The sequence below is a fragment of the Mustela nivalis genome, assembly GCF_964662115.1.
Source record: "Mustela nivalis genome assembly, chromosome: 3".
Taxonomy (NCBI): Eukaryota; Metazoa; Chordata; class Mammalia; order Carnivora; family Mustelidae; genus Mustela; species Mustela nivalis.
This window is the reverse complement of record NC_139022.1, coordinates 12,488,923-12,633,101: the sequence shown is the minus strand read 5'-3', so window position 1 is coordinate 12,633,101 and position 144,179 is coordinate 12,488,923. Positions and strand designations below refer to the sequence as shown.

General features: G+C 44.1%; 1 protein-coding gene across 1 annotated transcript; it reads right to left on the bottom strand.

Moving 5' to 3' along the window:
* Positions 1-39,050: 39,050 nt before the first annotated feature.
* On the bottom strand, positions 39,051-140,707 carry LOC309860875 (conserved oligomeric Golgi complex subunit 2-like; the record flags this gene model as incomplete). The annotated part of the gene is made up of 5 exons (XM_082723316.1): positions 140,684-140,707; positions 44,484-44,645; positions 43,255-43,317; positions 40,941-41,021; positions 39,051-39,083 (listed from the first exon to the last, which is right to left on the bottom strand). The coding sequence occupies exons 2-5, from the start codon at positions 44,538-44,540 to the stop codon at positions 39,051-39,053; spliced, it is 234 nt and encodes a 77-aa protein (XP_082579442.1). The 5' UTR covers positions 44,541-44,645; positions 140,684-140,707.
* Positions 140,708-144,179: the final 3,472 nt, after the last annotated feature.

Below are 144,179 nucleotides of genomic sequence, written 5' to 3'. Positions count from 1 at the left end.
GAACCACCAGAGCAAGGTAACAGGCAAACTTGATCGCTGGTGATGGAAGAGAAGCAGGGGGCAGGGAGTGACTGACTGGGAAGGAGCAGGAGCGAACCTCTGGCGTGCTCAGAATGTTCCTGATCCTCATCTGGGTAGTAGTTACACACAGCGTGCCGCATGCTAGGACTCATGTGCTGTGTGTGTGTATTACACCTCAGCAAGCTTTACCAAAGGCAACGGTCCTCTAAGAGCCCCGGCGGGCAGGAATCACACACTGGAACAGGTCCTCCGAGCATGACTTTCTAAGGATTTCGGTGCACAGCCGGCAGGAGCATTGTAGATATGTTTATGGAGACCTATTTCACCACAGACACCAAAAACCTTACAGTGGGTCCTTGATTCAATTCTGCTTTGGTCATTTTCTGCTAAGGATTGTGCTACAGATGTGCACACAGACTTAGGTTTCAAGAATATTTATCACAGCAGAACAAATACAAGAGGGAGGCAGCAACAACACGGACCCAGAGGAAACTGTGTGATACCGCGGACTCATTAAAATCGACATTTAAAAATGTAAATGGAAAACGACTACAATATATTAATTACAATTGAAGAGCAGGTCACCCAACAAGCTGACACCTAAGATATATGAAGAATATACTCAATATGATTAACTATGATTAGCTAAGGTCATGAGGGGTTATGGGATTTCTTAAAATGTACATATATTACTTATTAATAAGAAAAAATACACAATCACACTTCTTAAAAATAAAGGTGAGTTTTCAACTCTAAAACTGAGTACCAGGGGCACCTGGGTGGTTCAGTGGGTTAAAGCCTCTGCCTTCGGCTCAGGTCATGATCTCAGGGTCCTGGGATCGAGCCCCACATCAGGCTCTCTGCTCAGCAGGGAGTCTGCTTCCTCTTTCCTCTCTCTGCCTGCCTCTCTGCCTACTTGTGATCTCTATCTGTCAAATAAAATAAATAAAATCTTTAAATAAATAAAATAAAACTGAGTACCAGACCCCACACAACTCCCAGATTCCCCATGGATTCAGAGCCCTGCTGCCTGCAGAAGCGCTCTATGGATGCTCATCACAGTGGCTGAGACAGATTAAATAAAGAGATAACATTGCAGATTTCCTGTCTCTTATCTGACTGTGCAGATTGGTTACACAAATCCAAATGCATACATGCATTAGATCTCACTGAACTGTGTACGCCCTGAGAAAAAGACCCTGTAAAGCAATTCCCTGTAAAAATACAAAAGTATTTCTGACAGCAAAAGTTTTCAGATGCTGTAAAGAAAAAAAAAACTAAAAAGGCACGACCTTCCCTGATTAATCAAGTCTCCCTCCAGAGAAGGCTACCACTTCCCCAGGTAATCTCATCGCCTCAGACAAAACCCTGTTTCGCAGGGAGGTGATCGCAGCACTCTCGGAGTACTCGCAAAGGTTTGGCGTGATTATGAAACGGAACACTATGACCGGGGCCCGCTGGTTGTGGTCACCATCATGCCCACAGCCTGAACACCACCTCCCTCCAGGAAGCTCCCTTCTCTGAATTCTGTGTGGTAGGGGCACGTGGCTAACTATTAGGGAGCACTGAATAAGGCATACCCTGACGCTTGCCCAGACGCCCAGCTCCTCCCAAAGCCACCGAATGCCATACAGAGCTAAAGCTGGGAGCAGTGGCTCACCGTGGACACCAATGATGAGGGCTCAGGTACCTCAGCTCACAAACCCATTACCAGCATATACATTTAACTCTAGCTTTAAGATGTTTCTCCTGTTACTTCTCAGTCAAAAAATACTTTAAGCTGAGTAAACCAACAACAAACCCTAAGATAAAACATTTAACCGTGTTAATTTCCTAAGGCCTACGGTCGTCTTCAGCTTCTCAAGGTCACACCTCCCTGCTGAATGATTACCGAGGGTTGCTGACACGGTACACAGAAAAAAAAAAAAAAAAAAAAAAAAAAAAAAAAACTCTTAGGATGTCCAGCCTCTAAGAGAAAAAGCAAACAGCTCAGAATGCAGCCAGCCACGGCAAAGGGACCACCGACAAAGCCAAACACAGAGGGGCCCCTGAGCATCTGGGAATCTGCCTGTTCCTTTGCCTCCTCAGAGGAAATGAGTCACAAGACTGCTCAGAATGGGAAATGAGAAGGGCAGAAGCCCGGAAACCAGCGCGTCCTGAATTTCGTGCTGCTTCCAAGGAGTGAGCCCACCTGCTGTGCTGCTGTGTCAGTTATTTACACAGTGGACAGGTGAGGCTGACAGCTTGAAGGGGTTATTTTAGAGGGAGAGCTGTAAGTCTGATCAGGAGAAGGTTCTGGACCCTGGGGTCCCAGCACGCATCTCCAGCTTCCAAGCTGACCCTCCCTTCAGACAGGGTTTAAGAGGCAGCAGGGCAAGCATGGTCTTTGTATTTAAATCACCTCAAGGGGGCCCATATCTCCAGGCACATCCAGAAGCCAGGGAGGAGAGGGAAGGGGGAGAGGGAGAGGGTACCTCCACTCCTATCTGCTGGCTGCACTTCTGGAGCGCCTGATCCAGGAAGCTAAAATGTGTGGACAGAACAGAAGGAAGAATCTGGGAAGACTGGAAGACTAGAAGAGTTGTTCATTGACTAGTCTCAACCTGAACCACAGAAACACCTCTGCCTCCCTGCCCTCCTCCCCTCGGCTGGGCACCAGGTGCCTCCCTACTGCACTCCAGATGCAGATCCAAGCTCAGGGGTGCCCAGTGCCGATGCCTCTCTCCGGCGCAGGGACTCTAGGGCATCAGCGGGACTCCTAGACAGCACCTGTGATCTCTAATTTAAAACCAAAACCAAAATCCCCAACCAGCCCAATCCAGCACAAGCAATACATATTTATGTGTAAGACACCTATGCACACATACACATTCACTTATCTACACACACACACACACACACACACACACACACATGCTTTTGCAGCAGAAGGCAGGCATGAAACCTGTTCCCTAAGTCCTTTGCTTTCCTCATCTACTTCTAGCAGCAACAGCCATTTCTGCTACGGATTTTCCTATTCGAGGGTTGATCACAGATCCAAATGCCACCATCCTGTTTGCCACCCTTTCCTACCCCACCAGCCCGCTGACGTCTGTCAGTGAACCAGGGAACAAAGATGGAAGACAGGCCCAAGCTGCCTTCCTAAAGTGGGGTTATATTTGACACTCTAATAAACCTCAGAGCCTGAGCCTCTCTGCTCTCAGACTGGCCAGGGTGCAGCTCTCACTCTTACCAAACCCGTCCATCTCTCCTCCCCCCACCACGGGGCACAAGGGTTTTCTCGGGGCCCGGCATCTATTTCCAGGCCCCATAAATCATATCCCATTGTTCCAGGCCATCTGAACTCATGCTTAATAAACCATCCACCTCACCCTTCCGCCACCACCCCGAATTTCCCACAGGGAAAGACTGTTTCAAGAAGAAAAGGAAATTCTTCATTAGGGCTGGATTTTAAAAGCAAGCTTCCACAAAAAACCAGAAAACAAAATTGGGTATAAATACCATCCAATAACCACTAAATGTCTTTGGTTAAAGCACCTGCCTGCCTGTGATTCTCAGGTCCAGATGTGAGCTCAGTGCACATCCAAAGGAAGCAGAATTTGAACCTGATGCTAAATGACAAATGATCCTGAACTTCATGACCATTTAAGTGCCACAGTGGCTAGACTAAATTGCTCTGATGCAGAATTTCTCCCAAGTATAGGTTACTGAGAAACATAATATTGCTTGAAAATGTATTTAGGTGCGCTCATCCTTCTCAGACCAACACTCATGGGCTCTTAGTCATAACCAGGCTTAAGCTAACACGATTCCCCTATTTTCCCCAGAGAGGGAGGGAAACAAGAGGACATGTCTCTCATGTTCCAAGATCAAAAACTGGATCACAGCACTCACAGCATCAAGTCTGCCAAACTAGAGCTCTGGGTATGTACAATTCTTAAAGAGCTAATTGAATGGAAAACAGCCATCTGGGGCTGGAAACCCTTATGACATTCTGGGAAATGTATGGGCTTTAAAAGGATTATGCAGGGTGATGTGACTTTCAAAATTCCCAAACTCTGAACTGAAGCCTAAATGAGAATATGTTAAATTCACCCATTCCAAAACACAGCACAGTTGACTTGGACCCTAGAGGCCAGCTGTAGCTCAGGGTGTCCACACTGCAGCCTGTCTGTGGGAGGTCTGCAGACCACTCCCTGCTGAGAGAGTCCAGCCAACCCAATCAGCCTACCAGCAGGCTGTGGCACAAGGTCCAGATCCTAGCCCAGGCACCAGCCAGGGTTCCCTTTGGCCTGCCCTCTTATGGTTGAACAACAATCATGGAGAGCCACAGGGAGAGCGGCATTGGGTCCAGTATGGCCACTCCCTGGTCCTCCACAACACTGGCTGCACACTCTTCAACACAAGAAAATGGTGTGCAGAAACAAGGGCCTGCCACAGTAGGCTGTCAAGCAAGGAACAGAAAGCATCAGGGGACAGGTGGGACTGCTGGCTGGTCTCCACCTCTCCCAGAGGGCAGAGGCCGCAGAGCTTCTGCAGGCTAAGCAGAGACGTGTCAGAATTACCTTCCCAAAAAGTAGGCAGTAAAGGAGGATTTCAAGCAGCCACAACCACCAGCAGGCCTGCGACCTCCAGATATCAGTGGCTTGACCATGACCGTGTCAGTAAGCAGAACACACAAGTGCCTTCTGGAGCGAGAGAAGACAGCTTAACACTGATAACTGGTCCTCTCACTCTTCTCTGCTCTCAGCAAGTGATCCTGAAAGGGATGGACAAAGTTGGTCAGATTCACTGGAGAAAACACGAGCCAGTGAAGACGTCCCGGCTCGCACTAGGCCTCCCTCCAAAGGCTGGCTGCCCCACCCCTGGCACCTGGGTAACGCTGCTCCGGGGCCATCCACACAAAACGATTTACGTACCCCCCACCCGCAACAAACACACACAGACACAGACACACAGACACACAGACACACACACACACACACAAGCTGCATCGGGCTTTAGGAACCTAACTCAAACGCACCCCTAACAACAACCCCACAGGTGTGACTGGGTTGGACACTCCCAGCAAGGGAGGGAAGGCCCCCCCCCTTGGGTCCTTGCCAGCGGCAGGGTGCCACCTGGGCCTCCGCGGGGAAGTCGGAGCGGCCCCCACCAACCACCACCACGCGACCAGATTGATTCTCGAACTTCAAATCCCCGCTGCCAGGGCCCCATCTGTGTGCTGACCCAAAAGCCGCCCTCAAGCAGCCGGCCCCTGGAGCGTCTGGAGTTCTCCCAGCCCCGCGCTCACGCCTCCCCAGGCCGCCCCAGCCCCCGCGGGCCGCGCCTTACCGCCAGTGTCCACGAAGCGCGGGGGCGGGCGGTCCCGCAGCGTGGCACTCCAACCCGCGCTGGCCTCGTTCTCGTGGGACTCCTGCCCTTCGGGGGCGTCGGGAGGCAGCGGGGCGGCCGGGGCGCTCGTGTTCCGCGTCCGAGGAGGCGGCGGACGTGCTGTAGAAGGCGTTCCCCGCCGCTGTCCGGGCCGGACTCGCCGAACACTTCGTCCCAGATGTGCAGGCTCTCTTGGCCCGCGAGGGCCGCCTAGAGCAGCGCCGGCGCCCTCCTCCGCGCGCTCCCGCCGACCTGGGCCATGGCCCCGGCCGCCGCCCGCGCGCCCGCCCCCCAGAGCGCCTCCCAGCCGCACGCGCCGGGCACCGGGCCCGCGCCGCGGCCCGCCGCCCCCCACCAGCGCAGCCCGCAGCACAGCGCCTGCCGCCCCACGCCCGGCCGGCCCGCCATCTTGGCCGCCTCGGGCCCAGCGCCCGAGGAAGCGCCCTCGGAGCTCGGGCGCCGCAGGCTGCAGGCCGCGGAGGGACGCAGGGCGCGAGGGCGGGAGGCAGGGGCTGCGGCCGTGCCCAGGTGCCGCGGCTACCGCCGCCGCTGCATCTCCTCGGCGCCCGCTGCGTCCCCGCGCGCCCTCCCGCCACACCCCGCGCTCCCTGGCCGACCTTCCCAGGCGCGAGCGGCCAGAGACGGACCCGCCTCCTCGCACCTGCGGCCCGCCCGCCGGCCAATGGGGAGCAGGCCGGGGCGGGGCCCGCGCGGGGCACGCCCCACACCCCTCGGCCGAGCGGGGCTAGGAGAGCAGCTGCGGCGGCGGTGGCGGCAGGGGGGAGGGCGGCCGGTGGCTTCCTCGCCTGAGGGACGTGTGGCCCGGGTCGGCCACCCGCAGGCCCCGCGCGGCCCCGCAGGGGGAAGGGAGGAACCCAGTGGGTGTCGGGGGTTGGGGGGGACGCAGCCGGTCTTCCCGCCGCCCCAGCCGGCTCACGGAGCGTGAAGCCCGCGCTCTCGGTCCCCTAACGCAGTCGGCGCCGGCGGCGGCGGGGAGCTGTCCGCCCTGGTGGTTCTGAACCAGGCGCTGCGGAAATTCCAGGTAGGCGCTGGGCCTGAGGGTCACGATTCCCGTGGCTGCTGTGGCTGCTGCTGCTTCGGTGCTCCACAGCCGGCTGTACCTTGAGCTCTTGCAAGCACAAGGGCTATCTGGCTTCCGGGAGCCTTGCTCTAATAAGGAGCCCTCCTCGCTGGTTCATTCCTGGGGTCAGGTGGTGACTCAGTGTCGCTTCAATACCCCTGTAATTTGAGGGGGTCAACATCCGATCTTAGTCATTCCTTCCGTCTTTGACCTTTGACATCTTTAAAATCAAAATATTCATTACCTTCCAAATATTAATTACTCTAACACCACCACTGCAACATCTTCACCCATACATTTGACACACTTGTCTGTTAAAGTACGGCACAATCACCCAGGCTTCAGTGTTCTGATAAACAATAGATCAGAAAGGTTTCATCCATCCCTCTGCCTTGGCCAGGAGTGCGTGGCACTCATTCCATTGATGACGATACACGTGATCAGGCGTTTCTTGCTCCTCTCTCCCTCCCACACTAATGCAATAAGTCACAATGATGGTAATTGGGCCATAAAGTCACTTGCACTCTGAAATAAAATAAAGCCACAGAGATGTGAAGGGCTTGCAAATCCTACTGTATATTAACTAATTAAGGATTACACGAAAGGGAAAGGCATATTGCTATTTCATGCATAAAGGATGCAGATGCATAAAGGGTGAAGATGTTGGTACCACCAGCTAAGGTCGTTCTAACAGCAGGTGAGCAGCTTCTGCTCTCGCCCTCCCCTCGCAAGCCCCTGTTTCCTCCTCCCAAACCAGAGTCTCTGTACCAGCATGAATTCCTGATCATCACTGAAAGATGATATATAAAAAGGAAAGGATTCACATGACATTGCTTTGTATATGAATTGGCTGATATACGTGAAATTGTTTGCAAAGCATTTCAACTCCGTTGGAAGAATTGTGTCACAGAGAAGAACTGGTTTCCAGCACTTCTCTAGACTGTGTTAACCAGGGAAAGATTCTGAAGAGAGTTCATACAGGTAATCAGACTTAAAAAGGTCATTGACACATAGATTAAAGACGAAAAGTAAGATTGCGTAGCTCAAGTTCAAATTCTGCAATTAGGAATTCTGTAATACTCCTGTAAAATTTAATGACATATATTTTAAAAAATAATTGAAAGGGATCAAAACACTAAAATACATAGGCAAGAACTCCTTCTCTTCTACAGGCAGCCAATGAAAAGTCAGCAGCTAAAGTGTGTATTTTAAAAACAGTGGCTTGCTTTGCTACCCAGAGGAAGCAGGAAGTAGAGTAGTAACAGTTACAAGGATGGAATCAGTCTTCCATTGTGCCAAATCTGCATTTGTATGGTGCTAATCCCAAAGAAACCTTAGAGTCTTTGTGCTTATGAGCTCTCAAGTGCTTGTAGCTCACAGAGCATGCAACACTGGGAGAGGATTATATGGTCACAAAAGAAACAGACTGGGAAATCAAATTGTTATCCAAACCCTGGCCCAACAAAAATGAGATGGCTATGTCCATTTAGAATCAAGGTTTTAGCAACCAAGTGCTACTTTGTTTAAACAAATGTTTCCGACCAAGAACAGTAAAAATACTTCAGCCTTTAAAAACAGGTGGCTGGGGGCGCCTGGGTGGCTCAGTGGGTTAAGCTGCTGCCTTCGGCTCAGGTCATGATCTCAGAGTCCTGGGATCTAGTCCCGCATCGGGCTCTCTGCTCAGCAGAGAGCCCGCTTTCCTCTCTCTCTCTCTCTGCCTGCCTCTCCATCTACTTGTGATTTCTCTCTGTCAAATAAATAAATAAAATCTTAAAAAAAAAAAAAACCAGGTGGCTGATTCTCCTTGTGAAAGGAGGGGAGAAAGGGAAGAAAACAACTGGAAAACAAAAACCAAAAAACTTTACCATCTGCTTGGCAACCTCCTACTCGATGCTATGATTATGGTTCTACATCATTAAGTTTTACAAGTAATGTTTTCTGGGAGGATAATTATAGAACCAGCATTATACTGAGATCTTTTAACTTTGAGTCATTTAAACACATCTTCCAAATAATACAACTTTGTAATATAATTAATTTTAAGATTAATATTGAGCTTTTGGTTCATAGTCTGCACAAAAGGCTCCAGGGTAGTAAGAACAACCCATTTCTGTAGTAGATTCCTTAGGCTTTGTTAAGCCAGAGAGGTTCATGCTCTTGTGAAACTGGGGATAATAGCCATATTTCATTGAGTCTTGGCCTCCTTTCCTGGTATAGTTTAATAAGAAACAAAAAAATGCTACCATTCAAACTATGATACAATGTTTTCTTTTCATTAATATTTTAATTTAAATGTATTCAAAAAGCTCTTTGGTAAGTATTTAGACAGATTTTTATTACATATGGCCTTAATGCATACATAAAATAAAAGTTAAAATTTTTGGTTAACGTTTTTCCAAACCTCACATTAAGAATCTCACTACTTTTATTTACTTTCTAACTGAGAGATTTCAGTGCCCAGATTTTTCTCACAGTATGTTCCTCTGAGCCACCCAGAGCTTTTGTCATGCTGCACTTAAAAAATTATTATTAGACATATAGCTGACATTCAATGTTAAATTAGTTTCAGGTGTACAACATAGTAATTTGACAATTCTATACATTACTCAGTGATCACCACAGTAAATATATCATCACGTCACCATATAAACTTATTATAATATCATTGGCTGTATTCCCAATGCTGTACTTTTCATCTCCAGATGAGAACAGGAAATTATTTTATTTATTTTATAACAGGAAATTTGTACCTCTTAATCCCCTTCACCTATTTCACCCATCCCCCATCCACCTTCCCTCCCATAACCACCAGTTTGTTCTTTGTATTTAAGAGTCTATTTTTGTTTTGTTTTGTTTTTTTGTCTGTTCACTTGTTTCTTTTTTTATATTCCATATAGATGTGAAATTACAGGGGCCCCTGGGTGGCTTAGTGGGTTAAAGCCTCTGCCTTTGGCTCAGGTCATGATACCATGTTCCTGGAATCGAGCCCCGAGTCGGGCTCTCTGCTCGGTGGGGACCCTGCTTCACCTGCCTCTCTGCCTGTCTCTCTGCCTACTTGTGATCTCTCTCTCTTTCAAATAAATAAATAAAATCTTAAAAAGAAAAAAAAAAGGAAGTGAAATCATATGGTATTTGCCTTTCTCGGTCTGACTTATTTCTCTTAACCTAATACCTTCTAGATCCAGCCATATTGTCACAAATAGCAAGATCTCATTCTTTTTTATAGCTGGATAATATTCCATTATATATCTATATACACCATATCTTTACCCATTCATCTACTGATAAACACCTGAACTGCTTCCATATACTGGCTATTATAAATAGTGCTGCAGAAAACCTAGGAGGGCATATATCTTTTTGAATCAAGTGTTTTTATTTCCTTTGGGTAAATATCAAGTACTAGAATTACTAAAGCATATGGTAAATCTATTTTTAACTTTTTGAGGAACCTCCATACTGTTTTCCACAGTTGTTGCACCAATTTACATTCCCACTAAAAATGTACAGAGGTTCCTTTTTCTCCACATCCTGGCCAACACTTGTTCTTTCTTGTCTTTTTAATACTAGCCATTCTGACAAGTATAAGGTGATAGATCTCCCTGTGGTTTTGATTTTATTTTCCTGATGATGAGTGATATTGAGCATCTTTTCACATGTCTATTGGGTGTCTGTATGTATTTTTTGGAAAAATGTCTATTAAGTCCTCTGCCCATTTTTCAATTGGATTATATGTTGGGGTTTGGGTTTTTTTGGGGTTTGGTGTGTGTGTGTGTGTTCTTTACATATTTTGGTTATTAATTCTTTATTTTATTTATCATTCACCACTGTATTCTCCCATTCTGTAGGTTCCCTTTTGGTTTTGTTGCGGGTTTCCCTTACTGTGCAAAAGCTTTTTATTTTGTTGTAGTCTTAATAATTTATTTTTGTTCTTGTTTCCCTTGCCTAAGCAGACATACCCACAAATAATGTTGCTAAAACCAATCTCCAAGTGATTACTGCTTATTGTCTTTTAGGAGTTTTATGGTTTCAGGGCTCTCATTTATTCATTTAATTTTTTTTAAGTAAGCTTTTCACTGAATGTGGGACCTAAACTCACAGCCTCAAGAATAAGAGTCACATGCTGTAAAGGCTGAGCAAGACAGGCACACCTCACACTTCACATTTAGATCTTTGATCCATTTTGAGTTTCTTTACGTGTATGGTAAAAGAATGTGGTCTAGTTTCATTCTTTCGCAAATGGCTCTCCAGTTTTCCCAACACTGTTTTGGAGGAGACTTTCTTCTTTTACATATACTTGCCTCCTTTGTCAAAGATTAATTGACCATATAATTGTGGATTTATTTCTGGGCTCTCTATCCTGTTTCTGTTGATTTATGCGTATATTTTCTCCCAGTACCCTACTGTTTTGATTACTATAACTTTGTAGTATATCTTGAAATCCAAGAAACTGATACCTCCAGCTTTGTTCTCCTTTCTCAAGATTGTTTTGCATGCTACACTTCTTATAAAAGTATTCTGAGGTCATCCATTCTGCTTGGTTTGATGCTGGTAGGGTTTCTCTTTTTCTTTTTTCTTTTTTTTTTCCTTATCTGAGATTTTCATATAATAACCAGTTTATTTTCTTTCTTTAAATGGTCCTCAAAAGGCCTGTGGCTTGGCATGCCAAGGGATGTAGATGATCAGTTGTGCCCTAGGAGCAATAACCACATGGCACAGGGTCAAGCTGTGGTAACTTTATAGGGACTTCCACCTGCTCAGCCCCAACTATAAGACAATTCCTGACATTGGAGATGTGAAAGAAAATGGGAGGGGAGGGGCATCTTAAAATCCATAAAATATGGCATATTGTCTCCTGTTTGTACTTTTACAATTTCTGATTTTGCAAATGGCCAAGCTGCCGCAGGGAACAAAAATGAGGTCCTAAGGTGGCAGAGACTGACCTGGCCAGCCCTGTACTGCACAGGCTATGCGTTACTGGATCAGTATGAATGGAGAAAGCAGGGGTGAGTCAGGGAAGCTGCTGCTTCTCCCTACATTGCCTTCATCACCCACAGGGAGGGGGCCCAAAGCCAAGGAGGACCTCCTGGAACTGAGACAGGGGAGGGGAAAAGAAAGCTGAACGATGCCACAGCTGCTGAACCATGACCAAAATATGGGGGAGAAGGCTGGAGGCAAATGTGCATGGTACACCGTGACATTTGGAGTCCTAGGTGACATAGAAGCTTAAGGATCCAACCTTGCTCAAACTGATTTTACATGATGATTTTATCTACTAATCAACCCAGAGATGCAGAGGATGAAATAGGGCAATACTATAGAAAATGCTTGAGAGAAATCTCTCTTATGATTGAGATAACCTGATATTTCCATTGATTCATTCATTCATTCATTCATTCGTTCAACAATTATGTACTGAGTATTATGTATCAAATCCTCTTCTAAACACAGAATAAATAAGGAAAAAAACCCACAAATACCATTTTTATAGCACATGCATTCAAATAGAAGAGAGAGAACAGACAGTAAATAAATAAATATATAATATGTCAGCTGTTGATAAGAAGTCAAAAGTAGAGAGGGACAGAAACTATGTTGATTGTGATGGTGCTGGTGCTGGCTGTGTGTGCAGTTAGGGGAGATTACTCTGATAAGAAGACATTGGCAGATCCTTGAGTGGATTCAGAGAAGAAGACGGGTACATTTAAGAAGAGGAAACAAGTGCAACGCCCCAAGAAAGGCACGCACTTGCTGTACTCTGTTGAACACTAAGGAGGCTGGTGAGCGGAGGCAGAGACAGCTGAGTGAAGAGGTAGGAGATGAATTGAGAAGGAAGTTGAGTGTTAAATTTTGTAAGACTGAATTTTGTATTGAGTGAAGTGGGGAGCCATTGGAGATCTTAGAGCAGAGAAATAACAAGGTCTGACTTTTGTCTTAAACGGATTGCTTTAACTGCTGAGTGGAAAGTAAACTAGAACAGAGCAAAGATGAAATCCAGAAGACCAGATAGGAGACTATTACAATAACTCATAGAAGACGGTGTTTTGGACCACAGTGGGAGTAACTGAAATGTGGAGAACTGGTCAGATTTAGAATATATTTTGAAGATAGAATCCACAGCTTCTACCAAAGAATTAAACGTGGGCAGTGAAAGAAAGAGATGAATCAAGAATGACTCTACAGTTTCCTGTTTGAGCTATTGCAAGACCAGCAGAGCTCGAGAAGAATAAGAGCTTGGTTTTGAACATGTTGGTTTTAACTCATCTAGGTAGATCTGGAAAGCAGGCAGTGGAAGAAAGCTCAAAATCCAGGTCTGAACTGGAGGTGGAGATGTGGAGTCATCAGGAGATAGATGGTAGAAGAGGGACAGTCACCAAGGACTCAGTGTAGACAGAGGAGAAGTCTGAGGTTGGGTCCTGGAGTACATTCATACTCAGAGATCAGGGAAATGAGAAGAAACCCCAAGTGGAGGGGCTTGTCCTCACTCAGAAGGGATTGGAGTAAGGGTTCCACCCAGGTAAACTTAGTGGGATTCTGTGGGTCTTCTTTCCTTACCGATTTTTATTTTCAAGATTTATTTGAGAGAGAGAGAGAGAGCAGGAGCACACACATGCAGGGGAAAGAGACAGAAGGAGAGGGAGAGAATCTCAATCAGATTCCCCGCTGAGCATGGAGCCTGACGTGGGGCTCGACTCCATAACCCTGAGCTCATGACCTGAGCCAAGATTCACACGCTTAACCACTTAGCCACCTAGACACCCACCCAGTTTGTTTTTCATTCTTTTTTTTTAAAATATTTTATTCATTTATTTATTTGACACAGAGAGAAAGAGAGAGAGAGAGATCACAAGTAGGCAGAGAGGCAGGCAGAGGGAGAGGGAAAAGCAGGTTTCCTGCTGAGCAGAGAGCCTGATGCGAGAGCCCGAGACCCTGAGACCAAGATCTGAGCTGAAGCCACCCAGGTGCCCTCAATTTACTTTTCTCAGTGAAGTCATCAGAATGGTCGGTCATCAGCTGTATCTGATGGAAGGTGTTCAATTCTCACTCTGAACAAAATGGCTGTACATTAGAATCACTGGGAGAATTTTAAAAGCACACTTATATCCAGACCCTAATTGGATATTAATCTAATTGGTTCTACACCAATTAGATCAGGTCCTTTGGAGGTGGGCAATCCTGTGTTTTAAAGTCTTCCAGGTGATTCAAAAGTGTGGCCAGTGTTGAGAAGCCCTGGCTTAAGGTTGGAGGAAAGAAGATGTGAAATAGTCAAAATACTTCACGAGAAGAATGGAGATTCTGTCGGTCAGAGAAACATATTTGGATTTGTGGCTGAGAATTTAATGTGAAAGGGGCGCCTGGTAGGCTCAGTGGGTTAAGCCGCTGCCTTTCGGCTCAGGTCATGATCTCAGGGTCCTGGGATCGAGTCCCACAGGGGGCCTGCTTCCCTTCCTCTTTCTGTGATCTCTTCCCTTCCTCTCTCCTACTGTGATCTCTCTCTGTCAAATAAATAAATAAAATCTTAAAAAAAAAAAGAATTTAATGTGAAAGCTTCCAACATTGTTGCTTTTCTCACCAACCACCTTCAGCTGCCAGGGGCAGACATAGGGTGGACAGAAGGTTGGGTTTTTACCAGGGTGGGGTTTTATCAGGTATGTATGATGTATGATGGAGGGGAGAGTATGGGACAGGGATTATAGTTATGGGAGTGGACTCTGTGCCAGCTGCGGAGGCCTGTGAGAATTTGGGGTAAGGATCAAGAACCACAGAAAATGAAATAGGGGGACGCCTGGATGGCTCAGTTGGTTAAGCAGCTGCCTTCGGCTCAGGCCATGATCCCAGCGTCCTGGGATCAAGTCCCACATCAGGCTCATTGCTCGGCAGGGAGCCTGCTTCTCCCTCAGTCTCTGCCTGCCACTCTGTCTGCCTGTGCTCGCTCTTGCTCCCTCTCTCTCTCTGAAAAATAAATAAAATCTTTTAAAAAAAAGATTCTCTTCAAAAAAAGAAAATGAAATAGGTAAATGGATTCTTCTGAGTGACTTAGATAATTAATACTTCTTGAAATAATTTAGTGCAGCCAGACCCCTGCAAAGCAGCACAAACAACTCTGATGAGTGCTTCAATCTACCACTTCTTCCCAGGGCTTCAATCAATTGCTTTCAACAAGTGAACATTGAGATATTTAGAGCAAAGGAAAAACAATAAATATTGGAAGTTCGCATTTTTTTTAAGATTTTATTTATTTATTTGACAGAGACACAATGAGATAGGGAATACAAGCAGTGGGAGAGGGAGAAGCAGGTTTTTCCTCTGAGAAGGGAGCCCGATGCGGGGCTGGATTCTCAGGCCCCTGGGATCATGACCTGAGCCAAAGAGCAGATGCTTAACAATTGAGCTACCCAGGCTCCCCTGGAAGTTAGCTTTTTACATTCTTGGAAAATGGGATTTTGTACATTTATGTCCTTTTTCTGTCCCCTTGTGGATATTTTCCCTCTTGAAGCACACCCAACCCCTGCTCCACAGTTGTCCAGTAAAAGAAAGGGATCTGAGTGCCATCCCCAAAGTTCACTTGCGTTTAAAGGAGAAACAATCCTGGGAAGCTGTTTTACACAAAAGAGTAGATTGCTCAGTTGTAGAAACTCAGGTATTATAAGAAAACGGGAGAGATATTCGTTACTAGAAGGGGGACTTGCTCAGCGTTTCTAAATTCACATTGGTAGATTGTTGAACTGTTGTAGGCTGAGTGTTAAAATCACATCTTTCCCTCCGTTTTCTTACAGAGACAATGATGGTTCTTCCAAGATTGTCTGTGAAAGGCTAGGCACCTGCAAAACCACACATTTGACCTGAGCCATCACCCAAGTAGAATGTAATCCGCTCTCAGATCATAGGAGAAAAAAGAGAGAGAGAGAATCCCAAGAAGAAACACTCACGTCAGGATTTTCATCAAATTTAGTGCACGTCTCACCATTTATCTTCATTTGCGGTAATTTTTTAAATAAACACTAATGTCGAATTGCCCTGCGTTACAACGAGCAACTCAATTATCAGAAAATCACGAGTCTCCAACGTTTGTTCTAATTACTAAAGCAGAAGAGTGGACGGAGTTTAGAAAAATTTCAACAAGGCTTAAACAAGAGAGATTTTCCACTTTTTTCTAATCAGGTCAACATAGATACCACTTTCCCTACAACCTTGTAGGCAGTTGGTATTTTTCAGAGATATCATTTGGTTCTTTATAGAAGGCTTAAAGTTGGAGGTCCATAAAAACGATAATCAACTTTTATGTGTGCCTTCTATAGGCCAGGAACTGTGCTAAATGAACAGTATCTAATTTAATCCTCCTAACAAGCCCTGTGAAGTCAATACTACTGACTATTCTCACTCCAAGGGGGGGGGGCAAAGCAGATGCTTCGAGAGTTGAACTCAGTTTTCCAAGTTCATACAGCTCGTATATGATGGAATCAGGACTTGAGCTCAGTCTAATGCCAGGTTGGACCCTCAGTGGCAGCTACTGTAGTTTTTTTGACCGTCACCTGCTTCCCTCCCCCACCCCCGCCCCCATCTCATTCCCATTTAGGGATAATCAGCCATACCTAAATGACAGTGGCCAGGCAGGAAGGGTGGCTACTGGGTTTAATTATTTATATCCAGGGGGAAGAGCCGCCTCGCCCCATACGTTCTGCTTCAGCTCTTGCCCTGCCAGGGGAGTAGCCATCCTTCAAACCATCAGTGTTAATTGCTGGTGAGGGATGAATTAGGCGGCAGGGGTCACACACAGTTTACTAGTCATGCATATTTCTTTCAGAATACCTAAGTACCATTCCCTTGGAGATGAGAAGAAATGATGGGAGGGATGTTAAAAGGGACTCCCAGAAATATTTCTGGACCAGTCATGATCACTAGCCCTTATGATACTCTTGGAGTCATTTTACTGGTTCTTGAAATGAGTGCACTTGCCCTAGGATGGCTTGGCCCCTCCCAGTAATCAGAAGCTCCCAGGATGGGTCAAAGATTACTTTATTTGCTATAATTCTGCAAGTTGAATGTATCTCTCAGCCATTTCCTGTGAATGCTATTATGGGGCAGGCACAGGGGGATGACTATGGGACAGAAACATATCAGGTGAGAGGGATCCTATGCTTTTGTATGAAGGAGAAGCCCATTCTCCTTGGTGATGGGAGTTTTCCTTCTGCTCTGACTCCTGCCCAGCCGGGATCAGTGGGGAGCCTCCTCCTTTGGGCGACAGGTCTCTTTCTTTCTAAATCTTCTTTTTTTGGGACAAAAAGCAAGACTACCCTTCTTTTCATCTTTCAGCTTTTTCATCCTGGCCAACGACACTCAAACACCCTCGCCCCCAATTTGGGCTGCTAGACTATGCCAAGAGGCCACATACTGGATATATTACCTCAGGCCCAGTGTTTGGACTTCACTGAACCTTAATTGTAACATCTGAGAAGGGTTGGGGAGGCGGATGTTGTGAGGATTCATTAAGACAATGTTAAATTTTTATCACGGAGTCAAGAAAGATCTCTTGTTAGGAATGTGTTCAATCTTACCAGGATAGAGGGCAAAATAGCATTTTACATATATTTTTTTAATAAAGTATTTCTTTTTAAAAAATTATTTATTTGACAGAGAGACAGAGCAGGAATACAAGCAGGGGAGTGGGAGAGGGAGAAGAAGTCTTCCTGCTGAGCAGGGAGCCCAATGTGGGCCTCCATCCCAAGACGCTAAGATTATGATCTGAGTGGAAAAACGACGCTTTAAGGACTGAGCCACCCAGGTTCCCTGCAACACAGCATTTTTTTAAAAGATTTTATTTATTAATTTGACCGGCAGAGATCACAAGTAGGCAGAGAAGCAGGCAGAGAGAGAGGGAGAAGCAGGCTCCCCGCTGAGCAGAGAGCCCGATGAGGGGCTCCATCCCAGGACCCTGGGATCATGACCTGAGCTGAAGGCAGAGGCTTTAACCCACCGAGCCACCAGGCACCCCGGAAAACAGCCTTTTAAACAATATTTTTATTTTTATTTTACACATATATATGTAAACAGAGAATTGAATGTATACATATAAATATAACTTGTAAACACATTTGATATATATTTATGTTTATCCTAGGACGCAACACTGCCCTCCTGAGCAGCGCAAGAGGGTGGGTTTTTACAAAGAATCACCAAACAGCTTGACCCAACTGAACGGCCTGCCTTGCGCTGCTGCTTAAGAGAAAGCCTTGAGTTGGGAAAGGTTTGACAAATACTGAGAAAAACCAGTCAATTAATATGTTAAAAACACTACCCAACCACAGTATGAACCATTTAGACATATGGCTTTAATTTTGACTTTAGTCTCCAAAGCCTAGGGGTCCCTGGGGAAAGGGGGCAGAGGGAGAGAAAGGACCAGCTTCTCTGTGGGCCAGGTTTCTGGGGTTGCTCCCAGCCCTGTCCCCAGAGGGAATGCCCCCACCCAGGGCTTTGCTCCCAGAAGGGCCCCTCCCCCAGAAAGCCCCTTCCCAAATGGCCCTGACCTTTGGCCACACCCTCAGAGGTCCCATTATCCACCCCCAACCCCCTCACATTCCCCTACCCTGCCAAGCACCGCCCTCAGAAGGGTTCTAAGGTGAAGTCAGTGTGCTTCTCTCTCAATGTCTAGGAATTACTCAGTTTTATTTTTGACTTTGTGTTTTTTGAGCGAAGTGGGTGGTGTAAGGACCTACTTTATATTTTTATATTTTAGCCAGAGGCTTCCATTGAGGTTACACAATAACCTTGTTGTTTAACCCTTAAGCTGTCCCTGCTCCCCTTCTCCCAGGGGACTTACTTAAAAACAAGTCCCGGAAATCAACCTCAGGTAACAAAGCCAAATACAAGGGTGGGTCAGGCCAGGTAAGACATCTGATCAGTGGAGGGCTGCATACTGTCTCCCTAGCTACCAAGGAGTATGGGTCCCGCCCTTTGTGAGTCTTTTGGGCGAAAATCCTAACCAAGGTGATAGGCTAGGTCAAATATCTACTAAAAGGTAAGTTGTAATTCAATTGGTCACCTAGCATCACTGTGCAGCTTTCTCTGTGTGTTACAATTTCATTGGCCACCTGTGCATGACCAGGCCCAACTGCATGGCCTATGTCCTTAAAAGCTAGTCTGTAAAGGAGAGAGGGGTTGACTTCTCTGTAAGAAAAGCGGCCCTGGCTGGTCAGTTTGATTCTTGATGCTTGGTGCAAAATAAAGCTTTGTTTGAACTTCGCTTTGTATCAGTCTCGCTCTTTTAATCATGGACCCATTATTGGGGCATAACAGGTGGGATAGTGGAGCACGTACATAGTGGAGGGGACAGCCCACTGTGGGTATCCACCATTCCTTGCCTGTACTGCTCATTTGCATGTACTGCTCGCCCTGCCCGGTGAGCACAGCATGGAAATGGACACCTCGTGAGTGGTGGTCACCGAGACTCGCTGACCACGTGATGTCTATGACCGAGTCAACCGGAGTTCGCCTTCCCTACAGACCAGAGCTTGCTCTGAGCATCGGTAGGAAGCGGTGGCCTCTTGTGAGCAGCCCAGAACCCTGTCTTGTCCTTTCTCACTCATGTCACCTCCCTGTGTTAGCCAAGCCTTGGAAGTGGGTGACTTAGGAGGGAAGGGAAGAAAGGCAGCCCCTGGCTCCTGATCCTGTCAAGTTCCGTACTCATCAGGAAGCCGAGGGCAGCAGGGTTGGTGGGACAGGTGTGAGTCCCCAGGTGAGGTAAAGATGGCAGAGCTGGTCTTGTGCAGGATTTCTACGGTTCTGATAAGAAGAGGGCACGTGGGTGTGCCCCAGCTGTGGAATCCCTGCGTGAATTATTTAACACTGACATTGCACCCTGCGAAGATGAATGGCATAAATCATGCCCATAATCACATTATAAAATTTTTATTTGCTTGGAATGACATTAAATGCAAATAGAAAACAGCAGCCATGCCCCTTCAGAAGACAGATGATGGAGGAAATGAGCTTTCTATTTTAGTACCTTTAACAAACACTTCCTCCCTGTTTTTGCCCAAAGGGCCCTATATCTTCATTTTGCATGGGGCTTGTAAATTATGTAGCCAGCCCTGGGGACAGCTGTGCAGTGTCTCAATGACCCAGTGCAGGGAATGGCAGGAGCCTCCCTCCTTGATACAGTAGTATTACACTAGCCCCTGAAGCTGAAACAGAACTTCAGGATAAAGTCTGGGGGGGAGGTCCTCAAATTTCTGAGTCATGGGCTGTCGTAAACAAAATAACAGCCGGGTGGCTTAGGCAACATACAATTTATTTTCTCATGGTTCTGGGCGCTGGAAGTCCAAGATCAAGGTGGCAGTAGGGTTCGATTCTTCAAACGTCTCTCCTTGGCTTGCAGATAGCTGTGTTCTCCACTCTGTCTTCAAACGATTGTCCTTCAGTCTGTACTGTCTGTGTCCTAATCTCTTCTTCCTGTAAGCACACCAGTCCTGTTGGCTTGTTGCCCACCCCCAGTGAGCTCGTTTTCCCTTTATCACCTCTTTAAAAATCCTGTCTCTGAATACTGCCACATTCTGAGATGCTGGGTGTTAGGACGTCAACGTAGGAATCTGGGGGCATCCAACTAAGCCCATAACAATAGTCAAAACTGGATCCGAAACTGAAATTTAGACACATTTTAAAATGCTAAGAGTGTATATATATATAATTTTTGTGGTAGGCCTGAGATGGTTGGTAGGCTGAGATGTATTTGTAACCTTTGAGGGAAACATCCTTTGGAATGATCAAAGAGAGCTTCTATGTAATTCCATACATCCACAAGTAAACCCCAGAGCTTTTTAATTTGGAATTTGGCTGTTTTGTGCTTGGTGGTAACCAAAACCAGCCTAGGGCTTTTTTTTTGTTTTGGCAGAAAAGTAGGAGGCCGAGGACTTGAGCATTTAGACATCTTGCTGCTCTTTGGTTTAATCATACTCTACTGAGTTGCCCGAAACTAATGAAGCTCTTGGCTCTGTAGAGGAGAGATGATGTTCATTACATGTCATTGGCCACAATGTTCCTTTTTTAAATTGTTGTTAACATTTGTGTTATTTTTCAGTATAAGAGACAAGCTTTATCTTAGTTTGGGCTGATGTAACAAGAGCACCATAAACTAGGTGCTTTAAAGACATACTTATTTCTCTTAGTTCTGGAAGCTGGGAAGTCTACGATCAAGACCCTGGAAGATTCCGTGTCTGTTCAAGTGCCCACTTCCTGGGTCACAGATGACCATCTTCTCCCTATAACCTCCAAGGTGGAGGAGGCGAGGGATCTCTTTGGGGTCTCTCTTATGGAGACACTAATCTCGCCCATGAGGACTCCACCCTCATGACCTAAACATCCCCCAAGGCCCGCATCTCCTAGTTATGTCCCTTTGGACATTGAGTTTTCAACTTATGAATCCTGGAGGGATACACTGTCTACAGTGAGCTTCGTCAAACATCTTTTATGTTCAAGGCACTGTTTTTTGGCAAAATTAATCATTTCCTACACATCCTTTGAATCAAGAGTATTTCTGCACTTTGCCTTCCTTTAGAACCTTTCTCTAGAGAGGATCCTAAAAAGTTCAGAAAAGATGCAGAAGAAACCTGCTGGTTAGCTCGTTTTTCACAGTAGAGCAGAATTCATTTTGAAGTAGGTTAATCTTAGAAATCCAGGCAAAGACACTTCGCTTGAAAATCATCTCAAATGATCAGTTAGTTTTGTTAGTATGAGTAATAGTAACTATAAGATCAATAGAAGAACTTTTTGTTCTACTGTGGGCCTACTGTGTGCTGGGTACCTCGGAGCACCTGAGTTGAACCATCTCGTGATCCTTTCAACAGCCCACTGAGGGTCACACTGTCTTCTCCTCCACGTTATGGATGAGCCTTAAGTCTGGGCCAGAAATGACACAACTTTCCCAAAGCCATATTGCTACTGAGGGGCCAGCTGGGATCTACGCCCACTCTGGTGCCAGAGCCTGTGATTGCAAACGTGGGCTGCACTAGCTGTTCAGAACAAAAGACTGTTCATGGAGGTGACACAGCTAACCCGTGAGACCCACCACCCTTTTCCCTAAGGTCATCCCGGTACAGCCTGCAGTGATGGCCCGAGTTAAGCATTTGAACTTGGTGCTGCAGAGGGCGTGTTTTAGGGACAAGACTGGTGTTAAGGGGGTCTAATGAAGCCCAGAGGGAATGGAAGGAAACAGGACTTGGGGAAATATCTGGGTCCCTGGAGCAGTGATCTCCTTTTATTACTGTGCACCTCACTTTCACAAAAATAAATAAATACATAAATACATACATACATACATACATACATACATACATACAAAAAATATTTGCGGACATAGCACAAATTTAAGCAAATTTTTGATAAATTATAAACTCTACTACTCTACTAAATTATTATAAAAGGCATGCAAAAGCTAAACAGTTAAATGGATGACATGAAATATGAGTAAAACATAATATTTTCTTCCAGCCCCTTACTGGACTATTTGTCAAACTCCCTTTGGAGAAGACTTTTTAAAGATTTGTTTATTTATTTATTGAGAGAGAGAGAGAGAGACAACACGTGTGTGCATATGTGAGTAAGGGGGGTGGGGCAAAGGGAAAAGGAGAGAAGCAGACTCCCCATTGAGCACAGAGGCCTCACTAAGGGCTCAATCCCATGACCCTGAGATCATGACTTGAGCCAAAATTTTGAGTCAGACATTTAATCAACTGAGACACCCAGGTGCCCTGGAGAAGACTTTTTAAGAAAGAGATAGGACACTGGATTTATAGCAATAATTCCTAGAATTAATCTTTAAAAGTGGGAAGATAGAAATGGTTTTTTTAAATTTTTTTTAAAGATTTTCTTTATTTATTCATAAGAGATGGGAGGCAGAGGCAGAAGCAGGCTTCCCGCAGAGCAGGAAGTCCAGAGTGGGACTTGATCCCAGGACCTGGGATCGTAACCCTAGCTAGAGATAGACGCTGGAGATACTGATAAACCAAACTTTAGGGAAAAATACTGAACTTTACTGGGAAGATGAAGCATTACAACAGCATATGGCAGCAACATGAGTTTTAGATAGTTGTTGGTCACCCAGAAGGCTTAAGGTGGAGAGAAAAACAAAAGGCTGTAGTGACCCAAAATTGTCCGAGTTGTGTAATTTGACCCAGGAACTTCCAGGTGACATAAAGATTTGTTTATTTATTACACGGACAGCGCCATGTGGGGACAGAGCGAGGGGGAATGAGAATTCCATACAAACGTGTGAGTGGCTCTTCTCCCATCTCCAGGGGGGAAGGAAGAGATTGGGTTTACTCCAGTAAGCATGGTGATGAGTTGGTGAGGTAGGTTGACTAGATGTCTGGACACCTGAAAAAGCCAGCTAAGGGGGCTTCCTGGCTATCTTGTCAGTGTCTTATTGAAAGCTTGTCATGTGCAAGACTTTCTTTTAACAGGTTGCCAGGTGAATTGATGTACAAATCACACTACCGGCCGCCATGTGTCATTGCTCAGGTGGTCCATGACACAGTGCCCTGCAACTAAGGGGATGCACTTAGCATTACAGATATCGTTCTGTCTTTGTTATTTTGAAATTTAGAAAATATCTTATTAATTTGTTCACCCCAAAGAGGCAATTTATTGCTTACTATGACAGTCTTTTGGTAGAGGACACAAAACTGCTTTCTTTGTTATGAAAATCAATGTGTTACACCAATTTTCTGAAAGATAGAAATGAATTGCCTCCTTCCAGCTGGGTCAGGACATAAGTGTACCCTATGTATTGGTTTTTCAATAGATTCCATTTACAGATTGTACATGTCTCTCAATACAGAAGACATTTGCTCACATTTAGGTGTAGAACATTCCCGAACCTGGTCCAGGTTGTGGATGAAACCGTCACTCTGACTGGCAAGGCATTACGAAGAAGAGTTTTCCTGTAAACAATATGTGGTCATGGAAGGAATCAGCACTGCAATTCGTGGCTGATTCCAAAGGCTCTAAGAGGTGGTAGATGCACAGGCAAAGTGGTGACTTTTGCAGAGGAAGCACCTGGGGAGAGATAGCAAAACAGAAGTTTGAGAGGGCCCTAAAATCTCCTCCTGTGGGATTATTGGCCATTGAGCTTGAGAAAGGCTATGGTGAAAACTTGAAATAGCATCAGATCAAACCCTTGGCCACTGTAGGTTGAAACTGACATGAGCAGCACTATCTCTATTCTTGACCCAAGGCCACAGGATGACATGCTTTGCTTTTTCAATGTGGTCTCAAGTCTCTATACTGCCCTATAAAGAAAATAATACAAATAAATGCTGAGAGTGTAAAGTGTAAGCAGAGCTCCCCTTGGCCATTTCCTAAGTTTTGTCCACTCCGAAGTGAGTATCACTTTGGTGAGTGAATTGCAGGAAATGGCCTTAATGATCAATGGCAGACCTCCACTCCAGAGTGACATAAAAAGCAATCTGTACCTCCTTCCTGATTTGTCTGTAATGAAACTTGCTTTCCTCAGGTCCCAGCATTCGAGGCAGATAAATATGTTCCCTTTCGTTGGCTCTTACTCATACTTCAGCAAGATTTCCCATGTGCTTTCCTTGGCTGGCTGGGAAACTGGACCACAATTTATGGCATCTTAGGGGACAGGCGCGTAGAATTCCAGTGGGATCCTGGAACAGAACCTAATTGGAGATAAGAGACCATTGCGGTGCAAAGCTTTTCTTTGAGATCGAAAGAGGTGCATGTTATGCAAATATTAGCAAGTGTAAGTTCACACTGTCTATTGAAAATTTATAGACTCATTATGGTCAAGAAGGCTGGAAGATAAGTAGATTTTGGGAAAGATTCAGGTAAATTCAGGGAGGTGGCAAATTACCCCAGGGAAAGTAGAATGGCTAAAGAGTATGGCCCAAACTTTTTAAAAAAAATTTTATTCACTTATTTGACACACAGAGAGCTAGAAAGCACAAGTGGCGGGAATGGCAGAGGGAGAAGGGGAAGCAGGCTCCCCGCTGAGCAGGGAGGCAAATGTGTGGGACTCGGTCCCAGGACCCTGGGATCATGACCTGAGCTGAAGGCAGACACTTAACCGACTGAGCCACCCAGGCACCCCCTGGCTCCAACTTCCAAAGATGGTGTATGAGATACCTTTGGTGGGAAGGAATGAAGATCAGCAACTGTCCTTGATTCTGCTTCTCAGGAAGGCATTGTGATGTGGTGCCCAGGACTTTGGAGACAGACACATGCTTGGTGCCCTCCGGCTGTGCCGCAAAAGCAACACCTTCCAGAGGGCAGCTGCAGGCACCGGGTGGCGTCACACAGGGTCAGACCCGGGAGGCACTGAGCCACGTACCCATTCCACCATCCTGCTGGGTTTGGAAGAGCGCTATCTAAGTCCCTGCTGCCGAAGGACCATCCAGAGTGACATGTGCCATGGGGCATGCCCGCATTCCTTTACCCCTTCAGGTTATTGGCAGCAAGGCTGGAAATTTTTTTAATTGCCTGGGAAAATGATAGCAAACAGCTCCAAAAAGGAGTTTCAGAACGCAGACTTCATACTATGTTTTGAGTACATTTCATTCATTTGGCAGGTACTGACAGGGTGCTTAAGTGCCAGGTGCTGCTGCATTAGAAACGGACTTGAGAAGTTAACAGGAGGGGGCTCCAGCCCTCAACCAGCAAAAAGTTGATCAATGGATGCATGTGACAGACAGAGCACTGTGACGGGGAGTACTAGGTGCTGTCATAAGAAGGGTATGCCTGGAGTTAAAGGAATACTCGTGGGGAGCCAGCACCAACACTCGGGGAGAGCTGTGGGAAATATGATGGATGCAGATGGCTCCAGGGGAAACCAGAGAACTGCTCAGATCCCTGCTTCTTAACAGCTCCAAGTGCCCGCCGCTTCAGAGTGGGGGCTGGGGGAGCAGGGAGCTGGGGTGGGCGCAGCGATGCCTAAGTTCCAACCTCAAGCCCCTGCGCTGTTTCACCTGTCCCTTTAGGAGTACAATGACATAGGATGTCACCAACGGAGGATCTACCCCTGCATCCTGGTACTGGGAAAGTACGCGAGGGCTGAGGAGCTGAAAGCAAGAGTTGGTAGTTCCAGTAATGTGTGCAGGTTTTTAAAAAACTATATACCGGAAAATATCCGGTCTTATTTGCATGTGTTTGTATCATGCACAATTTTTAACTGCAATCCTCCTTTTACCTTCTTCCCTGTTGTTAAGACTCTCCTCTCCTCACCGCTGCCTTTGTCCCTATAATACCTGTTGACAGCCTGGTGCTCATCCATGAGCTCATTCGCCTCTATCCACGCACGCATGGGGCTCTGTCACTGTTTAACAAATATGGGCTCATTTTATCTACCTCTTGATCTAGTGCTTCCCAGTTAATAATCCCTCCTGCATTACGTCCTTCTGTTTTTATCTTCATTTTTATAAAGAATGGCTGCTCACCTTTTATCAGGTGCCTTTATTTTTTTATCAAATGCATTTATTGCTATGGTCTTAAGAGTTTTTTCACAGTTAATTTAGTGATGAGGTAAATCTTATTGATTTTCTGGTCTTGAGCTCCCTTTATTTTCCTGGAATGAATCCAAGTTGGTCTCAGGATATAGTCCTTTGATAGATGCCTGACTTCTGTTATTTGCTAACATTAGTTCAGTTTCTGTTAACTAATCTGTCCTAAGCCAGATTTGTTAATAGCTTCCCCGTTCCTCCCTCTCAGGTTTGGGTATTAAAATTGTGCTCAGCTTCATCAAGTGAATTGACTTATTATTGTTTAATTGCCTGTTGCCATTTAACAGTAGAATGACAGTTATCCAGCTGCAAACCTGTCTGATCTTGGAACTCATCTTCTTAATTTTCCATTCTTGAATCATTTGGATGATTTTGTTTTCCTAGGAAATCATTGTTTCTTCTAGGTTATCAAATTGATTAGTATAAAGTGCCTTGCAGTTTAGTGATTCTTTTATATTATGCATTTGCTTTTATATCTCTGTTCCCAATCCTTATATGTTTTGCAACTCTCTCCCTCTCTCTGTCCCCTCCTCCCTGAAACCCCCCTTTCCCCATTCCCCTTCCCTCTCCCCACCTCCTCCCACACCCCATCTTCCCCCTCTCTTATCCTTAATAGGGCATGTGAAGTTTTTTTTATTATTATTATTTCATTAGTCTTTCATAGAAACAACTTTGAGTTTATTTGCCCCTGAAATTTTTTATTAGTTTAAAAATTTATCTTTATTATAACTACTTCCTTTCTTTGGATTGAGCTTCCCTTTTCTGATGGGTTTAAATGAGTACTTTCTTTTATTTAAAAAAATGTTTGAAATTGAAGACATTTGACACTAAAGTCTCCTTAGAGTATAACTTCTGGTGTCTTCTGTAAGTTTTGGTATGAAATAGTCTCCTTTCCATTGCTTTCAAGATTTTCTTTAGTCGTCTTATGATTTCTTCTTTGACTGAAGACTGTATTTCTTAACTTGTATGTAGTTTCAATTTTTTGTTACCAGGTTATCTAATTCTGATTCTACCGGATTGTGATCAAAGAACTGTTCTTTAAATCTTTAATTTGGAAGGCTTGTAAAGGTTTCCTTTGTTGCCTAGTATGCAATTAATCTTTACAAATATGGCTTTCCTTAGGTGTAGGAAAGAAATGTTTTCCGAGGGAAATAAGGATGTCTATTTTCTTTTTTTTTTTAAAGATTTTATTTATTTATTTGACAGACAGAGATCACAAGTAGGCAGAGAGGCAGGCAGAGAGTGAGAGAGAGGAGGAAGCAGGCTCCCCGCGGAGCAGAGAGACCGATGTGGGGCTCGATCCTAGGACCCTGGGATCATGACCTGAGCCGAAGGCAGAGGCTTTAACCCACTGAGCCACCCAGGCGCCCCAGGATGTCTATTTTCTGTGTGTCCTTGTTTTTCCCTCCTTCTAGTAGATACTCCCATTTGAAAAGCTAAAATTTTACCTTGTTATTGCATTTTTAGATTCTTCAGGTATTATGTTGTTAGATGTATACCTGCTTATACCTTTTACATCTTCTTTCCAAACTCTGCCTTTAAAAATGTCCCTCTTCATCTTAGTACCTATAACTTTAGACCCAACTTGTCTGCGATAAATTTTGCCATTCCGGCTTTCTCTTTTGCATGGTATCTCCTCACCTGATACATTCTCAATCCCTTTTGCATTTTAAGTATGTTTCTTGAACAGCGTGGATCTGTAACCTCCTGATAGGCGCTTTAATAGAAAAAGTCAGTCTGTACACATTTAAATTAATGATAAACAGTCATAATTTTATTCCTCCCATCTTATTTTGTTTTTATTTTCCCCATTTTTGATGTTTTTAATCAAGTTCATTTTTTTTGTACTTGATAAATAGAGAAGTTCTTTGCATTTTTCGATGACAGCTTAATTGAGATATAATTCACAGGCCATACCACTCACCATCTAATGTGGACAATTTAATAGCTTTCACTATATTTAACTATACTATACTGAACTACCTACACATTTTCATCATCCTCAAAAGAAAACTTTAGCCATCACCACCAGTCTTAGGCAACCGCTAATCTACTTTCGGTCTCTGTAGATTTAGCTATTCTGGAAATTCCATATAAATCAAATTATGCAATACGTGGTCTTCTGTGACTGACTTCTCTCAATCAGCAGAATGTTTTCAAGGCTCCTCTGTGTCGTGGCACATATCAAAATTCTATTCCTTTTCAAGGCTGAATAATATTCCACAGGCTGGATGGATCACATTTTATTTATCTCTTCATCAGTTGATGAACATCAGGGTTGTTCTCACCTTTTCGCTATTACGAATAAACCCTAAACCTTCATGCACAAGTTTTTGTGTGGGCATAGTTTTTTTCTTGGCTCTATACACAGGAGTGATATTGGTGTGTCATATGGCAACTCTGTGTTCTGCATTTTGAGGAGCTACTAAACCATTTCTAATGTGGCTGCGCCATTTTCCAAGCCCACCAGCAATTTACAGGTTCCAGCTCTTCACATCCTTCCAACACCTGCTTTTGGGGTTTTTGATAGTAGCCATCCACGTGGGTGGGAGGTGGTATCTCACCATGGTTTTGATTTGCATTTCCCGAATGATTAGTGATGTTGAGCATATTTTCACGTGCTTATTGTCCCATATATTTTATATATACCTTATATGTATCTTTAAATATATATTATATATTTCATATTTTATTTATATTTAAATACATATTTAAGAATGTAAATATATTTACATAAATATGTTTATATAAATATATGATCATGTAAAATATATTTATATATACATTTATATATTAATGTATACATTTGAATATTAGAGAAATGTATATTCAAGTTCTTTGCTCATTTTTTAAGAGATTTTATTTATTTATTTGAGAGAGATTTATTGAGAGAGATCACAAGCAGGCAGAGAGGCAGGCAGAGTGAGAGGAAGAAGCAGGCTCCCTGCTGAGCAGAAAGCACGGGGCTCGATCCCAGGACTCTGAGTTCAAGACCTGAGCGGAAGGCAGCAGCTTAACCCCCTGAGCCACCCAGGCGCCCCTCTTTGCTCATTTCTTAACTTGGTTGTCTTTTTATTTGAGTTGTAAGAATTCTTCACACAGTCTGAATGCATGTTCCTTATATATGACCTGCAAATATTTTCTCCCATTTAGTGGCTTGTCTTTTGACTTTGTCAATGGGGTCCTTGGAAGCACAAAACTGGGATATCTTGGTTGAGTCCCATTTATTTGTTTATTATTTTTTTTAAGTTGCTTGTACTTTGGTGTTTGGCTGAGGAGCCGTTGTTAGATTCAAGACCACTAACATTTACCTTTGTGTTTTCTTCTGAAAACTTTATCATTTTACTTTATTTTTATTTTTTAAAAGATTTTATTTATTTGAGAAAGAGACAATGAGAGAGAGCATGAGCGAGGAGAAGGTCAGAGGGAGAAGCAAGCTCTGTGGAGCTTGGAGCCTGATGCAGGACTCAATCCGGGAACTCTGGGATCATGACCTGAGCATAAGGCAACCGTCCAACCAACTGAGCTACCCAGGCATCCCGAACTTTATCATTTTAATGCTTACACTTATGTCTTTGATGCATTTGGGGTTATTTTCTCTGTATGGTGTGAGGCAGGACTCCTGTTTCATTATTTGCATGTGGCTGCTTGGGAGTAAAATACTGTTCTTACCCCCATTGAATTGTTTGGCAGTCTTGTCAAACATTAGTTGACTGTAATTTATTTTCCTTTTTTTTTCCCCATTGAGGCATTTCACGTGCCATGTATATTATATTTCTAGGAAAAAGGAATCCCAGGATTTTCCCTCCTGCCTGGATTCTTCCTTCTTCATGGTGCATGATGCCAGAAGAATTTTTCCATGCAGTGAAACCAAACTGAGGGGATGGAAATCTTCTGCCACTTTTCTAGATCTTTCAGTTATACAAGTCTAGGGCTGGTCATGCCACACTTGTTTAACTTGCCCGTGAGGTTCACAGCAGTTTTCCCAGCTCTGTGGTCATCAATAATTTTAAATTTGCCAATGTACTCATGCTTCGTCATCACAGTGAGGAAACGGGACAATGACTTTGGTGCAGGGCCTCCTAAGAACCTGGCCTTCGCCACCCCTTTCAGCAGTGTTAATGTTCTTGAGGGCATCTGTGGGACATTTGTTCACACTGTTACTGCGGCACGGAAAGATGGCAGAAAAAGCTTTTTTCCCTTTTATTAATATTTGGTCTTGTTCTCCTTCCATTTCTCATAACCAAATGCGTATTTCCCCTTCGTCATTTGAAAACTGCATACTGTTCTCCAGCTGTTTTCCCCAGACGAGACCTTGTGTATCAAGAATCCTTATTTCATGGTTATTATACACAATCTTAAAGATTTATGACTGTCCACTTATTTTACACATGCATACACACGAAGCACTAAATACGGACTTTATCTGAATGGCTAAATGTTGGCCAAGACAGAAGCCAGTTGTAGTGGGAACTGATAGGATAAAGATATAGTCTGAAGTTTTTGTTCTTTAAAAAAAGCCTTCATGGGGCGCCTGGGTGGCTCAGTGGGTTAAGCTGCTGCCTTCGGCTCAGGTCATGATCTCAGGGTCCTGGGATCAAGTCCCATGTCGGGCTCTCTGCTCAGCGGGGAGCCTGCTTCCTCCTCTCTCTCTCTCTGCCTGCCTCTCTGCCTACTTGTGATCTCTCTGTCAAATAAATAGGTAAAATATTTAAAAAAAAAAAAAAAAGCCTTCATGGGGCGCCTGGGTGGCTCAGTGGGCTAAAGCCTCTTGCCTTCAGCCCAGGTCATGATCCCAGGGTCCTGGGATCAAGTCCTGCATCGAATTCTCTGTTCAGTGGGGAGCCTGCTTCCCCCTCTCTGCCTGCCTCTCTGCCTACTTGTGATCTCTGTCTTTCAAATAAATAAAATCTTAAAAAAAAAAAGGCCTTCATATTTTATTAAAAATTTTAGGTGTCCGAATTCAAAAGGTTAACAATATAGTACAATAATAATAATAATAATAATATATCATCTAATAATAAAATAATAATAATTTCTCCTGCATAGTCACTGCTGCACACTAGTAAAATGAGATGTTTCTTTTCTTTTCTTTTTTAAAGATTTTATTTATTTTATTTATTTGACAGACAGAGATTACAAGTAGGCAGAGAGGCAGGCAGAGAGAGAAGGAGGGAAGTGGGCTCCCCGCTGAGCAAAGAGCCCGACGTGGGGCTCGATCCCAGCCAAAGGCAGAAGCTTAAACCACCCAGGCGCCCCGAGATGTTTATTTTCATTTGGGATTATGGAGGGGCAAGGTGTTTTTGGCTCTCCTGCTGAAGTAGGGACTCAGTCAGTATGGTCTCCACCTTTTTCCCTAATAGTAGCTCTGGAAGATGAAGGCGTCCCTCCATCTCCCAGACATGAGGGTTTCACCAGGACATGGGATGGTATAAGCTCATTGACATAGTCTCATGAACTAAGCCCTGGTTTATTGGTCACAGTCGTTCTCCAAGTATTTTCAGGAATAAACTTCAGGTGTTGCCCTTACTCTAATTTTTCTTTCTGAGATTTCTGACTGCAATCGCTACTTCCTGCAGTCACTCAAGGAGAAACGAGGCATGTGGCAGCACAACAGTGTGTTTTTCTTTCAAGATGACAGAATCACTCTTGATTTCTGTACGCATCTCGGATTTTCATATACGAACATGGATTTTGGTGTCTACCCTGAGGAGATAATACATATGGTGTGAGCTACACATGTATTCTCATGACACGTCACCTGGGTTACCCAGAACTTTCTGGACCCGGCAGAAAGGCAGAAACCCAGGTGAATTCCTCATTGTTCCAGCAGGCTGTCAGCCCTCAAAGGCCTTCTGGATGTGTTTGTGCATCGCAGTGTCTGCTGTGTAAGATACAGAAAGAGCACAGTAGTTCAGGGGGAAAATATTTAGGAACACATTTTCCAGGAGGAACCAGGATTCAGTTTGGGTGACTCTTGACCATTTTTCATCTTCTGACGACTGAAAGTGGTAGTTAATCTACAGTCATGATTTTAACATGCATTTCGAATGTAATGTGAGTTTCTATCAACATAAAACTATAAGAACTGTCTTCCTAAAGGGCATTCATGTAAGGCCCATTATTTTCCAGCTTGATTAATGAAAACAAAATTTTTCTGTAATGCTTTCTTCCTACTCTGTATTAGTTTTCAGGACTGGACTGAAAGTGATTTATTGTGGATAGGGTTATACCTGCTCGTGGAATTTTTTTCTGTTCCTGGGTTTTTAAAGGTGGCAGAGTTGACTTTCTGATTTTAATTCATCTTCACTAGATGAAGAATTCACAAATAGGACTATTTCTTGAAATAACCATAGCCTGGGGGCGCTTGGGTGGCTCAGGTCATGATCTCAGGGTCCTGGGATTGAGTCCCACATCGGGCTCCCTGCTCAGTGGGCGCCTGCTTCACTCTTTGCCTCCCCCTCTGCTTATGCTTTCTCTAATAAGTAAATAAATAAATAACCTAAAAAAAAAAGAAGTTGTATTTGACTGGAGCTTCATGTGGAGTGACAGATCAACAGAAAGACAAAGGAATAAGAGACAGGAAGCAATGAAGGAAAACACAGAGGCGCACAGTATAGACAGATGTTCCTCGGCTTATGACGGCCTCGGCTTCTAATAAACCCATTGTTCAGCTGGAAATCTCTTTAGTTGAAAATGCATGGAAAACACCTAAGCGACTGAACATCAGAGCTTAGCCCCGCCAAACTTAAATGTCTTGAGAACACTTACAGTATTGCACAGTTGGGCAAAATCCTCTAACACAAAGCCTATTTCACAATAAAGTGTCTGGTATCTCATGTAACTTACTGAACACTGCACTGAAAGCCAGAACAGGAAGGTTCAAGTGTGTTGGTTGCTGACCCTCGTGATCACGTGGTTTGCCTGGGGGCTGTGCTCGCTGCCCCTCCCCAGCATTACAAAAGAGGACCCTACTGTAGATCGCCAGCCTGGGAAAAGATCCAAACTAAATGCATATCACTTCTGCACTATTATAAAAAGTCAAAAAAACCATAAACTGAACCAAGGTGAAGTCAGGGATCTTCTGTACCAGGTTTGTTAGGGAAGGTCAAGTGCTCCTGTCTGGCCAGGAACCATAGTGGTATGGGGGAAAGTTCCACAGTAGAAAGTTCTACAGCGGAGAAACACTAGGACTCAATCACCAATGGTCACAGGTTACACCAGGAAGACTGGATGCTCTTCTGTGGGCGATGAGAAGCCACGAGCGACTCAGGAAGGCTGAAGAGCTCTGGGCAGGTGGGACAGCTGAGGGCTGCAATGAAGAGGGACAGGTGGAGCTGGGAGACCAGGTGGGGAGAGCCCGATACCCTCGAACAAAAGGCAACAAAGGTCTGGACTGGGATGACGGAGATGGTGGAAGGTAATGGGATATTCATGAAACAGAACTGGAAAGCCATGGAAATGAAATAAGAGAGGGAGGGAAAACCGTTCATGACTTTAATTGCCAGCAGTATAAAACATGTTGAATTAAAATGAATTGGTATTTCTAGACCGATGATGACATCACAATAATGGAAGGAAACCAATTTTGATTTTGAGCCTGGTTAAGGAGACAGTATAGACAAGAGAAAAGCAGAGGCTCTGGAGTCACACAAATGTCACCATTGAGATTCGTCCCCACTCTTCATTCCCTTCCCTGTAAACCCAGGCAAGTGACACCTGCCTCACAGCACTGGTAACAAATAGGGAAGAGCACACGTTCCCACGTTCCCGGGTCAGACAGGACAGCCAGGGATCAGCGGCACATGAGGAGGTGACAGGTGGTCACTAAACTGAGCTCAGGTGCATACACAGCATTTTACGTCACCTTGAGATGGCTCCTCTTGTGACCTCTCGAAGAAGGTGGCAGTGGTGAGGAACAAACTCCAGGAGCTTATTAGCATACATGATCTTCAGGCCGTCTGGATGAGACTCAACGATCTGCTCTACAATCACCTAGCAGAAGGAAGAGCGTTTTATTTTTATTTATTTGTTTGTTTGTTTGTTTGTGTTTTTGTTTGTTTTTAAAGCACCTAAAAGAGAAGTATGAACTATACACTACAGAGAAAAGAATCGTGTAAACCTTAAAAATGCACTTCGTCCTTCCTCCTCCCCACTCAGTATGCTTTCTAAACAGGAGGTAAGTAACAATGGCATGAAAATCTAGGTCCCGGGATTTGGGAATACTGCTCCAACCCTGGGGGACAAAGAGGCTGAGGGACAGAGACTGGCCTGAAGCTAAAACATCACACACACTCATCTGCTTCCCTTCTGAGCTTAAAAGCAAAATACTGTATCTGCAGACAACAGCTCTGTATCATCTTCACCCTGGCCTTATCCTCTACCATCTCCAGAACAGGGAAAGGGCTGAGATGGAAAGTGATGGAAGAAAACACATCTTATTTTGCTTTAGTATTTAATTTTTTTTGGTGAGGCTGAGTTGCAGGAGGTGAATGACAAGCATACAAACTTAAAATGCAAACGTGGCCACAGTTTATTTAATGACATGGAAACGTAAAGTACTTCCCTAATTTAGCATATTAGATTCAGTTCAATGAAAAGGGCATAAATTAAATAACTAAAATATTTTCATTTAGTGACAAAGAATAATGTGATCTTTTTCACCCCCACAGAGAGAGCTATGAACTATAATAGGATACATACAAAGAACTGACAGATCATTTACTTTTAGTAGTCTTAATGAAGCTGAGAAGATTACTGAAATTAATCCTTCAATTTCACTTCTATCACTGGGATACTGTCTCGTTTTAAAACTGGAAGCCTTTCATTCTGAAGTCATGGTGGGTAGCTTTATACTTACCAGACAGAAAGAACACTCGCACTGGCAGGTGACTGGAAGAAAGCCCTCAAATGCTGAGACTGGCTTCATGACTTCTGTCAGCTTGAACTAGATGAAACCGACGCTCTCTAAGTTGGAAGCTGCTGATTGCTGGCGGCCTCACATGGTGCAGCCCATAATCCGGCCGCTCAGAGGCAGGATACACTGACTCCCTGTATTTTACTGTATCCTTATAGGTCAAGAACACTGGGTAACCAAGTTCTGGACTTAAGGTACTACCCCGCTAACTCGCCCTTCAAAGCCCTTTATCTTTGAATATTCCCTCCCTCCCACCTTCCTAGACTGGCAAACTCCCCCATGGTCTTCAAGACTTAGGCCACATCAATTCTGCGAATACGCTTCCCCTCACAGACTTTCCCTGCGCACAGAGCTGTCTTCCAGCTCCTCCAGTGGGCACGGGCGCCTTGGTGGGGTCACGCTTTTCGGCAACTTCATTAACGTATAACTTATGGAAATGGAAATTGACCTGAAAATGTTCTGATCCGTACCTTCTTCCTAGGCAAGTCCCTCACCCCTACTAAATTAAGATGATCCCTGAGTTATGGCATCACTGGAAGAGACCAGAGCACATGCCTGATTCCTGCCATGCTGATGGGCACCAAGCGGGACCAACCTTTTCTTACAACCAGAAGAGCAGGAACTAAGAGCATCTTCAAGGAAGAGCCCTGAGCTCTCTCGCACCCAGTCAAGAAACGAAGCCAGATTAGATGCTCTGTGTTTGTGGAATGAGGTGCATGGGGGCACAAACCTCATCCATGTATGGTTTCACCAGTACTTGACCGACTAACGCCTCTGCATCCCGTGTCTTGTCAATTGTAGCGTAAGTCTGGAGGCAGTGCCGTATGATGTCCACATTGGAAGTCTGAAGCCCTTCTAGCAGCAGGCCTCCCAGGGACTGCTGCAGCATGGCCGTAATGTGGGCTATACACTGCAAGAACAGAGAGACCAGGAAAGAAGGTCCAGGTACCACAGATTCTAAAAGCTCAAATATATGTGTATAATTTATATACATATGTGTTATATATATAAAGCGAGCCTCTAATTCTACCAGAATATATGTAAGATTAAAATCCCAACATTTCCTAGAGAATAACAATGAATCTCTTCTCCCCATGATTGCTTTCTTTCTTTTTTTTTTTAAGGTTTTTATTTATTTATTTGTCGAGAGAGAGCACAAGCACACAAGGAGACACAGGCAGAAAGAGAAGCAGGCTTCCTGCCAAGCAAGGAGCCCAAGGTGGGACTCAATCCCAGGACGCTGGGATCATGACCTAAGCCAGAGGCAGTGGCTTAACTGACTGAGCCACTGAGGCGTCCCCTCCCTATGATTTCTTTGAAAGTAAGTCGGCTTCATCAAAGTGAAGTTTAGACAATTACGGAATGACAAAAAGTTATTTGCCTCTTAAGCTACGGAGTAAATCTGACAAACGTGCATTTAAACTCAGTCAAGGGCTTTGGATGAATGAACTCTGACTACATCATATGATGTGTCAAGTTACATGAAATTCAGAATTAATTTTACTTGCATAGTTTGGAGACTACGCTTGTGTCTTTACACAAAATCTATCTAGTGTGACATAATGGAAGCAGGGTCCCAAGCAGGAGACACTGAAAAAAAAAAAAATTCAAAGCTAGCTTCAAAACCCTGTAGAGTAGCAATTATCAGGGGCAATGCTAGGTCAAACCAAAATCATCCAGGAAATTCGCAAACAGCAAATTGAAAATCGAAACCAACACTTTCTGGTCTTACTTTGTCCAGAAGAGGCATGCCTTTGCTCTGAACAGCATGAAAGTGTAACTGGTTAAATTCTGTGGCAATTCTCTCCAAAATCTGTCTAGTCCAGAGAGGGTTAGTAGAGACAATTAGAGAAATGTAATTCCCAAAGTTAAAAACCTGCCACCCCCACCGCCCCACATGCCTTACAGCGCTCAGGCACCTGCACCTGAACGCCATAAATTTTCATGACAAACTGTCTGTGCAGCAGGCCCCAGTGCAAGGGGTGAGGAGCGGGGAGGTCGTAGAAGCCACTGACGCAGCCTGGCCCGGGCCACAGGGCCCAGGCAAGGGGATGGAGCTATTTTAGGTCAGTGTGGGTACAACTGCATGATTCCTCCACGTTCCTCGGGCTCTCCCATTCGTGCCCTTCTTCTCCCTTCTTCTCCCATTCTCTAACCCCCTCCTCTCTCTTGCCCTGTCCTACCGTTCATACCCGAAGCCCCCTCTTCTTCTCTGCCTGCCTCATTCTCCCTCCCAAGTACCTCCCCAGTACCAACTACTGCTGTCTCCTCAATCAGCTAAAACTGACCGCCTAGCAGCAACCTGGGAAATCGCTCAGAGCAGCGGACTCCAAGTTTAAATTTACCCAACGGCAGAAAGAGCAAGCTCGGTGCTCCGGGAGCTGGTGAGAAATCACTCACAGTGCATCTGCCATCAAGTGGACTGGATACACTTCCCTCTTGCCCCCCACATTAGAAAGCGTCAACCCCATTCAAAAGGAAGTCGAACAGTGAAAGAAAAAAAAAACACACAACAAAGGCCCCAAAGCCCCTGCTGGGCTCTATGAGTCATCCCACATCCTCAGTCAGGTAGTGAGGAAACACACTGTAAGAAAACCCAAAATCTCTGGAGACCTGCCATGGTGTGCCCCGTCCCAGAGCATCAGAACTGGTGTGGAGGGAAGGCAAGCGCTTGGCACGAACAGTGCCGAAGACTAATTCCAACCTCTACTGACTGATCCCATGCGCATTTCCTATTTATCCTTTTCTCGGCATTTCTGGGCTTGGCAGAGAATGATGGATTTACTGTGCGCTGACGCTGCTCTGGCTTTCCTGACTCTAGAGCTCAGAGCTGCTCTTCTGGAGAAAAAAGTCCTCCAAGGTAATTCTGAGCAAGAAAGCGCACAATGTCTGTTTATCAAGGACAGTGTTGCAAAGGGACAGGATTGTAGACACAGAGCTCACTGAGGTGTTTCTATCCGATGAGCACAGCAGCAACAGCAAAGACGGGAAGAACACTGGAGGGCCAGCTCCCCAGGGGCCGAACGTGGACATGGCTGGAGGGGCTGCAGGCACTGCCAAGGGCCGCAGTGAAGCAGAGCCGCTGGAGACACACGGGCTGCAGAAGGGCCGTGTGCAGACTGTCTGCTAAGTGTGGACGAACGGGGTAGAAGCACGAGTGCAACGGGCTAGAGACACAAGCACAGTGAAGGTTGACCACTTAGTTGAATGCCTTGATGTGAAAGGGGACAGAGACCTAGGACCAGAGAATCGCTTCCTTTGGGATGTGTCCGTTCTTAATCTCCATCATGAGACAAGTGGAGCATATGGTCTCTCAAGTTCCTTCCAAATCTAAAACCTTAATTCCTAAAATTTAGAAACCTAACTCCGCCTGCAAGGGGAGGGACTGTTAGCGTCACACAACAGAGCACTCAGGGCACCAGGCGACCTTGACGCAGGCAGCCCAGCTGGTATGTGTGGGACCAGCCCCGGCTACTCCCACTGCACCACTGTGCGTCTCACAGTGCTGACAGGACCTAACTACTCATTTTCTGAGTCACTCATCTACCCTGGCTGATTGAAAATTCACACCAGGAAGGGAACAAGACAATCACAGTATAACAAAGAGAGCCATCATCTTTTTCCTATTTCATAAGTTTTTCCTTTCCTGTTTGTAAATTTCAACTGGATATGTCCTATACTGTTTCATAATAATATAATGCTGGTGCAAAATACATCAATGGTAATACTCTGGGCATGTCTAGGGAAAAAAATGAGATGGAGAAAAACCAAGATGAATGGTAGGTATGCCTTAAAGATCAACAGGACTTTGCTAGTCCTCAGGGAAGGTGATTCCAAATATACTTTTACACTGCAAGCATAATGACGTGTTGGAACTGTGGTCTATAACCAACGCGTTAATAGGAACGTGTTATAGATTTCACCATTTCATGCTCTCCACTCTCCTGGAGCTACATTCTAGCCACAAACCAGGATTTTCTTCTTGTTCAGAAATGAATTCTAACTAAGCCGTCCCCGCCTAATTAGATTGGATGTGAAGTATTAATTTATGTGCTACTTAGTTAAAAAAAAATGCTTACCTGCTTGCTTCTAGTGCAGAGGTTTCTTTCGAACTTTGTGAATTTAAGATTTTTTCAATCTTTTCCACTGATCAAATAACTTGTATAAGCCTCAACACACACATCTATAAAAATAAAAATTAAGCAAACAAAAAACGTCACCATCTTTACTCTTAATCATCTTTATTTCCCATGCTAAATGCAGGAAAATATAAGACCAAAAGTTAACTTCAAATATATAGGGCATGCTATATTTTGAATATTTCTATGAAACACAGAATTCTCAAGAATGCAAATCTTAGTTCTAGAATAAGCATACTTCCATATTCTATTGCAAGTTTATAGAGGAAAAAAAAAAAAAAACCCTAGACTTTGCTTTCTCATATTCTATACTCTTATTTCTTTTTTTTCCCATCCTGAATCTTTCTATGGGCATTTCTTTCCTATTTTTTTAAAAAAGATTTGTTTATTTGAGAGAGAGAGAGACTGCATGTGCGCGTGCAGGGGAGGGGCAGAGGGAGAGAGAGAATCTCGAGCAGACATCCTGCTGAGCACAGAGCTCAATGCGGGGCTCAATCTCATGATTCTGAGATCATGACCTGAGCCAAAATCAAGAGTCGGACGTTTAACCAACTGAGCCACCAGGCGCCCCTCCATTTGTTTTCTTATGGCCCTTTATTCATGTTTTAACTTTGGCTTCCGATTGTACTGGCCCTCTCAGTTTACATGTGCATATACCTATATGCCCAAGCACCAAATCATTAAAGACCTTTTACACTACAAATATTATCAAAGAGTTTGAGGGACATTATGAAAACTCTCATCCTTAAAGAACAAAAAAATACAAAGTCATCCATTCAATAAATAATAATAATAATGAACACCCCTGGGAGCTCGATATTCATTCCGACGGGGGGTGGGGGGAGCACGAGAAAATAAAGCAAGAAATACACCCTGCTCTCACAAAGCTTACTGTTTTGTCTGGAAGCGCACGACAAGCATTCTTTGGACAAAAGCTGTGAGGAGATCCAGAGGCGAATTAAACAGAAGCCTGTCCCTCAAACAGGCTTCTCCCCACTGAGATTTTAACAAATATGCTAATAACACACATAGAAAACATTGTACAGAGCAGCAGGCGAGAGTCAGAAGCCCAGACTCCCAATGCCCGCTGTGCCCCTACATCGTTATGATCATGAATGATATCGGGGACACTTGGAACTGGAGATAGCACTAAGGGGCACACTCCTGGGGTGAGCCCTCAGATGTACAGAGCCGTTGCCTGTCTCACACACCTGAAACTAAGCCAACACCACATGCTAACTACTGGGAATTGAAAAAATTAAAGTGAACACCAGAACATAAAGAACACAGGATCAGAAAATAACAGCAAACCTACGGCAGAATCCTGAGTTTGCTTTGGAAAGCCCACTTCTCCCCTAGTCCCTAATATAGGCCTATTTTCTTTACAGGGCCGCTGACAATTTATACAGTCGTTAACTGTCAAGCGCTGCACCGACAACAGTTATCACTGTTTCTTGTTCTGGAAAAAGTGGGTGATCTTGAGATCGTGTGGGTACCTCTGAAATTCTGTCTTCTTATTTCAGGTAGATAACGTGACATAATGCATAAAATGCACATGCGTGAGAGCTTTGAAAAAAAGCTAAATTAAAAAAAAAAAAGAAAATAGCTGAATAGTGCTGACAAGTTCGCGGAGACAAGAGGAGAGGGCTTCAACTGGCATGCAGCATAAGAAATCTACTGGAGGGGGCGCCTGGGTGGCTCAGTGGGTTAAGCCGCTGCCTTCGGCTCAGGTCATGGTCTCAGGGTCCTGGGATCGAGTCCCACATCGGGCTCTCTGCTCAGCGGAGAGCCTGTTTCCCTCTCTCTCTCTCTCTGCCTGCCTCTCCATCTACTTGTGATTTCTCTCTGTCAAATAAATAAATAAAATCTTTAAAAAAAAAAAGAAATCTACTGGAGGGTACCTTTTTCTTCCTTATGTCCTCTTGTTTACACATTCGTTCATCTACTGCCCGAATTCCTTCACTGACTGATGACCTGAGACTCTTTAAAAGAATAATAAAGAAAATGTATTACAGACATTGTTTTGTCACATTATCAATTTCCTACATCTCATTCAATTCCACAGAAATTAATACCTGTGCACCAGTACTATGCAGATATTGACCAAAAAAAAAAAAAAAAAAAAACATGATATACCAGACACAGTTACTGTTGAGGGGACTCATGACCTGGGGGCATAATGACACGAAGGCAGGGTCGCATGGCCAGAAGAAGAATGACATATACAGTGAAAGTTATGGGGATGAGGGGGCTTAGAATGGAGAACAGATAATATGAAGCAAAGTACAGGAGAGTCTGGAAATGCGACGGGGCTCGAATTGGACTCTGAAAGCCATGTGTACACAGCTGCCGAGGTGGGGAGGGGATGGGGAGCAGATGTAAGTGCACACACACTCAGGGGCAGGGTCAGACAGGCACACAGCCATGTGCACTGCAGGCTTCCTTCTGGAGAGAAGCAGAAATAGGAATGGAGGGCCAACTTCACTAAGATGAATTCTTTAGATTCTGCATATTTTGGAGAACGAAAGAATGTCAAAGCACTGATGCATGATGATGAAATGTGGGTATGGAAATACCAGGAATCAAGAATGAAGAACAGAAGACCAGAAAAAGGCAGAGCACAGAGGTAGAGAAACATGTCCAGAAGCTAATGAATAAAGAGATAATTAGGAATTAGGGCCAAAACAAAGGTTAACAGAAACAACTAGAATGAAGTAGGCATATCACAAAAATTCCACAGGAAGGTGAATTAATTCACTCCATCAACATTATGAAACACCTCCTGGACGTCAGTATTGTGGCAGCCTACAGGGATGCAATGAAGACAGATATAGTCGTATCCCTCAGTGGTCTGAGAATCTCACAGAACAGCTTCAGAGTTGGGACCAGAAAGGCAGGTCAGGCCTGTGGCTGAGCAGGACCAAAGTGGCCATAAAAACAGGCCATGGAAAAGGGAGGGGATACGTTGATGGCAGGGGGTGAGGTGGGACAGGAGCCTGTGTGAGTAGAGCAAATCTGCCTCCAGGGAGGGGGTTCGAGAGAAGAGTGGGAGGCCAAAGGAAGGTTAGGCTTGGGAACCAACACCACTATGAGGCCCCGGGAGGAAGAGGCACACCAAGGAGGCAGTGGGAGAGCCCCACAGCGGCTGGTGTGGAATCCAACAGCGGACCATGAAAATCCCTTCCATTCCAAGGAAAAGTATCTTTAACAAGATTTTGTAAAATTCAAATGAGACATAAACCATGGAAAGTATTGGCAACCTCAAGGCACAACTCAAGATTTTTACCTGTTTCACAAACTCTTTCCTGCCTGCCCCTCCCCTAGGCTTCTCAGCACTGAAATTTCCATCACTCTGCATTTTTCTTGGTTCTAATCATGTACTGTGTCTTCCCTTAAATTATGTTCTCCTTATATTCTCTCTAGGATGCAGGCACTGTCTTAGGGGAGGGACGTAAGAGGCCACTCAAGCTAGAGGAGACACACAAGGAAGGATGGTGTCGTTTATGACAAGTTTACGACAGGGCATCAGAATGGACAGAGGCCGTAAGTCAGGGCACCAGACACAGACGGGGGGGGGGGGCGGGAGGGGAGACAGGGCAGCACAGTTTTCTGTAAGAAGTGATGCCACAACTGCCCCTCCACTGTTCACCCAGGTGGAGTTCCTATTCCCAATGGCTTAGAGGTGGGGAGTCCCGTTTTCACAACAGAGATTTTTCTGAGAGAACATGCAAATGTAACATTTATTAAGTATTACATTTTATTTATATTATCCTTCAGTTCCATTAGGGATTACACAGTTTTTGTAGATCAGCCCAGGAACCTAACCACACGTAGATTACGTGGGGTGGGGGGGGGGGATATTTACAAGATTACAAACTGTTAAAATACAAGTCATTCGTAAGTTAGAAACCACTTACATATGACCAAAGTGGCATTAATAAGTTGAATTTGGAAATATGCTTCCTCTCCCCTGACATTTTAAGGTTGTCTACTCTGAGAATATGTATTCTTCAAATCGAACATGTTTTTTTAGGTTTTTAGCATATGCAAAAACAAAATCATTTACAACTCTTCTGAAGGTGAATATTATAATCATGAACCATTAAAATACAACCACCAGTACCACCAAACTAACAGATGAAAAGAATTCTTAGAGAAAAGCCGATGAGGACAACAGGCGTCACATCAGACTGTTTTCATTAATTGGAGACTTACCAGAACTTCTCGTAACTGTCCCAAAGGCACAGAAAGTTGATTGAGGGCTTTGTCCATGCCAACCTAAAGGCAAAACCAGGTTGGCACAAACACATCACGATAAGGAGTAATAGTGACGTATCTATTTAACAATCAAAGCAGTACCAGATTTAAGTTATTTTTTTGGCACAACCGTATTTTGCTACATAACTAGCTAAACAACAGAAGTGTTATTTGGCCATTAATGTTGTTCATAGAATATGAAAAAAATCTGTTGAAATACATGAAACTATAAAAATAAGGGAAGTCAGGAGAAACGAAAGTTTCCTTAAGAACAATTTGCCTTTAGATGACATTTTAAATGAATGTGAAAAATTTTCACAGAAGGTGAACAGTTCTCTGTCTGTAATTGATGATACTCAGCCAGCTGATGTGAAAGTCTGACGGGCTACGTCTCTCTTAAACATTATTATAAGCCTTGAGAAAAATAGAAATTAAACAAAAGTAAAATTTTCTAGGTTTTTAATCCTATTGGGATATTTATCTTAGTGGTATATTTCCCAAAAGCAAATGTGCATCATTAATTTTAATGCTTCTTGAAATTCCCATGGAGCTGCAACTTTCTGTGCTTCTCTGGACAAACAGATTTAAAACAAAATGAAGCATCAACAAGGAGACTTTTCTGCCAAGTAACAAAATTCAACATTTCTAAACGGCTTTTACAAACAATTGATAAGCTCACTGCAAATCATTCTTATATTTTTATAAAACCAAACTTTTTAAATATCAATATTGGCCAATGTTCCCTCAACCTAGCTCTGGCTAACAGATATACCTGGGAGTAAATTAAACATTGTAAGAGTGGTGGACATTTGCTCCTACAAATTAGTCTAAATCAAGGAAGACTTCAGGGTAATCACTTAGCAACTAATAAAACAACCTCTTGGGTATTATTATCCTTTACTTTTCACTGTTGACTAATGAATTTGAAACATAATCAAACTAGAGCAACCTTAAATGAATAAAAACTAAAACAAAAAAATGTATTCCAAAAAGTTTAGTTCTTTTATTAATGAAATTGGTAATTTCTTCAAGTTTCTGGTGGGGTTGGTGGGGTAATCAACTGAAAGGTTTCTAAAAACTCTGCCCTTTTAATAAATATGAAGGAGAGACAAAGTGTGTGTGTGTGTGTGTGTGTGTGTGTGTGTGTGTGTGTGTGTGTGTGTAGGACTTGTGAATTTCAGGTTTACCAAGTTTGTGGAAAGGTTGACAAAATCTGCATAATCCTTGTTGATGATCTCGACCATGGCTATTTTAAGAAGTTTATAGTAGAGTTCCAAATCTCCTCTTAGTTCCTCCAGCTGGACACGCTTCCTACAGTCAGACACAAAGTGATCGACGTCGAAATCTTCCTGAAAATCAAACCAGAAAGAAAAAATGATTGCACTGATACCACATTTTACATAGAAAAATAAGATCAGAGAAAGAATAAGAGGCTGTATTACTGCAGGGGAACACACACAGGACATCAGGGGGTCTGCTCACTTCCTAAGATTATGGGAAAGGGGGCCCCTCACCAAGACCATTCTCTCCTGTTGCCTAACTCTACAGGCATTTTATTTCTTTTAATTATACATTTCAAAGAGGCTCTTCTCAAAATAGAAACAGCTTTTTCTTCTTAATTTTAACACAGCGATTCGCATCCTTCCAGACTTTGTTTTGGTCTCTTTATTTTTTTTTTTTAAGATTTTATTTATTTGAGAGAGAGAGACAGAGAGAACAAGTGGGAGGAGGGGCAGAGGGAGAAGCCGGCTCTCTGCTGAGCTGGGAGCCTGATGCCAGGGTTCATTCCAAGACCCTGAAATCAAGATCTCAACCGAAGGCAGACGCTTAACTGACTGAGCCACCCAGGTGCCATAGTCTTTCTCTTTAAAATATAAATTACTTTTGGGGTGCCTGGCTGGTTCAGTGGTTATGGGTTCAAGCCCACATTGGGCTTTCTGCTCAGCAGGGAGCCTGCTTCCCTGTCTCTCTCTCTGCCTGCCTCTCTGCCTAATTGTGATCTCTGTCTAACAAATAAATAATTTAAAAAAAATAAAATATCAATTACTTTTTAAAGAAACTGACATATAATGGACACATGTTAGTTTCAGGCATACAACATAAAAATTCCATATTTTTATCTGTTGTGAAATGATCACCCTAAGACTAGTTAACATCCATCACCAAACATACACATTTTTTTCTTGTGCTAAGAACTATTAAGCTTTAGCAACTTTAAATATATAATAATATATGGCACCTGGGTAGCTCAGTGAGTTAAGGCCTCTGCCTTCGGCTCAGGTCATGATTCCAGGGACCTTGGATCGAGCCCCACATCAGGTCTCTCCTCAGCAGGGAGCCTGTTTCCTCCTCTCTCTCTGCCTGCCTCTCTTCCTACTTGTGATCTCTGTCAAATAAATAAATAAAATCTTAATATATATATATATATATATATATATATATATATATATATATATAATATACTATGCAGCCATCAAAAGAAATGAAATCTTGCCATGTGCAATGACGTGGATGGAACTAGAGGGTATGCTGAGTGAAATAATCAGAGAAAGACAATTATCATACAATCTCCCTGATATGAGGAATTTGAGAGGCAAAGTGGGGGGTGTGGGGGTAGGGAAGGAAAAATGAAACAATATTGGATTCGGAGGGGGCACCTGGGTGGCTCAGTGGGTTAAAGCCTCTGCCTTCGGCTCAGGTCATGATCACAGGGTCCTGGAATCGAGGCCACATCGGGCTCTCTGCTCAACGGGGATCCTGCTTCCTCCTCTCTCTCTGCCTACCTCTCTGCCTACTTGTGATTTCTGTCTGTCCAATAAATAAATTAAATCTTAAAAAAAAATATTGGATTGGGAGGGAGACAAACCATAAGAGACTCTTAATCTCACAAAACAAACTGAGGGTTGCTGGGGGGAGGGGTGCAGGGAGAGGGTCGTGGGGTTGTGGACATTGGGGAAGGTATGTACTACGGTGAGTGCTGGGAAGTGTGTAAGCCTGACAATTCACAGACCTGTAACCCTGGGGCTAATAATACATATTTCTAATAAAAAATAATAAAATTAATATACAATAATACACAGTATTATTTACTACAGTCACTATGATGTACATTACATCCCCAAGGCTTATCTTATTAACTGGAAGTTTATACCACTGGACCCCTTCATCTTTTTCCTCTACAACCTCGCCTCTGGCAACCACCAATCTGTTCTCTATGACTTCATTTTGTTTTGTTTTTTAGATTCCACATGTGAGGGAGATCATACAGTATTTCTCTTTCTCTGTCTGACTTATTTCACTCAGCACAATATCCTCAAGGTCCATCCATGTTGTTGCAAATGGCAAGACTTCCTTCTTTTTATGGTTAATATTCCATCGTATACACACACATTGTCTTTATCCATTCACCCCATTGGTGGACACTTTAGTTATTTCCAAGTCTTGGTTGTTGTAAATACTGTGATACTCACTACCGTGAGTGTGAGTCTTGCTAGCCGCCAGAGCCAGGTGATCTAGAGGTATACCTGGGTAGCAACTGCAAACCTCGGGGCATCATACGAGCATTCAAGCTCCTTTCCAGGAGATACCAGAAAGCAGAAGTGAGGTAGAGGGACAGCGCAAAGATGGTACCCATCAGCTCCATCTTTGGAGAATACCTTACTAGGCTCCCAGATCCACGTTAAATTAGATGCCTGCCCCTCAGGGCTTTAAGATAAGCAAATGAGCCTCTTTCACAGAAATCTGATCCCATTTCAGTCTGCTGCTTCTGTGCTGAGTTCCAGGGTGGGTCAGTCTACTCGCGGGACTGCTTTAAGAACTGTTTCTCAGTTTGCTATAGCCTTGTGGGTCTCATGGGTGCAAGCTCTGATGGCTTTCAAAGCTGGATGTTTTGGGGTCTTGTCTCTTAGATGTACGTCTTGGAAGTTGGGGTGCCAGAAGTGGGGCTCAAACCCTTTGCTCCTCAGGGAGAAGCCTGGGGTTTTGAGTACCCTCCCAATCCCAGGTCGCTGTACCAGGGGTGGGGTTTATGGCAAGACTGATTCTTACTTCAACATAGGTTTTTTTTCCTTACTCACCTAATGTGTAGGAGTCACTCAGCTAGTTGTAGGGTTTTTTCCACAGGAAATTTTTCCATATGGAGCTATAGATTCAGTGTGTATTTCATAGAAGAGATGAGTTCAAGATCCTCTTATGCCACCATCTTGAATGGAAACCCCAGACCTTCTCTATGTATGTGTGTACACACACATATGTGTACACACACACACACACACACACACACACACACACACACAAATATTCATGATCTTCTAAACTATTTCCCATCTAGGGGCACCTGGGTGGCTCAGTGGGTTAAGCCTCTGCCTTCGGCTCAGGTCATATCTCAGGGTCCTGAGATCAAGCCTCACATCAGGCTCTCTGCTCAGCCGGGAGCCTACTTTCCCCCCTCTCGCTGCCTGTCTCTCTGCCTCCTTGTGACCTCTCTCTCTCTCTGTCAAATAAATAAATAAAATCATAAAAAAGAATAAAAAAATAAAAAATAAAAACCCATTCTATTAAAAAAAATTTCCCATCTAAAAATATAACTTGAATGTCTTTACATAAAACACATACATTTCTATTAATATTTTATGTGCATGCTGAGTGTCCCATTGAACAGATGTTCCAAATCTTTCATAACCTATTTCCAAGTATTGGTCTCACAGGATTAGCTATCCTGTGTTTCCCCTTTACAATACTGTGATACCCTGGTAGGCTTATATGCTTAGAGGCAATAAATTACTATCTAATTCCCCTGTGACTCTGCTACTCCATGACCTGTTTAGTCAGCAAGAATCAAATGTGATGATTCCCAAACTAGTTAAGGACACCTACACTTACTTTTCATTAAACACTATTTAAACCAACAAAATATGACTGCAAAAAAAATCATTGTTCTTTTGAAAACTAACACAGCTACTTTGGAAAGATTTGATACAAAGAAATCAATAAGAAAATTTTTGCTAAGTTAGGTATGGGTGAGATGACCAAGTACCAGGCAGGGAGGTAGTGATCACAGGATTCTCACTCAATTCAGTTAAAGAAACTGAAACTGAATGCAAAAAAAGACAACATAGAAGGCTTTTTTTTAAAGATTCTTTTTATTTATTTGAGACACAGACAGACAGTATGAGCAGGGAAAGGGGCAATGGAAGGAGATTCCCTGCTGAACAGGGAGCCCAATGTGGGACTCCATCCCAGGACCCCGAGGTCATGACCTGAACCGAAGGTAGTTGCCTAACCTATTGAGCGACCCAAGTGCTGTGATAACTCAGAAATATAATCTGCAGGCCAGTTTCCAGAGAAAAGACCTGGCACTGTTTCAATGGAGAATAAATGTACATATTGTTTTCCAAATAAAATGCTAAAAACTGTATGTACCATTCCCTAAGAGTACTTGTTTAAACTGACTTTTTTAGTTAATCAACCAAAGACTGACCGTGCTAGTGTCAGAGAGAAGGACTTCATTTAAAACCGTAATTTCACAGTCATCTACAGAAAGCCACCTGCTCCTTACACTGGTGACCAAATTAGCCTGGACCTTTCTCTCCGGAGACAATTTCAGACCTTACATCATAGTTATGTAGTACATCACGGGAGGGGGTCTCGGTTCATAATCCTGGCCATCCTACTCATCAACTGTATACCTTTAGGTCCATCACTTTCCCTGCCTCAGTTACACATTGTTGAAGTTCTTGAACTTCATGATGGCATTCTAAATTGTATAACTGGGGAGCCTATGTGGTTAAGCATCTGCCTTTGGCTCAGGTCATGATCCCAGTCTCTTGGGTTTGAGTTCCACATCAGGTGCTCTGCTGAGCAAGGAGCCTGCTTCTCCCTCTGTCCCTTCCTCCTGCTCCTGCACTCTCTCACTCTCAAATAAAATCTTAAATAAATAAATAAATAAGTAAATCATATAACTTAGCCTCAATGAACAAATGCTATTAGGTAATATTAGTACTCAACTTGCCATTTATGCATTTGTTCTCAGATAAACAAAAGTTGCATAACACATGACTAAATAACTCGGAACATCTGTGAATACTGGGTTAGGCAGCGTTTGCTGTGAAAAGCAAACCCAAACTCACAGTGCCATAATAGAGACCCATTTCACTTAACCAAGAATGGTTTTACTACTTTAGGAATGGTTTTACTTTATAGTGTAGATTCCCCAAGTATTCAAAAAGAAAGTATTTACAACCCATATATTTATGGTCAACTGATTTTTCACAAGAATGCCAAGACCATTTAATGGGGGGCGGGGGGGAAACAGTTTTTTCGAGTGCCTACTACTGGGACAAGTGAATATCTACATGCAAAAGAATGAACTTGGAACAGCAACGTCACACATACACAAAAATATAACTCAAAATGGATCAAAGATTTAAATGTAAGAGTCAAAACTGTAACACTCAGAGAAAACAGGTGAAAATCTGTATGACTTTGGATCGGGAAAAGCTTTCTTAGACATGATACACAAAGCAATAAGAAATATTAGATAAGCTGAACTTGATAAAAATAAAAACTTTCGTGTGTCAAAGGACACTACGGAGAACGTGAAAAGACAACCCACAGAATGGGAGAGAGTATCTGCAAATCATTTGTCTGACAAGGATCTAATAACCAGTATATGCAAATATACTCTTAGAACTCAACAACAAAAAGACAAATAACCTAATTTAAAAACAAGCCAAAGACTTTTGAATAGACATTTCTCCAAAGATGATACACAGACGGTCAAGAGCACATGTCGGGATGTTCGACATTCTTAGTCATTGGGGAAATGCGAATCAAAAGCACATGCAGATGCCACGTCACACCCACTAGGACAACTATGGTAAAATAAGAAAAAGAAAAAGAAAAAAAAGAAGAAGAAAAGTGCTGGCAAGAAGGCGGAGAAGCTGGAACCCTCCTGTATTGTCGGTGAGAATGTAAAACAGTGTGGCTAAGGCAGCAAACAGCTCGGTAGCTCCTCAAGAAGTTACACACGTACAATTACCCAGCAGTTCTACGTCTAGGGGTATGACACCGACAGAACTGACAACAGATGTTCCTGCCACAACCTGTACATGAATGTGTACAGCAGCGCTGCTCGTAACAGCCAAAAGAGTATATACCCAACGTCCATCAACTGATGAATGGATACATAAAATGTGGAAGAGCCTCTTTCACAACCATAAAAAGGAATAAACTGTTACATGCTACAACACGAGTGAAGTCTGAAAACATTCTACTCTCAGGTTAAAGGAAGCCAGACACAAAAGGTCACGTGTTATACAATTCCACTGATATGAGATGTTCCAGAAAAGGCAAATCCATAAAAACAGAAAGTAGATTCATGATTGCCAGGGAATAAGGGGAGGGGAGAATTGGAAGTAAGAGGTTTATTTTTCGGGTGATGGAAGCATTCTGGAATTAGACAGAAGTGACGTATGTACCATATACACAGTAAATATACTAAAAACCAGAGAAGAGTACACTTTAAAATGGCAACTATTATGCTTTGTGAATTATATTTTGATGAAAAATGAAACAACTTAAATATCAACAAGCTAAATGCTAGGATACATTAAAAAAATCCAAAGTAACACTAATCACAGGAACAATGGCGTAGCTACATGAATTTCAGACAAAGCAGATTTCAGAGAAGGAAAATTATCAGGCATAAAGAGCAGCATTACATAATGATAAAGAAATCGACTGACCAAGAAGACACAATTATCCTTAAGGTATGTGTGCCTGATCAACACAGGTGAGACACAACCTAACAGATCTGCAGGGAGAAATAAACAAAATGTGTGTGTGTGTGTGTGTGTGTGTGTGTGTGTGTGTGTGTGTGTGTGTACACATATGTGTGTGTACACACATACATAGAGAAGGTCTGGGGTTTCCATTCAAGATGGTGGCATAAGAGGATCTTGAACTCATCTCTTCTATGAAATACACACTGAATCTATAGCTCCATATGGAAAAATTTCCTGTGGAAAAAACCCTACAACTAGCTGAGTGACTCCTACACATTAGGTGAGTAAGGAAAAAAAACCTATGTTGAAGTAAGAATCAGTCTTGCCATAAACCCCACCCCTGGTACAGCGACCTGGGATTGGGAGGGTACTCAAAACCCCAGGCTTCTCCCTGAGGAGCAAAGGGTTTGAGCCCCACTTCTGGCACCCCAACTTCCAAGACGTACATCTAAGAGACAAGACCCCAAAACATCCAGCTTTGAAAGCCATCAGAGCTTGCACCCATGAGACCCACAAGGCTATAGCAAACTGAGAAACAGTTCTTAAAGCAGTCCCGCGAGTAGACTGACCCACCCTGGAACTCAGCACAGAAGCAGCAGACTGAAATGGGATCAGATTTCTGTGAAAGAGGCTCATTTGCTTATCTTAAAGCCCTGAGGGGCAGGCATCTAATTTAACGTGGATCTGGGAGCCTAGTAAGGTATTCTCCAAAGATGGAGCTGATGGGTACCATCTTTGCGCTGTCCCTCTACCTCACTTCTGCTTTCTGGTATCTCCTGGAAAGGAGCTTGAATGCTCGTATGATGCCCCGAGGTTTGCAGTTGCTACCCAGGTATACCTCTAGATCACCTGGCTCTGGCGGCTAGCAAGACTCACACTCACGGTAGTGAGTATCACAGTATTTACAACAACCAAGACTTGGAAATAACTAAAGTGTCCACCAATGGGGTGAATGGATAAAGACAATGTGTGTGTATACGATGGAATATTAACCATAAAAAGAAGGAAGTCTTGCCATTTGCAACAACATGGATGGACCTTGAGGATATTGTGCTGAGTGAAATAAGTCAGACAGAGAAAGAGAAATACTGTATGATCTCCCTCACATGTGGAATCTAAAAAACAAAACAAAATGAAGTCATAGAGAACAGATTGGTGGTTGCCAGAGGCGAGGTTGTAGAGGAAAAAGATGAAGGGGTCCAGTGGTATAAACTTCCAGTTAATAAGATAAGCCTTGGGGATGTAATGTACATCATAGTGACTGTAGTAAATAATACTGTGTATTATTGTATATTAATTTTATTATTTTTTATTAGAAATATGTATTATTAGCCCCAGGGTTACAGGTCTGTGAATTGTCAGGCTTACACACTTCCCAGCACTCACCGTAGTACATACCTTCCCCAATGTCCACAACCCCACGACCCTCTCCCTGCACCCCTCCCCCCAGCAACCCTCAGTTTGTTTTGTGAGATTAAGAGTCTCTTATGGTTTGTCTCCCTCCCAATCCAATATTTTTTTTAAGATTTAATTTATTTATTGGACAGACAGAAATCACAAGTAGGCAGAGAGGTAGGCAGAGAGAGAGGAGGAAGCAGGATCCCCGTTGAGCAGAGAGCCCGATGTGGCCTCGATTCCAGGACCCTGTGATCATGACCTGAGCCGAAGGCAGAGGCTTTAACCCACTGAGCCACCCAGGTGCCCCCCTCCGAATCCAATATTGTTTCATTTTTCCTTCCCTACCCCCACACCCCCCACGTTGCCTCTCAAATTCCTCATATCAGGGAGATTGTATGATAATTGTCTTTCTCTGATTATTTCACTCAGCATACCCTCTAGTTCCATCCACGTCATTGCACATGGCAAGATTTCATTTCTTTTGATGGCTGCATAGTATATTATATATATATATATATATATATATATTAAGATTTTATTTATTTATTTGACAGAGATCACAAGTAGGAAGAGAGGCAGGCAGAGAGAGAGGAGGAAACAGGCTCCCTGCTGAGGAGAGACCTGATGTGGGGCTCGATCCAAGGTCCCTGGAATCATGACCTGAGCCGAAGGCAGAGGCCTTAACTCACTGAGCTACCCAGGTGCCATATATTATTATATATTTAAAGTTGCTAAAGCTTAATAGTTCTTAGCACAAGAAAAAAATGTGTATGTTTGGTGATGGATGTTAACTAGTCTTAGGGTGATCATTTCACAACAGATAAAAATATGGAATTTTTATGTTGTACGCCTGAAACTAACATGTGTCCATTATATGTCAGTTTCTTTAAAAAGTAATTGATATTTTATTTTTTTAAATTATTTATTTGTTAGACAGAGATCACAATTAGGCAGAGAGGCAGGCAGAGAGAGAGACAGGGAAGCAGGCTCCCTGCTGAGCAGAAAGCCCAATGTGGGCTTGAACCCATAACCACTGAACCAGCCAGGCACCCCAAAAGTAATTTATATTTTAAAGAGAAAGACTATGGCACCTGGGTGGCTCAGTCAGTTAAGCGTCTGCCTTCGGTTGAGATCTTGATTTCAGGGTCTTGGAATGAACCCTGGCATCAGGCTCCCAGCTCAGCAGAGAGCCGGCTTCTCCCTCTGCCCCTCCTCCCACTTGTTCTCTCTGTCTCTCTCTCTCAAATAAATAAAATCTTAAAAAAAAAAAATAAAGAGACCAAAACAAAGTCTGGAAGGATGCGAATCGCTGTGTTAAAATTAAGAAGAAAAAGCTGTTTCTATTTTGAGAAGAGCCTCTTTGAAATGTATAATTAAAAGAAATAAAATGCCTGTAGAGTTAGGCAACAGGAGAGAATGGTCTTGGTGAGGGGGCCCCCTTTCCCATAATCTTAGGAAGTGAGCAGACCCCCTGATGTCCTGTGTGTGTTCCCCTGCAGTAATACAGCCTCTTATTCTTTCTCTGATCTTATTTTTCTATGTAAAATGTGGTATCAGTGCAATCATTTTTTCTTTCTGGTTTGATTTTCAGGAAGATTTCGACGTCGATCACTTTGTGTCTGACTGTAGGAAGCGTGTCCAGCTGGAGGAACTAAGAGGAGATTTGGAACTCTACTATAAACTTCTTAAAATAGCCATGGTCGAGATCATCAACAAGGATTATGCAGATTTTGTCAACCTTTCCACAAACTTGGTAAACCTGAAATTCACAAGTCCTACACACACACACACACACACACACACACACACACACACACACACACTTTGTCTCTCCTTCATATTTATTAAAAGGGCAGAGTTTTTAGAAACCTTTCAGTTGATTACCCCACCAACCCCACCAGAAACTTGAAGAAATTACCAATTTCATTAATAAAAGAACTAAACTTTTTGGAATACATTTTTTTGTTTTAGTTTTTATTCATTTAAGGTTGCTCTAGTTTGATTATGTTTCAAATTCATTAGTCAACAGTGAAAAGTAAAGGATAATAATACCCAAGAGGTTGTTTTATTAGTTGCTAAGTGATTACCCTGAAGTCTTCCTTGATTTAGACTAATTTGTAGGAGCAAATGTCCACCACTCTTACAATGTTTAATTTACTCCCAGGTATATCTGTTAGCCAGAGCTAGGTTGAGGGAACATTGGCCAATATTGATATTTAAAAAGTTTGGTTTTATAAAAATATAAGAATGATTTGCAGTGAGCTTATCAATTGTTTGTAAAAGCCGTTTAGAAATGTTGAATTTTGTTACTTGGCAGAAAAGTCTCCTTGTTGATGCTTCATTTTGTTTTAAATCTGTTTGTCCAGAGAAGCACAGAAAGTTGCAGCTCCATGGGAATTTCAAGAAGCATTAAAATTAATGATGCACATTTGCTTTTGGGAAATATACCACTAAGATAAATATCCCAATAGGATTAAAAACCTAGAAAATTTTACTTTTGTTTAATTTCTATTTTTCTCAAGGCTTATAATAATGTTTAAGAGAGACGTAGCCCGTCAGACTTTCACATCAGCTGGCTGAGTATCATCAATTACAGACAGAGAACTGTTCACCTTCTGTGAAAATTTTTCACATTCATTTAAAATGTCATCTAAAGGCAAATTGTTCTTAAGGAAACTTTCGTTTCTCCTGACTTCCCTTATTTTTATAGTTTCATGTATTTCAACAGATAACACTTCTGTTGTTTAGCTAGTTATGTAGCAAAATACGGTTGTGCCAAAAAAATAACTTAAATCTGGTACTGCTTTGATTGTTAAATAGATACGTCACTATTACTCCTTATCGTGATGTGTTTGTGCCAACCTGGTTTTGCCTTTAGGTTGGCATGGACAAAGCCCTCAATCAACTTTCTGATCAACTTCTGTGCCTTTGGGACAGTTACGAGAAGTTCTGGTAAGTCTCCAATTAATGAAAACAGTCTGCTGTGACGCCTGTTGTCCTCGTCGGCTTTTCTCTAAGAATTCTTTTCATCTGTTAGTTTGGTGGTACTGGTGGTTGTATTTTAATGGTTCATGATTATAATATTCACCTTCAGAAGAGTTGTAAATGATTTTGTTTTTGCATATGCTAAAAACCTAAAAAAACATGTTCGATTTGAAGAATACATATTCTCAGAGTAGACAACCTTAAAATGTCAGGGGAGAGGAAGCATATTTCCAAATTCAACTTATTAATGCCACTTTGGTCATATGTAAGTGGTTTCTAACTTACGAATGACTTGTATTTTAACAGTTTGTAATCTTGTAAATATCCCCCCCCCACCCCACGTAATCTACGTGTGGTTAGGTTCCTGGGCTGATCTACAAAAACTGTGTAATCCCTAATGGAACTGAAGGATAATATAAATAAAATGTAATACTTAATAAATGTTACATTTGCATGTTCTCTCAGAAAAATCTCTGTTGTGGGAATGGGACTCCCCACCTCTAAGCCATTGGGAATAGGAACTCCACCTGGGTGAACAGTGGAGGGGCAGTTGTGGCATCACTTCTTACAGAAAACTGTGCTGCCCTGTCTCCCCTCCCGCCCCCCCCCGTCTGTGTCTGGTGCCCTGACTTACGGCCTCTGTCCATTCTGATGCCCTGTCGTAAACTTGTCATAAACGACACCATCCTTCCTTGTGTGTCTCCTCTAGCTTGAATGGCCTCTTACGTCCCTCCCCTAAGACAGTGCCTGCATCCTAGAGAGAATATAAGGAGAACATAATTTAAGGGAAGACACAGTACATGATTAGAACCAAGAAAAATGCAGAGTGATGGAAATTTCAGTGCTGAGAAGCCTAGGGGAGGGGCAGGCAGGAAAGAGTTCGTGAAACAGGTAAAAATCTTGAGTTGTGCCTTGAGGTAGCCAATACTTTCCATGGTTTATGTCTCATTTGAATTTTACAAAATCTTGTTAAAGATACTTTTCCTTGGAATGGAAGGGATTTTCATGGTCCGCTGTTGGATTCCACACCAGCCGCTGTGGGGCTCTCCCACTGCCTCCTTGGTGTGCCTCTTCCTCCCGGGGCCTCATAGTGGTGTTGTTTCCCAAGCCTAGCCTTCCTTTGGCCTCCCACTCTTCTCTCGAACCCCCTCCCTGGAGGCAGATTTGCTCTACTCACACAGGCTCCTGTCCCACCTCACCCCCTGCCATCAACGTATCCCCTCCCTTTTCCATGGCCTGTTTTTATGGCCACTTTGGTCCTGCTCAGCCACAGGCCTGACCTGCCTTTCTGGTCCCAACTCTGAAGCTGTTCTGTGAGATTCTCAGACCACTGAGGGATACGACTATATCTGTCTTCATTGCATCCCTGTAGGCTGCCACAATACTGACATCCAGGAGGTGTTTCATAATGTTGATGGAGTGAATTAATTCACCTTCCTGTGGAATTTTTGTGATATGCCTACTTCATTCTAGTTGTTTCTGTTAACCTTTGTTTTGGCCCTAATTCCTAATTATCTCTTTATTCATTAGCTTCTGGACATGTTTCTCTACCTCTGTGCTCTGCCTTTTTCTGGTCTTCTGTTCTTCATTCTTGATTCCTGGTATTTCCATACCCACATTTCATCATCATGCATCAGTGCTTTGACATTCTTTTGTTCTCCAAAATATGCAGAATCTAAAGAATTCATCTTAGTGAAGTTGGCCCTCCATTCCTATTTCTGCTTCTCTCCAGAAGGAAGCCTGCAGTGCACATGGCTGTGTGCCTGTCTGACCCTGCCCCTGAGTGTGTGTGCACTTACATCTGCTCCCCATCCCCTCCCCACCTCGGCAGCTGTGTACACATGGCTTTCAGAGTCCGATTCGAGTCCCGTCGCATTTCCAGACTCTCCTGTACTTTGCTTCATATTATCTGTTCTCCATTCTAAGCCCCCTCATCCCCATAACTTTCACTGTATATGTCATTCTTCTTCTGGCCATGCGACCCTGCCTTCGTGTCATTATGCCCCCAGGTCATGAGTCCCCTCAACAGTAACTGTGTCTGGTATATCATGTTTTTTTTTTTTTTTTTTTTTTGGTCAATATCTGCATAGTACTGGTGCACAGGTATTAATTTCTGTGGAATTGAATGAGATGTAGGAAATTGATAATGTGACAAAACAATGTCTGTAATACATTTTCTTTATTATTCTTTTAAAGAGTCTCAGGTCATCAGTCAGTGAAGGAATTCGGGCAGTAGATGAACGAATGTGTAAACAAGAGGACATAAGGAAGAAAAAGGTACCCTCCAGTAGATTTCTTTTTTTTTTTAAAGATTTTATTTATTTATTTGACAGAGAGAAATCACAAGTAGATGGAGAGGCAGGCAGAGAGAGAGAGAGAGGGAAACAGGCTCTCCGCTGAGCAGAGAGCCCGATGTGGGACTCGATCCCAGGACCCTGAGACCATGACCTGAGCCGAAGGCAGCGGCTTAACCCACTGAGCCACCCAGGCGCCCCCTCCAGTAGATTTCTTATGCTGCATGCCAGTTGAAGCCCTCTCCTCTTGTCTCCGCGAACTTGTCAGCACTATTCAGCTTTTTTCTTTTTTTTTTTTTAATTTAGCTTTTTTTCAAAGCTCTCACGCATGTGCATTTTATGCATTATGTCACGTTATCTACCTGAAATAAGAAGACAGAATTTCAGAGGTACCCACACGATCTCAAGATCACCCACTTTTTCCAGAACAAGAAACAGTGATAACTGTTGTCGGTGCAGCGCTTGACAGTTAACGACTGTATAAATTGTCAGCGGCCCTGTAAAGAAAATAGGCCTATATTAGAGACTAGGGGAGAAGTGGGCTTTCCAAAGCAAACTCAGGATTCTGCCGTAGGTTTGCTGTTATTTTCTGATCCTGTGTTCTTTATGTTCTGGTGTTCACTTTAATTTTTTCAATTCCCAGTAGTTAGCATGTGGTGTTGGCTTAGTTTCAGGTGTGTGAGACAGGCAACGGCTCTGTACATCTGAGGGCTCACCCCAGGAGTGTGCCCCTTAGTGCTATCTCCAGTTCCAAGTGTCCCCGATATCATTCATGATCATAACGATGTAGGGGCACAGCGGGCATTGGGAGTCTGGGCTTCTGACTCTCGCCTGCTGCTCTGTACAATGTTTTCTATGTGTGTTATTAGCATATTTGTTAAAATCTCAGTGGGGAGAAGCCTGTTTGAGGGACAGGCTTCTGTTTAATTCGCCTCTGGATCTCCTCACAGCTTTTGTCCAAAGAATGCTTGTCGTGCGCTTCCAGACAAAACAGTAAGCTTTGTGAGAGCAGGGTGTATTTCTTGCTTTATTTTCTCGTGCTCCCCCCACCCCCCGTCGGAATGAATATCGAGCTCCCAGGGGTGTTCATTATTATTATTATTTATTGAATGGATGACTTTGTATTTTTTTGTTCTTTAAGGATGAGAGTTTTCATAATGTCCCTCAAACTCTTTGATAATATTTGTAGTGTAAAAGGTCTTTAATGATTTGGTGCTTGGGCATATAGGTATATGCACATGTAAACTGAGAGGGCCAGTACAATCGGAAGCCAAAGTTAAAACATGAATAAAGGGCCATAAGAAAACAAATGGAGGGGCGCCTGGTGGCTCAGTTAGTTAAACGTCCGACTCTTGATTTTGGCTCAGGTCATGATCTCAGAATCATGAGATTGAGCCCCGCATTGAGCTCTGTGCTCAGCAGGATGTCTGCTCGAGATTCTCTCTCTCCCTCTGCCCCTCCCCTGCACGCGCACATGCAGTCTCTCTCTCTCTCAAATAAACAAATCTTTTTTAAAAAAATAGGAAAGAAATGCCCATAGAAAGATTCAGGATGGGAAAAAAAAGAAATAAGAGTATAGAATATGAGAAAGCAAAGTCTAGGGTTTTTTTTTTTTTTCCTCTATAAACTTGCAATAGAATATGGAAGTATGCTTATTCTAGAACTAAGATTTGCATTCTTGAGAATTCTGTGTTTCATAGAAATATTCAAAATATAGCATGCCCTATATATTTGAAGTTAACTTTTGGTCTTATATTTTCCTGCATTTAGCATGGGAAATAAAGATGATTAAGAGTAAAGATGGTGACGTTTTTTGTTTGCTTAATTTTTATTTTTATAGATGTGTGTGTTGAGGCTTATACAAGTTATTTGATCAGTGGAAAAGATTGAAAAAATCTTAAATTCACAAAGTTCGAAAGAAACCTCTGCACTAGAAGCAAGCAGGTAAGCATTTATTTTTTAACTAAGTAGCACATAAATTAATACTTCACATCCAATCTAATTAGGCGGGGACGGCTTAGTTAGAATTCATTTCTGAACAAGAAGAAAATCCTGGTTTGTGGCTAGAATGTAGCTCCAGGAGAGTGGAGAGCATGAAATGGTGAAATCTATAACACGTTCCTATAAACGCTTTGGTTATAGACCACAGTTCCAACACGTCATTATGCTTGCAGTGTAAAAGTATATTTGGAATCACCTTCCCTGAGGACTAGCAAAGTCCTGTTGATCTTTAAGGCATACCTACCATTCATCTTGGTTTTTCTCCATCTCATTTTTTTCCCTAGACATGCCCAGAGTATTACCATTGATGTATTTTGCACCAGCATTATATTATTATGAAACAGTATAGGACATATCCAGTTGAAATTTACAAACAGGAAAGGAAAAACTTATGAAATAGGAAAAAGATGATGGCTCTCTTTGTTATACTGTGATTGTCTTGTTCCCTTCCTGGTGTGAATTTTCAATCAGCCAGGGTAGATGAGTGACTCAGAAAATGAGTAGTTAGGTCCTGTCAGCACTGTGAGACGCACAGTGGTGCAGTGGGAGTAGCCGGGGCTGGTCCCACACATACCAGCTGGGCTGCCTGCGTCAAGGTCGCCTGGTGCCCTGAGTGCTCTGTTGTGTGACGCTAACAGTCCCTCCCCTTGCAGGCGGAGTTAGGTTTCTAAATTTTAGGAATTAAGGTTTTAGATTTGGAAGGAACTTGAGAGACCATATGCTCCACTTGTCTCATGATGGAGATTAAGAACGGACACATCCCAAAGGAAGCGATTCTCTGGTCCTAGGTCTCTGTCCCCTTTCACATCAAGGCATTCAACTAAGTGGTCAACCTTCACTGTGCTTGTGTCTCTAGCCCGTTGCACTCGTGCTTCTACCCCGTTCGTCCACACTTAGCAGACAGTCTGCACACGGCCCTTCTGCAGCCCGTGTGTCTCCAGCGGCTCTGCTTCACTGCGGCCCTTGGCAGTGCCTGCAGCCCCTCCAGCCATGTCCACGTTCGGCCCCTGGGGAGCTGGCCCTCCAGTGTTCTTCCCGTCTTTGCTGTTGCTGCTGTGCTCATCGGATAGAAACACCTCAGTGAGCTCTGTGTCTACAATCCTGTCCCTTTGCAACACTGTCCTTGATAAACAGACATTGTGCGCTTTCTTGCTCAGAATTACCTTGGAGGACTTTTTTCTCCAGAAGAGCAGCTCTGAGCTCTAGAGTCAGGAAAGCCAGAGCAGCGTCAGTGCACAGTAAATCCATCATTCTCTGCCAAGCCCAGAAATGCCGAGAAAAGGATAAATAGGAAATGCGCATGGGATCAGTCAGTAGAGGTTGGGATTAGTCTTCGGCATTGTTCGTGCCAAGTGCTTGCCTTCCCTCCACACCAGTTCTGATGCTCTGGGATGGGGCACACCATGGCAGGTCTCCAGAGATTTTGGGTTTTCTTACAGTGTGTTTCCTCAATACCTGACTGAGGATGTGGGATGCCTCATAGAGCCCAGCAGGGGCTTTGGGGCCTTTGTTGTGTGTTTTTTTTTCTTTCACTGTTCGACTTCCTTTTGAATGGGGTTGACGCTTTCTAATGTGGGGGGCAAGAGGGAAGTGTATCCAGTCCACTTGATGGCAGATGCACTGTGAGTGATTTCTCACCAGCTCCCGGAGCACCGAGCTTGCTCTTTCTGCCGTTGGGTAAATTTAAACTTGGAGTCCGCTGCTCTGAGCGATTTCCCAGGTTGCTGCTAGGCGGTCAGTTTTAGCTGATTGAGGAGACAGCAGTAGTTGGTACTGGGGAGGTACTTGGGAGGGAGAATGAGGCAGGCAGAGAAGAAGAGGGGGCTTCGGGTATGAACGGTAGGACAGGGCAAGAGAGAGGAGGGGGTTAGAGAATGGGAGAAGAAGGGAGAAGAAGGGCACGAATGGGAGAGCCCGAGGAACGTGGAGGAATCATGCAGTTGTACCCACACTGACCTAAAATAGCTCCATCCCCTTGCCTGGGCCCTGTGGCCCGGGCCAGGCTGCGTCAGTGGCTTCTACGACCTCCCCGCTCCTCACCCCTTGCACTGGGGCCTGCTGCACAGACAGTTTGTCATGAAAATTTATGGCGTTCAGGTGCAGGTGCCTGAGCGCTGTAAGGCATGTGGGGCGGTGGGGGTGGCAGGTTTTTAACTTTGGGAATTACATTTCTCTAATTGTCTCTACTAACCCTCTCTGGACTAGACAGATTTTGGAGAGAATTGCCACAGAATTTAACCAGTTACACTTTCATGCTGTTCAGAGCAAAGGCATGCCTCTTCTTGACAAAGTAAGACCAGCAAGTGTTGGTTTCGATTTTCAATTTGCTGTTTGCGAATTTCCTGGATGATTTTGGTTTGACCTAGCATTGCCCCTGATAATTGCTACTCTACAGGATTTTGAAGCTAGCTTTGAATTTTTTTTTTTCAGTGTCTCCTGCTTGGGACCCTGCTTCCATTATGTCACACTAGATAGATTTTGTGTAAAGACACAAGCGTAGTCTCCAAACTATGCAAGTAAAATTAATTCTGAATTTCATGTAACTTGACACATCATATGATGTAGTCAGAGTTCATTCATCCAAAGCCCTTGACTGAGTTTAAATGCACGTTTGTCAGATTTACTCCGTAGCTTAAGAGGCAAATAACTTTTTGTCATTCCGTAATTGTCTAAACTTCACTTTGATGAAGCCGACTTACTTTCAAAGAAATCATAGGGAGGGGACGCCTCAGTGGCTCAGTCAGTTAAGCCACTGCCTCTGGCTTAGGTCATGATCCCAGCGTCCTGGGATTGAGTCCCACCTTGGGCTCCTTGCTTGGCAGGAAGCCTGCTTCTCTTTCTGCCTGTGTCTCCTTGTGTGCTTGTGCTCTCTCTCGACAAATAAATAAATAAAAACCTTAAAAAAAAAAAAAGAAAGAAAGCAATCATGGGGAGAAGAGATTCATTGTTATTCTCTAGGAAATGTTGGGATTTTAATCTTACAAATATTCTGATAGAATTAGAGGCTCGCTTTATATATATAACACATATGTATATAAATTATACACATATATTTGAGCTTTTAGAAACTGTGGTACCTGGACCTTCTTTCCTGGTCTCTCTGTTCTTGCAGTGTATAGCCCACATTACGGCCATGCTGCAGCAGTCCCTGGGAGGCCTGCTGCTAGAAGGGCTTCAGACTTCCAATGTGGACATCATACGGCACTGCCTCCAGACTTACGCTACAATTGACAAGACACGGGATGCAGAGGCGTTAGTCGGTCAAGTACTGGTGAAACCATACATGGATGAGGTTTGTGCCCCCATGCACCTCATTCCACAAACACAGAGCATCTAATCTGGCTTCGTTTCTTGACTGGGTGCGAGAGAGCTCAGGGCTCTTCCTTGAAGATGCTCTTAGTTCCTGCTCTTCTGGTTGTAAGAAAAGGTTGGTCCCGCTTGGTGCCCATCAGCATGGCAGGAATCAGGCATGTGCTCTGGTCTCTTCCAGTGATGCCATAACTCAGGGATCATCTTAATTTAGTAGGGGTGAGGGACTTGCCTAGGAAGAAGGTACGGATCAGAACATTTTCAGGTCAATTTCCATTTCCATAAGTTATACGTTAATGAAGTTGCCGAAAAGCGTGACCCCACCAAGGCGCCCGTGCCCACTGGAGGAGCTGGAAGACAGCTCTGTGCGCAGGGAAAGTCTGTGAGGGGAAGCGTATTCGCAGAATTGATGTGGCCTAAGTCTTGAAGATCATGGGGGAGTTTGCCAGGCTAGGAAGGTGGGAGGGAGGGAATATTCAAAGATAAAGGGCTTTGAAGGGTGAGTTAGCGGGGTAGTACCTTAAGTCCAGAACTTGGTTACCCAGTGTTCTTGACCTATAAGGATACAGTAAAATACAGGGAGTCAGTGTATCCTGCCTCTGAGCGGCCGGAGTATGGGCTGCACCATGTGAGGCCGCCAGCAATCAGCAGCTTCCAACTTAGAGAGCGTCGGTTTCATCTAGTTCAAGCTGACAGAAGTCATGAAGCCAGTCTCAGCATTTGAGGGCTTTCTTCCAGTCACCTGCCAGTGCGAGTGTTCTTTCTGTCTGGTAAGTATAAAGCTACCCACCATGACTTCAGGATGAAAGGCTTCCAGTTTTAAAACGAGACAGTATCCCAGTGATAGAAGTGAAATTGAAGGATTAATTTCAGTAATCTTCTCAGCTTCATTAAGACTACTAAAAGTAAATGATCTGTCAGTTCTTTGTATGTATCCTATTATAGTTCATAGCTCTCTCTGTGGGGGTGAAAAAGATCACATTATTCTTTGTCACTAAATGAAAATATTTTAGTTATTTAATTTATGCCCTTTTCATTGAACTGAATCTAATATGCTAAATTAGGGAAGTACTTTACGTTTCCATGTCATTAAATGAACTGTGGCCACGTTTGCATTTTAAGTTTGTATGCTTGTCATTCACCTCCTGCAACTCAGCCTCACCAAAAAAAATTAAATACTAAAGCAAAATAAGATGTGTTTTCTTCCATCACTTTCCATCTCAGCCCTTTCCCTGTTCTGGAGACGGTAGAGGATAAGGCCAGGGTGAAGATGATACAGAGCTGTTGTCTGCAGATACAGTATTTTGCTTTTAAGCTCAGAAGGGAAGCAGATGAGTGTGTGTGATGTTTTAGCTTCAGGCCAGTCTCTGTCCCTCAGCCTCTTTGTCCCCCAGGGTTGGAGCAGTATTCCCAAATCCCGGGACCTAGATTTTCATGCCATTGTTACTTACCTCCTGTTTAGAAAGCATACTGAGTGGGGAGGAGGAAGGACGAAGTGCATTTTTAAGGTTTACACGATTCTTTTCTCTGTAGTGTATAGTTCATACTTCTCTTTTAGGTGCTTTAAAAACAAACAAAAACACAAACAAACAAACAAACAAATAAATAAAAATAAAACGCTCTTCCTTCTGCTAGGTGATTGTAGAGCAGATCGTTGAGTCTCATCCAGACGGCCTGAAGATCATGTATGCTAATAAGCTCCTGGAGTTTGTTCCTCACCACTGCCACCTTCTTCGAGAGGTCACAAGAGGAGCCATCTCAAGGTGACGTAAAATGCTGTGTATGCACCTGAGCTCAGTTTAGTGACCACCTGTCACCTCCTCATGTGCCGCTGATCCCTGGCTGTCCTGTCTGACCCGGGAACGTGGGAACGTGTGCTCTTCCCTATTTGTTACCAGTGCTGTGAGGCAGGTGTCACTTGCCTGGGTTTACAGGGAAGGGAATGAAGAGTGGGGACGAATCTCAATGGTGACATTTGTGTGACTCCAGAGCCTCTGCTTTTCTCTTGTCTATACTGTCTCCTTAACCAGGCTCAAAATCAAAATTGGTTTCCTTCCATTATTGTGATGTCATCATCGGTCTAGAAATACCAATTCATTTTAATTCAACATGTTTTATACTGCTGGCAATTAAAGTCATGAACGGTTTTCCCTCCCTCTCTTATTTCATTTCCATGGCTTTCCAGTTCTGTTTCATGAATATCCCATTACCTTCCACCATCTCCGTCATCCCAGTCCAGACCTTTGTTGCCTTTTGTTCGAGGGTATCGGGCTCTCCCCACCTGGTCTCCCAGCTCCACCTGTCCCTCTTCATTGCAGCCCTCAGCTGTCCCACCTGCCCAGAGCTCTTCAGCCTTCCTGAGTCGCTCGTGGCTTCTCATCGCCCACAGAAGAGCATCCAGTCTTCCTGGTGTAACCTGTGACCATTGGTGATTGAGTCCTAGTGTTTCTCCGCTGTAGAACTTTCTACTGTGGAACTTTCCCCCATACCACTATGGTTCCTGGCCAGACAGGAGCACTTGACCTTCCCTAACAAACCTGGTACAGAAGATCCCTGACTTCACCTTGGTTCAGTTTATGGTTTTTTTGACTTTTTATAATAGTGCAGAAGTGATATGCATTTAGTTTGGATCTTTTCCCAGGCTGGCGATCTACAGTAGGGTCCTCTTTTGTAATGCTGGGGAGGGGCAGCGAGCACAGCCCCCAGGCAAACCACGTGATCACGAGGGTCAGCAACCAACACACTTGAACCTTCCTGTTCTGGCTTTCAGTGCAGTGTTCAGTAAGTTACATGAGATACCAGACACTTTATTGTGAAATAGGCTTTGTGTTAGAGGATTTTGCCCAACTGTGCAATACTGTAAGTGTTCTCAAGACATTTAAGTTTGGCGGGGCTAAGCTCTGATGTTCAGTCGCTTAGGTGTTTTCCATGCATTTTCAACTAAAGAGATTTCCAGCTGAACAATGGGTTTATTAGAAGCCGAGGCCGTCATAAGCCGAGGAACATCTGTCTATACTGTGCGCCTCTGTGTTTTCCTTCATTGCTTCCTGTCTCTTATTCCTTTGTCTTTCTGTTGATCTGTCACTCCACATGAAGCTCCAGTCAAATACAACTTCTTTTTTTTTTTAGGTTATTTATTTATTTACTTATTAGAGAAAGCATAAGCAGAGGGGGAGGCAAAGAGTGAAGCAGGCTCCCCACTGAGCAGGGAGCCCGATGTGGGACTCAATCCCAGGACCCTGAGATCATGACCTGAGCCACCCAAGCGCCCCCAGGCTATGGTTATTTCAAGAAAAAGTCCTATTTGTGAATTCTTCATCTAGTGAAGATGAATTAAAATCAGAAAGTCAACTCTGCCACCTTTAAAAACCCAGGAACAGAAAAAAATTCCACGAGCAGGTATAACCCTATCCACAATAAATCACTTTCAATCCAGTCCTGAAAACTAATACAGAGTAGGAAGAAAGCATTACAGAAAAATTTTGTTTTCATTAATCAAGCTGGAAAATAACGGGCCTTACATGAATGCCCTTAGGAAGACAGTTCTTATAGTTTTATGTTGATAGAAACTCACATTACATTCGAAATGCATGTTAAAACCATGACTGTAGATTAACTACCACTTTCAGTCGTCAGAAGATAAAAAATGGTCAAGAGTCACCCAAACTGAATCCTGGTTCCTCCTGGAAAATGTGTTCCTAAATATTTTCCCCCTGAACTACTGTGCTCTTTCTGTATCTTACACAGCAGACACTGCGATGCACAAACACATCCAGAAGGCCTTTGAGGGCTGACAGCCTGCTGGAACAATGAGGAATTCACCTGGGTTTCTGCCTTTCTGCCGGGCCCAGAAAGTTCTGGGTAACCCAGGTGACGTGTCATGAGAATACATGTGTAGCTCACACCATATGTATTATCTCCTCAGGGTAGACACCAAAATCCATGTTCATATATGAAAATCCGAGATGCGTACAGAAATCAAGAGTGATTCTGTCATCTTGAAAGAAAAACACACTGTTGTGCTGCCACATGCCTCGTTTCTCCTTGAGTGACTGCAGGAAGTAGCGATTGCAGTCAGAAATCTCAGAAAGAAAAATTAGAGTAAGGGCAACACCTGAAGTTTATTCCTGAAAATACTTGGAGAACGACTGTGACCAATAAACCAGGGCTTAGTTCATGAGACTATGTCAATGAGCTTATACCATCCCATGTCCTGGTCAAACCCTCATGTCTGGGAGATGGAGGGACGTCTTCATCTTCCAGAGCTACTATTAGGGAAAAAGGTGGAGACCATACTGACTGAGTCCCTACTTCAGCAGGAGAGCCAAAAACACCTTGCCCCTCCATAATCCCAAATAAAAATAAACATCTCGGGGCGCCTGGGTGGTTTAAGCTTCTGCCTTTGGCTGGGATCGAGCCCCACGTCGGGCTCTTTGCTCAGCGGGGAGCCCACTTCCCTCCTTCTCTCTCTGCCTGCCTCTCTGCCTACTTGTAATCTCTGTCTGTCAAATAAATAAAATAAATAAAATCTTTAAAAAAGAAAAGAAAAGAAACATCTCATTTTACTAGTGTGCAGCAGTGACTATGCAGGAGAAATTATTATTATTTTATTATTAGATGATATATTATTATTATTATTATTATTATTGTACTATATTGTTAACCTTTTGAATTCGGACACATAAAATTTTTAATAAAATATGAAGGCCTTTTTTTTTTTTTTAAGATTTTATTTATTTGAAAGACAGAGATCACAAGTAGGCAGAGAGGCAGGCAGAGAGGGGGAAGCAGGCTCCCCACTGAACAGAGAACCCGATGCAGGACTTGATCCCAGGACCCTGGGATCATGACCTGGGCTGAAGGCAAGAGGCTTTGGCCCACTGAGCCACCCAGGCGCCCCATGAAGGCTTTTTTTGTTTTTTTTTTTTTTTAAGATTTTACCTATTTATTTGAGAGAGAGATCACAAGTAGGCAGAGAGGCAGGCAGAGAGAGAGAGAGGAGGAAGCAGGCTCCCCGCTGAGCAGAGAGCCCGACATGGGACTTGATCCCAGGACCCTGAGATCATGACCTGAGCCGAAGGCAGCAGCTTAACCCACTGAGCCACCCAGGCGCCCCATGAAGGCTTTTTTTAAAGAACAAAAACTTCAGACTATATCTTTATCCTATCAGTTCCCACTACAACTGGCTTCTGTCTTGGCCAACATTTAGCCATTCAGATAAAGTCCGTATTTAGTGCTTCGTGTGTATGCATGTGTAAAATAAGTGGACAGTCATAAATCTTTAAGATTGTGTATAATAACCGTGAAATAAGGATTCTTGATACACAAGGTCTCGTCTGAAGAAAACAGCTGGAGAACAGTATGCAGTTTTCAAATGACGAAGGGGAAATACGCATTTGGTTATGAGAAAGGGAAGGAGAACAAGACCAAATATTAATAAAAGGGAAAAAAGCTTTTTCTGCCATCTTTCCGTGCCGCAGTAACAGTGTGAACAAATGTCCCACAGATGCCCTCAAGAACATTAACACTGCTGAAAGGGGTGGCGAAGGCCAGGTTCTTAGGAGGCCCTGCACCAAAGTCATTGTCCCGTTTCCTCACTGTGATGACGAAGCATGAGTACATTGGCAAATTTGAAATTATTGATGACCACAGAGCTGGGAACACTGCTGTGAACCTCACGGGCAAGTTAAACAAGTGTGGCATGACCAGCCCTAGACTTGTATAACTGAAAGATCTAGAAAAGTGGCAGAAGATTTCCATCCCCTCAGTTTGGTTTCACTGCATGGAAAAATTCTTCTGGCATCATGCACCATGAAGAAGGAAGAATCCAGGCAGGAGGGAAAATCCTGGGATTCCTTTTTCCTAGAAATATAATATACATGGCACGTGAAATGCCTCAATGGGGAAAAAAAAAGGAAAATAAATTACAGTCAACTAATGTTTGACAAGACTGCCAAACAATTCAATGGGGGTAAGAACAGTATTTTACTCCCAAGCAGCCACATGCAAATAATGAAACAGGAGTCCTGCCTCACACCATACAGAGAAAATAACCCCAAATGCATCAAAGACATAAGTGTAAGCATTAAAATGATAAAGTTCGGGATGCCTGGGTAGCTCAGTTGGTTGGACGGCTGCCTTCTGCTCAGGTCATGATCCCAGAGTTCCCGGATTGAGTCCTGCATCAGGCTCCAAGCTCCACAGAGCTTGCTTCTCCCTCTGACCTTCTCCTCGCTCATGCTCTCTCTCATTGTCTCTTTCTCAAATAAATAAAATCTTTTAAAAAATAAAAATAAAGTAAAATGATAAAGTTTTCAGAAGAAAACACAAAGGTAAATGTTAGTGGTCTTGAATCTAACAACGGATCCTCAACCAAACACCAAAGTACAAGCAACTTTAAAAAAATAATAAACAAATAAATGGGACTCAACCAAGATATCCCAGTTTTGTGCTTCCAAGGACCCCATTGACAAAGTCAAAAGACAAGCCACTAAATGGGAGAAAATATTTGCAGGTCATATATAAGGAACATGCATTCAGACTGTGTGAAGAATTCTTACAACTCAAATAAAAAGACAACCAAGTTAAGAAATGAGCAAAGAGGGGCGCCTGGGTGGCTCAGCGGGTTAAGCTGCTGCCTTCCGCTCAGGTCTTGAACTCAGAGTCCTGGGATCGAGCCCCGTGCTTTCTGCTCAGCAGGGAGCCTGCTTCTTCCTCTCACTCTGCCTGCCTCTCTGCCTGCTTGTGATCTCTCTCAATAAATCTCTCTCAAATAAATAAATAAAATCTCTTAAAAAATGAGCAAAGAACTTGAATATACATTTCTCTAATATTCAAATGTATACATTAATATATAAATGTATATATAAATATATTTTACATGATCATATATTTATATAAACATATTTATGTAAATATATTTACATTCTTAAATATGTATTTAAATATAAATAAAATATGAAATATATAATATATATTTAAAGATACATATAAGGTATATATAAAATATATGGGACAATAAGCACGTGAAAATATGCTCAACATCACTAATCATTCGGGAAATGCAAATCAAAACCATGGTGAGATACCACCTCCCACCCACGTGGATGGCTACTATCAAAAACCCCAAAAGCAGGTGTTGGAAGGATGTGAAGAGCTGGAACCTGTAAATTGCTGGTGGGCTTGGAAAATGGCGCAGCCACATTAGAAATGGTTTAGTAGCTCCTCAAAATGCAGAACACAGAGTTGCCATATGACACACCAATATCACTCCTGTGTATAGAGCCAAGAAAAAAACTATGCCCACACAAAAACTTGTGCATGAAGGTTTAGGGTTTATTCGTAATAGCGAAAAGGTGAGAACAACCCTGATGTTCATCAACTGATGAAGAGATAAATAAAATGTGATCCATCCAGCCTGTGGAATATTATTCAGCCTTGAAAAGGAATAGAATTTTGATATGTGCCACGACACAGAGGAGCCTTGAAAACATTCTGCTGATTGAGAGAAGTCAGTCACAGAAGACCACGTATTGCATAATTTGATTTATATGGAATTTCCAGAATAGCTAAATCTACAGAGACCGAAAGTAGATTAGCGGTTGCCTAAGACTGGTGGTGATGGCTAAAGTTTTCTTTTGAGGATGATGAAAATGTGTAGGTAGTTCAGTATAGTATAGTTAAATATAGTGAAAGCCATTAAATTGTCCACATTAGATGGTGAGTGGTATGGCCTGTGAATTATATCTCAATTAAGCTGTCATCGAAAAATGCAAAGAACTTCTCTATTTATCAAGTACAAAAAAAATGAACTTGATTAAAAACATCAAAAATGGGGAAAATAAAAACAAAATAAGATGGGAGGAATAAAATTATGACTGTTTATCATTAATTTAAATGTGTACAGACTGACTTTTTCTATTAAAGCGCCTATCAGGAGGTTACAGATCCACGCTGTTCAAGAAACATACTTAAAATGCAAAAGGGATTGAGAATGTATCAGGTGAGGAGATACCATGCAAAAGAGAAAGCCGGAATGGCAAAATTCATCGCAGACAAGTTGGGTCTAAAGTTATAGGTACTAAGATGAAGAGGGACATTTTTAAAGGCAGAGTTTGGAAAGAAGATGTAAAAGGTATAAGCAGGTATACATCTAACAACATAATACCTGAAGAATCTAAAAATGCAATAACAAGGTAAAATTTTAGCTTTTCAAATGGGAGTATCTACTAGAAGGAGGGAAAAACAAGGACACACAGAAAATAGACATCCTGGGGCGCCTGGGTGGCTCAGTGGGTTAAAGCCTCTGCCTTCGGCTCAGGTCATGATCCCAGGGTCCTAGGATCGAGCCCCACATCGGTCTCTCTGCTCCGCGGGGAGCCTGCTTCCTCCTCTCTCTCACTCTCTGCCTGCCTCTCTGCCTACTTGTGATCTCTGTCTGTCAAATAAATAAATAAAATCTTTAAAAAAAAAAAGAAAATAGACATCCTTATTTCCCTCGGAAAACATTTCTTTCCTACACCTAAGGAAAGCCATATTTGTAAAGATTAATTGCATACTAGGCAACAAAGGAAACCTTTACAAGCCTTCCAAATTAAAGATTTAAAGAACAGTTCTTTGATCACAATCCGGTAGAATCAGAATTAGATAACCTGGTAACAAAAAATTGAAACTACATACAAGTTAAGAAATACAGTCTTCAGTCAAAGAAGAAATCATAAGACGACTGAAGAAAATCTTGAAAGCAATGGAAAGGAGACTATTTCATACCAAAACTTACAGAAGACACCAGAAGTTATACTCTAAGGAGACTTTAGTGTCAAATGTCTTCAATTTCAAACATTTTTTAAAATAAAAGAAAGTACTCATTTAAACCCATCAGAAAAGGGCAGCTCAATCCAAAGAAAGGAAGTAGTTATAATAAAGATAAATTTTTAAACTAATAAAAAATATCAGGGGCAAATAAACTCAAAGTTATTTCTATGAAAGAATAATGAAATAATAATAATAAAAAAAAACTTCACATGCCCTATTAAGGATAAGAGAGGGGGAAGATGGGGTGTGGGAGGAGGTGGGGAGAGGGAAGGGGAATGGGGAAAGGGGGGTTTCAGGGAGGAGGGGACAGAGAGAGGGAGAGAGTTGCAAAACAGATAAGGATTGGGAACAGAGATATAAAAGCAAATGCATAATATAAAAGAATCACTAAACTGCAAGGCACTTTATACTAATCAATTTGATAACCTAGAAGAAACAATGATTTCCTAGGAAAACAAAATCATCCAAATGATTCAAGAATGGAAAATTAAGAAGATGAGTTCCAAGATCAGACAGGTTTGCAGCTGGATAACTGTCATTCTACTGTTAAATGGCAACAGGCAATTAAACAATAATAAGTCAATTCACTTGATGAAGCTGAGCACAATTTTAATACCCAAACCTGAGAGGGAGGAACGGGGAAGCTATTAACAAATCTGGCTTAGGACAGATTAGTTAACAGAAACTGAACTAATGTTAGCAAATAACAGAAGTCAGGCATCTATCAAAGGACTATATCCTGAGACCAACTTGGATTCATTCCAGGAAAATAAAGGGAGCTCAAGACCAGAAAATCAATAAGATTTACCTCATCACTAAATTAACTGTGAAAAAACTCTTAAGACCATAGCAATAAATGCATTTGATAAAAAAATAAAGGCACCTGATAAAAGGTGAGCAGCCATTCTTTATAAAAATGAAGATAAAAACAGAAGGACGTAATGCAGGAGGGATTATTAACTGGGAAGCACTAGATCAAGAGGTAGAAAAAATGAGCCCATATTTGTTAAACAGTGACAGAGCCACATGCGTGCCTGGATAGAGGCGAATGAGCTCATGGATGAGCACCAGGCTGTCAACAGGTATTATAGGGACAAAGGCAGCGGTGAGGAGAGGAGAGTCTTAACAACAGGGAAGAAGGTAAAAGGAGGATTGCAGTTAAAAATTGTGCATGATACAAACACATGCAAATAAGACCAGATATTTTCCGGTATATAGATTTTAAAACCCTGCACACATTACTGGAACTACCAACTCTTGCTTTCAGCTCCGCAGCCCTCGCGTGCTTTCCCAGTACCAGGATGCAGGGGTAGATCCTCCGTTGGTGACATCCTATGTCATTGTACCCCTAAAGGGACAGGTGAAACAGCGCAGGGGCTTGAGGTCGGAACTTAGGCATCGCTGCGCCCACCTCAGCTCCCTGCTCGCCCAGCCCCCACTCTGAAGCGGCGGGCACTTGGAGCTGTTAAGAAGCAGGGATCTGAGCAGTTCTCTGGATTCCCCTGGAGCCATCTGCATCCATCATATTTCCCACAGCTCTCCCCGAGTGTTGGTGCTGGCTCCCCACGAGTATTCCTTTAACTCCAGGCATACCCTTCTTATGACAGCACCTAGTACTCCCCGTCACAGTGCTCTGTCACATGCATCCATTGATCAACTTTTTGCTGGTTGAGGGCTGGAGCCCCCTCCTGTTAACTTCTCAAGTCCGTTTCTAATGCAGCAGCACCTGGCACTTAAGCACCCTGTCAGTACCTGCCAAATGAATGAAATGTACTCAAAACATATATGAAGTCTGCGTTCTGAAACTCCTTTTTGGAGCTGTTTGCTATCATTTTCCCAGGCAATTAAAAAAATTTCCAGCCTTGCTGCCAATAACCTGAAGGGGTAAAGGAATGCGGGCATGCCCCATGGCACATGTCACTCTGGATGGTCCTTCGGCAGCAGGGACTTAGATAGCGCTCTTCCAAACCCAGCAGGATGGTGGAATGGGTACATGGCTGAGTGCCTCCCGGGTCTGACCCTGTGTGACGCCACCCGGTGCCTGCAGCTGCCCTCTGGAAGGTGTTGCTTTTGCGGCAGAGCCGGAGGGCACCAAGCATGTGTCTGTCTCCAAAGTCCTGGGCACCACATCACAATGCCTTCCTGAGAAGCAGAATCAAGGACAGTTGCTGATCTTCATTCCTTCCCACCAAAGGTATCTCATACACCATCTTTGGAAGTTGGAGCCAGGGGGTGCCTGGGTGGCTCAGTCGGTTAAGTGTCTTTCTTCAGCTCAGGTCATGATCCCAGGGTCCTGGGACCGAGTCCCACACATTTGCCTCCCTGCTCAGCGGGGAGCCTGCTTCCCCTTCTCCCTCTGCCATTCCCCCCACTTGTGCTTTCTAGCTCTCTGTGTGTCAAATAAGTGAATAAAATTTTTTTTAAAAAGTTTGGGCCATACTCTTTAGCCATTCTACTTTCCCTGGGGTAATTTGCCACCTCCCTGAATTTACCTGAATCTTTCCCAAAATCTACTTATCTTCCAGCCTTCTTGACCATAATGAGTCTATAAATTTTCAATAGACAGTGTGAACTTACACTTGCTAATATTTGCATAACATGCACCTCTTTCGATCTCAAAGAAAAGCTTTGCACCGCAATGGTCTCGTATCTCCAATTAGGTTCTGTTCCAGGATCCCACTGGAATTCTACGTGCCTGTCCCCTAAGATGCCATAAATTGTGGTCCAGTTTCCCAGCCAGCCAAGGAAAGCACATGGGAAATCTTGCTGAAGTATGAGTAAGAGCCAACGAAAGGGAACATATTTATCTGCCTCGAATGCTGGGACCTGAGGAAAGCAAGTTTCATTACAGACAAATCAGGAAGGAGGTACAGATTGCTTTTTATGTCACTCGGGAGTGGAGGTCTGCCATTGATCATTAAGGCCATTTCCTGCAATTCACTCACCAAAGTGATACTCACTTCGGAGTGGACAAAACTTAGGAAATGGCCAAGGGGAGCTCTGCTTACACTTTACACTCTCAGAATTTATTTGTATTATTTTCTTTATAGGGCAGTATAGAGACTTGAGACCACATTGAAAAAGCAAAGCTTGTCATCCTGTGGCCTTGGGTCAAGAATAGAGATAGTGCTGCTCATGTCAGTTTCAACCTCCAGTGGCCAAGGGTTTGATCTGATGCTATTTCAAGTTTTCACCATAGCCTTTCTCAAGCTCAATGGCCAATAATCCCACAGGAGGAGATTTTAGGGCCCTCTCAAACTTCTGTTTTGCTATCTCTCCCCAGGTGCTTCCTCTGCAAAAGTCACCACTTTGCCTGTGCATCTACCACCTCTTAGAGCCTTTGGAATCAGCCACGAATTGCAGTGCTGATTCCTTCCATGACCACATATTGTTTACAGGAAAACTCTTCTTCGTAATGCCTTGCCAGTCAGAGTGACGGTTTCATCCACAACCTGGACCAGGTTCGGGAATGTTCTACACCTAAATGTGAGCAAATGTCTTCTGTATTGAGAGACATGTACAATCTGTAAATGGAATCTATTGAAAAACCAATACATAGGGTACACTTATGTCCTGACCCAGCTGGAAGGAGGCAATTCATTTCTATCTTTCAGAAAATTGGTGTAACACATTGATTTTCATAACAAAGAAATCAGTTTTGTGTCCTCTACCAAAAGACTGTCATAGTAAGCAATAAATTGCCTCTTTGGGGTGAACAAATTAATAAGATATTTTCTAAATTTCAAAATAACAAAGACAGAACGATATCTGTAATGCTAAGTGCATCCCCTTAGTTGCAGGGCACTGTGTCATGGACCACCTGAGCAATGACACATGGCGGCCGGTAGTGTGATTTGTACATCAATTCACCTGGCAACCTGTTAAAAGAAAGTCTTGCACATGACAAGCTTTCAATAAGACACTGACAAGATAGCCAGGAAGCCCCCTTAGCTGGCTTTTTCAGGTGTCCAGACATCTAGTCAACCTACCTCACCAACTCATCACCATGCTTACTGGAGTAAACCCAATCTCTTCCTTCCCCCCTGGAGATGGGAGAAAAGCCACTCACACGTTTGTATGGAATTCTCATTCCCCCTCGCTCTGTCCCCACATGGCGCTGTCCGTGTAATAAATAAACAAATATTTATGTCACCTGGAAGTTCCTGGGTCAAATTACATAACTCGGACAATTTTGGGTCACTACAGCCTTTTGTTTTTCTCTCCACCTTAAGCCTTCTGGGTGACCAACAACTATCTAAAACTCATGTTGCTGCCATATGCTGTTGTTCTGCTTCATCTTCCCAGTAAAGTTCAGTATTTTTCCCTAAAGTTTGGTTTATCAGTATCTCCAGCATCTATCTCCAGCTAGGGTTATGATCCCAGGTCCTGGGATCAAGTCCCACTCTGGACTTCCTGCTCTGCGGGAAGCCTGCTTCTGCCTCTGCCTCCCATCTCTTATGAATAAATAAAGAAAATCTTTAAAAAAAATTTAAAAAAACCATTTCTATCTTCCCACTTTTAAAGATTAATTCTAGGAATTATTGCTATAAATCCAGTGTCCTATCTCTTTCTTAAAAAGTCTTCTCCAGGGCACCTGGGTGTCTCAGTTGATTAAATGTCTGACTCAAAATTTTGGCTCAAGTCATGATCTCAGGGTCATGGGATTGAGCCCTTAGTGAGGCCTCTGTGCTCAATGGGGAGTCTGCTTCTCTCCTTTTCCCTTTGCCCCACCCCCCTTACTCACATATGCACACACGTGTTGTCTCTCTCTCTCTCAATAAATAAATAAACAAATCTTTAAAAAGTCTTCTCCAAAGGGAGTTTGACAAATAGTCCAGTAAGGGGCTGGAAGAAAATATTATGTTTTATTCATATTTCATGTCATCCATTTAACTGTTTAGCTTTTGCATGCCTTTTATAATAATTTAGTAGAGTAGTAGAGTTTATAATTTATCAAAAATTTGCTTAAATTTGTGCTATGTCCGCAAATATTTTTTGTATGTATGTATGTATGTATGTATGTATGTATGTATGTATGTATTTATGTATTTATTTATTTTTGTGAAAGAGAGGTGCACAGTAATAAAAGGAGATCACTGCTCCAGGGACCCAGATATTTCCCCAAGTCCTGTTTCCTTCCATTCCCTCTGGGCTTCATTAGACCCCCTTAACACCAGTCTTGTCCCTAAAACACGCCCTCTGCAGCACCAAGTTCAAATGCTTAACTCGGGCCATCACTGCAGGCTGTACCGGGATGACCTTAGGGAAAAGGGTGGTGGGTCTCACGGGTTAGCTGTGTCACCTCCATGAACAGTCTTTTGTTCTGAACAGCTAGTGCAGCCCACGTTTGCAATCACAGGCTCTGGCACCAGAGTGGGCGTAGATCCCAGCTGGCCCCTCAGTAGCAATATGGCTTTGGGAAAGTTGTGTCATTTCTGGCCCAGACTTAAGGCTCATCCATAACGTGGAGGAGAAGACAGTGTGACCCTCAGTGGGCTGTTGAAAGGATCACGAGATGGTTCAACTCAGGTGCTCCGAGGTACCCAGCACACAGTAGGCCCACAGTAGAACAAAAAGTTGTTCTATTGATCTTATAGTTACTATTACTCATACTAACAAAACTAACTGATCATTTGAGATGATTTTCAAGCGAAGTGTCTTTGCCTGGATTTCTAAGATTAACCTACTTCAAAATGAATTCTGCTCTACTGTGAAAAACGAGCTAACCAGCAGGTTTCTTCTGCATCTTTTCTGAACTTTTTAGGATCCTCTCTAGAGAAAGGTTCTAAAGGAAGGCAAAGTGCAGAAATACTCTTGATTCAAAGGATGTGTAGGAAATGATTAATTTTGCCAAAAAACAGTGCCTTGAACATAAAAGATGTTTGACGAAGCTCACTGTAGACAGTGTATCCCTCCAGGATTCATAAGTTGAAAACTCAATGTCCAAAGGGACATAACTAGGAGATGGGGGCCTTGGGGGATGTTTAGGTCATGAGGGTGGAGTCCTCATGGGCGAGATTAGTGTCTCCATAAGAGAGACCCCAAAGAGATCCCTCGCCTCCTCCACCTTGGAGGTTATAGGGAGAAGATGGTCATCTGTGACCCAGGAAGTGGGCACTTGAACAGACACGGAATCTTCCAGGGTCTTGATCGTAGACTTCCCAGCTTCCAGAACTAAGAGAAATAAGTATGTCTTTAAAGCACCTAGTTTATGGTGCTCTTGTTACATCAGCCCAAACTAAGATAAAGCTTGTCTCTTATACTGAAAAATAACACAAATGTTAACAACAATTTAAAAAAGGAACATTGTGGCCAATGACATGTAATGAACATCATCTCTCCTCTACAGAGCCAAGAGCTTCATTAGTTTCGGGCAACTCAGTAGAGTATGATTAAACCAAAGAGCAGCAAGATGTCTAAATGCTCAAGTCCTCGGCCTCCTACTTTTCTGCCAAAACAAAAAAAAAGCCCTAGGCTGGTTTTGGTTACCACCAAGCACAAAACAGCCAAATTCCAAATTAAAAAGCTCTGGGGTTTACTTGTGGATGTATGGAATTACATAGAAGCTCTCTTTGATCATTCCAAAGGATGTTTCCCTCAAAGGTTACAAATACATCTCAGCCTACCAACCATCTCAGGCCTACCACAAAAATTATATATATATACACTTTTAGCATTTTAAAATGTGTCTAAATTTCAGTTTCGGATCCAGTTTTGACTATTGTTATGGGCTTAGTTGGATGCCCCCAGATTCCTACGTTGACGTCCTAACACCCAGCATCTCAGAATGTGGCAGTATTCAGAGACAGGATTTTTAAAGAGGTGATAAAGGGAAAACGAGCTCACTGGGGGTGGGCAACAAGCCAACAGGACTGGTGTGCTTACAGGAAGAAGAGATTAGGACACAGACAGTACAGACTGAAGGACAATCGTTTGAAGACAGAGTGGAGAACACAGCTATCTGCAAGCCAAGGAGAGACGTTTGAAGAATCGAACCCTACTGCCACCTTGATCTTGGACTTCCAGCGCCCAGAACCATGAGAAAATAAATTGTATGTTGCCTAAGCCACCCGGCTGTTATTTTGTTTACGACAGCCCATGACTCAGAAATTTGAGGACCTCCCCCCCAGACTTTATCCTGAAGTTCTGTTTCAGCTTCAGGGGCTTGTGTAATACTACTGTATCAAGGAGGGAGGCTCCTGCCATTCCCTGCACTGGGTCATTGAGACACTGCACAGCTGTCCCCAGGGCTGGCTACATAATTTACAAGCCCCATGCAAAATGAAGATATAGGGCCCTTTGGGCAAAAACAGGGAGGAAGTGTTTGTTAAAGGTACTAAAATAGAAAGCTCATTTCCTCCATCATCTGTCTTCTGAAGGGGCATGGCTGCTGTTTTCTATTTGCATTTAATGTCATTCCAAGCAAATAAAAATTTTATAATGTGATTATGGGCATGATTTATGCCATTCATCTTCGCAGGGTGCAATGTCAGTGTTAAATAATTCACGCAGGGATTCCACAGCTGGGGCACACCCACGTGCCCTCTTCTTATCAGAACCGTAGAAATCCTGCACAAGACCAGCTCTGCCATCTTTACCTCACCTGGGGACTCACACCTGTCCCACCAACCCTGCTGCCCTCGGCTTCCTGATGAGTACAGAACTTGACAGGATCAGGAGCCAGGGGCTGCCTTTCTTTCCCTTCCCTCCTAAGTCACCCACTTCCAAGGCTTGGCTAACACAGGGAGGTGACATGAGTGAGAAAGGACAAGACAGGGTTCTGGGCTGCTCACAAGAGGCCACCGATTCCTACCGATGCTCAGAGCAAGCTCTGGTCTGTAGGGAAGGCGAACTCCGGTTGACTCGGTCATAGACATCACGTGGTCAGCGAGTCTCGGTGACCACCACTCACGAGGTGTCCATTTCCATGCTGTGCTCACCGGGCAGGGCGAGCAGTACATGCAAATGAGCAGTACAGGCAAGGAATGGTGGATACCCACAGTGGGCTGTCCCCTCCACTATGTACGTGCTCCACTATCCCACCTGTTATGCCCCAATAATGGGTCCATGATTAAAAGAGCGAGACTGATACAAAGCGAAGGTCAAACAAAGCTTTATTTTGCACCAAGCATCAAGAATCAAACTGACCAGCCAGGGCCACTTTTCTTACAGAGAAGTCAACCCCTCTCTCCTTTACAGACTAGCTTTTAAGGACATAGGCCATGCGGTTGGGCCTGGTCATGCACAGGTGGCCAATGAAATTGTAACACACAGAGAAAGCTGCACAGTGATGCTAGGTGACCAATTGAATTACAACTTACCTTTTAGTAGATATTTGACCTAGCCTATCACCTTGGTTAGGATTTTCGCCCAAAAGACACACAAAGGGCGGGACCCATACTCCTTGGTAGCTAGGGAGACAGTATGCAGCCCTCCACTGATCAGATGTCTTACCTGGCCTGACCCACCCTTGTATTTGGCTTTGTTACCTGAGGTTGATTTCCGGGACTTGTTTTTAAGTAAGTCCCCTGGGAGAAGGGGAGCAGGGACAGCTTAAGGGTTAAACAACAAGGTTATTGTGTAACCTCAATGGAAGCCTCTGGCTAAAATATAAAAATATAAAGTAGGTCCTTACACCACCCACTTCGCTCAAAAAACACAAAGTCAAAAATAAAACTGAGTAATTCCTAGACATTGAGAGAGAAGCACACTGACTTCACCTTAGAACCCTTCTGAGGGCGGTGCTTGGCAGGGTAGGGGGGTGTGAGGGGGTTGGGGGTGGATAATGGGACCTCTGAGGGTGTGGCCAAAGGTCAGGGCCATTTGGGAAGGGGCTTTCTGGGGGAGGGGCCCTTCTGGGAGCAAAGCCCTGGGTGGGGGCATTCCCTCTGGGGACAGGGCTGGGAGCAACCCCAGAAACCTGGCCCACAGAGAAGCTGGTCCTTTCTCTCCCTCTGCCCCCTTTCCCCAGGGACCCCTAGGCTTTGGAGACTAAAGTCAAAATTAAAGCCATATGTCTAAATGGTTCATACTGTGGTTGGGTAGTGTTTTTAACATATTAATTGACTGGTTTTTCTCAGTATTTGTCAAACCTTTCCCAACTCAAGGCTTTCTCTTAAGCAGCAGCGCAAGGCAGGCCGTTCAGTTGGGTCAAGCTGTTTGGTGATTCTTTGTAAAAACCCACCCTCTTGCGCTGCTCAGGAGGGCAGTGTTGCGTCCTAGGATAAACGTAAATATATATCAAATGTGTTTACAAGTTATATTTATATGTATACATTCAATTCTCTGTTTACATATATATGTGTAAAATAAAAATAAAAATATTGTTTAAAAGGCTTTTTTCCGGGGTGCCTGGTGGCTCGGTGGGTTAAAGCCTCTGCCTTCAGCTCAGGTCATGATCCCAGGGTCCTGGGATGGAGCCCCTCATCGGGCTCTCTGCTCAGCGGGGAGCCTGCTTCTCCCTCTCTCTCTGCCTGCTTCTCTGCCTACTTGTGATCTCTGCCGGTCAAATTAATAAATAAAATCTTTAAAAAAAATGCTGTGTTGCAGGGAACCTGGGTGGCTCAGTCCTTAAAGCGTCGTTTTTCCACTCAGATCATAATCTTAGCGTCTTGGGATGGAGGCCCACATTGGGCTCCCTGCTCAGCAGGAAGACTTCTTCTCCCTCTCCCACTCCCCTGCTTGTATTCCTGCTCTGTCTCTCTGTCAAATAAATAATTTTTTAAAAAGAAATACTTTATTAAAAAATATATGTAAAATGCTATTTTGCCCTCTATCCTGGTAAGATTGAACACATTCCTAACAAGAGATCTTTCTTGACTCCGTGATAAAAATTTAACATTGTCTTAATGAATCCTCACAACATCCGCCTCCCCAACCCTTCTCAGATGTTACAATTAAGGTTCAGTGAAGTCCAAACACTGGGCCTGAGGTAATATATCCAGTATGTGGCCTCTTGGCATAGTCTAGCAGCCCAAATTGGGGGCGAGGGTGTTTGAGTGTCGTTGGCCAGGATGAAAAAGCTGAAAGATGAAAAGAAGGGTAGTCTTGCTTTTTGTCCCAAAAAAAGAAGATTTAGAAAGAAAGAGACCTGTCGCCCAAAGGAGGAGGCTCCCCACTGATCCCGGCTGGGCAGGAGTCAGAGCAGAAGGAAAACTCCCATCACCAAGGAGAATGGGCTTCTCCTTCATACAAAAGCATAGGATCCCTCTCACCTGATATGTTTCTGTCCCATAGTCATCCCCCTGTGCCTGCCCCATAATAGCATTCACAGGAAATGGCTGAGAGATACATTCAACTTGCAGAGTTATAGCAAATAAAGTAATCTTTGACCCATCCTGGGAGCTTCTGATTACTGGAGGGGCCAAGCCATCCTAGGGCAAGTGCACTCATTTCAAGAACCAGTAAAATGACTCCAAGAGTATCATAAGGGCTAGTGATCATGACTGGTCCAGAAATATTTCTGGGAGTCCCTTTTAACATCCCTCCCATCATTTCTTCTCATCTCCAAGGGAATGGTACTTAGGTATTCTGAAAGAAATATGCATGACTAGTAAACTGTGTGTGACCCCTGCCGCCTAATTCATCCCTCACCAGCAATTAACACTGATGGTTTGAAGGATGGCTACTCCCCTGGCAGGGCAAGAGCTGAAGCAGAACTTATGGGGCGAGGCGGCTCTTCCCCCTGGATATAAATAATTAAACCCAGTAGCCACCCTTCCTGCCTGGCCACTGTCATTTAGGTATGGCTGATTATCCCTAAATGGGAATGAGATGCGGGCGGGGGTGGGGGAGGGAAGCAGGTGACGGTCAAAAAAACTACAGTAGCTGCCACCGAGGGTCCAACCTGGCATTAGACTGAGCTCAAGTCCTGATTCCATCATATACGAGCTGTATGAACTTGGAAAACTGAGTTCAACTCTCGAAGCATCTGCTTTGCCCCCCCCTTGGAGTGAGAATAGTCAGTAGTATTGACTTCACAGGGCTTGTTAGGAGGATTAAATTAGATACTGTTCATTTAGCACAGTTCCTGGCCTATAGAAGGCACACATAAAAGTTGATTATCGTTTTTATGGACCTCCAACTTTAAGCCTTCTATAAAGAACCAAATGATATCTCTGAAAAATACCAACTGCCTACAAGGTTGTAGGGAAAGTGGTATCTATGTTGACCTGATTAGAAAAAAGTAGAAAATCTCTCTTGTTTAAGCCTTGTTGAAATTTTTCTAAACTCCGTCCACTCTTCTGCTTTAGTAATTAGAACAAACGTTGGAGACTCGTGATTTTCTGATAATTGAGTTGCTCGTTGTAACGCAGGGCAATTCGACATTAGTGTTTATTTAAAAAATTACCGCAAATGAAGATAAATGGTGAGACGTGCACTAAATTTGATGAAAATCCTGACGTGAGTGTTTCTTCTTGGGATTCTCTCTCTCTCTTTTTTCTCCTATGATCTGAGAGCGGATTACATTCTACTTGGGTGATGGCTCAGGTCAAATGTGTGGTTTTGCAGGTGCCTAGCCTTTCACAGACAATCTTGGAAGAACCATCATTGTCTATGTAAGAAAACGGAGGGAAAGATGTGATTTTAACACTCAGCCTACAACAGTTCAACAATCTACCAATGTGAATTTAGAAACGCTGAGCAAGTCCCCCTTCTAGTAACGAATATCTCTCCCGTTTTCTTATAATACCTGAGTTTCTACAACTGAGCAATCTACTCTTTTGTGTAAAACAGCTTCCCAGGATTGTTTCTCCTTTAAACGCAAGTGAACTTTGGGGATGGCACTCAGATCCCTTTCTTTTACTGGACAACTGTGGAGCAGGGGTTGGGTGTGCTTCAAGAGGGAAAATATCCACAAGGGGACAGAAAAAGGACATAAATGTACAAAATCCCATTTTCCAAGAATGTAAAAAGCTAACTTCCAGGGGAGCCTGGGTAGCTCAATTGTTAAGCATCTGCTCTTTGGCTCAGGTCATGATCCCAGGGGCCTGAGAATCCAGCCCCGCATCGGGCTCCCTTCTCAGAGGAAAAACCTGCTTCTCCCTCTCCCACTGCTTGTATTCCCTATCTCATTGTGTCTCTGTCAAATAAATAAATAAAATCTTAAAAAAATGCGAACTTCCAATATTTATTTTTTTTCCTTTGCTCTAAATATCTCAATGTTCACTTGTTGAAAGCAATTGATTGAAGCCCTGGGAAGAAGTGGTAGATTGAAGCACTCATCAGAGTTGTTTGTGCTGCTTTGCAGGGGTCTGGCTGCACTAAATTATTTCAAGAAGTATTAATTATCTAAGTCACTCAGAAGAATCCATTTACCTATTTCATTTTCTTTTTTTGAAGAGAATCTTTTTTTTAAAAGATTTTATTTATTTTTCAGAGAGAGAGAGGGAGCAAGAGCGAGCACAGGCAGACAGAGTGGCAGGCAGAGACTGAGGGAGAAGCAGGCTCCCTGCCGAGCAAGGAGCCTGATGTGGGACTTGATCCCAGGACGCTGGGATCATGGCCTGAGCCGAAGGCAGCTGCTTAACCAACTGAGCCATCCAGGCGTCCCCCTATTTCATTTTCTGTGGTTCTTGATCCTTACCCCAAATTCTCACAGGCCTCCGCAGCTGGCACAGAGTCCACTCCCATAACTATAATCCCTGTCCCATACTCTCCCCTCCATCATACATCATACATACCTGATAAAACCCCACCCTGGTAAAAACCCAACCTTCTGTCCACCCTATGTCTGCCCCTGGCAGCTGAAGGTGGTTGGTGAGAAAAGCAACAATGTTGGAAGCTTTCACATTAAATTCTTTTTTTTTTTAAGATTTTATTTATTTATTTGACAGAGAGAGATCACAGTAGGAGAGAGGAAGGGAAGAGATCACAGAAAGAGGAAGGGAAGCAGGCCCCCTGTGGGACTCGATCCCAGGACCCTGAGATCATGACCTGAGCCGAAAGGCAGCGGCTTAACCCACTGAGCCTACCAGGCGCCCCTTTCACATTAAATTCTCAGCCACAAATCCAAATATGTTTCTCTGACCGACAGAATCTCCATTCTTCTCGTGAAATATTTTGACTATTTCACATCTTCTTTCCTCCAACCTTAAGCCAGGGCTTCTCAACACTGGCCACACTTTTGAATCACCTGGAAGACTTTAAAACACAGGATTGCCCACCTCCAAAGGACCTGATCTAATTGGTGTAGAACCAATTAGATTAATATCCAATTAGGGTCTGGATATAAGTGTGCTTTTAAAATTCTCCCAGTGATTCTAATGTACAGCCATTTTGTTCAGAGTGAGAATTGAACACCTTCCATCAGATACAGCTGATGACCGACCATTCTGATGACTTCACTGAGAAAAGTAAATTGAGGGCACCTGGGTGGCTTCAGCTCAGATCTTGGTCTCAGGGTCTCGGGCTCTCGCATCAGGCTCTCTGCTCAGCAGGAAACCTGCTTTTCCCTCTCCCTCTGCCTGCCTCTCTGCCTACTTGTGATCTCTCTCTCTCTCTCTCTGTGTCAAATAAATAAATGAATAAAATATTTTAAAAAAAAGAATGAAAAACAAACTGGGTGGGTGTCTAGGTGGCTAAGTGGTTAAGCGTGTGAATCTTGGCTCAGGTCATGAGCTCAGGGTTATGGAGTCGAGCCCCACGTCAGGCTCTATGCTCAGCGGGGAATCTGATTGAGATTCTCTCCCTCTCCTTCTGTCTCTTTCCCCTGCATGTGTGTGCTCCTGCTCTCTCTCTCTCTCTCAAATAAATCTTGGAAATAAAAATCGGTAACGAAAGAAGACCCACAGAATCCCACTAAGTTTACCTGGGTGGAACCCTTACTCCAATCCCTTCTGAGTGAGGACAAGCCCCTCCACTTGGGGTTTCTTCTCATTTCCCTGATCTCTGAGTATGAATGTACTCCAGGACCCAACCTCAGACTTCTCCTCTGTCTACACTGAGTCCTTGGTGACTGTCCCTCTTCTACCATCTATCTCCTGATGACTCCACATCTCCACCTCCAGTTCAGACCTGGATTTTGAGCTTTCTTCCACTGCCTGCTTTCCAGATCTACCTAGATGAGTTAAAACCAACATGTTCAAAACCAAGCTCTTATTCTTCTCGAGCTCTGCTGGTCTTGCAATAGCTCAAACAGGAAACTGTAGAGTCATTCTTGATTCATCTCTTTCTTTCACTGCCCACGTTTAATTCTTTGGTAGAAGCTGTGGATTCTATCTTCAAAATATATTCTAAATCTGACCAGTTCTCCACATTTCAGTTACTCCCACTGTGGTCCAAAACACCGTCTTCTATGAGTTATTGTAATAGTCTCCTATCTGGTCTTCTGGATTCCATCTTTGCTCTGTTCTAGTTTACTTTCCACTCAGCAGTTAAAGCAATCCGTTTAAGACAAAAGTCAGACCTTGTTATTTCTCTGCTCTAAGATCTCCAATGGCTCCCCACTTCACTCAATACAAAATGCAGTCTTACAAAATTTAACACTCAACTTCCTTCTCAATTCATCTCCTACCTCTTCACTCAGCTGTCTCTGCCTCCGCTCACCAGCCTCCTTAGTGTTTAACAGAGTACAGCAAGTGCGTGCCTTTCTTGGGGCGTTGCACTTGTTTCCTCTTCTTAAATGTACCCGTCTTCTTCTCTGAATCCACTCAAGGATCTGCCAATGTCTTCTTATCAGAGTAATCTCCCCTAACTGCACACACAGCCAGCACCAGCACCATCACAATCAACATAGTTTCTGTCCCTCTCTACTTTTGACTTCTTATCAACAGCTGACATATTATATATTTATTTATTTACTGTCTGTTCTCTCTCTTCTATTTGAATGCATGTGCTATAAAAATGGTATTTGTGGGTTTTTTTCCTTATTTATTCTGTGTTTAGAAGAGGATTTGATACATAATACTCAGTACATAATTGTTGAACGAATGAATGAATGAATGAATGAATCAATGGAAATATCAGGTTATCTCAATCATAAGAGAGATTTCTCTCAAGCATTTTCTATAGTATTGCCCTATTTCATCCTCTGCATCTCTGGGTTGATTAGTAGATAAAATCATCATGTAAAATCAGTTTGAGCAAGGTTGGATCCTTAAGCTTCTATGTCACCTAGGACTCCAAATGTCACGGTGTACCATGCACATTTGCCTCCAGCCTTCTCCCCCATATTTTGGTCATGGTTCAGCAGCTGTGGCATCGTTCAGCTTTCTTTTCCCCTCCCCTGTCTCAGTTCCAGGAGGTCCTCCTTGGCTTTGGGCCCCCTCCCTGTGGGTGATGAAGGCAATGTAGGGAGAAGCAGCAGCTTACCTGACTCACCCCTGCTTTCTCCATTCATACTGATCCAGTAACGCATAGCCTGTGCAGTACAGGGCTGGCCAGGTCAGTCTCTGCCACCTTAGGACCTCATTTTTGTTCCCTGCGGCAGCTTGGCCATTTGCAAAATCAGAAATTGTAAAAGTACAAACAGGAGACAATATGCCATATTTTATGGATTTTAAGATGCCCCTCCCCTCCCATTTTCTTTCACATCTCCAATGTCAGGAATTGTCTTATAGTTGGGGCTGAGCAGGTGGAAGTCCCTATAAAGTTACCACAGCTTGACCCTGTGCCATGTGGTTATTGCTCCTAGGGCACAACTGATCATCTACATCCCTTGGCATGCCAAGCCACAGGCCTTTTGAGGACCATTTAAAGAAAGAAAATAAACTGGTTATTATATGAAAATCTCAGATAAGGAAAAAAAAAAAGAAAAAGAGAAACCCTACCAGCATCAAACCAAGCAGAATGGATGACCTCAGAATACTTTTATAAGAAGTGTAGCATGCAAAACAATCTTGAGAAAGGAGAACAAAGCTGGAGGTATCAGTTTCTTGGATTTCAAGATATACTACAAAGTTATAGTAATCAAAACAGTAGGGTACTGGGAGAAAATATACGCATAAATCAACAGAAACAGGATAGAGAGCCCAGAAATAAATCCACAATTATATGGTCAATTAATCTTTGACAAAGGAGGCAAGTATATGTAACAGAAGAAAGTCTCCTCCAAAACAGTGTTGGGAAAACTGGAGAGCCATTTGCGAAAGAATGAAACTAGACCACATTCTTTTACCATACACGTAAAGAAACTCAAAATGGATCAAAGATCTAAATGTGAAGTGTGAGGTGTGCCTGTCTTGCTCAGCCTTTACAGCATGTGACTCTTATTCTTGAGGCTGTGAGTTTAGGTCCCACATTCAGTGAAAAGCTTACTTAAAAAAAATTAAATGAATAAATGAGAGCCCTGAAACCATAAAACTCCTAAAAGACAATAAGCAGTAATTACTTGGAGATTGGTTTTAGCAACATTATTTGTGGGTATGTCTGCTTAGGCAAGGGAAACAAGAACAAAAATAAATTATTAAGACTACAACAAAATAAAAAGCTTTTGCACAGTAAGGGAAACCCGCAACAAAACCAAAAGGGAACCTACAGAATGGGAGAATACAGTGGTGAATGATAAATAAAATAAAGAATTAATAACCAAAATATGTAAAGAACACACACACACACACACCAAACCCCAAAAAAAACCCAAACCCCAACATATAATCCAATTGAAAAATGGGCAGAGGACTTAATAGACATTTTTCCAAAAAATACATACAGACACCCAATAGACATGTGAAAAGATGCTCAATATCACTCATCATCAGGAAAATAAAATCAAAACCACAGGGAGATCTATCACCTTATACTTGTCAGAATGGCTAGTATTAAAAAGACAAGAAAGAACAAGTGTTGGCCAGGATGTGGAGAAAAAGGAACCTCTGTACATTTTTAGTGGGAATGTAAATTGGTGCAACAACTGTGGAAAACAGTATGGAGGTTCCTCAAAAAGTTAAAAATAGATTTACCATATGCTTTAGTAATTCTAGTACTTGATATTTACCCAAAGGAAATAAAAACACTTGATTCAAAAAGATATATGCCCTCCTAGGTTTTCTGCAGCACTATTTATAATAGCCAGTATATGGAAGCAGTTCAGGTGTTTATCAGTAGATGAATGGGTAAAGATATGGTGTATATAGATATATAATGGAATATTATCCAGCTATAAAAAAGAATGAGATCTTGCTATTTGTGACAATATGGCTGGATCTAGAAGGTATTAGGTTAAGAGAAATAAGTCAGACCGAGAAAGGCAAATACCATATGATTTCACTTCCTTTTTTTTTCTTTTTAAGATTTTATTTATTTATTTGAAAGAGAGAGAGATCACAAGTAGGCAGAGAGACAGGCAGAGAGGCAGGTGAAGCAGGGTCCCCACCGAGCAGAGAGCCCGACTCGGGGCTCGATTCCAGGAACATGGTATCATGACCTGAGCCAAAGGCAGAGGCTTTAACCCACTAAGCCACCCAGGGGCCCCTGTAATTTCACATCTATATGGAATATAAAAAAAGAAACAAGTGAACAGACAAAAAAACAAAACAAAACAAAAATAGACTCTTAAATACAAAGAACAAACTGGTGGTTATGGGAGGGAAGGTGGATGGGGGATGGGTGAAATAGGTGAAGGGGATTAAGAGGTACAAATTTCCTGTTATAAAATAAATAAAATAATTTCCTGTTCTCATCTGGAGATGAAAAGTACAGCATTGGGAATACAGCCAATGATATTATAATAAGTTTATATGGTGACGTGATGATATATTTACTGTGGTGATCACTGAGTAATGTATAGAATTGTCAAATTACTATGTTGTACACCTGAAACTAATTTAACATTGAATGTCAGCTATATGTCTAATAATAATTTTTTAAGTGCAGCATGACAAAAGCTCTGGGTGGCTCAGAGGAACATACTGTGAGAAAAATCTGGGCACTGAAATCTCTCAGTTAGAAAGTAAATAAAAGTAGTGAGATTCTTAATGTGAGGTTTGGAAAAACGTTAACCAAAAATTTTAACTTTTATTTTATGTATGCATTAAGGCCATATGTAATAAAAATCTGTCTAAATACTTACCAAAGAGCTTTTTGAATACATTTAAATTAAAATATTAATGAAAAGAAAACATTGTATCATAGTTTGAATGGTAGCATTTTTTTGTTTCTTATTAAACTATACCAGGAAAGGAGGCCAAGACTCAATGAAATATGGCTATTATCCCCAGTTTCACAAGAGCATGAACCTCTCTGGCTTAACAAAGCCTAAGGAATCTACTACAGAAATGGGTTGTTCTTACTACCCTGGAGCCTTTTGTGCAGACTATGAACCAAAAGCTCAATATTAATCTTAAAATTAATTATATTACAAAGTTGTATTATTTGGAAGATGTGTTTAAATGACTCAAAGTTAAAAGATCTCAGTATAATGCTGGTTCTATAATTATCCTCCCAGAAAACATTACTTGTAAAACTTAATGATGTAGAACCATAATCATAGCATCGAGTAGGAGGTTGCCAAGCAGATGGTAAAGTTTTTTGGTTTTTGTTTTCCAGTTGTTTTCTTCCCTTTCTCCCCTCCTTTCACAAGGAGAATCAGCCACCTGGTTTTTTTTTTTTTTAAGATTTTATTTATTTATTTGACAGAGAGAAATCACAAGTAGATGGAGAGGCAGGCAGAGAGAGAGAGAGAGGAAAGCGGGCTCTCTGCTGAGCAGAGAGCCCGATGCGGGACTAGATCCCAGGACTCTGAGATCATGACCTGAGCCGAAGGCAGCAGCTTAACCCACTGAGCCACCCAGGCGCCCCCAGCCACCTGTTTTTAAAGGCTGAAGTATTTTTACTGTTCTTGGTCGGAAACATTTGTTTAAACAAAGTAGCACTTGGTTGCTAAAACCTTGATTCTAAATGGACATAGCCATCTCATTTTTGTTGGGCCAGGGTTTGGATAACAATTTGATTTCCCAGTCTGTTTCTTTTGTGACCATATAATCCTCTCCCAGTGTTGCATGCTCTGTGAGCTACAAGCACTTGAGAGCTCATAAGCACAAAGACTCTAAGGTTTCTTTGGGATTAGCACCATACAAATGCAGATTTGGCACAATGGAAGACTGATTCCATCCTTGTAACTGTTACTACTCTACTTCCTGCTTCCTCTGGGTAGCAAAGCAAGCCACTGTTTTTAAAATACACACTTTAGCTGCTGACTTTTCATTGGCTGCCTGTAGAAGAGAAGGAGTTCTTGCCTATGTATTTTAGTGTTTTGATCCCTTTCAATTATTTTTTAAAATATATGTCATTAAATTTTACAGGAGTATTACAGAATTCCTAATTGCAGAATTTGAACTTGAGCTACGCAATCTTACTTTTCGTCTTTAATCTATGTGTCAATGACCTTTTTAAGTCTGATTACCTGTATGAACTCTCTTCAGAATCTTTCCCTGGTTAACACAGTCTAGAGAAGTGCTGGAAACCAGTTCTTCTCTGTGACACAATTCTTCCAACGGAGTTGAAATGCTTTGCAAACAATTTCACGTATATCAGCCAATTCATATACAAAGCAATGTCATGTGAATCCTTTCCTTTTTATATATCATCTTTCAGTGATGATCAGGAATTCATGCTGGTACAGAGACTCTGGTTTGGGAGGAGGAAACAGGGGCTTGCGAGGGGAGGGCGAGAGCAGAAGCTGCTCACCTGCTGTTAGAACGACCTTAGCTGGTGGTACCAACATCTTCACCCTTTATGCATCTGCATCCTTTATGCATGAAATAGCAATATGCCTTTCCCTTTCGTGTAATCCTTAATTAGTTAATATACAGTAGGATTTGCAAGCCCTTCACATCTCTGTGGCTTTATTTTATTTCAGAGTGCAAGTGACTTTATGGCCCAATTACCATCATTGTGACTTATTGCATTAGTGTGGGAGGGAGAGAGGAGCAAGAAACGCCTGATCACGTGTATCGTCATCAATGGAATGAGTGCCACGCACTCCTGGCCAAGGCAGAGGGATGGATGAAACCTTTCTGATCTATTGTTTATCAGAACACTGAAGCCTGGGTGATTGTGCCGTACTTTAACAGACAAGTGTGTCAAATGTATGGGTGAAGATGTTGCAGTGGTGGTGTTAGAGTAATTAATATTTGGAAGGTAATGAATATTTTGATTTTAAAGATGTCAAAGGTCAAAGACGGAAGGAATGACTAAGATCGGATGTTGACCCCCTCAAATTACAGGGGTATTGAAGCGACACTGAGTCACCACCTGACCCCAGGAATGAACCAGCGAGGAGGGCTCCTTATTAGAGCAAGGCTCCCGGAAGCCAGATAGCCCTTGTGCTTGCAAGAGCTCAAGGTACAGCCGGCTGTGGAGCACCGAAGCAGCAGCAGCCACAGCAGCCACGGGAATCGTGACCCTCAGGCCCAGCGCCTACCTGGAATTTCCGCAGCGCCTGGTTCAGAACCACCAGGGCGGACAGCTCCCCGCCGCCGCCGGCGCCGACTGCGTTAGGGGACCGAGAGCGCGGGCTTCACGCTCCGTGAGCCGGCTGGGGCGGCGGGAAGACCGGCTGCGTCCCCCCCAACCCCCGACACCCACTGGGTTCCTCCCTTCCCCCTGCGGGGCCGCGCGGGGCCTGCGGGTGGCCGACCCGGGCCACACGTCCCTCAGGCGAGGAAGCCACCGGCCGCCCTCCCCCCTGCCGCCACCGCCGCCGCAGCTGCTCTCCTAGCCCCGCTCGGCCGAGGGGTGTGGGGCGTGCCCCGCGCGGGCCCCGCCCCGGCCTGCTCCCCATTGGCCGGCGGGCGGGCCGCAGGTGCGAGGAGGCGGGTCCGTCTCTGGCCGCTCGCGCCTGGGAAGGTCGGCCAGGGAGCGCGGGGTGTGGCGGGAGGGCGCGCGGGGACGCAGCGGGCGCCGAGGAGATGCAGCGGCGGCGGTAGCCGCGGCACCTGGGCACGGCCGCAGCCCCTGCCTCCCGCCCTCGCGCCCTGCGTCCCTCCGCGGCCTGCAGCCTGCGGCGCCCGAGCTCCGAGGGCGCTTCCTCGGGCGCTGGGCCCGAGGCGGCCAAGATGGCGGGCCGGCCGGGCGTGGGGCGGCAGGCGCTGTGCTGCGGGCTGCGCTGGTGGGGGGCGGCGGGCCGCGGCGCGGGCCCGGTGCCCGGCGCGTGCGGCTGGGAGGCGCTCTGGGGGGCGGGCGCGCGGGCGGCGGCCGGGGCCATGGCCCAGGTCGGCGGGAGCGCGCGGAGGAGGGCGCCGGCGCTGCTCTAGGCGGCCCTCGCGGGCCAAGAGAGCCTGCACATCTGGGACGAAGTGTTCGGCGAGTCCGGCCCGGACAGCGGCGGGGAACGCCTTCTACAGCACGTCCGCCGCCTCCTCGGACGCGGAACACGAGCGCCCCGGCCGCCCCGCTGCCTCCCGACGCCCCCGAAGGGCAGGAGTCCCACGAGAACGAGGCCAGCGCGGGTTGGAGTGCCACGCTGCGGGACCGCCCGCCCCCGCGCTTCGTGGACACTGGCGGTAAGGCGCGGCCCGCGGGGGCTGGGGCGGCCTGGGGAGGCGTGAGCGCGGGGCTGGGAGAACTCCAGACGCTCCAGGGGCCGGCTGCTTGAGGGCGGCTTTTGGGTCAGCACACAGATGGGGCCCTGGCAGCGGGGATTTGAAGTTCGAGAATCAATCTGGTCGCGTGGTGGTGGTTGGTGGGGGCCGCTCCGACTTCCCCGCGGAGGCCCAGGTGGCACCCTGCCGCTGGCAAGGACCCAAGGGGGGGGGCCTTCCCTCCCTTGCTGGGAGTGTCCAACCCAGTCACACCTGTGGGGTTGTTGTTAGGGGTGCGTTTGAGTTAGGTTCCTAAAGCCCGATGCAGCTTGTGTGTGTGTGTGTGTGTCTGTGTGTCTGTGTGTCTGTGTCTGTGTGTGTTTGTTGCGGGTGGGGGGTACGTAAATCGTTTTGTGTGGATGGCCCCGGAGCAGCGTTACCCAGGTGCCAGGGGTGGGGCAGCCAGCCTTTGGAGGGAGGCCTAGTGCGAGCCGGGACGTCTTCACTGGCTCGTGTTTTCTCCAGTGAATCTGACCAACTTTGTCCATCCCTTTCAGGATCACTTGCTGAGAGCAGAGAAGAGTGAGAGGACCAGTTATCAGTGTTAAGCTGTCTTCTCTCGCTCCAGAAGGCACTTGTGTGTTCTGCTTACTGACACGGTCATGGTCAAGCCACTGATATCTGGAGGTCGCAGGCCTGCTGGTGGTTGTGGCTGCTTGAAATCCTCCTTTACTGCCTACTTTTTGGGAAGGTAATTCTGACACGTCTCTGCTTAGCCTGCAGAAGCTCTGCGGCCTCTGCCCTCTGGGAGAGGTGGAGACCAGCCAGCAGTCCCACCTGTCCCCTGATGCTTTCTGTTCCTTGCTTGACAGCCTACTGTGGCAGGCCCTTGTTTCTGCACACCATTTTCTTGTGTTGAAGAGTGTGCAGCCAGTGTTGTGGAGGACCAGGGAGTGGCCATACTGGACCCAATGCCGCTCTCCCTGTGGCTCTCCATGATTGTTGTTCAACCATAAGAGGGCAGGCCAAAGGGAACCCTGGCTGGTGCCTGGGCTAGGATCTGGACCTTGTGCCACAGCCTGCTGGTAGGCTGATTGGGTTGGCTGGACTCTCTCAGCAGGGAGTGGTCTGCAGACCTCCCACAGACAGGCTGTAGTGTGGACACCCTGAGCTACAGCTGGCCTCTAGGGTCCAAGTCAACTGTGCTGTGTTTTGGAATGGGTGAATTTAACATATTCTCATTTAGGCTTCAGTTCAGAGTTTGGGAATTTTGAAAGTCACATCACCCTGCATAATCCTTTTAAAGCCCATACATTTCCCAGAATGTCATAAGGGTTTCCAGCCCCAGATGGCTGTTTTCCATTCAATTAGCTCTTTAAGAATTGTACATACCCAGAGCTCTAGTTTGGCAGACTTGATGCTGTGAGTGCTGTGATCCAGTTTTTGATCTTGGAACATGAGAGACATGTCCTCTTGTTTCCCTCCCTCTCTGGGGAAAATAGGGGAATCGTGTTAGCTTAAGCCTGGTTATGACTAAGAGCCCATGAGTGTTGGTCTGAGAAGGATGAGCGCACCTAAATACATTTTCAAGCAATATTATGTTTCTCAGTAACCTATACTTGGGAGAAATTCTGCATCAGAGCAATTTAGTCTAGCCACTGTGGCACTTAAATGGTCATGAAGTTCAGGATCATTTGTCATTTAGCATCAGGTTCAAATTCTGCTTCCTTTGGATGTGCACTGAGCTCACATCTGGACCTGAGAATCACAGGCAGGCAGGTGCTTTAACCAAAGACATTTAGTGGTTATTGGATGGTATTTATACCCAATTTTGTTTTCTGGTTTTTTGTGGAAGCTTGCTTTTAAAATCCAGCCCTAATGAAGAATTTCCTTTTCTTCTTGAAACAGTCTTTCCCTGTGGGAAATTCGGGGTGGTGGCGGAAGGGTGAGGTGGATGGTTTATTAAGCATGAGTTCAGATGGCCTGGAACAATGGGATATGATTTATGGGGCCTGGAAATAGATGCCGGGCCCCGAGAAAACCCTTGTGCCCCGTGGTGGGGGGAGGAGAGATGGACGGGTTTGGTAAGAGTGAGAGCTGCACCCTGGCCAGTCTGAGAGCAGAGAGGCTCAGGCTCTGAGGTTTATTAGAGTGTCAAATATAACCCCACTTTAGGAAGGCAGCTTGGGCCTGTCTTCCATATTTGTTCCCTGGTTCACTGACAGACGTCAGCGGGCCGGTGGGGTAGGAAAGGGTGGCAAACAGGATGGTGGCATTTGGATCTGTGATCAACCCTCGAATAGGAAAATCCGTAGCAGAAATGGCTGTTGCTGCTAGAAGTAGATGAGGAAAGCAAAGGACTTAGGGAACAGGTTTCATGCCTGCCTTCTGCTGCAAAAGCATGTGTGTGTGTGTGTGTGTGTGTGTGTGTGTGTGTGTAGATAAGTGAATGTGTATGTGTGCATAGGTGTCTTACACATAAATATGTATTGCTTGTGCTGGATTGGGCTGGTTGGGGATTTTGGTTTTGGTTTTAAATTAGAGATCACAGGTGCTGTCTAGGAGTCCCGCTGATGCCCTAGAGTCCCTGCGCCGGAGAGAGGCATCGGCACTGGGCACCCCTGAGCTTGGATCTGCATCTGGAGTGCAGTAGGGAGGCACCTGGTGCCCAGCCGAGGGGAGGAGGGCAGGGAGGCAGAGGTGTTTCTGTGGTTCAGGTTGAGACTAGTCAATGAACAACTCTTCTAGTCTTCCAGTCTTCCCAGATTCTTCCTTCTGTTCTGTCCACACATTTTAGCTTCCTGGATCAGGCGCTCCAGAAGTGCAGCCAGCAGATAGGAGTGGAGGTACCCTCTCCCTCTCCCCCTTCCCTCTCCTCCCTGGCTTCTGGTTGTGCCTGGAGATATGGGCCCCCTTGAGGTGATTTAAATACAAAGACCATGCTTGCCCTGCTGCCTCTTAAACCCTGTCTGAAGGGAGGGTCAGCTTGGAAGCTGGAGATGCGTGCTGGGACCCCAGGGTCCAGAACCTTCTCCTGATCAGACTTACAGCTCTCCCTCTAAAATAACCCCTTCAAGCTGTCAGCCTCACCTGCCCACTGTGTAAATAACTGACACAGCAGCACAGCAGGCGGGCTCACTCCTTGGAAGCAGCACGAAATTCAGGACGCGCTGGTTTCCGGGCTTCTGCCCTTCTCATTTCCCATTCTGAGCAGTCTTGTGACTCATTTCCTCTGAGGAGGCAAAGGAACAGGCAGATTCCCAGATGCTCAGGGGCCCCTCTGTGTTTGGCTTTGTCGGTGGTCCCTTTGCCGTGGCTGGCTGCATTCTGAGCTGTTTGCTTTTTCTCTTAGAGGCTGGACATCCTAAGAGTTTTTTGTTTTTTTTTTTTTTTTCTGTGTACCGTGTCAGCAACCCTCAGTAATCATTCAGCAGGGAGGTGTGACCTTGAGAAGCTGAAGACGACCGTAGGCCTTAGGAAATTAACACGGTTAAATGTTTTATCTTAGGGTTTGTTGTTGGTTTACTCGGCTTAAAGTATTTTTTGACTGAGAAGTAACAGGAGAAACATCTTAAAGCTAGAGTTAAATGTATATGCTTGTAATGGGTTTGTGAGCTGAGGTACCTGAGCCCTCATCATTGGTGTCCACGGTGAGCCACTGCTCCCAGCTTTAGCTCTGTATGGCATTCGGTGGCTTTGGGAGGAGCTGGGCGTCTGGGCAAGCGACAGGGTACGCCTTATTCAGTGCTCCCTAATAGTTAGCCACGTGCCCCTACCACACAGAATTCAGAGAAGGGAGCTTCCTGGAGGGAGGTGGTGTTCAGGCTGTGGGCATGACGGTGACCACAACCAGCGGGCCCCGGTCATAGTGTTCCGTTTCATAATCACGCCAAACCTTTGCGAGTACTCCGAGAGTGCTGCGATCACCTCCCTGCGAAACAGGGTTTTGTCTGAGGCGATGAGATTACCTGGGGAAGTGGTAGCCTTCTCTGGAGGGAGACTTGATTAATCAGGGAAGGTCGTGCCTTTTTAGTTTTTTTTTTCTTTACAGCATCTGAAAACTTTTGCTGTCAGAAATACTTTTGTATTTTTACAGGGAATTGCTTTACAGGGTCTTTTTCTCAGGGCGTATGCAGTTCAGTGAGATCTAATGCATGTATGGATTTGGATTTGTGTAACCAATCTGCACAGTCGGATAAGAGACAGGAAATCTGCAATGTTATCTCTTTATTTAATCTGTCTCAGCCACTGTGATGAGCATCGATAGAGCGCTTCTGCAGGCAGCAGGGCTCTGAATCCATGGGGAATCTGGGAGTTGTGTGGGGTCTGGTACTCAGTTTTATTTTATTTATTTAAAGATTTTATTTATTTTATTTGACAGATAGAGATCACAAGTAGGCAGAGAGGCAGGCAGAGAGAAGAACGAGGAAGCAGACTCCCTGCTGAGCAGAGAGCCCGATGTGGGGCTTGATCCCAGGACCCTGAGATCATGACCTGAGCCGAAGGCAGAGGCTTTAACCCACTGAACCACCCAGGTGCCCCTGGTACTCAGTTTTAGAGTTGAAAACTCACCTTTATTTTTAAGAAGTGTGATTGTGTATTTTTTCTTATTAATAAGTAATATATGTACATTTTAGGGAAAAATGATAAAATTTTAAGAAATCCCATAACCCCTCATGACCTTAGCTAATCATAGTTAATCATATTGAGTATATTCTTCATATATCTTAGGTGTCAGCTTGTTGGGTGACCTGCTCTTCAATTGTAATTAATATATTGTAGTCGTTTTCCATTTACATTTTTAAATGTCGATTTTAATGTGTCCGCGGTATCACACAGTTTCCTCTGGGTCCGTGTTGTTGCTGCCTCCCTCTTGTATTTGTTCTGCTGTGATAAATATTCTTGAAACCTAAGTCTGTGTGCACATCTGTAGCACAATCCTTAGCAGAAAATGACCAAAGCAGAATTGAATCAAGGACCCACTGTAAGGTTTTTGGTGTCTGTGGTGAAATAGGTCTCCATAAACATATCTACAATGCTCCTGCCGGCTGTGCACCGAAATCCTTAGAAAGTCATGCTCGGAGGACCTGTTCCAGTGTGTGATTCCTGCCCGCCGGGGCTCTTAGAGGACCGTTGCCTTTGGTAAAGCTTGCTGAGGTGTAATACACACACACAGCACATGAGTCCTAGCATGCGGCACGCTGTGTGTAACTACTACCCAGATGAGGATCAGGAACATTCTGAGCACACCAGAGGTTCGCTCCTGCTCCTTCCCAGTCAGTCACTCCCTGCCCCCTGCTTCTCTTCCATCACCAGCGATCAAGTTTGCCTGTTACCTTGCTCTGGTGGTTCGGTTCCTCAGGACATCTGTGGATTCCTTCTTGTTGTCGCGTATGTGGCATCTTAAATTTCGTTATCGTCTGTTGTCTTCCATCACGTAGGTACTGTAGTCGGTTATCCGTTCTCCTGTTAATGGTCTTTTACATGGCATCCAGTTTGGGGCTTCCGAGGATAAGCTGCTTTAGACATTCTTGTGGTTTTGATGGACAGATACATTTCCCTTGATCATGTAAACCTAGGAAAAGGTTTTCCAGGTCCTAGATTAGATGCGGGTCTCCCCTGTTGACCTCGTGGACTGGGTGATGTTTTGCTGAGGCCTGTCTTGTGCATGGCCAGATGTTGGCCACCTCCAATTTGGCCTCTCCCCACCAAATGCCCAGTGGCGCCCTTTCCTCCAATTACATCAACCAAACGTTTCTCCAGGCATTGCCATATGTCCCCTGGGGAGCCAAATCACCTGCAGCTGAGAACAACTGCTTAATTTTTTAAAAATTTATTTTAAATTTATTTTTTTGAAAAGATTTTATGTATTTATTTGAGAGGGAGGGGAGAAGCAGAGGGAGAGGGAGAAGCCAACTCCCTGTTGAGTAGGGATCCCGGTGCAGGCCTGGATCCCAGGACCTTAGGATCATGACCTGAGCCGAAGGCAGATGCTTCACAGACTGAATCCCCTGGTGCTCTGAGAACCCCTGCTTCAGTACATGCTGCCACACTGTGTTCCAGTTCATCCAGCTGCCAGCGATGTGCGGGACATGCCATGTGTTAATTCAGCAACATACTGAACCCTGCTGGGATAAAATGATGAGTGAGACCTGTATCCTGGGGTCCAGCAGGAGAGACAAAGTAAAGTCAAGGAGAAAGAGCCTCTGGGAAGCAGTGGGATCAACGTTAACAGGGATTTATATGGAATTCTGGGGAGGGTCACCTGGTCCAGCGGGGTTGGGGAGGAGGTGGCCCCTCGGATGGAGGTGGCCCCCTGAGCTGCTTCTGGAAGTAGAGATAATGATTACTCAGGTGAAGAGGAAGGAACAGGGCATCTCCAACTCGGGCAAAGGCCAGGAGGAGAGAGAAGGTATGCCACTCTGCCCAGGGGCGAACCCACCCTTTTCCTACCCTGAGCATCCCGACCCGAGGCCTTATATACGAAAATGTCCTGAAACGCGACATGATGTCCTTGTTACCACAGCACAAGTAACTGTAGCTGGGATCCAAGGTCCCATGTTCATGTGCAGATACAGATGTTTCCGGCATTTCCTGGCGCCCACAGGGAGGGGAATGTGGTCGGCTCGGTGAGATCTATGAACTTAGGATGGAATCTCTGGAGAAGCCCTGAGCTCTGCCCTCGAAAGAAGGAAGAGGGAAAGGGAAAAACTCAACTTCTGTTGGCGGAAAGAGGCACGGTGTTGTCTCGGGGTGGGAGGGATGTCATACTAAAAGGATAACAGGCTCTGAAAACACCCTGTAATGTGACGATGATGTTCCGCCCCGACTGGCACGTGGTGCAGAGAGCCCCTCTCCCCTTTTTGAGTTTCAGAAAAAACTTATTACAAAAGTAGGAACCCCGGGCAATAGTTAGCTGTGTGTTTAATAAGCCACTTTACTAAAAAGTTTAGAACTGCAAATCTTGACACTCTCACTGCCACAGACTCACTCCTTGGCCAGGATATTGGAAACTTCATCTTCTTCCATTTCCAGCTTCTAGGCTCGTGGACACCCCCACCCCATCCCCATTTCTTCTGTGGAAGAGGAGCGATCTTTTACAAATATAGGCTAATCTGATGATTCCCCGCTTAAACCTTCATGTAGCTTCTGGCTGAAACCAAAGGGAATTCCAGAGTCCTTCGCAAGGCCTCCAATGCCGACAGCTGCTCCGCAGCCTTCCTTTCCAGTGTCCCCTTAGTCTCCTGTCCTGCTGTCTGCACATAATCTATTCATTTCCGCCTTCATGCCTATGGGGCCCATACCTGGAATGTTCTTCATGGCAGGCTCTGCTTGTTAGTTTGATCTTGATTCAGATGTCACTGCCTTACCCCATCCCTCTTTGCTGCCACATTTGCTAATATGTTTCCTTTGTGGGATGAGATGCTGGATGTCTTGGTCACAGTTAGGACACGGTGAGTCCTCTGTGTTTGTTGAATAAAGGAACTAACAGAAGACCAGATGAACACACAGCTAGATTGTTAAAAATGAGGATGGAATCAGCACCAATGGAGAAATGTCTAAACGTTTTCTACATCCCAAATAGTGGAAGAGAGGTTGGACCACTCTTGAGGGAACGGATTCCCTACTAGGAAGGCAGCGAAACAAGTCTGGGATGTGTTTTACAGGTTTTCTGTCCTGCATAGAAAACTGAACTTGGCCTCGGAGGAACTCTACAATCTTGGGCTTCTGCGGCCTGCCCACTTCCTAAGAGCTAGAGACCCCCAGACAAAAGCCTATTAGAAATCTGAAGGGAAGCCAGCCTCTTGTACCCTTTTATCTGTTTAACAAGTGCTTGTGTGTCCTTTACTATGTGCATATAGTGTTCTAAGAACTTCGTTTTTTTTAAAGATTTTATTTATATGTTTGAGAGAGAGAGAGAGAGGGCAGGAAGTGAAGAGGGAGGGAGAGGGACATGCAGACTCCTCGCTGAGCAAGGAGCCTGACACGGCCCTCTCCCAGGACCATGAGATCATGACCTAAGCTGAAGTCAGATGCTTACCCACTGAGCCACCCAGGTGCCTCTAAACACTTTGTAACGTGTGTGCTCCTCAAAACAATCTTGTGATGTATTGTTATCCTCATTTTTAGTATAAGGAAACTGAGTCACCGATTGGTCAAGTGATCTCAGGTGAAAGAGTTCCTTTGATTAGGGCTCGAGGAAACCCCATCCTTACGGCGTGAATGTGGAACACAATATATCTGTTCAGATCTGCTACTTAATGGTATTTCCCTTGTGAGGGGCCCTTGAAGGCCAGTGTCATTCTCCAGATCTGTCTGACCTGCTGCCTCTCTTCCTGGTGGTGGCACCTCGTTACTCAGCACCCTTTGTCGTGAGACCGGGCCGCTGCCTGGATTCAGCGCGGTGGAAAATGAGCCCAAGGGTGGGCTCCACTCTCAGGCCTGGCCGCGGGGAGGCCCCTGGCAGCCACACGTCAGGGATGTTGGGGGCCGGCAGGCAAAACGACCTCATATTGAAATCACCATTTGGAGAAAAGCTGCTCCTGCATCAGCCACAGCTCTCAGGGATTAAAGGCTTGTCGGCCAGAAATGAACTTCTTCCCCCGTTGGTTCTTGGTACGTTTGGTGGGGGGTGTTAGAGGAGCCGGGTTTGCAGACACAGATGCTAAAGAAAAGCGGATTCCTCCAGGGAAGTGGATTCAGAGCAGTAGGGCCCACGCAGCATTGCTGCGTGGGGACTCCTGAGGGGCTACGAGGGAAGACAACCCAGAGGATAAAAATCGATTCCTTGTCTCCTTGCTGCGACATTCCCATGGTGATTTTGGGAGCGGCCACGGAAGGGTGCCGGGAAGCCACATGCATCCTGCGCTCTGGAGATGGGTGCTGAACCGCATGTCAGTGGTTTGAGGCTGTAGACCGTTTGGAAGGGGCTAGGGGGTCAGTTTATGGCTTGAGAGGACCTGGGGCAGGAGGCCTGGGCTGTGCGTGGGCTCCCCCTGTGACTTTGCACCAAGGGGCTCCTTCCCAGGTTTCTGAAGGTCAGGAAAGATGTGCGGGGAAGCCCAGAGCTGCTGGTTCATTCTGGGGAGCTTCATCTTTCTTCCTTTAAACTCCCTCTGTCCCGTGTGGCCAAAATGCACATGATGCCTTTTGTGCTACTTAGGAGATTTTCAGACCTTTGCAGCAACCAGGAACCTTAAAGAGGGCAAACCCAGGGTACCTATATGAGGGAGGGGAAAGCAGGCGCTGTCTTTGAAGTTGGGAGTGGGAGGGCCCCAGAGCCCCCCACCCCACCCCAGGGTGCTTCCACACCCTATCCCGCTCAGTTCCTCATACTCTAATGTGAAGGACCTTTGGCTGGGACCTGGGTCAGGAGGGGAGAGAGGCCTCTGAGAGGCACCCAGTCCTTTTCTGAGATGGTGAAGAGGACACTGATAAGTCAATGAGATTCTGGTGTTTCAAAGCCACCCAAAAGTGTCTATGGCAAAGTGATTAAAAATTGAATTATTTTGGGGCTTCCTGGGTGCCTCAGTTGGTTAAGCATCTGCCTTCGTTCAGGTCATGGTCTCAGGGTCCTGGGATCGAGCCCCAAATCGGGCTTCCTGCTCAGTGGGAGAGTCTGCTTGTCCCTCTGCATATGTGCTTTGTCTCAACAAATCACAATTTTTTTTTTTAATTTTAAAGATTTTTATTTTATTATTTTGGATGGAACTGGAATGGGAGGACACCTGTTTCCTTCTTTAGGAAACTGTTACAAAAAGAAGATCATGGATTGGGAGAGAGGATGATTTTCTAGAAAGAAAAAAGGTAAATAAGTGTAATTGCCTAAAAGTGGTGACAGTCTTGCTTGTAGATGTTCCTCCTGCATTTTGGGAAGTTGGAGAATCCGTAATACTTTCAATTAAAGTTTTCCTGAGAATCCCCAGCTGACTTTGGGGGTGGGGGGCATTGTCCTTTGTGAAGATTTTGAGCTTCTGTGAGTGAGAAGACCTCCACTCCAGAGTGACATAAAAAGCAATCTGCACCTCCTTCCTGATTTGTCTGTAATGAAACTTGCTTTCCTCAGGTCCCAGCATTCGAGGCAGATAAATATGTTCCCTTTCGTTGGCTCTTACTCATACTTCAGCAAGATTTCCCATGTGCTTTCCTTGGCTGGCTGGGAAACTGGACCACAATTTATGCGATCTTAGGGGACAGGCGCATAGAATTCCAGTGGGATCCCAGAACAGAAACTAACTGGAGATTAGAGACCATTGTGGTGTGAAGCTTTTCTTTGAGATCGAAAGAGGTGCATGTTATGCAAATATTAGCAAGTGTAAGTTCACACTGTCTATTGAAAATTTATAGACTCATTATGGTCAAGAAGGCAGGAAGATAAGTAGATTTTGGGAAAGATGCAGGTAAATTCAGGGAGGTGGCAAATTACCCCAGGGAAAGTAGAATGGCTAAAGAGTATGGCCCACACTTTTTTTTTTTTTTAAGATTTTATTTATTTGCCAGAGATAGAGAGAGAGAGTACACACAAGCAGGCAGAGAGGCAGGCAGAGGCAGCAAGAGAAGCAGGCTTTCCGCCGAGCAAGGAGCCCGATGTGGAACTCGATCCCAGGACCTTGGAATCATGACCCAAGCCGAAGGCAGCGGCTTAACCAACTGAGCCACCCAGGCATCCCTGGCCCAAACTTTCTTTTTTTTTTTAAAGATTTTATTTATTTATTTGACAGAGAAAAATCACAAGTAGATGGAGAGGCAGTCAAAGAGAGAGAGAGAGAGGGAAGCAGGCTCCCTGCCGAGCAGAGAGCCCAATGCGGGACTCGATCCCAGGACCCTGAGATCATGACCTGAGCTGAAGGCAGGGGCTTAACCCACTGAGCCACCCAGGCGCCCCCTGGCCCAAACTTTTTAAAAAGATTTTATTCACTTATTTGACACACAGAGAGCCAGAAAGCACAAGTTGGGGGAATCGCAGAGGGAGAAGGAGAAGCAGGCTCAGGGGAGCTGAGCAGGGAGGCAAATGTGTGGGACTCCATCCCAGGAGCCTGGGATCATGACCTGAGCTGAAGAAAGACACTTAACCAACTGAGCCACCCAGGCGCCCCCTGGCTCCAACTTCCAAAGATGGTGTATGAGATACCTTTGGTAGGAAGGAATGAAGATCAGCAACTGTCCTTGATTCTGCTTCTCAGGAAGGCATTGTGATGTGGTGCCTAGGACTTTGGAGACACACACATGCTTGGTGTTCTCTGGCTCTGCCACTAAAGCAACACCTTCCAGAGGGCAGCTGCAGGAACCGGGTGGCGTCACACAGGGTCAGACCCGGGAGGCACTCAGCCATGTACCCCTTCCACCATCCTGCTGGGGTTAAAAAAATTACCTATATATATAAAAAAAAAAGAACCAGAATAGTGGGAATGAATGAAAGATAAAAGTTTCCTATGTAGTAGTGGTAGTTCTCTTGTAGTACTTTTTCTCTCTCTCTCTCTCTCTTTTTTTTTTTTTCTTTCTTGGTTTGTTTTCTGGGGAAGGGGCCTGCCATGTGGGTTTTCAGTCAATGATGTTCCCTGACTTAAGTCCTACCGCCCCCCTCAAGGGGGTGGGCTCTGAGGAAACTTTTTTTTTTTTCAGGCTTTTGTTCTCTGGCGGTTTTTTGTTTGTTCACTTTTTTTTTCTCACTTTGACCGCTTTTGATGGTTTTTGTAGTTTTAGAGGAAAACAAACCGCACCCTGATCTCCCTCTCAGAGAGAAGCCTCAGTCTGGCTGCAGAGCCCAAATAAGTTCTCCCTTGGCCGCTGGCAGAGCAGGTTCCAAGTCGCTGTCCCTGGGGATGGAGGATCTTTTGCTTGTACCCAAAAGCACGGCAGCAGCAGCTTTGGGCACCTCTAGACCGCTAGAGAGGTTCCAAGCAGCAATCGCACACTGAGATTTTCCCGCTGGCCCGGGCTGGGAGTGCCCTGTCTTTCTGGGTCTAAGAGCACCCACCTTACATGCACCAATTTCAGGGAAGGCAGAGGTTCGCGCGCGGGTCTCAGGCTCTGAGAATGGGGCACAGGTCCGAGAGCACCAGGCTGGGCCTTCGCGCACCTCTCTGGGGCGAGAGTTTGGTGCAGGCTCTGAAACAAGGGCGTGTATCAAAGGGCACCGGCTGGGCCTTTATACCTCTCTCAGGGGAGTATCTCAGGCTCTATAGCAGGACTCTTGCATTCTGCCGCCTGGTGTGGCTCCCATCCCCTCACAGGAAACAGACCCCATGCAGCTTAGGGACCAAGAGCTGGTTTCTCTGCCGCACTCTCTCTGACTCAGTGCCAAGGGAGGCTGTCCTGGGACCAGGGACTTAAGCCCCTGTCCCTAGCCGCCCCGATTCCCACAATTTCCCCAGAGATGCTTTGCTCTTTTGGAGTGCTTTCAACCAGTCTCCGAGTTAATGCTGGTCCCCAGACGCAGGGCACTCTCGCTTGTATTGGGGTATTACTTTCCAACTGGTTGCCTCTGGTAGCTCCCTCCCCCTTTTGTTTATCTTCTGATATCAGTTCACAGTTCCCACTCCGCTTTACCTGCCCACTGGCTTCTTCTCCCCCTGTAGAGATCCACACGTGTATAATTCTGATCTCAGGCTGATTTCATGGGTGATTGGAGTTCATGGGTGATTGGTAGGTAATCAGCTCATTTTGGGGTACAAGTTGAAAAGACGCCTCCTACTTCCACGCCATTTTGTCCCCCCTCTTAACTTTTTTTTTATTATTTTATTTGACAGCACAAGTAGAGTGAGAGGATGAAAGAGAAGCAGGATCTGCACTGAGCAGGGAGCCAGATGCAGGGCTGGATCCCAGGACCCTGGACAGATGCTGCACTGAGGGAGCCACCCAGACACCCTTTTAGACCTAGGATGCAGGTAGGAGAAGCAAGCCAGGGGTTCCTTGGCCCAACACTAATGACCATGGCTCAGACAAATCCATCTTCCACTTCAGGCTTCCAGATACTCTGCGAAGGAGACATTCCCCTTCCTGTCCCTGAATGCTCTGCCAGTTCAAGGCAGATCCATGTTTCTGAGGGTTCCTCTTTGGTCATTCTGTCAGGGACAGCCAAGAGGGCTCCAAGCCTGAGTGGACCCCAGGCCTGGGGATACCAGCCCTGAACTCTTTGCTCTGCCCTTGATGACCCCAGATAGATCAATTCAGCAACTGTCAATCCATGTCAGGCCAGGGAACAAACACAGCAGTACACAAGATCAACTCGCCTTGATCCCAGGAGCCTGGTTTCCCCAAGGAGGGCTTCACCTGGTCTCTGAAGGGGATTGCAGGTGTTCCAAGATGGCCATGGGTGGAGCCCACCAGGTAGAGAGGCCCCTGGAGAGTGTCCACTGGCACTGAGCAGACGGAAGATCCCCTCAGGCCTTCCCTCGCGGCTCCACTGTGCCCTGGGGAGAGAAAAGGGCCAGCCACACCGCACCAGGGCCGCAGCTCGGCCGCCCAGGAGCAGCAGCGGGCCTAGCCTGGAGCTCAAGCAGCGGCAGGGAGCGGCAGGGAGGCCTGGACTGGGCAGGGACTGGGGTCCTGGAGTCAGCAGAAGAGCAGCGGGAACCAGCAGGGGGCGCAGCCAGCCCCCTCACCGGACAGGACAGAACAGGAGGCTGGGCGAGGGCGCGCGGGCCTGCAGAGAGGCCTGCACTGCTGTTTGCCGCCCCCCACCCGCCACAGCTCGCCTGCACCTGCCTGCCCTGCCTACCGCCTTCTGTGGGCCCAGCAAGCTCACTGTGCAAGTAGCGCCTCCCGGGAAGGCAGGGGTTCTGGGCTGGCTGGGCAAGGCGCGGGGGAGTGCATCGGTGCCCCGCTGACTCAGGTACTGAGGGGCTGGGGAGGGGTAGGGGCGCTAGGCAGAGAGGGAGACTGGGGCCCTGCTGCCCGCTGCCACCTGCTGCTTTGTCCAAGGGAGCGGGAGGGGGGCCTGGCGGACAGGTTCCTGGCGGCCTGGTGCTCCTACGCCCCATAGCCCTTGCCCCACAGCCCTCGCTCCACTTCTCGGTATCCAGGGAACCCGTGGGGCCCTACTGACATCAAGGGGCCCAGCACCACTGGGCTCGTCTGGACCCCGGAGAGACGCCTGTGCTGACAGGCTTCTTTTCCAGAACTTGATGGAAAATTTTGTCCCTCAGAATCGCCGGGCTCCCCAGCCTGAGAGGCGCTGGCTCTGCCCGCGCAGCCTGGGCCGCACTGGGCCCCCTCCACTTCAAGTGCCTTTTACCCAGGAGCCCCAGGATACCATTTTTCTCTGGCCCATGGACCCCTTTCTCCCACCCCCACCCCCACACCTCTACTTTGGGCCTGCAACCACCCTGGGATCACTTCCATCTCCGGCCCCCTACCCCACAGGTCCTTGTCCACCTCCAGGCCTGACCCCTGGCCCCTCTCACCTCTGGAGTTACTGAAACTCTTCCACTTGGGGGCCACTGGCATCTGTGATCCCAGACTCCCGGGACTCCCCTCCACCTTGGAGCTCCCTACCCTGTTTCCTCTAGGAACTGCTGTGCCTAGAGCACCGAAACCCCACATTCTCAAGCCAGCTGTCTTTGGGCCAAGGACTCAGGTATCCTCAGGGACCCTCCTTTCCGGGGCACATACTCCTCTCTGTGCAGGAGAGACCAGAGAGAGCAGGCTTGGGGATCCTTCACTCCAGCTGGATGGAGGGGCAGAAGCTGGGGTGTGTGTGAGGGGGTGCTCACAGGTGGCCTCCCTGGGTAAGGAGCTTCCAGGAGGAAACTTCAGAGTGAGGCTATGATGTGGAAGCCTCAGGAAGCACTGGCTGCACAGACTCCAGGCTCCTGGCTTGGGCAGTGGGCATTTAGTGGCCAGAGCCCTACAGGACCAACCCTGTCCAAACCCACCCCACCATGGCCGGCTTTTTTTGTCTTGAATTTGCACAGCAACCTTTTCTCCAGTATGAAATTGAAAGCTTTGCTTTGGAAAGTTTTGTGTCCAGGAGGCTCCTGGGCATCCACTTACTTTATTTCCAGAGGCTAGTTGAGGAGGGTGGAGTCTTTGGGACCTTAACAGCAGGTCTCCTGATCCTTCCTGACTTCCTTTTTTTTTTTTTTTTTTGATTTATTTATTTGAGAGAGAGAGAGAGAGATAAAGAGAACACCACAGAACACATGCAGGCACAGGTGAATGGGCCAGGTGAATGGACCTGTGCCAAAACAAAGAGTCAGATGCTCAACCAGCTGCAACCACCACCCCCCGTCCACCTTTTACAGATGGGTTACATCTACACACTGTTAGGCGCTTTGCCTGGACCCGGCTAGTCTTACAGCAGTCCTAGGACACTGTCTCTTGCCCAGTGTCTCTGGTCAGTACCAACCCATGCCTCAAGTGTGGGAATGACTTCTTCCTGACTCCTTTTTTTTTTTTTAATTTTTTATTTTATTTTATTTATTTGACAGAGAGAGATCACAAGTAGGCAGAGAGTCAGGCGGAGAGAGAGAGAGGAGGAAGCAGAGAGTGAGCAGAGAGCCTGATGCGGGACTCGATCCCAGGACCCTGAGATCATGACCTGAGCCGAAGGCAGCGGCTTAACCCACTGAGCCACCCAGGCGCCCTTCCTGACTCCTTCTTAACTCCCTGTCCAGCCTGGGTTGCCCACCCCCCTCCAGGCTGTCCTAGTTGTATATATTGGATCTCTGTAGATAGTGGGCACCATCAGATCCTCACCGGTCGTGGCCGGCACAACAAATCAACCAGGAACATGAGGGTAAGAGGATGAAGAAAAGAACTCGAGAAGCAAAGAGATGGGGGACAGGAGGAGCACTGAGGAGGATGTCCAACAGTGCTAAGTTTATTCAAAGCCTTAAGGCCATATATATAGTGACATTACATCTGTGTTTAGTTAAGCAACTATGGTTCCTCATGACGCCAAATGGCTGATGCCAGTACAAATACAGCAAACCTGAAAGTAAATTATGGGTTGTACTAAGGCAGCAAGGACCAGCAACGAACTTTTTAGCCCAACCGAATTGTTCTCATTTGTTTAGTAAGCGTGTGGGAAGTCACGTAGGCGAGCGCACAACACATAGCACAGACTCTTGCCCAGTGCTACTGAACTTTTCCCGTCCTAAACATTTTGTTAGGTTATTTGGACTTTAAAGGAGGCACAAGTCAGGGTCTGGTTTGGTTCTCGTCTCAAGCCTTATTGCGGCCTCCCACACTCACCGAAATGAGAACATGGCTCAGGGTTATGGAGTGAATATACCCTTTAGGAAACATTAAAGGACATAGCATAACTGGTCCGGGGTCACCCAGCCTGTGAGAGGCATGGGTGAGATTCAGACTGCACTGGGTGCCACAGCCATTTTCAGCTCACCTTAGTGTCCAACCTGGTCCCAGAAGGTCCCTGCTCAGGACTTTGCTTTGTGCTGAGCTGGGCTTGCTTCCTACCTTTGAAGCCATTTTCACAGTGTATCCCCAGCCCACCCTCTCACATTGAGCATCAGTGCTGCCTTGGCTGGCCTCTGTTGATCGTGCCATTCCTCTCAATCCCTCTGTCACCCCTCCGGCCCACTGTCCTACTGCCCTCTGTCCGGTGGGCCAAGTTCTGAGTTTCTTACCTGCACTTCCTCTTAACTGTGCTCTGTTGAAATCCTCTCTAACAGGGAAGACCTGCTTATCAGAGCAGCTTGATTTGGAATCCATCTCCCCTGGAGGTCAGAGCTTCTGACCATCATGTCCCCAGCCTCAGCACTGGGGATGCCTGCCCAGCCTATTCTGGGTGCTCGTGGAGCTCTGGGATCTTGGAGAAGATTTGCCATGAAAATAAGCATTTATACATAACACGGAAGAGAAGATTTGAGGAAATTGAGTGAGTGTCATCTGGTAATGTTTGTGTTAGGATGGTTCTGAAATTTCTGGGCCCTGAGTTACCAAGAACCCTAGGTTGCCCAGCTGGAAGGACCTCAGATAGATCAGCTGGGCTCCTCACCTCATTTGACAGATGGGAAGTTGAGGCCCAGAGCTTAGTGCCACAGAGCAGGAGTGAGGGGAGATGTTAGTGACAGGAAGAAATCATAGGGTAAGCACAAAGTGGCTGAGCCTGGGCTTTGTTTATGCAAATGAGTTGCTAAAACAGTGGGCCTGAGGCTGCTGACTCTATCTAGTGGCCAGCAAGAAGTAACACCAGCCCACACCTTCTGAGGTTTAACTCATGCCAGGAATGATTCTCAATGTTTTATTTGTGGGCACCTGGGTGGCTCAGTTGTTCAGCTGAGGTTATGTTCCCAGGGTGCAGGGATCTAATCCTCACCAGGCTTCCTGCTCAGTGGGAAGCCTGCTTCTCCCTTTCACACTCCCCCTGTGTGTGTTCCCTCTCACCCTGTCTCTCTCTCTCTGTCAAATAAATAATAAAATCTTAAAACAAGAACAACAACACCAAAATGCTTTATTTGCCTTAGGAGATAGGGTCTGTTATGGCTACCATTTTAATGCATGGAAATATGGGCACAGGGGAGCTAAAGGAGTCCAAGGTCACACAGCTTGCAAGTGGAGGAGCCAAGATTTGAACCCTGGGCAGCCTGCCTCCAGAAACTGTATTATTTTTTCCCCTTGTGTATGTCATTTTTAAAAACCTTTCCCTGAATTCTAACAGAGATGTGTAAACATTGTTAAGCATGTAGTTTATTGATCATCACAAAGCTTAGGTTCTGAAGCATTGCAGCAAGGTGGGGTGGGCTTTGATGTCAGAACTGGTTGGAATCCAGTTTCTGGTGCTGCATGATCTTAGGTGACTTACTCAGCCTCAGTTTCTGCACTGAGTTTGGCAGCCTTGTGATGAGTAGAGCGTGTGACAGTGCCTAGCGGGTTTGGTGCCTGGCGAGTGTTTAATAAATGGTTTTCTCTTCTTAATAATGAAAATTCTAAGTTGTGTTGGTTTTGTTAAGCAGTCCGAATACTTTCCTCATCGGTCAGTTGCCTGTCAGTCGCCTTGTAGGTACTTGTGATGAGTCACTTTGGTAAGTCACTATATATAGCTAAAACATTTGGGGGTAGTTGGGGGACACCCCCCCCGCCCCCACTGCCCCTGCATTGAAAGTCTGTAATTTAAAATGTTCCACTTGTGCCTTTTTTTTTTTTTATTTAAACATAACCACTCTGGGACAGTGAAAGTTATATGTCTTCTCCTTAGGGTTGTGACGGAGCCTTTGGGGACCTGCAACAGCTTACTTCCAGTTTCTGTCTGGCATACGGATGGGCCAGAACTTATTTTAACAACATTCCATCACATTCCAGGCACCTGGAAGGAGGAATATGTTGAGCTTCTCGGAAATTATTTTTTGGAACTGTTTTTATCCTGAGGAATAACCCATTTAAAAATTGAATGACCTTTATGGTTGACTTTTCCACTCTACATAATGCAAACTGAAAAACTCGTTGTTTTCAGCTGCTTCTGCAGCAGTGGGAAGAGCAAGCCTGTGGGAGTCCTCCCCCGGTTGGCCCCAGCACAGAGCTGCATCATTCTACACACCCCTCATGCCTTGTCTCCTTGTCTGTGAGGTGGTAATGATGGTGCAGGGAGCTCCAGGGGCTGTCGTGAAGGTTACAGAGATGGGGGGTGTAAACTTTGAACAGTGTGCCCCACATAAAATGCAAATCTGGTGAGCAGAGGCAGCTGCTCACATTAATTGTTGATGCCAAGGCACTGGAGTTCCACAACAGCCTATGCCTTTCTTTCCTGGGTCGTTTTTGTCTCAGCCACCACCTTAGAGAAAGTGACTCAGCAAGGCTGGTGCTTGTGGAGCCCTCTACAAATCCAGCTAATTCACACGGGTGATGCCCTGGAGATAAGGGGGTTTTCCTGGGTGGTAGGACCCCATTTCAGAGGCTTAACTAGCCGGTTTCTCCTAACTGGTCCTGTCCTCCAGGGTCAAGTTGAAGGCCTGCCAGGAGACTGGTGGTCTCACCAGAGTTTTCCACTGGAAGCATGAAGGACCCCATGGGGCCTCATGCAGAATGACATGGGTGTTGGGGGGAGAACAGAGGGGACATCGCCTGTACCATCATGGGCAGGTCACTATATCTGGCTCACACCGGCTTTCTTCCCATCTGGGAAATGGCAGAAGACCATGCTTTTTCACAGGAGGGATGAGGGTTTAGGGAGGTATTTGATGACTATGTTGGGGCTGCATGAGTAACAGAGTTGACGGAGGGGCCTTGGAGTCACAGACTTGGGTTCAGGCCCCTGCTGCTGCCACATAAAAGTAGATCGCTTGGGTAAGCCATGGACCTCAGTGTCCTCCTCTGTGCACTGTGGATAATACCTAGCATGTAGGTCTGTGAGGGGTACAAAATAGAAGGCCATATTAGGAGCTTAGAGCAGAGCCTGTACTCACTAGATTGTAGTTTTATGGAGATACTATGGCATCACTGGTGTTGCAGACCTGGCCCTACCCTCTGGAAACTTTGGCTGTGTGACAGATGGCTTATGAGGCCGTGGCTGACAGAAAGAAGCGGTGTCTGTCTTTTCTTAAGATTAAGGGTACAGAGGGGTGCCTGGTGGCTCAGTCGTTGAAGCATCCAACTCTTGGTTTCAGCTAAGGTCATGATCTCAGGGTGGTGGGATTGAGCCCTGAGGTGTGCTCTGCTCTCAGTGTAGAATCTGCTGGAGGTTCTATCTCCCTGTATTTGTGTGTGTGTGCTCTCTCTGTATCTCTCTGTCTATCTCTCCCTAAAATAAATGAAGCTGTAAAAATAAATAAATACATACATGCATAAGTTAATTAATTATGGGTACAGAAATCAGTGATGGGGCTGGGCTGATGGGACGCTTGGCAGCAAAGACAGGTGCACCCTGCTTGAAGGCTCGGGGGTAGCTGCGGTGTCACCAGTGGTGATGGGGGTGTGAGGAAGTTGCCTCGTGCAGCATCCAGAGAGGAACTTAGATGGGGGGGTTCCAGGGAGTAAATGCCCATGGGTAGGAAGCATCTTCAGATGAATGTCAGAGGGTGTCCTCATGGATGGGGAGGCACCCTTTCTCCCTGAAGCTGCCCACGAGTGGAGGTGTGCCTGCTGGGGACATAACTAAATCATTGGGGTTTAGCCTCCTAAGCTGTTAATTTATGAAGATGTGGCCAAGACCTTGTCTCACTGCTTTTTAAAGAGAAGTAAATTAAACTGTTGTTTGGGATGGTGTTGTCTTCCAAAGGCTCATTCAGAGTCAGTGGCAGAGCTGCTGTGGGCTTTCCAACTTGTCTTGAAAGCCTGGTCCAGGCAAGGGTGAGGGATATTCCCATCTCTTGGGGTCTCTTGCCCTCTCTGTTTATGGCAGAACGTGGTTTTGTGACTGGCAAATAAACAGGCATCCTGTGCAGATCCTTCAGCTCTTCGTGTGGCTGCAGTAGAGGAAATTCCCATTCACTGGGCACAGACTGTGGCTGGACGGGCGGTGTGGCGGGGCTCTCACTGAGCATTCTCCTTTCACGTAATCCCCGACCAGATATGAATTTTGTGGTGTTGCCACTTTCCTGCTGGCCAGGAGGGAAGTTGAGGCCCAGGAAAGTTACACTTTCTCGCTGTGGTAAGCGGCAGAGCCATGTCAGCCGGTCCAGGCCCTGGCTTTCAGGTCTGTTTGCTGTGAGCATTTCCTCTTGTGTTTCCAGCTTTTGGCCTGTTTGACCTATCAAACTACTGATGGTGTATTGATAATTCTAATACTCTCGACATTGTGAAAGATTAGCTCTTCACTTTGTGCTAGAAATGTTTCTTGCTGTATTTTTCTTTTAATTAAAAAAAAAAAGTCAAAGTCCCACGTTTCTGCCCATTTGAATCTCCCTGAGTCTCCCTGTTGTGAAGTGGTTTGGGGATTTCTAGGGCAGGGGCCTAGTTGGTGGTGGCTTTGCCTGGAGGAGCCCATGGCTCAGGACTTAGAGTGGGGACTGGAGCAGTGTGAACTGTGGCCTGAAAATGTGTTCATGTGTGCTGAGGTGGTGCCCAGATTCTTTTGGAGGATGAACTGAGGTTTTGATCAGTAGGTTAGAGAAACACTTGATGGAATAACACTGATAATTTTGTTTTTGTATTCAATCCTAATTTTGTGTTTTCGTTTTCGTGTAGTGCAGTGTGCTCTATGTTCTAAGAAAAAATTGGCAATCAATTCATACAGTATCATGATTTAATAATCCTTCCTCACTCACCGGGTCATATTTCAGGTTTTTATATGTAGTTTTTATATCTGTAGTTCTGTTTCTGAATTCTGCATTTTGATTCATTCCTTCATTTTTAAATTTCTTATTTTAAAGATTTTATTTATTTGAGAGAGAGAGAGAATGAGCTAGGAGCAGGGGCAGAGGGAGAAGGAAATGGAGACTCCTCACTGAGCATGGAGCCTGATGTGGGTCTCAGATCCCAGGTCTCTGAGATCAGGACCTGACCCAAAGGCAGATGCTTAACAGACTGAGCTACCCAGGTGCAGCCACATTCCTTCATATTTTTATTTTTACTCCAGTGCTGCACTGTTTGGCTGGTTGCTTCAGTTTCTGGGAGGGAGGGAGATGACCCCCTCCCCTGTTCTTCTAACAAGTTTGCTTTTGCTGCGTTGACTGGAGAAGGGCCAGGCTTCCTGAAGATGAGTAGGATGATTCAGTGACACCCAAAAGGCAGTGGCTATCATTGTTCCCACTGTGCTTCAACAACTTCACCCACTGACTCTTTGATGATGGCAGCCACCAGCAAATCTTCTGCAGAGGACTGCTGCCTTGGGATGCTTTTCTTGTGGTGCTGGACTTCATTCCCCCTGGCAGCCAGTACAGCTAGGATTAGAACCTAGGAAAAGTCCCATTAGAACCCAAGAAAGTGGGGTGCCTGGGTGGCTTAATCGATTGTCTGCCTTTGGCTCAGTTCATGGTCTTAGGGTCCTGAGCTCAAACCCTGCACTAGTGTCCGTGCTGGCTGTGGAACCTACTTAAAATCAAACAAACAGAAATCAGCCCAAGAAAGTACCATCCTTTGTGTTGTTCTATACTGTGGATCAGATTTTATTTTTCTTTTCTTTTTTTTCTTTCTTCTTTCTTTTTAAAGATTATTTATTTGTCAGTGAGAGAGCACAAGCAGGGGGAGCAACAGGCAGAGGGAGAGGCAGGCTTCTGGTTGGGTAAGGGGTCTGATGTCGGACTTGATCCCAGGACCCTGTGATCATGACCTGAGTCATGTTAGGCTGCTGCCTAACAGACTGAGCCAACCAGGCATCCCCCAGGATCAGACTTCAATAACCCTACCAGATTTCTTTAGCTTTGACATTTTAAAGGACAATAAAGCTAGCTAAACCTACACCAGGATTCTGCATCTGCTGGGGCTGTGCTGTCCGGGCCTATGTGCCTCCTGTTCTTCTAACCCCATCAATTCCACCCATGTTTTAGCCAGAGAACTGTAGGCAGGTGTGGGTGTGTCACTGAAAGCTTTGACTCATCATTCATATCTTTATTGTAAGCTTATAATCTTTATTTTTTTCTTTTTTTTGGGTAAGATTTTATTGATTTGTTTGTTTATGAGAATGAATGGGGAGCAGAGGCAGAGGGAGAAGCAGACTCCCTGCTGAGCAGGAAGTCTGACATAGGGCAAGATCCCAGGATTATTTATGACCTGAGCCCAATGCAGATGCTTAACTGACTGAGCCACCCAGGCGCCTCTTTATTTTACCTTTATTGATTATCTGCCTTTCTGAGGCAGCGTTCTACCTGGGTTTTCATAACTCCACACTAAGGTATTCTTCCACTAGTGTGGCCTGTTTTGAGGTAATTCCTATACATTCTGGCTATGCTGCTAAATGATGCTATGATCTTGGTCTCTTTTTTTTTTTTTTTTAACCTCTCTGAGCCTTGGTTTCCTCTGTGCTAATGTGGATAATATACCCTCTCTTGCAGATGTGTGGAGGGCCATGGCTGACTTGGATGCAGTCAGAGTCATCTCACGGCACATGGAATACACAATTTATCTTGCTTCCTGTCTTGATAACGACATCTTGGTTTTCATGCTGTCTTAGAACAAGTAGAACTTGACTTACATGTAAGTTGTGAATTCACGTACTTTTGACAGAGGTGTTATTTTAGTTTAGTTTAGTTTAGTTTAAAGCAGGCTCCACACCCAGTGCAGAGCCCAGTGTGGAACTCAAACTCACCACCGTGAGATCAAGATCCGAGCTGAGATCAAGAGTTGGCCGCTCAACCAGCCTAGTCACCCAGGCATCCCTTCTGTTTATCATTTTTCAAAAACTGTGACAAGTAACACTTTCTCTGCTTGGACCTGTCCTCACACCTGCTATGCTGGTCTGGGCGTCAGACGTGTAGCTGGTGTGGTGCTGGTGATGTTGAGCAAGACAGTTGTTAAGTCTTTTTACCTAATTGCTGTTTCCTATTATTTCCTTTTTTTTTTAAAGATTTTATTTTATATCGTGGTGATATATGCTAAAACTGTTGCTTCTGGTCCTGCCTTAAAACTTGAATATGTAGGGCATTTTTTAAGGATTCATCCCTGGAGATACAGTATTTGTTTTTCTCTGTCTACTTATTTTGCTTAGCACAATACCCTCTAGGTACATCCATACTGTTGTAAATATCAGGATCTCATCCTTTTTGATGGCTGAGTAATATACCATTGTGTGTATGTACCACTTTGTCTTCTGTTGCTGGACACTTGGGCTGCTTCCATATCTCGGCTATGGAAAAAAAAATGCTGCAGTAGGCTTAGGGGTGCCTCTGTGCTTTCAGAATGTTGAGTCTGATGTGTCAACTGCCACAACAGTCGTGGCAACTCAGGAAGGGAGCCAGGTGCAGGAGGTAAGAGGAGGAGTGCAGCTTTAGGCAATCTGAGTTGAGGTGTCTGTTGGACGTGCAGGTGTAGGTTCTGGTTGGACAGTCAAAATGTAGGAATGGGTGCTTGGGGGAAGAGAGATGCAATCATGCTGTTGCCAAGGGATATATTCCTTGTAGAGAGAGTGACAGTTAAGGATTTAGGGTAATTTCTTCTTTTCTTGGGCAGATAAAGGGGAAGAATAAAGGAGTAGTGGATGGAAGGCGAGGGACATGGCTTTGATGCCAGGAAGGCATTTTTGCACAGATGTCTAGAGAAGAGAGATTTCAAGGAATGAAATGTCAGCAATGTGCGATGATGTGAAAAGTTGCAAAGCAGCTTGATTAGGGGGTGGCGGTAGATCGAGGAGGTTGTCACTGAGTACTGAAAGAAAATGGGAGGTGAGTAGTGGAGTCCTAAGCCAGACATAGAGATAGAGTGACTGGGCGTGATACCATGGAGGTCACATCCAAGAATAGCCTTTTAGAAAGTTTGATGGTAAAGACACAGACGATCATAACTCCAGACATAGCTTGGACAAGGGTGGGTTTTGCAGGCTGTGTTTACCTATTTGCAGGTTGACTGAAGGAGGATGACAGATGGTGCATGCTGCTGGATGTTGTGGGTTGAGATGGGATCAGGTATACAGAAAAGCACACAGAGAGGAGTGTATGGATGCCCTGACTGCTTCTGTAGAACACAAGGCCAACATTAGGCATGGAGGGAATGGAACGTGGCTCAAGGAGATGTGCAGTCTCAGATACAGACCACATGGCCCAGAGTCTTACAGGGCTCTCCTTGCCTCCGCGTGGCCCTTCTCACAGGGTTTAAGTTTTGAAGAGTCCTTTTGTTTCTCTGGGTTTGGGGTGTGACTGGAGAGACATAGCAGAGAGCAAGGGCTGAGGAAAGACCAAGAGGGCAGGAACTCACAGAGGGGAGTCTACTACCCTCTCTGCCTTTTCTGGTATGGGCTCTCTCCTGATCTGGATGGACGGATGACCTGCCATTACTTCTTTTAAAAATGCATTTGGCTTTACCCTGCCAGAAAGCAACACATGTTTATTGAAGAATAGTGGGAAACCCAAGAGAAACTGAAGGAAGAAAATAAGCACTCAGCTGAAGACAACCATTCAAAACTTCTGGCACCTTTTCCTCCCAACTTTCACTGAAGTTGAACAGATAAATGTATATATATGAAGTGATTTCTGGGAAAGACAAAAAAAAAGATACCAACAACAAGAAAACAAAAAAGAGAACAAAGCAGAAGAAAACGGTGTTCATTTTCTTCCTGAGGCTGCCCTTCCTCGATACTGCTACTTGGTTTTACTACCTGCTTTTCTCCCTGGGCTTTCTTGACAAAACATGGTTCCACTACTTTTACCTTCTTCAAAGTGTTTGACAGAGTCGTTTGCTTTCAACATGGAGTTTGAGCAAAATGGACTATTGTTTTAAAATATTCTATCATGTGTGCTGTAATATCTCATCCTGGACATGATACAAATGCTATGATAAAAAGAAGAGATGCTTTTAAAGTGATCACCAGAGTTGTGAAATTCATTGGCATGATCCTTCTTTTTTTTAAAAAAAATATTTTATTTATTTATTTGACAGACAGAGATCACAAGTAGGCAGAGAGGCAGGCAGAGAGAGGAGAAAGCAGGCTCCCTGCAGAGCAGAAAGCCCCATGCGGGGCTCGATCCCAGGACCCTGGGATCATGACCTGAGCTGAGGGCAGAGGCTTAACCCACTGAGCCACCCAAGCGCCCCGACATGATCCTTCTTTTGAGGGTCATAATTCGTTTAATTTTTTTCTGCTCCAGCTTAACCTCCGCAGTCTTCAGTTGTTATGTGCATTAGACACAGTATTAGCAGTAGTGGCAGTAAAAATACTCCTGTCGCCCTTTACAGGTACCATTTTACTAGCATCTCCTTACAACTGTAGCAGCTTTAAACCCTGTTTCCACCCTGTTCATTCCTTTAAATGCCCTTAGCTTAAAACCTTTTCTTAGTTTTTGGTGTTCTATAGCTTTACCACAAAATGTTTAATTGAAGATTTCTCATCTTGCTTGGTATCTGTGCATTTCCTGTATTTCTGGATTTATCATTTCTGTAATATCCTCAGCTGTTTTCTTCTGAAATTTTGACTCTGTCCTTCTGCTGTACTTCCCAGGATTCTTATTTAAACCTCCCGTCTGTTGTTCGTGTCTCTCAAGCTGGCGTTCATCCTCTTCTCTTGCCTCCTTGTGTTGCATTCTGGGGACTGTCTTCACTTCTTGGTGCAGTGTTGTGAAGTCCTTCATTCGGGGCTCATCTACTGCCCCACTATTCTGGTGTGTTTTCTGTTGTGTTTTACGTCTCAGTGATTTTTGGTCCCTGTTTAACTTCCTTCAGTTCCATGTTCACACTTGGCCTGTTGCTTTTGATAGGCTCTTGATCCTTCTTTATTTTTAAACCTCTTTTGTGTTCGTAAACAATTAACATGTAATATTTTCTATTCTGTATCTGATCATTCCAGTGTCTAAAGTCTTCATTTTCCCTCAGTCTTCTGTCTCTCACAGTGGCCTCATTTCTTGCATGCTCTGTGAAGGGATTTTGAGACCAGATTTATTGGAACATAGATGTAATCTCTTTTAATTCTGTTTTTTGGTGGTTTTTTTTTTGTTTGTTTGTTTGTTTGTTTGTCTGTCTGTTTTTTCCTGGAGGGTTTGTCTTTCCTTTGCCAGGAGGCTGGGAGTGTTCTTGGTTGGGATCACTTTGGTTCCATTTGAGGGTCCTGGTTTATTAAGGAAATCTCAGGTTCAGTTCCCCCAACTTACCGTGTGGTGGGAACGGGGTCTGGAGGGCACAGGCCTGTAGAGATCCTGCAGTGAAAATGGCATTTGTTCTCTGGTACCCTGATTTGTTTCTTTTGGCTTGTTGCTTACAGATCAGGTTTTGGCTCACTTGTTTCTGCCACCTCCCTCTTCCTGCTTCCTTTCCTACCATTTTCTAAGTCCTTTGCTAGTTTTCCGATGTCTTCTAAAGCCCAGAAATGTTTTGTGAATTCCATTTGCCATCACTAATTGCAAGTCTCATCCTGAAGCAGGAAGGCCAGAGCCAGACACTGTAATGCTCTGCCTCCCACAGAGGAGATTTTAATACACTCTCCTCGTGTTCAGAAATTCTAGATTGATGATGGAGTTATGGATACATTACCATCTACAGAGGATTAGTTGCCTATATAATAGAACAAGTATGCATTATTCTAATCTTCCTAAAACTTCCATTTTGCATAATAAATATGAATGAATAAGGAACCTGCATTACTTTAGTTTATGCAGATGTTCTCTTTCTGTCTCTGGCTTTAGATGGCAGGTTGTCATTTGTATGGTTTATTCTGAAAATTGGGTAACTTCATTCTTATTTTCTACATGTTGGTGCCATATAAAGTGATGATTTATGGAGATTCAGAGGTAAATATTTATCAACATCTAAATAATTGGGGAAGGCTTCCTTTACAAAAGGTAGAATTATTAAAACCTGTTTAATCACAGAAGGGATATCCTGTAAAGCTAGCCCATAAATAAAAAGTGGATCAGAAGAAAGCAGAGAGAGGAGAGAATTTGGAAGGAGCACGTGGAGGGACACCTACTGCCTATCCCTGTAAGTCAGGGGCAATCTGGAAGGGAAACCTTGTTAAAGGAGGCAGTAGTGTTTAAATGTAATGAGCTACTGGAAACCTCACAGTGTTCTGGTGAAGCAAGTGGTGTGCAATCAAGTCCGCAGCCCAGTTGAAGTTGTGGCTTCAGGCAGCAAGCGAGCAGGCCTTTCTGTCTGTCTTTATCTCCAGTGGGAGCGACTTGTCCTCCTTGAAGTCAGCCTCCAGACATCTTTTCCTGTCGCTACACATCTGTGCATCACTGAGAATTTCTGCGGTTGCTGCTTCATGGAGATGTTTGTCAGTTTTGGGTTTTGTTTGTTTTGTTTTGTTTTTTACCGAGGTTCACTTGCTAACTTTTCTCTTCTCTTAAAAAAAAGTATATTTAATCTAGGGGTGCCTGGGTGGCTCAGTGGGTTAAAGCCTCTGCCTTCGGCTCGGCTTGAAGGCATGATCCCAGTGTCCTGGGATTGAGCCCCACATCAGGCTCTCTGTTCAGCAGGGAGCCTGCTTCCCTTCCTCTCTCTCTGCCTGCCTCTCTGCCTATTTGTGATCTCTGTCTGCCAAATAAATAAATAAAATCTTTAAAAAATATATGTGTTTAATCTAGGGGCACCTGGGTGGCTAAGTGGGTGGGTTAAGCCTGTTTCTTCAGCTCAGGTTATGATCTCAGGGTCCTGGGATTGAGTCCTGCATCAGCAGGGAGCCCTCTTCCTCCTCCTCTCTCTCTCTGCCTCTCTGCCTACTTTTGATCTCTCTCTGTCAAATAAATAAGTAAGTAAATAAATCTTTTAAAAATATATATATAATCTCTTCCAGGAAGAGATTATGCTGAGTGAAAAAAGTCAAGCAGAGAGAGTCAATTATCATATGGTTTCACTTATTTGTGGAGCATTACAAATAGCATGGTGGACAAGGGGAGATGGAGAGAAGGGAGTTGAGGGAAACTGGAAGGGGAGGTGAACCATGACAGACTATGGACTCTGAAAAATAATCTGAGGGTTTTGAAGGGGTAGGGGGTGGGAGGTTGGGGGAACCAGGTGGTGGGTATTAGAGAGGGCACGGATTGCATGGAGCACTGGGTGTGGTGCAAAAACAACGAATACTGTTACACTGAAAAATATATATATATATATATATATTTCATCTCTTATTACCATGTATTTCAAATGGTAGTGAGGGATGATGGTGTGGGACCCCATGAAGTGAATTTACACTGCCATCTTGACCACAATATAAGTGTCGTACACAGCCGTCCTGTGTCCCCTTTCGTTCTGAAATGGATTCTCTCTTCCCAGCTGTTATCAATAGAAGACAGGGGTCTTTGTTCTTGTAGGTGACTTGTCCAAGATCGCACAACTTTTGAGGTTTAACCTTTGGTCTGATTGTAGGACCCATTTTCTTTAACTCAGTGCCATGCAACCTACCATGTAGGACTCTCAATACTCTCCTGCTTTTGAAGCTGTACTACACAGGCCACGTCTACCAGTGCATATCTATTTTTGTCTAGTTCACTCATTTATTGCACACGTTTACTGGATGCCAGCTATGTGTTTCAGGCACCTTTCTAGGTGCTGGAGATATGGCAGTGGGCAAGTCAAACACAACCCCCTGCCCTCATTGAACATGTTCCATTTCCTACTACTGGAAGCATCCACCAGGAACAATGGACTTATGCCAGAAGTCCAGCAATGATATGAGTTCCAGAAATTTCTGAATGGTTCTTTGTGGAAGTGATGATTTGGCGGCAGCCCTCAAGGTAGCTACCTGCACAGGCAAAAAAAAAAAAAAAAAAAAAAGGAGGGCTGGTGTAGAAATGCCTGATGAATGGGCTTCAAGGTCAAATAACTGAGCCAGGTCTTTAAGGTCTTCTTTAGCTCGGAGATTTTTCAAGAACTTTCCATGATACATAAGCATATTATAGAAAAAACCCTATTCAAAGCACACTGTAAATTTGGAGGATGATTGTCTTTGCATTATTTTTGTGATTAAATGACATTTGATGATACAGGCACTGTTGTAAGTCACTTATCCCTGTGCAAACACTTTGTGGTAAATTCTTTTATCATCCTTATTTTTCAGAGGTAGAGACTGATGCAAAGGGAGAAGTTTGGTGGTTCTCCACTGGCCACAGCTAAGCAAGCAAAAAGCAAAAAGCAGAGCCTGCATTGGAACCAGGCACTGTGGCTCCAGACCCCAACTCTTCACCCTTGGGCTTCTTGCAGCACGCCTGATTTCTTGTCACTAAGAACTTGGTGCAGGAGTTTAACGGTACCTTTAACTTCTAGTTTTTCTTTCTCAGAACTGAATCTGCATTGCAGTGCATCTCTGCATAAACATGTGTTTAATTTTGTCACCTTTAATTTTGTTTTTAGGTAAGATCTGAAGGAGTCAATCTGTTTCTTCTGTGGCTTCAAGCACTTCAGACAAACTTTGCAGAAGAGCAGGTGCTGATTTTTGCTTGCCTCGTGCCTGGTTTCCCAGCGATCATGTCATCCTTAGGGACCTGCATGGTGGAGACACTCATCAGTCCTAGCTCTGGTGTGGCGGATGGTGAGGAACATTTTAGCCAGCCTTACAGGTTGAAATGACTCTGGAAGTTCTCTTGAGGGATTCCTCAGCTTGTCATGATCCTGAATAGAACCCTTTAATTCGTAGATGGGTTTGGAGGAGGAATTATCCCCTGCTCTTGTTCACAGTAATGTCTTACAGACATTAGAATAGAAAGAATCAGAGCCTTTTTTATATGCAATGAGGATGGGAGACACTTACTGAAGTGGTGGAAACAGGAATGGAAGGGAGGACTCAGATGTTGGAAACAACAGGAAGTGGAGACACATCATGTATCTGGAGTGTTTTCTTGGCTGTGAATGAAATTTAAATCTGCCATCCAAAACTACTGTTTATTGTCCTCAGCATGATTGTTTCACGAGTGGACATTCATCTGCTCACCCAGCCCTGTATTTTCATGCCGCATTCATGGAAAGACAGTAGCTGCTTCCTGGGAAAGTCATGGCAACCATCTGTGTCCCATGAGTTTTTAAGGAACTTGCCAGTTAGGGCCAATGATTGATTAATGCACATCACTTTATTGCCCAAAGACAGGTATTTGATCCTTAGGCTGACCGAAGCAGAATTTGGCAGAGAGAAGAATCGTTTAGAGGGAGAGGTGGCTTCATGGGAGTTTGTACCGTATTTCCAACCCCTTGATGCTCGCTGGCCTGGAGTGTAGCGTGAGCAGGTTCCAAAGGAGGGGCAGATGTATTTTAATGAAGGCCATTTTTTAAAAACCCTTTGAACATTGGTGAAAGAACTCCTTTTTTTTCCCACTCTGGAGCAAAGATATATCCACAAGAATCACTCCACTCTTGCCGGCCATATCAGGGGAAAGGATCGCTGAGGACTAAACATGCTTTTTCCTTCAAGTACTATTGAACTGTATGGTTATTCAGGTAAAAGCAAAATCTTGGATAATTCAGGAATGGTCTTTCTCTTGATAGGAAAGAGGAAACATTGCTTATTTTCTCCCAGCTCATCCATATTTTGTATGTTTGCTTGTTTGTCTGTTTGTTTGTTTGTTTGTTTTTTGAGTTGACTCTTTATGATATTTCACTAGAACTTGAATATGTGCTATATCACATCAGCAAAGACCTGGCATACATAATATTTTGTGTGAGAGTGTATGTCAAGCAAACATTTCAGTTCTCCCATCGGCTTTTATATTACCATATTCACACAGAACACTTCACTTCTAACACTGTGGCTGAGGCTGTGGATTTTTCCCTCACCAGGCAACTCTGCAACACCAGCTGGGTGTCCTGTAGTTTTACTCAGCTTTGACACTGTCTGCCTTGATATGGCATCTGATCCCACAGGTTAAGGGCTCAGTCCCGTGAGACTGTTCCATCACATTCAGGTGCCAGTCATAAGTAGGAGGAGCCCAGGTTACCCACAACTTCTCTACAACTTGGCTACAAATCAGAGGTTCCTTCAACTCCTCCTCCGGTTCAACTGAGTGGCTCGCAGAACTCTGGGAAACATTTGTTTTCATTTGCAATTTATGAAAGATATGATAAAGGATACAGATGAACAGTCAGATGCAGAGACACAAAGGGCACAGTCTGGGAGGGTCCCAAGCACAGGAATGTCTATTCCTGTGGAGCTGGGTTTTATCCCCCTCCTGGTACCTGGATATGTTGACTTACCGGGAAGTTTCCTGAAACCCCTGCTATGAGGATTTTTTTAAAAAGATTTTATTTATTTATCAAAGAGAGAGAGGGGGAGAGAGCGAGCACAGGCAGACAGAATGGCAGGCAGAGGCAGAGGGAGAAGCAGGCTCCCTGCTGAGCAAGGAGCCCGATGTGGGACTCGATCCCAGGACGCTGGGATCATGACCTGAGCCGAAGGCAGCTGCTTAACCAACTGAGCCACCCAGGCGTCCCTGCTATGAGGATTTTTATGGAGGCTTCCTTACATAGATGTGCTCTGCTTTTAGCCCCCTCCCCTCTCTGGGGGAATGTAGGGGTTGGGGTGGGGGTGCCGAAGATTCTAAATTCTAATCTTGGTGTGGTCTTCCTGGTGATGTGTCCCCACTGAGGAGCCATCTCGGAGCCCACCCAGAGTTGTGTTATTAGAACAAAATATTAAACTCAAAATGGATGGAAGACCTCAATGTAAGATAGGAATTCTTGCCAGTTTTCTTAAGGTGATTCTTTCTCTCTGCTATCCCTCAAGATTCTGTCCTTGCCTCCCTTCCTGACTGCACTGTCCTATTGGGCACTCTTGCCTATTGGGCAAGTGGAATGGACCAGTAGGGTCAAAATGCACAGCTTCTAGAAGGCAAAAGGATACTCCAGTCTGCTCTCAGGACTTTGGAGTCTTTGTGTTTTTGGTGCTGGTGAAAGGAAATGAGAGAGGACAGCAGACAAGAAAGAATGCTAAGTCATTAGAGAGAACTGGTAGGATAAAATACAGGCATGATGAGTAGAATGAGTTTAAAAACATGATACCATTGGGTGATTTTTTTAATACAGAATATTTTTAACAAAGTAAACCATTTAGTTTTTTTTTTTTTAAAGATTTTATTTATTCATCAGAGAGAGAGAGAGGGAGAGAGAGCGAGCACAGGCAGACAGAATGGCAGGTAGAGGCAGAGGGAGAAGCAGGCTCCCTGCCGAGCAAGGAGCCCAATGTGGGACTCAATCCCAGGACGCTGGGATCATGACCTGAGCCGAAGGCAGCTGCTTAACCAACTGAGCCACCCAGGCGCCCCAACCATTTAGTTTTGAAATATTCATTCTTAGCATAATTTGAGTTTTAAGATAGGATTACATTACATGATTGTCAACATTATTTGTCACCATGACTTTTTTTTAATTTCGGATAGGAATTTTAATAAGATAGCATTTTATTTCAGTAGACATTTAAGTTAAAATTTAAATGTATATATGTTCTTTCCCACATATTATCCAAAGGCTACAAATTAGAGTGGAAGAATAAGGAGAATCAAGATACTTGTTTTAAAGTTCTTTTTACACTGTTTTGAAAATATTGTCTTCCTCATTTATTTCCATCATTTACCATGTTAGCAAAATCTACAAACTTGTACTTGGTAAGTACTGATTGGGCTGGGTATAGAGGATGTCCACAGGGAAGCTGCCATTCTCTTTCAAAGTGACCTTTGTTTATTTTTAAGCAAAATAGTCACTTTATTCTTATATTTAATGGTAACTTTATTGTAAGAGGTTTAAAGTTTCCTAATTAATGATTTTACCTATTTGTACAAACTATTTATTTGTACCTCAGGAAGACTGTGGCTCCTAAAATAATTCAACATGTGTCATGATTCTTCTTGGTATAATTATATTTAAAATTAAGTTTTAAAATTTTAATTTTTAATTGAAACTGTTTATTGAAGGCAGTGTTTATTTTCTCATGCAAAGATGTTGAAATAAACATTCTCGTTGAAGTCTTCTCTTAACGGTGTTGAGGTACGGTGACCCCAGACCCCAGACCTTGCCCAGTGGTGAGGCAGACCATCCCAGGCCATGCAACTGCCCAGAGTAGCCCTTCCTTATATCCTTGAACTTTCATCCACTACGTGCTACTTACAGCTTCTTATGGAGGGGCCAATATTTGGTCAACTGTGCAACCTAAGGGCAGTAAGCTCCAGAAAGGAAGGAAACATGAGGGAATTTCTAGTTTCACTGCTCAGGGTTTTTTGGGTTTTTGTTTGTTTGTTTGTTTGTTTGTTTTCCCCTATGAAAAATGAAGGCTCACAGGACATAAGTATCCCTTTGATTGGTGCTGGGGTGGGGAAGCAAATTTTCTTCTCCCTATTATTGGAAAGCAGGCAAAATTAGTTAAAGTGAATAATCAGAAACAATTTGGGAGGGAAAGAGATCACAACAGGCATTAATCCATGTGGTGAATGTGGACTACTAATTCAGTTGTCTTTGGGTGTTTACTTACATACACACAAATGTGCATGCTTGGATCAGGGGAAAGCAGCAAAAACTTGATGCCTTTTGAAATATGTAGAAGTACTAACCTTTAGAGGTACCGGGCTGTGTATTTGTTAGCTATCTGTATATGGGTATTTTTTTCAGAACTTGATTCTGATTTGATAAATAGTCTATATTCACTGTGGAAAACATAGTATACTTTAATATATTGAATTAAAGTTCTTTATTGAGAACTTGTCTGCCTCATGCAAGTGCCTCCAGGTATATAAAAGGTGGGAGGTCGGGGTACCAGGTGGTGGGTAATATAGAGGGCATGGATTGCATGGAGCACTGGGTGTGGTACAAAAACAATGAATACTGTTATGCTGAAAATAAAAAAAAGAAAGTAAGAGAGCTGGACATACAGCAAGTAGTAGCTCAAGTCCAATACCATGTAACTTTTTGTATTGATTATGAAATTTAAAGGAGAAAGGGACTTTTTTTTTATTATTCTATTTCTTTTCAGTGTTCCAGAATTCATTGTTTATGCACCACACCCAGTGCTTCATGCAATATGTGCCCTCCATAATACCCATCACCAGGCTCACCCAACCCCCTACCTGCCTCCCTTCTAAAGCCCTCAGTTTGCTTCTCAGAGTCCACAGTCTCTCATGGTTTGTCTCCCCCACCAATTTCCCTCAACTCACTTCTCCCCTCCATCTCCCAATGTCCTCTGTGTTATTCCTTATGCTCCAGAAGTAAGAAACCATATGATAATTGACTCTGCTTGCCTTATTTCACTCAGCATAATCTCTTCCAGACCAGTTCATGTTGATACAAAAGTTGGGTATTCATTCTTTCTGATGGAGGCATAATAATCCATATTGTATATGGACCACATCTTTATCCATTCATCCATTGAAGGGCATCTTGGTTATTTCCACACTTTAGTGACTTTGGCCATTGCTGCTATGAACATTGGTGTACAGATGGCCCTTCTTTTCACTACATCTGTATCTTCTTGGTATATACCGAGTGCAGTTGCAGGGTCATAGGGCAGCTCCATTTTAATTTTTTTGAGGAATTTCCACACTGTTTCCCAATGTGGCTGCACCAAGAAAGGGACTTGTTATTAATTCTGTGGAGCTGGTCAAGTCAAAATTCAAAGATGAATTTTTTCAGACATAAAGTAGTTTATACTGATTCTATTCTTCAGATTCATCTACAAGGAAAAGGCTATAAAACTAAAGCCTCATGGATTTGATTAGGGTAGTATTGGATGTTAAAGTACCTGAAATGATGAAGAATGTCTGTACATTCTTCTAGATTTGTTTCAGTCCTAAAATATTAAATTAGTTATAATGTATGTGAAAATATCCTTACTATTAGAATTGCTTATCCTTTCTCAAATTTTCTAGTGGCTTAGTACTTAGTACTTCCACCGCTGTATGCCATAGCTATAATAAGCAAGCAGTAACAGGAGTCACCATCCCACCTTTGTCAGGTCACAAGGCAGAATCAGAAACAAGTCTACCAAAAAATGTCATCCCTAATCATTTCTGGTACTTTAATTTTAAAGTTTTAGTTGATATTCATCCAATCAAATATATAGCTGAGGTATGTGTTTGTGAGAAATTGAACTGTTTAGGGTGGTGGCTTACACTCACTCCCCTAATCATGTATTCTGTTTCCTTCCAGACATCCCCCATTTGAGACCAGCACCAGTGTATGTACATTACTACAACTCAAGACAATTAAAACATTTACAGTATAAAAATTCCATACATGGCAATTCACATTGTTTTTATTAAATGGATTATAAATTTCTTTTTGGAAAAAAGTATCTAGCTATAATCCAAAACACTCAAAATCGAGTTGCTGTACTGCCCCAAATCATATAGGTATGTCATTCCTCTTTTTCTTATATTTTACATAGGTAAAAATACACTAACACATACCAAAGTAATTGACTCATAGGGGTTTTGGTTCCAAAAGGATGCTGGTTCTAGGGATTATGTTTATGGGTGGGCTCTCTCTCTGTTGCTGAGGTGTCAGAGGGACTTCTGAGATAGCACTTGCCATGCCCTGCTGACATTGCCATGACAAGGTGATCTTGGGGGCCAGGGAGATGTTCTGAAAACATGATGTTGTGTGCAGTCTCCTGGACCCTCTCATTTTCCTTCCTTTGCTCAAGAGCCAGTGACATCAGAGCATAAGACCAGGGGCCCGAGTTGCCTTCACCCATCCCCAGCACCAGGCAGGCTCTCAATAATCATGTAGGTGGGCTGTGGCTATTTGACTGCCAAGTGCCTCTTGGCATCTCAGAGGGAGCAGTGGAAGAGATCTCAGGATTTTGAGGTGCCATGATGGAATGCCTGGAAGAAAAGGCAGACTCTCTTTAGAAGGCTTTCAGTGAAGACCTCTTTCTGTGTGGGGCCCATGGTATACCTTCCCTCTCTTGTGGTCCTTGGTCATAGAGAAATGGGCTTTCCCAGCAGGTTGAGTTTCTTAGAGACTTTGTGCTGTGTAAGGAAGGACAACTTGGGGAGGTTTGAGAGGGGCTGCTTCATGGCAGGGGCCTGCTTTTATGCACAAAGCATGGTCCCCTTAGAGTAGCTTCGCTGATGCCCCAGAGTTCCCAAAAGTGTGACTAGGCCTGAGCTGCAAGAGTTCACACACCTGAGTGGCAGGTAGCATCTTGGTGGAGGAGCACTAAACTGAGGTCCAGAGCACGTGTCCTCATTGATTAAGAACTGATTACAGAGCTAGACAAGCTTATTGTCAAGAAGTCTGAGGGGGATACAGTTACAGTAAAGAGCAGCAAAATACTTACTGAAGATTTTGAAAGGGAGCTTTGGGGTGCATGGATGGCTCAGTTGGTTAAATGTCTGCCAGAGATCAAACCCTGTGGTGGGGGGTGGGGAGTCCCTGCTAAGTGAGGAGTCTGCTTCTCCCTCTCCCTTTCCCTCTGCCACTCTCCCTGTCTGTGCTCACTTTCTCTCTGTCTCTCTGTGTCAAATAAATTTTATAAATCTTTTAAAACATAAAAATACAAGAAAGATTTGAAACTTAAATTCACTAGTTGTAACATGTAATAGGAACCCTGCAAACAGTAATGATCACTGCTGAGAACAAAATTGATTTTTTAAAGATTTTATTTATTTGGCAGAGAGAGATCCCAAGTAGGCAGAAAGGCAAGCAGAGAGAGAGGAGGAAGCAGGCTCCCCAGCGAGCAGTGAGCCCAATGCAGGACTCGATCCCAGGACCCTGAGATCATGACCTGAGCTGAAGGCAGTGGCTTAACCCACTGAGCCACCCAGGTGCCCCACAAAATTGATTTTCCAAAGGAATATCCCAGAACACTGAGGAAAATTTCAAAGAGATGGATATGAGAAACGAATAAGTAAGATCTGAGGTCAGGTCCAAATCTACCTTGCAAGTACCCTGAGGACAAAAAGAGAAAATAACAGAAGTTATAACTGAACTAATGCAGCATTTACTTGAGCTGAAAAACAGTCATGCCTTCAAGTCCTAGGGAGAATTATCTGAACAGACTCAAACCAAAACAGACGTAAACCTATTTGACTTTCAGGGACTAAGAAAAAATTGTCAGAGTTCCAAACAGAAACCACCAGTTCCTTCTAGAAAATGAGACAGAGTATCATTGAATATTGACTTTAAGCTCTATCCCTCAGAGCTGAAAGAACTCTCTTTCTTAGAACTCTTGCTTCCTATCACATATGTAAGCAGATGTCAGATTGATTAACCTTGTAAATTGGTTTAAGTTCTAACTCTACAAACAAAATGATAAAGAATTTGGAGACAATCTAGGGGCATGTAAAAATTTGGGAAGTGGTAGACTACCTTAGGTAGAGATAAGACACACAGACCATAGAAGAAATGACATGCCACTTTATTTTAAAAATTTGAAAAAGATTTGTATATCAAAAACGAGTAAAGCTGCATGTGGGCAACAGGCTGTGAAAAGCATCTGTAACATCAGCTGTTCAAGGAGTTCATGTCTCTGACGTGCCTACAAATTGAGAAGAAGACAAACAGTCTGATTGAAAAACAGACCAAATGAGAAGAAGGAGAAGTTCATGGAAAAGGAAACAGAAATGATCCTGGATTTCATAGTGATCCAGGGAACACCATTAGTTCTGGACCATGTTGAGACACCTTTATTCACTCACCCTGTAGACAAAAACTAAAAATCATCAGGTAGACAAAAATTTGCATGAAATAATATATAAGAAACTCAGCCCCACTCTTTGATAAATTTTACAGTCTATTTTGTGTGATTGTTAAGTGAATTTAAAACAATCTGTTTAGAGACTCTGACTGTTCCCTACTTGGTTACAAATTTTCAGGGAACCATCACTGTATTTATTGAGAATAATTTCCTCATTCTTGAAAAATACATTTGAGTGATGAAAAATATCAAGTATAATAGAATAGCCACAAATTCAAGGTTCTAGTTTTCCCTCCGCCCTTAGTGGGAAAGGAAACTTTTCACACATGTGAGTCATCTACTTTTATTATCTGGATTTCTTAGTTTCCGTAAAGTCTGACCTCCTGAATCAATTTGGATGGTTGTCTCATCCTAACTCAAACTGTCTTAAAGATTAAAAAAAAAAAAACAAAAACAAAAAAAAACAACAAAAAAAACCTTCAATCTCATGAAGAAGCAGCTCATGGCAGTGCTTGCAGAGAATGTGTTTTATTCACACTGTCTCCATGATTTTCTCCATTTTTCCCTACTGTGCCCTTTCCCTCTGGCCAGTTTGTCTTCCACCCCCTGCTGACTGTGTGATGGCTGCCCACAGTGGGGGCACTGCTTTTCTTGTTCACATTCAGAGACAACCCAGATATTTCTGTAAAGCCCTTCCCTTTTGTGTGTGTGGGACAACCTAGGTTACTGTCTCTCATAGAACACTAACAAGGCACTGACTGTCGTGCAGCTGGCTGTGTGAATGGCCCAGGAGGAACATGACTGGCTTCCATGACAGACCCCTTCCCTGTAGTGTGGATGGGGCCAGCTTCCTGTGAGTCACCTGGGCTGCAGTGGAGGAGGCACACAGTGCACTGGGGTTCAGGGAGGGGGAAGGAGGAAGGATGCTGGCAGTCAACTCTCCAGATCCAGTACTACCACACCCTGAAGATAGTCCTACCTAGAAATGGTCCCTGCCATTGTACAGACTCAATATGTCTCAGTGAGTTCTTCTAGTAGTTTTTAGTGCCACTGTAGCAAATGACAAATTCTCAGTGGCTTGAAACAACACAAATTGATTATCTTGCAGTTCTGGAGGTCAGAAGTTCAAAAATCAGTGTCAGTGTGGTAAAATCGGGGTGTTAGCAGCCTGTGTTCCTTCTGGAGGCTCTAGAGGAGAATCCACTTTCTTGCCTTGTCCTGCTTCTAAAGCTGCCTGCATTTCCTGACTTGTGGCCCTTCATTGCACCACCTTTTATCCCTCTGTTTCCAACTTCACATTGCCTTCTGATTCTGATCCTCCTGTCTCCTTATGGATCCTCATGATTACATTGGGACCACCGAGGTAATCCAGGATAATCTCTCCCCCCTCACACCTTAATTTAATCATGCTTGCTAAATCCCATTTGCCAGGTAAGGTAAAGTACTCAGAGCTTCTTGGGCTCAGGATATGGTCATCTTTGGGGCAGTCGCTATTCAGCTGGTCAGTTGCCTCCTGTGCTCCCTTTTATGCCTCACACCTCATCTCACATGTGTCTGCTGTGTTCCTCTCTTCATCTGCATTGCAAATGAGAAATGCAGCAATTTAAACCATTGAATATTAGATTTTGGAGATAGTTGCAGGAATAAAAGCACATATAATTTTATTTGTGTCCTAAAAGTTTTTGTTTGGAATTTTAAATTTTATCTAATTGTCCCTAGGTAAATTAAATATGATTCAATCAGTTGATCTGAAAAATCTTTTCAAAGAGTATACCGCTGTTGTAAAGGCCCTTCAAAACAGTATTTTGAGTGCTGTTTCCAAATAAAGTTTACACTTTCACCCTTATCACTGTATTAAAGGTCATGTTGGAGGGTTTTGTGTGTGTGTGCTTTTTTCCAAAGTGAACTTGCTTCTCTATCTAAAACTAATACCTCTAACAGTATTTTTTACCAGGGAGGAGAGAAATTAGTGTATCTTCTAGACTAAGTTTTCTTTCCATGTGAAGAATCTGTTAGGACTAATATTCATGGGAGAAGGAAAAGACAGTAGCTCTTACACCCCATATACTATGTTGACAACAACAGTATAAGCCTGACCAAAGCTGTACATCTTGGTGCATCATTTCAGCTGAAACGTGTTCAGTGAAGTATGATTTATTCCTTAGTAATTCATTTTTGTGTGAGATAAAAGTACATCAACAGAAATTAGGGAAAGCAGAGTGGTAATTTTAAAATTTCATCATTGACTGTTTTTTTTTTACCAGTTCTATAAGCACATTAATTGATATTAAAACCCATAAAAGCTCATTTGGGAATGAAAAAGAAAGTTTGAGGTGGTATTGATTTTTTAATGATATTTGTATTTATTTTTATGATTACGCTTAGTTACACTTTGATTGAGTCCGAATGTGCCCTTCAACAATAATCCATGGGCTCTGGGTTTCCTGAAGTTGTATGTCATGGGGTGAACAGTTAGAAAAAGTGAATCCCACAAATTGACAACCATATGGGGGTTTATATATTACACAAACACATTTGTTTGTTGACTACCACTCCAGTACTTTCTGTGTCCTCGAGCTCCACCCACGTGGTGCAGGCTGCCCCGATCTGTGCTGGAGAATCATGACGGGGCATTCAGTGGCCTTAGGCATCCCCAGAGAGCTGCAGTTGCATCCTCTCATTTCCCACCTAGTTTGTGGGCATCCCCCTTTAGCTTGACCCTGACAGTGGACAGGTCTCAGTATGAGCTGTCTGTGGGAAGAAACAAGATGTTGGGGGGGCAGCGGTAGTTGTTGATGGGAAGTTTTAAGTGTCAGGTTGTATCTTGCAATTTTCTGAACCCTGGCAGTGCAGGCCTGGGCCAACCTGTTATGTCTGTTTCACCAACCAAATCTTCCTCATGTGCCCAAGAAGTGAAACCATATTTGCATTTGCCACCAGAATCAACTAATACTAAATAATAGTTGAGAATTCCAGCTTGATTATAGTGAGTGGAAAATGGACCTCTCAGGGCGACTGGGTGGCTCAGTGGGTTAAGCCGCTGCCTTCGGCTCAGGTCATGATCTCAGAGTCCTGGGATCGAGTCCCGCATCGGGCTCTCTGCTCAGCAGAGAGCCTGCTTTCCTCTCTCTCTCTGCCTGCCTCTCCATCTACTTGTGATTTCTCTGTCAAATAAGTAAATAAAATCTTTAAAAAAAAAAAGAAAGAAAATGGACCTCTCTCTGGTTAATTCTTACATATGATTTTACTGTTCATCTTCATAAAAGGGATAAGAAATGAGGAAACGTGGATTATCAGTTTGTTTTCACTCTCATCACTCACTGCAGTTATAATTTTCAAAATACCAAGATGTTTTTCAAAAGTAGTTGTTTTTTTGTTTTTTGTTTTTTTGTTTTGTTTTGAAATTTTGTTTTTGTGGAGGGAGTAGGGACTAAGACTAAGGAAAGCATTGTTCTATCAAGAGAAGTCGCTTTCAATTTATGGTATGATGGGAAATCCATCTCGTATGTCCTATTTGGATAACAGAGCTCACTCTTAATTTTTTTAAACTTCCTTTGATTTTTTAATTGAATTATAGCTGACCCACAATGTTGCATTCGTTTCAGATATAAAACAACAAGATTTGACAAGTCTGTATGTTATGCTGTGCTCGCCGTACTGGACCACCAACCATATTCCCTATGCTGTGCCTTTCGTCCTGCAACTTATTAATTTTGTAACTGGAAGCCTGTTATCTCCCACTGCATTTCACGCATTTTGCCTGTCCACCCGCTGCCTCCTCTTTGGAAACGATCAATTTGTTCTCTGTAGTTATGGGTCTCTTTCTGTTTTTCTGTGTGTTCAGAGAACTTTTTAAGATAACTTGGTGCCTTTAAACATATTCCTTGATTTACATTAGTTTGGATACGTATTTGCCATGTTACCCAATTAGTTATGTAATGACTTCAAAATTTGGGGGCTTAAAACAACCCTTTTGTCATATTACATATGTTTTGGGGGTCAGAAATTAGGGCAGGATCTCATGGGGCAATTTTTATGCTTAATACGGCATTAACTGAGGTCAGTGGGTGGTGGCCTTCAGCAGGAGGCTGCTTGGTCTAGAGGATTCAGGATGACTTTATGCACATGCCTGTCACTTTGATGGGTACAGTTGGGAGATGAGGCTCAGATGGCCCTCCACTTCCGTGCAGTCTTTGTAACAAGGTTGTTGGACTTATTTCCTGTCCACTCAGAGCTCCAATAGCAAATGTTCCAAGAGAGGGGTTCCTTTTGGACTTGGGCCTGAAACTGACACGTTTATTTCACTGTTTAACACAGTCACATAGCCCATGTGAATCAAAGGGAATGGGGAGTCATAGGATTTGTGATCATTTTTTAACGTGCTACATATGTTCATATGTGCATTTTTTCCCATTTCTCTGACCTGTGGGAAAATGGAAGTTATTGATCAAAGAGTCACAGGTTATCAAGCTGTATGAGAGACTTCAGACTTAATCCAACCTCCATACTTTATAGATTAAAGAATATATATGTAGGTGCACATGTACATCTCCATATCAGTTATTATATATACACTTGTATATCACTAAAAATGGTATCTGTGGATTAGCCAATTCTTCTATCTTCATAGGAATGAAAAGGACTCGTCATTCCCCGGCAAATCTGAAGAAAGAAGCCAGAGCAAGAGTAAGGGAGAAAGAGAGTGAGAGGAGCATCTGATGGGATAGGATTTCTTACAAAAGGACTCCTGAAGTGACCAGAGAAAACAGACCAACAGAAAAGGGCAGACTTTGACCAAGCGGTGCTCAACGACGTGAATATCCACATGGAACAGAAGAGGTTTTAACGCTATTCCCTACTGATGTAGCCTACATACTAAAGAGGATATCAGAAGTTTTCTGGAAGATACCATAGAAAACCATTTTGAGGACCTGGGGGCGGTGGCAGAGATGAGTGGAACAGAACACCAAAAACAGGAAGCCCAAGAAAGCTTGGGTGCCGCTTCCAGATGGCGACGAGGGAAGAATTAGGCACAAACCAGTCAGCTGGAAAAGACTGGGAGCAGGGGACAACAGTCGAAAAGGACGTCTGCCAAGAGCAACTCGACAGTCTCACTTTTATTGGATAGAAAACAATAGCCAATAGACGGATTGAGGAAGGTCAAATGTTAATCCCATCTTGCTGACAAGCAAGAAGGAGGATAAAGTTTATAGTTAAACAAGCACATTGAAAGAACTCTTCTAACTAACAACAGGCACTTCTGGGAAGAGAAAGGCTCTATGGCGGATAAGGGAGGCAGGCGGTTTTCATTCCACCCTGAGCTAACCTGTCGTTCCCGGGTGCTCCGCTTTCCTGAAGCAGGCGGCATTCCGCCCTGGGCCGGCCGGGCTTCCAGCCAGCGCAGCTTCTGTGAGGGGGCTGCATTCCGCCATGAGCAAGCGAGGTATCCCCCGCTGCCCAGCTTCTGTGAAGGGGCGGTGTTCCGCCCTGAGCAAGCTGGGCATCCCCAACTATAAGTGCTACCATTTTACTTAAAACTGTGAAATTGGGTCAGATTTAAATTTCAATTTATGTTAAAACATTCTGTAAACTGTGTTAAACTTTGACATTTGTTTCCTCTGTTCAGTGAATAACACTATATCATATTCTGAAAAATACGCTAATTTTCATTTTGAAAAATATCCCTTTTTCCTCTTATGGTAATTATTAATATGAATTAATAGTAGAATTTGATATGGTTCCATATGCCCACAAATACTTTATTGTATATTATCAAATTTAATAATATAATGTACTTCTTTGGACAATTTTTAAAGACCAGTCTACTCTTAAAACAAAAAAATGGAGACGCACTTCTTTAGTTCACACAAATTTCATTTTATTATATATAACCTCAGATAAATTTCAACAAATCATAATTTATTAAAATTATGTCTACTTAAAAATCTCATAGAAGAGTAAAACCATCAAAAATAATAATAAACACACACAACACACACACATCACCCATGTATTGGCAAATTACAATTGCTGTAACAATACATTAGGCATTCCACTGTTAAGGGCTATCAAAATTTCCATCAGTGACAAAAAGATTTGTATCCAAATGGACTGATTTTCCAGAATCCAAGAAAAAGTCTCCTAGGGTTTATTTAAAGATAAATATTTGAACAAATACTTCTTAAATTTAGGAAATTCAGAACATACGATTAAAAAATATTTGCAGTGCAGACTATATTCAATCCTTCCTTCAAAATGTGCCTTTGAGTACATAATTCTGTTTTCTCTATCTAAATTGAGCTGTCCTCCAAGGAAGTTTTCTAAAATGTGTGTCTCTGTGTGATAAATGTTCTAAGACCTAACATGCTTCATTGTATTTTTACTGTGCTCTCAAATTTAATCAATAATTTGGCTTGATGTATAATATCTAGTTTCAAATATCTTTTCCATCTATACAAACCCCCAGCTGTCTCCTTTATATGCTATTACTATTGAGAATTCTGCTGTCAGTATTATTCTTGTACATTTTAGGTGATCTGTTCTTCTCTTGGGCATCATTTATGCTCTTCTATGTTTTTGATATTCTTAAAACTCACCATAATGTATATGAGTGGTTTTGTGTGTGTGTGGATTTTGTTTAGTTTTGTTTCTGATTTATCATGTTTGGCATCATTTTAAGTCTGGTAATTTTTATCTTTCTTTAATTCTCCAAAATTTATCTCATTACTTATTTAAATATTTTCTTTTTTTTTTTTCTTTTCTGCGGCATTTGGGCAGAAGTCATTAATTTGTTTGTTTGTTTGTTTGTTTTTCCCAACTCATTTATTCATTTTAGAGCTATATTCATCTTAGTCTCCATTTATTGTATTCTTTATTTCAACAATTTTCACTTAATTTATATTCACAGTATAGTATCTTTTCTTTGTATATGTATATCATTATTTTATCATATACTTTTAAGCTATTTTTAAAAGTATTTTACTTATTTATTTGACAGTGAGAGATCACAAGTAGGCAGAGAGGCGAGCAGAGAGAGAGGAAGGGAAGCAGGCTACCTGCTGAGCAGAAAGCCCAATGTGGGGCTTGATTCCAGGACCCTGAGATCACGACCTAAACCAAAGGCAGCGGCTTAACCCACTGAGCCACCCAGGCGCCCCTTTCAAGCTATTTTTTAAAAGTACAGTCATTCCATTTTTTTTAAAGATTTTCTTTCTTTATTTATTTGACAGAGAGAGATCACAAGTAGATGGACGGCAGGCAGAGAGAGAGAGAGAGAGAGAGAGAGGGAAGCTGACTCCCTGCTGAGCAGAGAGCCTGATGCAGGACTTGATCCCAGGACCCTGAGATCATGACCTGAGCTGAAGGCAGTGGCTTAATCCACTGCGCCTCCTAGGCGCCCCTAAGCTATTTTTTTAATTCCTGTTCCAATAACACTTGGATTGCCATATAAAGTTAACCACATCATCTTTTTTAGGTAAGTAATTGTACTTTTTATATGCATAGTTATTTTGGTCCATGAGTTCAGCTCCTCTTCGGATCATCAAATCTCTGTAAAGTCTGGGTATGCTAGGATTTTCTAAGCAACAATAAAATACATTGAAACCTGGTAGCTTAATTATAATAATGTTTTCTTTCTCAATCATTCACAATAGTATTACATTCTGAGTAGCTTCCTTCTATTTTGCAGCTATAGTGTTTGGAAAAACTTGAATTGTGATATCACTGTGATAATGTGAATTAGTCAGGGTTTTTCAGAGAATCGGGAAGAGAAAAAAAGGAAGATATTCTCCAGGGCCAACTCTAGAAGTGACTATTAAAACATCTGTCCAAATTCAATTGAACAAAACTCAGAAATGCCATCTCCAGTGAAATACAAAGAAGATTATATATAGTTCTGGGCACACACATCTCATTTGACCCAATGATGTACATCAATGAAAGACTGAAGGCCAATCACCACTCCATGGGAGAATTTAAAAATAAATTTACTAATGAGGCCAAGAATTCAGAATCACAAATACTTCAAAACTAATAATAACTGCCTTCACTTGATGTTATTCTATAAGATAAATCCTACGATCAAGTTTCAATTTTAAATTCTTACAATTTTAAATTCTTAAATCCTTATGAAGAAGCATCATTTGGAGAGAGCAGTTTTCATAATTTATCATCCATCAGCCTTTTTTTTTAAAGATTTTATTTATTTATTGGACACAGAGAGAGATAAAGAGAGAGAGAGAGAGAGAGAGATCACAAGTAAGCAGAGAGGCAGGCAAGCAGGGAGGGAAGCAGGCTTCCTTTTGAGCAGAGCCCGATGTGGGGCTGGATCCCAGGACCCAGAGACCATGACTTGAGATGAAGGCAGAGGCTTAACCCACCACCCACGTGATGAGAGAGCCACTCAGGTGCCCCTCATCCATCAGTCTTAATTGATTGGAGGAAAACGTGTGGAGGAATAATGCCTTAGGGAGCTAATCTCTCTAAAGAATTTTCAAGTCTTTACCCCTTCAAGGTTTTTGTACAGTTCTGATAGCCTCTAAACATCCAGCTGATTTCTACAGTAACAGTCCTGTTAAAACCTGTCTTCAAACCAGGAATAGAGCTTGAAACATACCAGTCAAGAGCAACTTTGAGTCTTTTAAGGAATTTATCATCATTTCTTTGTTTTTGGTTAATATCTGAAATAGTTCCATATTACACTTGCATAATTTCTCCAGAGCTGACTTTGAAGGAGGCATTCAGTTCCAGCTAGTTCCATATTTTGGCAAGAACTATAATTATAAGGGAGGAGTCAAGATGGCGGAGAAGTAGCAAGCTGAGACTGCTTCAGCTAGCTGGAGATCAGCTAGATAGCTTATCTAAAGATTGCAAACCTGAAAATCCATCGGCAGATCGAAGAGAAGAAGAACAGCAATTCTGGAAACAGAAAAACAACCACTTTCTGAAAGGTAGGACTGGCGGAGAAGTGAATCCAAAGCGACGGGAAGATAGACCCCGGGGGGAGGGGCCGGCTCCCGGCAAGCGGCGGAGCAACCACGCACAAAATCAGGACTTGTAAAAGTCTGTTCCGCTGAGGGACATCGCTCCAGAGGCTAAACCAGGGCAAAGCCCACGCGGGGTCAGCGTGGCCTCAGGTCCCGCAGGGTCACAGAAGCATCGGGGGTGTCTGAGTGTCTCAGAGCTTGCGGGTATTGGAACGGGAAAGCCGGCTACAGAAACAGAGCCGACAGTAAGCTCGCAGCTCGGTGTCACCTTGAACCGGTCGCAGGCTCGGTGAGCTCGGAGCGCGGCCGGAGGTCAGGCAGACGGGAGTAACTGGGCGCTGTTCTCTGAGGGCGCACTGAGGAGTGGGGCCCTGGGCTCTCGGCTCCTCCGGGCCGGAGACCAGGAGGCCGCCATTTGTGTTCCTGTCCTCCAGAACTCTACGGAAAGCAGTCAGGGAACAAAAGCTCCTGAAAGCAAACCCGAGCGGATTACTCATCCCGGCCCCGGGTAAGGGAGGTGCAATTCCGCCTGGGGCAAAGACACTTGAGAATCACTACAACAGGCCCCTCCCCCAGAAGATCAACAAGAAATCCAGCCGAGACCAAGTTCACCTACCAAGGAGTGCGGTTTCAATACCAAGGAGAGCAGCAGAATTCCAGAGGAGGAGAAAGCCAAGCTCGGAACTCATGGCTTTTTTCCTGTGATTTTTTTTTTTAGTCTTGCAGTTAATTTAATTTTTTTTTTCATTTTTTTTTTTTCTTTTTCTTCTCGCCTTCGGGTAAAAATTTTTTTTTTTAACTGTTACCTTTTTCTTTTTTAACGATTTTTTACTAGTTTATCTAATATATATATTTTTTCTTTTTTACATTTTTCTCAGGTGTTTTGTTTTTTTAAAAAAAATTTTTTTTCTTTTCTTTTTTTTCTTTTCTTTTTTCTTTTTTTTTTTCTTTCTTTCTTTTTGAACCTCTTTTTATCCCCTTTCTCCCCACTCACGATTTTGGATCTCTTCTAATTTAGTTAAAGCATATTTTCCTGGGGTTGTTGCCATCCTTTTAGTATTTTACTTGCCCCTTCATTTACTCTTATCTGGCCAAAATGACAAGACGTAAAAATTCAACGCAAAAAAAAAGAACAAGAGGCAGTACCGAAGGCTAGGGACCTAATCAATACAGACATCGGTAATATGTCAGATCTAGAGTTCAGAATGACAATTCTCAAGGTTCTAGCCGGGCTCGAAAAAGGCATGGAAGATATTAGAGAAACCCTCTCGAGAGATATAAAAGCCCTTTCTGGAGAAATAAAAGAACTAAAATCTAACCAAGTTGAAATAAAAAAAGCTATTAATGAGGTGCAATCAAAAATGGAGGCTCTCACTGCTAGGATAAATGAGGCAGAAGAAAGAATTAGTGATATAGAAGACCAAATGACAGAGAATAAAGAAGCTGAGCAAAAGAGGGACAAACAGCTACTGGACCACGAGGGGAGAATTCGAGAATTAAGTGACACCATAAGACGAAACAACATTAGAATAATTGGGATTCCAGAAGAAGAAGAAAGAGAGAGGGGAGCAGAAGGTATACTGGAGAGAATTATTGGGGAGAATTTCCCCAATATGGCAAAGGGAACGAGCATCAAAATTCAGGAGGTTCAGAGAACGCCCCTCAAAATCAATAAGAATAGGCCCACACCCCGTCACCTAATAGTAAAATTTACAAGTCTCAGTGACAAAGAGAAAATCCTGAAAGCAGCCCGGGAAAAGAAGTCTGTAACATACAATGGTAAAAATATTAGATTGGCAGCTGACTTATCCACAGAGACCTGGCAGGCCAGAAAGAGCTGGCATGATATTTTTAGAGCACTAAACGAGAAAAACATGCAGCCCAGAATACTATATCCAGCTAGGCTATCATTGAAAATTGAAGGAGAGATTAAAAGCTTCCAGGACAAACAACAACTGAAAGAATTTGCAAATACCAAACCAGCTCTACAGGAAATCTTGAAAGGGGTCCTCTAAGCAAAGAGAGAGCCTACAAGTGGTAGATCAGAAAGGAACAGAGACCATATACAATAACAGTCACCTTACAGGCAATACAATGGCACTAAATTCATATCTCTCAATAGTTACCCGGAATGTGAATGGGCTAAATGCCCCTGTCAAAAGACACAGGGTATCAGAATGGATAAAAAAACAAAACCCATCTATATGTTGCCTCCAAGAAACTCATTTTAAGCCCGAAGACACCTCCAGATTTAAAGTGAGGGGGTGGAAAAGAATTTACCATGCTAATGGACATCAGAAGAAAGCAGGAGTGGCAATCCTTATATCAGATCAATTAGATTTTAAGCCAAAGACTATAATAAGAGATGAGGAAGGACACTATATCATACTCAAAGGGTCTGTCCAACAAGAAGATTTAACAATTTTAAATATCTATGCCCCCAACGTGGGAGCAGCCAACTATATAAACCAATTAATAACAAAATCAAAGAAACACATCAACAACAATACAATAATAGTAGGGGACTTTAACACTCCCCTCACTGAAATGGACAGGTCATCCAAGCAAAAGATCAGCAAGGAAATAAAGACCTTAAACGACACACTGGACCAGATGGACATCACAGATATATTCAGAACATTTCATCCCAAAGCAACAGAATACACATTCTTCTCTAGTGCACATGGAACATTCTCCAGAATAGATCACATCCTCGGTCCTAAATCAGGACTCAACCGGTATCAAAAGATTGGGATCATTCCCTGCATATTTTCAGACCACAATGCTCTAAAGCTAGAACTCAACCACAAAAGGAAGTTTGGAAAGAACCCAAATACATGGAGACTAAACAGTATCCTTCTAAAGAATGAATGGGTCAACCGGGAAATTAAAGAAGAATTGAAATAAATCATGGAAACAAATGATAATGAAAATACAACGGTTCAAAATCTGTGGGACACAATAAAGGCAGTCCTGAGAGGAAAATATATAGCGGTACAAGCCTTTCTCAAGAAACAAGAAAGGTCTCAGGTACACAACCTAACCCTACACCTAAAGGAGCTGGAGAAAGAACAAGAAAGAAACCCTAAGCCCAGCAGGAGAAGAGAAATCATAAAGATCAGAGCAGAAATCAATGAAATAGAAACCAAAAAGCAATAGAAAAAATCAACGAAACTAGGAGCTGGTTCTTTGAAAGAATTAATAAAATTGATAAACCCCTGGCCCGACTTATCAAAAAGAAAAGAGAAAGGACCCAAATAAATAAAATCATGAATGAAAGAGGAGAGATCACAACTAACACCAAAGAAATACAAACTATTATAAGAACATACTATGAGCAACTCTACAGCAATAAATTTGACCATCTGGAAGAAATGGATGCATTCCTAGAAACATATAAACTACCACAACTGAACCAGGAAGAAATAGAAAGCCTGAACAGACCCATAACCAGTAAAGAGATTGAAACAGTCATTAAAAATCTCCAAACAAACAAAAGCCCAGGGCCAGATGGCTTCCCGGGGGAATTCTACCAAACATTTAAAGAAGAACTAATTCCTATACTCCTGAAACTGTTCCAAAAAATAGAAATGGAAGGAAAACTTCCAAACTCATTTTATGAGGCCAGCATCACCTTGATCCCAAAACCAGACAAGGATCCCACCAAAAAAGAGAGCTATAGACCGATATCCTTGATGAAAACAGATGCGAAAATACTCAACAAAATACTAGCCAATAGGATTCAACAGTACATTAAAAAGATT